A 144,179-nucleotide genomic window follows, 5' to 3' on the forward strand; every position below is an offset into this window, starting at 1 on the left:
CGCCAAAATTTTCAGGGTTTTACTATATCGCTTTTATTTCAATAACCGTTCAAGAAATCAACCGTTTTTTTAGACGAAAATATTTTTAAAATCTTACTCTACAATTTTTGTTTCATAAAATTTTCCTATAAACGCATATTTTTTAGTTACAACCTCCAAAACCCTACATGATATCTGGTGCGTTTTTTCATATATGCATGAGGTAACAAGCTAGAACTATAAAATCGATTTTTCATGACTACTTCAAGATAGAGACTTGCAAATGGTCTCAATCTCTTTTTACAACAAGCTGAATAAGAATATTGATGTTGGAAACACGAAAATATTCGACATCATTGGAAAATGAAGATACATTTTTATATCACTTGCTATTCAATTATTGTAAGAAATGTCAGATTGGTTTTATCACTAAAGTGTTTAGAATTAAGTGTTTATCATTTATAATGTTCGAATGAATTGTCTCATTTCGACCACTCTTTTCATGATTTATTCAACTTAATAGAATTATGAGGTAAAACAGTTGCATCTATAATTTGAGAGCAGCTTTGCATTTTATTTCAAATAGATTACTTGTTTGATGATCACTGGTTTATTCATTCAAAAAGTTGGAGATCACATTGAAAACTGTTAATTAATGTTGAGATTCAAAGTCTCGCTGCTTTCTCTAAATCTATAGTGTACAGTCATTATTAATTAATTAAACATTATAATATTATAATATTTATGTATGATAATTATATTAAAGTCAAATCAATTCTAGTAAGACCGCATTGCCTAGATCAGATCATGATTGTTCATGTAAAGAAACTGAACAAATGGCAATTATAGTAATCATCATTAGTGAGCCAAGTTTTATCATCTTGGGCCTCTCTGTCGCACAATTAATTCCCACTCACTCACACCTTCTCACAACATGCTGTGTTCAGTCATTGACAGAGAATCTTGTCAAACGAGTCGCTCTCTGTTTCACACTTCATTCCTACTCGCTCACACCAACTCACGCCCAATCTGGCAACACTGTGAAAGTGCTCACTGTTGAAGTATATTTATAGGTAATAGTTGATCTGTGATATTTGCTCAGTGATTGTAGCGCTCCAAAGTGAATGTCGCAGGAAGATGGGCTACGCGCACGCCCATTGCCAATCTGTATAGGACTTAGTTTATCTGTGGTTATATGGAGCACCAGTGCAGCAAAATCAAAATTAAGTTGGTAACACTCATAGTGAGGCCCACTTTATAATATGGCAGTGGAGAACAGCGTTGCCTTGCCATTATGTGCTTTGATTATAGTCATTTCAATGCTTACATAACATGAACCCCTTTCAAGCAGTCACATAAATTTTCAATTGAATTACTAATCATTATAATTCAATTATTATTATTCAATTAAAAAAATTAAGGTTTTTATTAATAATAAAATTACACAGGAAAACATTTGATGGATTTCAGGGAATTTACCATAATTACCCACTTTTCATATTCAATGGTAACTGTAGGAAAAATTAATGTGAAATACGTGCGCAAAGTTCGTTTGCTGCACTCAAGAAACCATTCCGCCCTCGCCTACGGCTCGGGCGTAACGTTTCTTTCGGTGCAGCAAACTGTCACTTTGCGCCCTATTTGCACAAATAACTATTTCGCTACACTGCACAGAAATCAGCTGTTTTCCAGTCCCTACGTAGATCTGAAAGACATTGTTTGCAGACGACTCTCGTCTGACGTCTGAACAGGTTTCTTTCCGGTCTAGGCCGGAAAGAGTACCCTTTCCAGCCGCTAACATGGAACTAAGAAAGGTGATCAAAAACTTTCATTATTTGTGATTATTCAATAATTAAAACATTTATAATATAATCATCTTATTGTCATTTGAAAGAATAAAAAAGTATAAACTCAACCTCCCACATAATTGAACATCATCTTTTAGGTTATTTAGACAAATCAGAATAAAAAAAAAATACTTGGACAATTTCCTGATATTCAGATTACCTCAGATTTGCTAGAGCTATCACCTTCCACTTCTGCTCTCGGAAGTGCTTAGTAAACAACTATTCTCATATATATATATATATTGTTTATTTTTGTGTGTGGCGAAAAATAACGTTCTCACCATGGGCAAAAATGTTTTTCCGGCTCTCAATCTTTTCTAGTCCTCGGCCTACGGCCTTGGACTTGAAAACCGATTTCGAGCCGGAAAAATCTCATTTTCTGCTCTAGGTGCGAAATATACTATATTGTTTTATTGTTCATTTTCTGTTGGTTTCAGATGGGTACGCGAATTTCTGAATGAAGAAAACCAGGGACTCAATTCGCTTGTCAACTATCTCAGTTTTCGCCTACAGATGATGCACTACGAGCAACGCTCTCCTCCCTCTACCACCGCCTCCGAGGAGCGTATTACCAACCTTGTATCACGTGAGTTTCCTCTCCATAATTTTTATTTATTTCCTCTGTGAATTTATTTTTTTTTATTTGAAATAACATTGTACCATAGAGAAAATATAGCATAAGAAGATATGCCATGGTTTGTAGAATTCATTCAAAGTTTGATAATTTTGGTATCAAATTGTAGTGTTGTGTATCAAGTTGAGATGATACTGTATCATAGTATGGTGATACTGTATCATATTGTGTTTCTCTTCTTTTTTTCCTCTGAGTATTTTTATTTTTTTATTAGGAGTAACTTAGTACCATAGAGAAAAGATACGCCATGGTTTGTAGAATTCATTCAAAGTTTGGATGATTTGTATCACATTGTGATGCTGTGTATCAAGTTTAGATGATGTGTTGATACTGTATCATATTGTTTTCCTCTTCATATTTTTTATTTCCTCTGTAAATTTCTTTTTATTTGGAGTAACATCGTACCATAGAGAAAATATAGCATAAGAAGATATGCCATGGTTTGTAGAATTCATTCAAAGTTTGAAAATTTTGGTATCAAATTGTAGTGTTGTGTATCAAGTTGAGATGATACTGTATCATGTGTGGTGATACTGTATCAAGTTGAGATGATACTGTATCAAGTTGAGATGATACTGTATCATGTGTGGTGATACTGTATCAAGTTGAGATGATACTGTATCAAGTTGAGATGATACTGTATCATGTGTGGTGATACTGTATCATGTTGTGTTGATACTGTACAGTAGTTGCACAATAGGCTATCTCGTGAGAATTTTAGGGCTATTTTAGGAATTTCTTCATTCATATAACTCCATTGATTGCAATATGAATATGCTATCGTATATTGTGAGAGAAAGAGAATTATAGTGAGAGAGAGAGAGATAGAGTGAGGAAGAGAATCGGCGAGAGAGTGGTAGAAGATATAAATAACGAGAAAAATAACTGACAATGACTCAATCACATCTGTAAATTATCTCTTTCAATTGCAATACTATGATAGGTGATAATGTGTGAGACTGAGAGAAATAATACCCAGAGACAGAGAGTGAAATGGTGAACGAGTAAATGACTGTCAATGACTGGATCATTTCTGTCAATTAAACTGATAACCGTCCATTCTTGGATAGATATATTCGAAGAGTGAAATATATCAGAGAGATTGATTGATTGATTGATTGAGAACTTTATTTATGTGGATTACAATATATACTGGCTTATACACTTATATACAATAGCTTACAATACAGCAACATTATAGATGAATTTACATAATATAGACTAAGAAAATAATTATTGAACTGTATATGATATGAAAAAGCAATTTGTAATATAATAACTGTAGATAATAATCATATTGTAATGCATCTACATAAACTGGCGGAGCTTTGGACATATCAATGTCCATTCTTCGGAAACAATATTAAAAATATCCTCCCCACTAACTCTCTACCAAATTCTCTCTAACTCCCCTCATTCAACTCCCCTAACCCAGTAACTCCCCTCATTCTCTCTACCAGAGACAGAGAGAATGAGAGAGGGAGGAAAAAGAAAGAGAAATAGAGAGTGAGAGATTACATTAAATTTGAGTTCTTCTTTATTCATGTAAGTTACTATTAATTCTACACTAATCTATACTATAATAGAAGAAAGAACTGGCTTATACATGTAGGGGATAGGAAATTCACGAATGACGCATCATCACATCTCAACTACTCAACTCATTAACTTGACATTTTGCTTATTGATTCTCAATTTATCGAGAATGGTTATAGGCCTTTTTCAAATTCTTCAAGTGCTTGAAAGAGACTCTTGCGGAGCACGGGTTACCTGCTAGTCCTCAATAAAAGAAAGAAAGTGGAGAAATTTGAAAAATTCAGTCGAAAAATGTTAAATTCTTTCTAGTGTTCTTGGACCTCTGATACCCTCCATTCAATTCAGTCAACAGTTTCTTGTTTGTAAATTTCTATCATCAATCAGAAACTCATTCATTTATTTGAAATTTACATAAATAGATAATTTGGTAAAACCATGCAGTCATGATTAAATAAAGAAAGAACTAGTTTTTAGAACCAGTCGTTATTAACAAATAATTGAAGGCGTGGGCATAAATTTGACCGATTATACTAATTTCACAACTTTCAACACTTTTAGTCGTCCAATTTGAATATTTTTGAATTTCATTAAATCCTCGATAACGTTTCTAATTTGAAATTTAAGTCTCGTATTGCATTATCTCCTCAATAACTTCCTACTGTTTGTTACCTCAACTTGCTCTTGCCAATTTTATTATAATAATAATTATTATTAAACGAAAATCCCAATTAAATGCTGTGAATCACCCCGAAGACTTCTGCTACTGCAAATATTGACAACAGGGTAAACAGCTAGATGAAAATTCGATGAGCGCTACTATACAAAAATTATTTTTCGCCCCACTTGGATGTAATGAGCTGGTTTACGTGCGTCATATGGAGGCCGAAAGTGATTGTTTTCTGACCAGGCCGGTAAAATTTTTACGGCCCTAGGGCTGTAAAATAACCTTGAAGTCAGCTGATTCTGATTTGATGTGAACATGTTTACAAAATAGTTTATGAAACGGAATCAGTTTATGCTTCTAGAATTGAATAAGTTTTTGCAATAAGATACTATCATTTTATTTGGATGAATGAAATACAAATGAGATATTATAACTATTCAAATTCAATTTTCAGAGTATAATAGAATCTAACCTCAAACCTCCTAGTAAAGCGTTTATCACGGAAAATGGTGGATAAACGGAATCATTTTATGCTTCTAGAATTCAATAAAGTATTCTGTAATAATATACTATCATTTTATTTAAATGAATAAAATACAGATAAGATTATAACTATTCAAATAATTCGATTTTCATAGAAGGATAGAACTTCTAACCTAAACTTCCATTGACATTCAGATCACATCGGATTGGCCGAATTTCAAGTGTGCCAAAACAGCTGATCAAAAACTTTTTCAAGTGTGATAAACCAGCTGATCAAAAACTTTTTCAAGTGTGATAAACCAGCTGATCAAAAACTTTTCATTATTGTGTTTATCATTCAATAATTAAACATTTATAATAATATCATCTTATTGTCATTTGGAAGAATAAAAAGTATAAACTCACCTCTTACATAATTGAACATAATATTTTAGGTTATTTAGACAAATCAGAATAAAAAATAAAATACTTGACAATTTCTTGATATTCAGATTTGCTAGAGCTATGACCTTCCACTTTTGCTTTCGGAAGTGCTTATAATAGACAATGAGAATAATATTATATTCTCATATATATATGTTTATTTTTCTGTGTGGCGAAATTACGTTCTCACCATGGGCAAAATGTTTTTCCGGCTCTCAATCTTTTCTAGTCCTCGGCCTACGGCCTCGGACTTGAAAACCGATTTCGAGCCAGAAAAGTCTCATTTTCGGCCCTAGGTGCGAATATACTATTCCAACCCGGGAATGGTACCTCCGGGTTGTTATAGCAAATTTACTATGTCGAATACTTGACTTGAATAATTACAGCATTTACTTTGGATTTTCTTTTAATAATAATTAATAATTAATTTCTTTCTTTAATAATTAATTCATTAGCATTTTGCGATATCTCAGTAATTTCCATCTGTAGACTGGCTGGCCGCTATGGCTTCGTATAAAATGAGCGCTGCTATCCAGAGATTGTCAGTTTGGTGTAAGGGTAAGCATTCCTGACCGGCAATTGAGAGGTACTAGGTTCGATTCCGGGCTGACAAATAATTTTTGGATAGTAGCGCTCATCGAATCTCCATCTAGGTAGAGAGTTAGTGGGGAGGATATTTTTAATATTCTTTCCGAAGAATGGACATTGATATGTCCAAAGCTCCGCCAATTTATGTACATGCATAACAATATAATTATCTATAGTTATTATATTACAAATTACTTTTTCATATCATATTAATAATTATTTCAATAATTATTTTCTTAGTCTATATTATGTAAATTCATCTCTAATTTTGCTGTATTGTAAGCTATCGTATATAATTGTATAAGCCAGTATATATTGTAATCTACATAAATAAAGTACTCAATCAATCAATCAATCTAGCTGTTTAGACTGTTGTCAATATTTGCAGTAGCAGAAGTCTTCGGGGTGAATTACAGCATTTAATTATTGGAATTTCATTTAATAATAATAATGTCTTGAATATATTTTACTAGTCTCCACACAGAAAACTTTGCTCCACGTTCTACTTGGACTTTGCAAAAATGTTACACATTCTTATAAAGTTTTACGAGTAGGGGAACAAGGGCAATACTCATGTAAAGATGTCGATGTTGTATTTCATTACTGGTGTTTAATTATAATATTTATTTAATATTTATTTATTTATTCGACCAATCAACATACATTGTACAAAATATTTCAGAAAAAAAACACTCTTAACTGGTGTAGCAAACACCGTCGCATAATAATCACATCATCATATCTATATTATGTATTAAAGGAAATAACTGGCTTATACAGGTAGGGGATAGGAAATTCACGAATGACGCATCATCACGTCTCAACTACTCAACTCATTAACTTCACATTTTGCATATACATTCTTAATCAACCGAGGATGGTTATATGCCTATTTCACATCAAGATTTCAGTAGTCCAAGTTTTCGGTTTTTTCAAGTGCTTGGGTTAACTGATAGTTGTACTAAATGTATCTATTAATATGATTTGTGACTTTGTTAATATGATATGGAATAAATTAATGAAAGATGATCATAATTTCATAACCAGCTGCAATTCCGAATCTGATATATTGACTAACAAAGCTCAAGTGGAAAAACTAGAATAAGTTGAAGTGGAAGTAGAAAAAGAAGGAGGAGAAGAAGAAGACAGGAGGAGAAGAAGATGAAGAAGACAGGAGGAGAAGAAGATGAAGAAGAAATAGTAGAAGATAATAAGAAGAAAACGCAGAGTTAGTGAATTTTGAAAACACTAAACTCTAAAAACATTAAAAGAAATATTCATAAATTATTCTAAAGGTGTAGGAGTGTCATCTCTCATCTGTGTTTGGCATACTGATTAGTCATGACTACTATAATATTAATCTGTTATTTCTATATCTATATTGGCTAAACAAACATTATTGATCAGCTGTTTGACACTTGATAGTATATATCTGTATATATTTGAGAAGAGCTGGTTGGTGTTGAATAGTTTATTTTTGTATTTATACAGAGATGTTTGATATTGGGTTGTTTATATCTGTATATATTCAGACAGAGCTGGTTGTCATTGAATAGTTTATATCTGTATTTATATTCATACAGAGATGTTTGATATTAATTTTTCATATCTGTATCTATTTAAAAAAGTTTGGTATTTGAGAGTGTATATCTGTATATATTCAGACAGAGCTGGTTGTCATTGAATAGTTTTTATATCTGTATTTTATATTCATACAGAGATGTTTGATATTGATTTTTTCATATCTGTATATATTTAGAGATGTTTGATATTGGATAGTTTATATCTGTATATATTTAGATAGAGCCATTTGATAGTGAATGGTGTATATCTATTTATACGACAACAGAGTACCGTAAGAGGCTTGCATATTGTACAGATATACATATATTATGCAAATTAGGGTGACTCACTCACACAACATCTCAGATTTAAAAAAGAAATGTCTTTCCAGATCCGGTTCTTTTCTTCTTCTTCTTCTTCTTCTTCTTCTTCTTCTTCTTCTTCTTCTTCTTCTTCTTCATCTCCACGTTTTTCTTCATCACCACGTTATTTTCTTCTTTTTCATCTGTTAAATGATTTACCGTCTTCTGTGTACCATATGTTAAATAGCTTGTACAGTCTTAGAACAATGTCCTCACATAATTATACTACACATGTTTTCAAGTGCATTATTAAAATTTATTATGTGCACTGTTTTCAATTGTTTTTAATTTATCTTAAGCCTGGTTTTCACTAGTAGAGTTAGTGGTCGAGTAACTGGCATACCAGATCTACTCTACTAACTTGTTTGAGTAACTGTTTCCACAACGATTGAGAATAGATGGAATTAAATAGAGAATGCATTTATTCAAATGCTAATCAATATATAATTATTATTTAACGAAAATCCTAATAAATGCTGCAAATCACCCCGAAGACCTCTGCTACTGCAGACATTGACAACAGGGTAAACAGCTAGATGGAAATTCGATGAGAACTACTATCCAATAATTTAACCCTGTTGTCAATGTCTGCAGTAGCAGAGGTCTTCGGGGTGATTTGCAGCATTTATTTAGGATTTTCGTTAAATAATAATTAAAATTGAGAATAGTTGGTAAAGTGTGTTGTCTAGTGAACAGAACTAACCTTAAAATGTCAATACATTTTGATGAATTAACACTTTTTAATAAATAACAATACTTGTTAAACTTGATAGCCTTCGGCACGACTCTACTCTACTAGCTGGAGACTGTTTTCATTAGCATAGTAGTGGTAGAGTAGAGTGAGAAGCGGTGGTGGGGGAAGGCAAGTGGTACAGTACTATCCTACTCCACTCTACTAAAAACTAGTACTCTACCATCAACGTTTTCATTGGGAGAGTTGACAAGATAGTTAGTACTTACCAGGGAATTCTACCACTAACTCTACTAATGAAAACCAGGCTTATGTTGTTTTTTCATCTCTGAATTTTAATCTGCTTCCTCCACATTTTTTCTCTTCTTCATATCCCTCTTCTACTAATTCTTCATCTCTCTTCTCTCTATAGTAGTGTCTCATCTGATCTCTCTCTAATTCATCTCTCTCATCTGATCTCTCTCATTTCATCTCTCTCATTCATCTCTCTCATCTGATCTCTCTCTCTCATCCCTCTTCTAATAATTCTTCATCTCTCTTCTCTCTATAGAAGTGTCTCATCTGATCTCTCTCTCTCTCTCTCTCTCGAGTCGAGTCGATAATGAACGCAGAGTAGACGTAATATTTTCAAGCTCCTTTAAGTTTGCTATTTGACTGGGTATTTCTGAAGCTATTTTATTGAAATTTGGTGGAAGTGTACAAGTAGTGCTGTTCGTTCCATTTATCTCATCATTTCTTTAGTAGTGAGTTTTACAGTGCTGAATAGTGAGTAAACAACATGTCGCATAACTCGCCTAAAACTAGAGCTGCCATCAACCGAGGTAAGGCTAGCGATAAGCGGGTGGACTCTGTCACTCCTACAACTCCAAACGCTATCAAGCGCTCCTTATCAGCTGATAATACTTTCAACATCTCTCCTGCTGTATTTGAGGCGATAAAAGTAGCTGTAACTACAGCTCTAATCGACGACTCCTTGTTGCAGAAATTAGCTGATAAACTTGCACCCATTATTGACGCTAAAATTTCTACTATGCAGACTGAAATTAATGTTCTTAGGACTGAAGTGGGTGATCTAAGAAAGGAACTTGATGTTTTGAAACGTAAACCCGCAAACAATGTAACTTCGAGTGATGACGCCCTGGACAATCTAGAGCAGTACCATAGGCGAAATAATGTGAGAGTGTTCGGTATAGCCGAGGATCCCAATGAGAACACTGACAGTTTGGTTCTTGATGTATTTAAAAATAAAATGGGACTTCAGTTTGATCTCCAATTAATCGACAGATCGCATCGAGTAGGTCGTGTGAATCCCGATATAAATCGACCTCGCCCAATTATTGTGAAATTCGTAAGCTACAGAGCTCGTAGCCTTGTCTTTTCCAACAAGAGTAAGCTGAAAGGCTCAGGCGTTCTCATGCGTGAGGACCTCACGAGGCGACGTGTTGCGCTCTATAGACAAACAGTGGACACATACGGCGTGAAAAACGTGTGGACCAGTGACGGCCGGGTGATGTACGTTGGTGAGGATGGACGGCGATCTGTCGCCAATCTTAGCGACCTGTGTGCAGCTTCCGACCCAGCCTCCTTGTGATGTGTACCACTGTCAACTGGATACTCTCATGATTTGATTGATATTATTTAAATTGGAACTGGCTTGTTATTTTATTCCTCGTTTGTTGCAACGGACTGATTCTTATTTTCATTTTTTATTATTTTGTTCTTTTCGATTTTCTTTTCAGGTTAAAAAGACTGAATTGATTGAAACCGAGTGTTGAATCTTCTATGATTAGTTGTTTATACACTCATATTGTGATTTTATTGTACCGTATAGTACTTAATTCAGTACTTCGTATAGTAGCCTACTTATTGCTTATTTATATCTCTATTTGTATATTTTCTCGCATCTCTGGTTATTGATCTCTGCAGAGAATGTAATTTTATTTTATTTTAATTTTTGAAAAACCGATCTCAATGGATTCCTACGCTATCAAAACAAACTGTTTCTAAATGAATCTTTATATTATTCTCATTTCTTTTTTGGAATTTACAATGGGTATTCTTCTATATTTATATTTATCCTGTTAAATTAATCCATTCTACTGTAGCTTTTATAGTTTATTCGAGAGATTAATAGATTGGTCTGAAATTCACGGATGGATAATTTTGAGTAATTCACTTACTGCAATGTATTTTATTCATTATATCATTATTAGTCATCATTTAATCAAACTATTATTCATCTATCATCCAATTGATATTCTGCACACTTCAATAACATCATTTCATATATTCTCACCCAGAGTTAATTTACTCTTCATAAAAATGGGGCTTGATTTTTGTCTTGGAATTAATTATTAATCCTATGAACGTATCCGATCTGAAGCACTTGCTGGATGGTCATCCTTCTTCTCTGAAGCTATTCCACATAAATGCCGAATCTTTACCTGCTCACTTTGATGACTTCAAAGAGTTATTTAATAAAGTACTAAAACCAGATATTGTCGGCATAAGCGAATCATGGCTTAAACCATCGCTGCACTCTAATTCATTCGATATGCCCGACTTTTGCCTCCTACGAAATGACAGAATTGGTAAGGCGAGGGGTGGGGTGGCAGTTTATGTTAGATCTTCCCTATCTCCACGGCTTGTTGTCTCTTCCCCCAGCCTTATTCCACCTCACCGGAATTTTTATTTGTTGAGGTTGGCTTAGGAGGAGTAAGAGTACTTATTGGAATTGTATACAGACCTCCAAAGGCGGGTCGTTTGAATATACTTGAGGATGCTCTGTTGGAAATAATGCATAATTATCAGCACATAATCATACTTGGTGACTTTAATTCTGATTTATTAAAAGAAAATTCTGAAAAACGTCAGCTTGTAACAATGGCTGAATCATTAAATCTGCATATCCTCAATAAAATCAACCAACTTATCACTTACCTAACTCACACACGTTGCTTGATTTGGCTATTGTAAGTGATCTTGATTATGTATCTATCTATGGCCAGGAACCGGCGCCTTGCTTTTCTATGCATGACATGATATTTGTTGTTTACAATCTGATCCATAACCAGCAGGCACCTATACCTTCTCTTACAGAAGCTTCAAGCATTTTGATTCGGAGAGATTTTTGTTTGATGCTTATAATATGCCATGGCACTCTATTGTTCAAGTTGATAATATTGACGATAAAATCATCACATTCAACAGTATGATTCATGAGATTTTCGATAGACATGCTCCTCTGCGGACTTCTCAGTTCAAGCATAAGCCTGAGCCGTGGATTGATGCGGAAATATTGAATGCAAGACGAGAGCGTGATAGGGCTCGCAGAACTTTTAGCAGGACAAGCTGCAATTCCGACTACAATGCATTCAAGACTTTGCGTAATCGAGTCAAGTCACTCTGTCGAAATGCAAAGCTTAGATTCTATCATCGGCAATTTAATCAGAGCAACTCTGCTTCCACTTTGTGGGAAAATGTGCGAAGGCTGGGCGCTCATCCCAGTAAGTCTAAGGCAAATATAAATGTTCCTCTCAATGATCTTAATAATTTTTTTACTGCACAATCTTCTCAATCTACATCTAACGAGTTCGATGATCCTGTCAGTCAGACTGTCCTTCAATTCAATCATGACCCACCAGAAAATCAGTTCTACTTCTCCTATGTTATCCCTTCGACTATTTCTCACATAATACTATCAAGCTGCAAAAATTCGAAAGGCATTGATGGCATTCCCATATTGTTTTATAAGAAACTTCTTCCCATTATTCTTCCCTCGTTGACTCATATTTTCAATTTTTCTCTACAGAACGGAGTTTTCCCTTGTTTATGGAAGTACTCTATTGTTCGACCTATCCCTAAAATCCGCAACCCTACTGAACCTGGGGACTGGAGAGCAATTCATATTTTGTGTTCGATTTCAAAGGCTCTGGAGAGAATTGTGCACATGCAGGTGAATTCTCACTTGAATGAATTGGGTTTCTTTTCGAAGTACCAATCTGGTTTTCGCCCCAACTTCAGTACTAGCACTGCTCTTGTGCGCATCACTGATGACTTGCGGTTAGCTATGGACAAGCGACAGGTAACAGTCCTTGTGCAGTTTGATTTTCGAAAAGCATTTGATAATGTGTCACATCTCTTACTTCTTCGGAAGTTGAAGCATCAATGCCACTTGTCTGCGTCAGTAGTTGCCTGGTTCTCATCATACCTTTCAGGTCGCTTTCAGGCTGTTAGTGATGACTCGGGCAATATGTCAGCTTGGTCTCCGGTTTCGCGGGGTGTACCGCAGGGATCCGTGCTTGGCCCATTACTTTTCTCAATATTCATAAATAATGCACCTTTGGTCTTTCAGGATTGTTCTTTCCACCTCTTTGCAGATGACCTAATCATCTATTCCCATACATCAGTAGAGAACATTGCCAACTGCATAGAGCATATGAATCAGAATGTGTCTTCCCTCCTTCAATGGGCTACAGCTCATGAGCTTGTCATTAATCCCGTGAAAACCAAGACTTCGATTTTTGGCTTCTCCAGACTTCTCAACAGGATCGAGTTGGATAGGATTCCTGCAATTGTGGTTGGTGATGTGCAGGTGGCTTACTCTAAGTGCTTAAAAATCCTGGGTATCTATCTTGATGAAACTCTTAGTTGGAGAGATCAGACTACTCATTTGTGCAACCGTGTATTCGCTGGAATGCATCAGTTTAAAAGGCTCAAAAACTTCCTGCCCAGGAGCATCAGAATTCTATTGGTGAGGTCATTGATCCAGCCCTTGCTGGATTATTGCTGTTTGGCTTACATCGATATCACAGCGGAACAGAATACTAGGTTGCAGAGGTCACTAAATTATGCCGTCCGGTTCATCTTTGACGTGAGGCGTGATGACCACATCACTCCTTTCTTCGAGGAGCTAAGGTGGCTCAAGTTGGTGGAGCGGCGAAGTATTTTCTTCTCGTTCTAACCTACAGGCTCATAGTGAGAAGCGATGGACCGGACTATCTTCGGGACTCCTTCACGCTCCTTACTGACATCCAGCCTAATCGAGGTACTAGGTCTCATGAGCTCACCCTCCAAATACCTCTCCATCGAACGGCTATCTTCAATTCATCTTTTCTTGTGTCGGCCTGTCGTGCTTGGAATTCCTTACCATATAATTTGTTACAAACCAATTCATTGGAAAGCTTCAAGAGAAATTTGTTCATGTATCTACTCGAGGGTAGCGTCTGAATTATTATCCTGTTTGTTACTTTCTTTTTTATTCCATCCCCTTGCGTTCACTCATAATTGCGTTCAGTTCATAATTTGTTCATACATAAATAAAGAAATCTAATCTCTCTCTTCCGTTGTGTTGATGGAAAGGATATTATTTTCTATACTTTTCAGAGAGTCGACAATTATTTGTTGAAACACCGCTGATTTATGTAGTTCCACCACAGTTCTTGACACTCGCTAAAGATGGTGTCTCTCTCTTTCTTTTGGTAGAGAGTTAGTGGGGAGGATATTTTGAATATTGTTTCCGAAGAATGGACATTGATTTGTCCAAAGCTCCGCCAATTTATGTAGATGCATAACAATATGATTATTATCTATAGTTATTATATTACAAATTGCTTTTTCATATCATATACAGTTCAATAATTATTTTCTTAGTCTATATTATGTAAATTCATCTATAATTTTGCTGTATTGTAAGCTATTGTATATAAGTGTTTAAGCCAGTATATATTGTGTTGATGGGAAGGATATCATTTTCTATACTTTTCAGAGAGTCGACAATTATTTGTTGAAACACCGCCGATTTATGTAGTTCCACCACAGTTCTTGACACTCGCTAAAGATGGTGTCTCTCTCTCTCTCTCTCTGTCTCTCTCTCTCTCTCTCTCTCTCCCATTGCAGTATGCACTTTACTAAGAAAATAATGTCATCTCTAATGATAATAGTGCATGTAGGCTCTGCTTAGGGCATCTGGTTTTCGAATAATGTTTCAAATGAGAAACAAGATGGTGGCTTCAATTGAAGCCGATTTTTTTCCTGTGGTCTGTTTTTCTGAATGAATGACTATGAAAAGCAGTCAGCTGTTAGAATAATATTGTGCCGGATGTTTTGTTAGTGATGCAGTATCTGTGCTCATTGAAAACTGTATTAAAAGTCAACACTATAATGAAGTATACGTTATAATGGCAGTGGAGAATGATAGGAGGAAAACGTTGCCGATCCTCTTTCTTGTCAATGCCTTCTATAGACGGTAGCTGATACAGATTTATTGATATAATATGAACTGTTCATTCACGTTTAAAATAATCAATATTATATTTCTTAAAATATTTCAATATTAAGCAAAAAATTATATTTTTCAATAATTTCATAATTAAAATGAAATATTTTGTTGATTAATTATAAACTCTACATCGTTTAATGATGATGTGGCAACAGAGCAAAGCGAGAAAGAGATAGCGCTATCCGCTTTGTTGAACGATAGACAAGGATAGCAATACCATTGCTAATAAAATACTGCCATTATAACGTGGACCTCACTATAGTAGTTGTTTTTACTTTGCTTGCCCTATTACCATAGGTAAGGAAAGTATTGCTTTCCGAAAAAAATTAAGGTACCCTAATTTCTAAATTTCTATATGTTTCAAGGTCCCCTGAGTCCAAAAAACTGGTTTTTGGGTATTGGTCGGTGTGTGTGTGTGGTGTGTGTGTGTGTGTGTTGTGTGTGTGTGTGTGTGTGTGTGTGTGTGTGTGTGTGAGTGTGTATGAGTGTATGTGCGTCTGTGTACACGATATCTCATCTCCCAATTAACGAAATGACGTAAAATTTGGAACTTAAGGTCCTTTCACTATAAGGATCCGACACGAACAATTTCGATCAAATGCAATTCAAGATGGCGGCTAAAACTGCGAAAATGTTGTCAAAAACAGGGTTTTTTGTGATTTTCTCGGAAACGGCTCCAACGATTTTGATCAAATTCATACCTAAAATAGTCATCGATAAGCTCTATCAACTGCCACAAGTCCCATATCTGTAAAAATTTCAGGAGCTTCGCCCCATCAATGCAGATAGATTCCCAATTATCAGGCTTCTGATACAATTGAAACGAAAAAAATCAAGTGGGTAGATTGAGCTTGAAAATCTCTACAATTAATGTTTAGTAACATTTTCACCTACAATTGAAAATAAGCTTTAAATTTGAGAAAATTTGATTATTCAATTGCAAACTGTTGGCAACTGTTGATTCTATTAAATCATCCACTATGAAGAGATAGCAGACCTCATGTGTGTCTCCAGCGTTATTGCCCTGTCACCAGCTGGCTCAAATCTTTGAATAGTAGACTTGAGATGCGCGGGAACACTAGCGTCAGGTGATCAATTTTCATAACGGCAAGGAAAGTTGTGTGAGTGCGCCACACCAGATTTTTGGTGAAGCTATGTGACGCTGGTAGTCTCTCATACTGTGCCCTTCTTACACTTTTACACTCCCAACAACACACTAATAATAGACAGTGTATAGGGTGTCTATGTTGCAAATGTGAGTGTTAACTGAAGCCGATAGTCCTAGTAGTTGTTTTTGGTGAAGCTATGTGACGCTGGTAGTCTCTCATACTGTGCCCTTCTTACACTCTTACACTCCCACAACACACTAATAATAGACAGTGTATAGGGTGTCTATGTTGCAAATGTGAGTGTTAACTGAAGCCGATAGTCCTAGTAGTTGTTTTTTGTGAAGCTATGTGACGCTGGTAGTCTCTCATACTGTGCCCTTCTTACACTCTTACACTCCCAACAACACACTAATAATAGACAGTGTTGCAGGGTGTCTATGTTGCAAATGTGAGTGTTAACTGAAGCCGATAGTCCTAGTAGTTGTTTTTGGTGAAGCTATGTGACGCTGGTAGTCTCTCATACTGTGCCCTTCTTACACTCTTACACTCCCAACAACACACTAATAATAGACAGTGTATAGGGTGTCTATGTTGCAAATGTGAGTGTTAACTGAAGCCGATAGTCCTAGTAGTTGTTTTTGGTAAAGCTATGTGACGCTGGTAGTCTCTCATACTGTGCCCTTCTTACACTCTTACACTCCCAACAACACACTAATAATAGACAGTGTTGCAGGGTGTCTATGTTGCAAATGTGAGTGTTAACTGAAGCCGATAGTCCTAGTAGTTGTTTTTGGTGAAGCTATGTGACGCTGGTAGTCTCTCATACTGTGCCCTTCTTACACTCTTACACTCCCAACAACACACTAATAATAGACAGTGTATAGGGTGTCTATGTTGCAAATGTGAGTGTTACTGAAGCTGATAGTCCTAGTAGTGTTTTGGTGAAGCTATGTGACGCTGGTAGTCTCTCATACTGTGCCCTTCTTACACTCTTACACTCCCAACAAACACTAATAATAGACAGTGTATAGGGTGTCTATGTTGCAAATGTGAGTGTTAACTGAAGCCGATAGTCCTAGTAGTTGTTTTTGGTGAAGCTATGTGACGCTGGTAGTCTCTCATACTGTGCCCTTCTTACACTCTCACACTCCCAACAACACACTAATAATAGACAGTGTATAGGGTGTCTATGTTGCAAATGTGAGTGTTAACTGAAGCCGATAGTCCTAGTAGTTGTTTTTGGTGAAGCTATGTGACGCTGGTAGTCTCTCATACTGTGCCCTTCTTACACTCTTACACTCACAACAACACAATAATAATAGACAGTAATCGGCTTCAAATTTGAAACAGAAACGACCTATGTCATGGGATATCTTCTTATGCTTATGTTATGAATGATACAAAACTTGCTAACTTTGAATGGATTATACCAACCATGGGATATCTACTTGTGCTATCTTCTCTCTATGATATAATCGATATAATAAATAAATTAATTAATATTTGTGTTTGTGTTTCCAAATTAATTAATTAATAATTAATATCTGTGTCTGTGTTTCGACAGCCGACTCACCCCTACCCCCAACCAGCAACGGTGTGATCCACCCTGGAGGTGTGACCGCCCTGGAGCAGAGTGGGCTTCTCATGGACAGTCCGGCGAGTGTCATGAGGCGCCATCACCGACATGCCACCAAACTCAAGATGGGTGACACAAGGGATGACATTCATGTCTGCATCATGTGTCTAAGGGCTATCATGAACAACAAGGTTGGGTCCTTCAATCGATTATTGAAGAAAATGTACTTGATAATCTACTATAATATCTATAGTATCTTAATTCACCGAGCGAAGTGAGGTCTAAGAATCAAGTCGACGGTTTGGCATTTCTCTTAATTTTTAAATGTTTATATGTTACGCATTTACGGTGAAACGCGGTAATAGATTGTCATGAAATTTGACAGGTATGTTCCTTTTTCAATTGCGCGTCGACTTATCTTATCTTATCATGAACAACAAGGTTGGGTCCTTCAATCGATTATTGAAGAAAATGTACTTGATAATCTACTATAATATCTATAGTATCTTAATTCACCGAGCGAAGTGAGGTCTAAGAATCAAGTCGACGGTTTGGCATTTCTCTTAATTTTTAAATGTTTATATGTTACGCATTTACGGTGAAACGCGGTAATAGATTGTCATGAAATTTGACAGGTATGTTCCTTTATCAATTGCGCGTCGACATACAAGGTTTCTGGAAATTTTGCATTTCAAGGATAATATAAAAGGAAAAATGAGCCTACTTCATACGTCAATATTAGAGTAAAAATCAGACTATAGAATTATTATTCATCATAAATCGCTGACAAGTGATTACACAGATGTATGGAGAAGTCAGTCTATTGCCGTATTTCCATAAGGTCTATAGTTTCAATCAGGTACTTGTGGATGAGAATACTGCGTGAGGTCTAATTATGAATTATTACGAGTGGAAAAGATTGAGCATGTAAATCTCTTCAATTAATGTCTCGTAACATTTTCACCTAAAATTGAAAATAAGCTTGAAATTTGAGAAAATTTGATTATTCAATTGCAAACTGTTGGCAACTGTTGATTCTATTAAATCATTCACTATGAAGAGATAGCAGACTTCGTGTGTCTTAAGCGTTATTGTCCTGTCACCAGCTGGCTTAGATCATTGAATAGTATACTTGAGATGCGCGTGAACACTAACATCAGGTGATAAATTTTCATAACGGCAAGGAAAGTTGTGTGAGTGCGCCACACCAGATTTTTACTTTCCTTGCCCTACTACCATAGGTAAGGAAAGTATTGCTTTCCAAAAAAAATTAAGGTACCCCAATTTCAAGTTTTCTATACGTTTCAAGGTCCCCTGAGTCCAAAAACATGATTTTTGGGTATTGGTCTGTGTGTGTGTATGTGTGTATGTGTGTGTGTGTGTGTGTGTATGTGTGTGTGTGTGTGTATGTCTGTGAACACGATAACTCCATTCCTAATTAACCGATCGACTTGAAATTTTAAACTTAAGGTCCCTATACCATGAGGACCCGACAATAAGAAATTCAATAAAATTCAATTCAAGATGGCGGAAAAAATGGCGGATAATTACTAAAAAACCATGTTTTTCACGTTTTTCTCGAAAATGGCTCTAACGATTTTCTTCAAATTTATATCATGGATAGCTATTTATGAGCCCTATCAACTAGCATAAGTCTCATTTCTGGGAAAATTTCAGGAGCTCCGTAATATTCTTGAGAAAAATGGCGGAAAATGACTAAAACACCATGTTTTTCACGGTTTTCTCGAAAACGGCTCCAACGATTTTCTTCAAATTTATACCATGGATAGCTATTTTTAAGCCCTATCAACTGGCATAAGTTTCATTTCTGGGAAAATTTCAGGAACTCCGTAATATTCTTGAGAAAAATGGCAGATAATTACTAAAAAACAATGTTTTTCACGATTTTTTCAAAATAACTTGACCGATTTTTTTCAAATTCATACTCTGTATAGTTATTTATCAGCTCTATTAACTGGCATGAGTCTCCTTTCTGGGAAACTAATGGGGGGTCCACCCCATCCTTGAGAAATGGACTAACCTCCTTCTCGTGCATGAGGTAGGTAGGTAGAGCAGTTCATAAAAAGAACACATAGTCGAGATATTCCATCTGTAGAACAGCTGTTTTGACGACTTTAAAAAAATGACGACTAAAAAAATCATTGAATTTCACAATTTACACAAAGGAGAAAGTACTCTGAAAACAATTATATATACACATATACAAAAGTCTGATCGTAGTTTCGAATATGAGCAAGGAAAGTTGTGTGAGTGTACCACACCAGATTTTTCCAAGTTATTAACGTTTAAAATTTCAATTGTCAGTTGACTGTTGAAGTAATTCAATAGGTTTAAGTCTGGAAGCGATTGTCAAATTATAATTTAAATAAATCGATTGTCAATTAAATGAATAAAATAAACTGTCAAATAAATGATTGAATTATCAAATAGATGAATAAATAATTTATTTTTCTTTTTGATAGTATGGCTTCAACATGGTAATCCAGCACACAGAGGCCATCAACTGTATAGCACTCAGCCTCACGCACAAAAGTCTCAGGTAAGCTAACATTCACTGTAAATTGTCAGCATGTCTCCTATTATAACATCATAGCTACTCATTCAGTTCATGCTCACAGTATACCAAAGTATAGTTGGAATTATTGGGCCATATGAATAAAGTTGATCATTTGCTTATACTTCTAAAATATGGAGCATTTGCTTCATTTTCTATGAATAAACGTGAGCAAAACCTTTTGCTCATGCTCATCAAAAAAAGTTTGAGCATTTGCTCAAAAGTAAAAGCTTATACTTAGAATTGTATGAATAAACTAGAGCATTTGCTCAACTTTTGAAGCAAATGCTTCAAAAAAGATGAGTCTAGTCTAGAGCAGCTTATCACCTTTTGCTCATAGTAAAATGGCTCAATGAGGAAGAGGAAACTATACTAGATACGATCACAACCAATAGTTGAGAATTATAAAACTCTTTCTAGATTCAACCATGATATATATCATCATTATCCCTAAAAAAGAATAAATACAAAAATAGCTACCTGATATCAAGATATCCATCACAAAATAGGAAATAGGCATTTAAGAAGATGAGAGTGTAGACGATCATAAGAAGCTATTGATATTATAAGATTATGCTGAAGATTATTATAGAGATGACATTTTTTCACGCTGTTATTTCAAAATTCTAAACTCAACTAACCTAAAACTCTATTCGTAAATAGAAAACAGAGCAGACGACGCAAACACAAGCGGTGCCCCCTACTTGCATATATTTAGAGCTTCCGTGAGCTATAAAAACAAAGTAAGGCTACAAAAGCGAATCAGCTGATCAAAAATCTTTAAAATACGTGAGCATTTGCTCCAGAGTTCAGGAGCATAAGGTAAAGAGTATTAAGGTAAAGCTTATATAAAAATAAGCAAATGCTTTTGCTTCTACCTTTTGCTCATAAGCAAAACCTTATGCTCCATGCTCTTGCTCATGAGCAAGAGCATGGTTTGCTCTGGTTTTATTTCTTTGCTCTGTGTCGATCACTCAATACTCCTTCACAAGTTGAGTCACTTTGGAGTACGTGGTTTGTGTCTTGATTTTTTAGGTCATATCTGGAGAATAGATCACAAATAGTTGATGTCAATGGAAAACTATCTGCCATTTCTTATCTTAAATTTGGAGTACCACAAGGTTCTGTTCTGGGACCACTGTTGTTCCTTGTAATGATAAATGATCTACCCAAGTGTTTAACATCTTCTAAAACCATAATGTATGCTGATGACACTTCTTCCCCAACTATTGACATAGATTTCCAAAATCTCAACAGAGTTGCTAATCAAACAATAGAGAAGGCTAATTCATGGTTCAAAGCAAATGGTTTCCTCCTCAATGAATCCAAGACGCAAAATGCAATATTCACATTGAATAATAGACATGAATTGTCAAACAATTTTGTAAAAAAATCAAATTATTAGGAGTACAAATAGATTACCATCTGACTTGGAGTGATCATATTGATTTACTGTGCAGCAAGTTATCAAAGTCTATATATTTGTTGAAGACTCTAAAATATCATGTTCCATTCAACTATGTTTTAAATGTGTATTATGCTTTGTTTCATTCCCACTTGAGTTACAGTGTTATTCTGTTCAAAATAAAATTGGAAAATTGTTCACGGGTGTCTGAAGTTTTGGTTCTGCAAAAAAAAGCGATAAGAATAGTAACTAACTCAAATGTGAGAGCTCACTGCAAACCGCTATTTGTCAAAACTAGAGTCATAACTGTCATTTGTTTGTATATATATACGTTGCTTTTGTATATAAAATTGAAGGAAAGAAACCTTGCTTGTAATATTAATGTGCACAATCATAATACGAGGAGCTATAGAAATGTACATATTCCTCAAGTAAGGCTATCTAGGACTTTGAGAAGCCATTTTAATGTGGCTTGCCTTTAAAGAGGTTATACATGCTAAAAGACGAACTTTAAACCCTTAAAAACAACCCTCAGAGTTAAAATATTGCCAAAAGATTTCTTAGTGCGCCTCTAAAGGGCCAACTGAACATACCTACCAAATTTGAACGTTTTTGGTCCGGTAGATTTTTAGTTCTGCGAGTGAGTGAGTCAGTCAGTCAGTCAGTCAGTCAGTCAGTCAGTCAGTGAGTGAGTGCCATTTCGCTTTTATATATATAGATAAATCAGCTGACAAGTGATTACACAGATGTGTGGAGAAGCCAGTCTATTGCTGTATTTCCATAAGGTCTATAGTTTCAATCAGGTAGTTGTGGATGAGAATACTGCGTGAGGTCTACTGTTCACAGAACTACTAGTTGTCCTCTGATTCCGCTTCATTACTCTCATTAGTAGTCCCGTGTGCTTTCTTGAAGACAATTCTAGCTGGTAGCTCCAACTTATCTATTACTTTGCACATCACATTTTCTGCAATTATTGAATGTGAATCAGTGATCAAGTACTTGTATTTATTGTATTATTCCCAATGGTTCATTTGATGGAACTCAACTTGCTCACAAGCTGTATACAGACTTACTTGAGTTACATATAATTCAATAATTATTGAACATACGATTTTTTGGCGTCTTTTCAAATCCTATTAGATTGAACACAACTTGGCCAACGTATGATGCGTTTGTCAAGTCCCATTCAATCTCGTAGAATTTATAAGGACGGCTAGCAAATGTACGTAAAACAAAGCCGTAGTGCGTTCGTGTGACGTCAGCACAGGTGGGGCTCCTACACCATTAGAAACTCTAGCTGATATAGATCAGCTGAAATCAACGAATTTCTATTGGTGTAGGAGCCCTACCTGTGCTGACGTCACATGAATGCACTACGGCTTTGTTTACGGAGGTAGTGGCTTTACACACCACGTACATTTGACTAAATTTGTACTTGTCATCGATAGTAATGTGTGTGTTTATCCAATCACTGTATGCTACTATTGGTTTACAGCTGGAAGTGTGTTCAAGTAACCACACTGGTCCACCAATATATTGCTCCGAGTGGAAACCTTTAACAATAGACCACGAAAATGTCGAAATTCAATAACAATATGTGACCACTGAAGGTTCTCTAGAATTTCTACCAGTCCATCTACTGTTTTCGGCTCATTTCTTCAACCCCAATTATTAAGTATTTGCATCTCGAGGTACTAGATCCTTTTGAGATGGTCAAATATCATATAGTATAAATAATGTTTATGCCCCCACATGTATGCCTCTGATAAATTCTTGAATGAAAAGCTCTCTTCGAATGAACTTCTTATAAGCTAGTTAATAGTAGAGTAGTTTTGAATGTGGTCCAGTAGTAATTTTTCTTATATGTTTGCAGGACAAAAGCGCTGGTTTTGGAGTTGTTGGCAGCGATTTGTCTGGTGAAAGGCGGCCATGAAATAATTTTGTGCGCATTTGACAAATTCAAAGACACCTGTCATGAAGAGAAACGATTCCAGACACTCATGGACTATTTCATCAACTATGAAGTCTTCCATGTAGAATTTATGGTGAGTTGAATGATTCAGTTTTTTATTTAAGCTATTTCGACTCTTCACAGAATTATTATCAAACTTGATTGAAACAAACTTGGAAAAATTGATTGGGCACTGCTACTTCAATCAGAACTATTCCTGGGAATATTATACTACTAGCCGTCAGGCTCGCTTCGCTCGCCATATCCGTCTAGCCAGGGGGCTCTGCCCCCTGGACCCCCGATTGGATCGTCCAAGAATGAGATCTGCAGGCTCGCTTCTCTCGCCTGCATTTTTCATTTTTCATTTGAGCATTTTTATCATATGTTAGGGCGATCCAGTCGGGGGTCCAGACTAAACGTCTGGCTAAACGGATTTGGCGAGCGAAGCGAGCCTGACGGCTAGTAGTATAATATTCCCAGGAATAGTTCTGATTGAAGTAGCAGTGCCCAATCAATTTTTCCGCGATAAATGCATTTCTATCTTCAATTTGGTGCCAACCTAACAAAGTCAACTCAACTTAATGCCAACCTGACAAAATTATTAATTTAGTTACCAGTTAACAACTGTTTCGAATAGGTACTCTCTCTAGATTATAGTTCTATATTATCATGGAAATTTTTAAATTATAATTAAGAGAATATACATGCTAAAAGACGAACTTTAAACCCTTAAAAACCACCCTTAGAGTTAAAATATTGCCAACAGATTTCTTAGTGCGCCTCTAAAGGGCCAACTGAACATACCTACCAAATTTGAACGTTTTTGGTCCGGTAGATTTTTAGTTCTGCGAGTGAGTGAGTGAGTCAGTCAGTCAGTGAGTGCCATTTCGCTTTTATATATATATATATATATATATATATAATATATATATATATATATATATGATAACAGATTTTATAGCTTGACTTGGATGGCTAACTCAAATATATAGAATAGACAGAAGTATTCCATGTCGAGTTCATGGTGTATATAGCTGTTATATAGCTAATTACTTATATAGTCAGCACTCCTCATTCCATTATTGTTGATGTAGCATAGTTGTAGTGGAAGGTAACATTGTATTTAGTAGTCAGTTCCAAGCTAGCGGACATAGCGAACGGAGCTCTATCGCGAGATATAAAATTATTGTAATATGTGGTTAACAAATAATTCATTTTTTAAAAAGACTATTTGATTAATTGCAATCTTAACTGGCGCAGTCGGTAGGACACTTCAAAAACGAGAATTTGGTTTTTCGGTTTTAACCGTTAATGAAGTGTTCATGAACTTACGAAAAAGTTGTATCAGTCACCTAACATCGGGACTTAAATAAGTGAACAATCATCAAAATAACTTCGTAACAAATTAAATAAGTTGGTGAACTATTATATTATTAAAATTCGTGAGTGTTAATTGCAAAATTATATTCTTACTCAGTCACCTAATATCGGGACATGTGTGAAAAATTATAAAATAAGTGAACAGTATAGTAAAGTGTTAACAATACCGTATTTCATCTACAAATTGAATCAAGAAAAAGCAACAGACTTTCAATATCAGGACAACCAAGGACCTTCATCATCTAAGGACTACTACGGACTTCAACTTCTAAAGACTACTACGGACTTCAACTTCTAAGGACTTCCACCTTTGAAGACTTTCAACCCGGGACTGTGACAAGATGAACTCGATTTTAGTATTGTGAGTAACAAACTTTTGTGATTTACAAACTTGGATAATATTAATTTTACTTACTATTTTCGTATTTCTTTTTCTTGTAATTTTATCTATAACTAAGAGCCATGAATTCCAACAATGATAAAGCAACCAATCCCCAAACTGTACCTACCCTTAAGAAAGAATTCTTGGACATGATCCCTGAGTATTCAGGAGAGCCTACTATGCTAAATCGTTTTATTTCAATTTGTGACAAACTTGTAGCGAAATTTTACGTAACTGCCAATCCAGATGATTTCCAAAACGAATACTTGTATTCTACTATTCTTGCTCGTATTAAAAGCCCAGCTCTTGACATTGTTACTAGTTCTAACACTTATGCATGGCCTGACGTAAGAAAAGTTTTGATCAATAGTTACATGGACAAGAGAGATTGCTTCACTCTCAATCTTGAAATGGCTGAACTAAAACAAGAATCAGGTGAATCACCCTTTTCATTCTATGAACGAATCCAAAAACTTCTGAATTTACAGATCTCGTATTTCCGAAACAAACAACCTACAATATCAGAAGTCATGTGTCAGTATGTAAATGGATTAGCACTTAGAGTATTGCTAAGAGGATTAAGAGAGCCTCTCGGGTCTCTCATGAGAACCAAAAATCCCAGTTCGTTGGACAGTGCTCTAAACATGCTATCCAACGACTTCCAGTTCAAATTTGGTTTCTTTCAAGACCACTCTAATTTGAAAAAGCCTAACACTCAAATCCAACACAAAAGTAATCCCAGCTATCAAATGCAAAACTATCCTCAGAGACAACAGTTCTATCACACTCAAAATCAGAAAGGTCAATTCTTTCAAAACAAAAATCAACACTTCAAAAACGAGAATAATTTCGATAAAAATGTGATTGACTTCGTGAAAGAATATTTAGTGCCTAATGTTAGATATAGCTTGTATTTTGAAAATGAATTCTATGAAAGATTTGCTTCAGTGATTGCCAAAAATTTTAAATTTTCAAAACTCATACTTGTACGATGTAAAGTTAAAGTACTTGATGTAACACATGAAGATGACAGAATAGAAACTATTGATAATTATCATATTGGAAAAACGAATCACAGAGGTATACAAGAAACGTACGATAAGATAAGAAGAAAATACTATTGGCCCAACATGAAAAATTATATTCAAAATGTTATTAACAAATGTGAGATATGTCTCAAAACAAAGTACGAACGAAATCCACTTAATTTAGAAATGAACTTGACACCGACAGCTACAAGGCCGCTTCAAATCATTCACACGGACAGTATAACATTTGAGAAAAAGAAATTTCTCACGATCATTGATAGTTTTTCAAGATACGCACAATGCTATCCAATAACAAGTTGTAACAGTGTTGAGGTAGCAGACAAATTGCTTAGTTTCTTTTCCCACCATGGTATCCCTCAAACTATAGTTGCCGACAATGGATGTGAATTCAATAATGGCTTAGTAAAGGAATTGACAGAATTGCACAAAATCAAAATGCACTGGATAAGTACTCACATCCGCCTTCAAATGGCTTAGCCGAACGTTTTCATTCTACGATAATTGAGCACATCAGAATATTCAATAATCGCGACGAGTTCAAAACAGAAACAATTGAAAGTAAAGTAAAGTACGCCGTAATGCTTATAACAATAGCATTCACTCGGTACAAAACTGACACCTTTGGAAGTTTTATACGGACACATAGAATCTAATCCTATTCTCGAAATTGACATTCAGAACAGATTTATTAACGAATATGTTAATAATCACAAAGAAAAAACTAAACGACTATTTGACCATATACAGGAAATAACCAAAGTAGAAAAGAACATGTCATCAACGAAAGGAACAAAGATCGAGAAGAACTACCAGAAATCCCAAAAGAAGTTTATGTGAGGAATGTACAAAAACAAAGTAAAACAAAAAATAAATTCAACAAAGAAACTCTCCTATCAGTGAATCGAGAACTTAAAACTGCCAAAATAAATCCCCGACATCATAACACTAGAGAGAAAATTCATTTATCCAAGATAAAAAGACCTAGAAAGTTTAAGAAACTGAACAAGATCAAACTAATGAGAGAACTGAACAAGTAACAACCGATCCTAATTCAAATCCTGTTCTTCCAGGTTCCTCCTCTGCCTAATGAGTATGGCGAATCATTCTTCTAAAGCTGAAGAATTCAGGAATATAAGTAGTAATCTAGGAATAATTGCAGCAGATTTAGGCTCTGCAAAGTTAGAGATTTCAAAACACACTTTCATCCACTATTATGAACTAGAAAGTATTTTTGATCATGTTGATAATTTGAATATCTATTATGATAAGGTATCTGAGAATATTAGAAATAAGATTCCAATAATGGAAAATGTAGAATATATAACTGATAATGGTAGTAAAGCAAGAGATATAGTAAACTATTTGAAATTTATTAATCATACTAGGAATGTAATAGAAGATAAGTTAGATATCATAAGTGTGACTAATGATAAGAGATCTAAAAGAGGACTAGTGAATGGCATAGGAGCCGCAATAAAATTTATTACTGGAAATTTGGACTCGTATGATGGTGAAAGATACGATTATTTACTTGAACATTTGAAAACTAATCAAAACAGTTTGATTGATCAAATATCAGCCCAATATTCATTGAGTTCAGAACTTATTGCTGAATTTAATCAGACGTTGAACATTGTTAATTATAATTTTAATGAGTTGGAGAATAATTTAAATTTGTAAATGATAAGCTTAGCGACTATGTAGAACTAGAAAAATTTAGAGATTTGCTGAACCAGTTGAATATTTTATATAACATTGTATTAAGTTTGATCCAAGACATTGAAAACTCTTTAACATTTTGCAAATTGAAAGTTTTACATCCTAGCATTATTTCAACTAAAGAATTGTTTTATCAGATAACCAAGATTGCTGGTTACTATCAGAATAAATTACCATTGAAACCTGAATTGAAAAATATGTGGGAATTCGAAAATTTGATAAATGTAAACTGTAAACTAACGTCTAAAGAAATCATTTACTTCTTGAACTTACCAATCGTAGATGAATCAAATTATAACTTATACAAGTTGTTTTCTGTACCTAGTATGTTTCAAAATGGATATGTAACTATTATTCCTAAGGTCAGATACTTACTGAAGTCAACGATAATTATAATAAGAAAGAAATATCAATTGAAGGTCTAACTAGTGAATGCACTAGAAAAACAAGTTCAAATTTTATTTGTTCTGTAGAAAGTTTATGTAATGACAAATTGAAATGTGAAAAAGAAATTATTGAATCAGGAACTACATCAAACTGTAATATAGTAAGATGAAAATAGGTAATAGTATTGTAAAATGGATTCCAGAATTGAATAGCTATTTGTGTATCTTTCCAAATGAAGAAAACATAAAAATTGACAAGCAAGCAGAAACGATAACAAAATCTGTAAAAGGAGTTTATTTAATTAATAGCAACAACAATACATATATTATAATGGTAAAATACTTAATCATTTGTCTGAATCAAAATATCGACCTAAGTTATTGAACCTAGCCAACATTATCAATAGTATGAATGAAGACCAAGAACCAGAATTCACAATAATTTAGAACATCTTAATTTTAATCCGATTGCTGTTAACAAGTACACCCCCATAAGGGAAGAAAGTATTTTCACTACAAACATAAGTTTTTGGACAATTATTTTGTATGTAATCTTTATTCTAATGTCAATTGTTCTATTGTATTGTTATCTAAGTAGAAAAGTTTCACCCAATGTAAACATTGTTAACAACCCTACCCCCGAAGTTCTTTTAGGGATGGAGGAGTTATATAGCTAATTACTTATATAGTCAGCACTCCTCATTCCATTATTGTTGATGTAGCATAGTTGTAGTGGAAGGTAACATTGTATTTAGTAGTCAGTTCCAAGCTAGCGGACATAGCGAACGGAGCTCTATCGCGAGATATAAAATATTGTAATATGTGGTTACAAATAAATTCATTTTTTAAAAAGACTATTTGATTAATTGCAATCTTAACTTATATATATATATATATATATATATATATATATATTATATATATATATGATAACAGATTTTATAGCTTGACTTGGATGGCTAACTCAAATATATAGAATAGACAGAAGTATTCCATGTCGAGTTCATGGTGAGTTGATATATTCTTTATTCTCTATTGATTGATATAATAAGTATACATCATATAAATGATAGGGAGAGGAAAAATAAGGTAACCTTGTGCTATTGCTCTCCCCAATTTAGATATGGTTACACATAGTCCGAAATAGGTTAAGTCTTGTAGCTCTTCACTTCGCAAAATTTTCAGACCACTAATATGTTCACAAAGTAAATTTTCAAATTTAGATGCTTCAAAACAAAAAATAGAACAGATATTTCACATTATTATCACTCGAATAGAGAAGATTCATATATTAAAGAAATAATTTTAAAAAAGAACCGAAAAAAACAAACTTAATTCTAGAAGCACAGCACAGCTTGGGTACGCGACTAGGTGCCACCCAGACTACTTGTCCCCTTTTAAAACCGGTTTTTAGGGGACAAGTAGACCTGAGCCATACCCGTCTACTTGTCTCCTCTCTGAAGAGGTGACAATTAGTCGGGGGGGGGGGGGACACCCTGACGCCAGAGTGCGAGGTGTCAAGTTGTCGTTTACGGTCATGACTAGTTGGCACCTTTGGTCCAGTCGGGGTGACAACTTGACGGCAATGGTAAATTTTTAGGAGGGTACAAGTAGTCGTCTACGGTCACGACAACCTATCCCCTCGACTCTACTCCACAACAAATCACCATTCTAGCTGGCTCTTCATTTGAATGTTGGAAAATGAAGCCTAACTATCAAGTTCTATATATGAAAAGGCATTAAGATTCCTAATATTGATATCTATATATATAAAAGCGAAATGGCACTCACTCACTGACTGACTCACTCACTCACTCACTCACTCACTCACTCACTCACTCACTCGCAGAACTAAAAATCTACCGGACCAAAAACGTTCAAATTTAGTAGGTATGTTCAGTTGGCCCTTTAGAGGCGCACTAAGAAATCTTTTGGCAATATTTTAACTCTAAGGGTTGTTTTTAAGGGTTTAAATTTGTCTTTTAGCATGTATATTCTTCTTCTCCCAATCTCTTAATTATAATAGGTATTGAAATTTCCATATCATATGTTACTATAGAACTATAATCTAGATAGAGTACCTCTTCGAAACAGTTGTTAACTGGCAACTAAATTAATAATTTTGTCAGGTTGACATTAAGTTGAGTTGACTTTGTTAGGTTGGCATCAAGTTGAAGATTTAAATGCATTTATCGCGAAAAAATTGATTCGGCACTGCTACTTCAATCCTGGGAATATTATATTACAAGCCGTCAGACTCGCTTCACTCGCCATATCCGTTTAGCCAGACGTTTAGTCTGGACCCCCGACTGGATTGTCCTAACATATGATAAAAATGCTCAAATGAAAAATACAGGTGAGCGAAGCGAGCCTGCTGATCTCATCCCTGGACGATCCAGTCGGGGGTCCAGGGGGCGGAGCTCCCTGGGTAGACGGATATGGCGAGCGAAGCGAGCCTGACGGCTAGTAATAAGATATTTTCAACATCATGTCTTTGTGAGAGAGCCTTTTCAACCATGGTGCAATCAAGAATAAGTAATAGAAACAGACTGTATAGAAACAAGTGTATATAAATAATTATTTATCCTCATATTATTTACCAGACCTCATGTAATACCTCAGTTGATAACCAGACTGATAGCTACATCTGCCATATCATTGTTGGATGATAATTTGACTGTCCTAGCATTAGGCTCAATTTACTCGTAAACGGTGCGTCTGACGGGAAAATATAACTGGACAAAATGTGTTTAGAATTGTGTTCAACATCTGGTTCAGTCATCAAAAGGGCTTATTATTCATTTTTTTCTGTTTTCAACCAACTCGAAAAAAATTGTCCTAAAAATCTGGTGTGGTACACTCATATAACTTTCCTCGTTCATTGAACTGTAAGCCTCATTCTTAAACGAGAATAATCTAGGGGAATAACATAATGACGATTGGCGGCAACATATTTGCAACTACGATCAGACTACTGTATATGTGTATAAATAATTTTTTTTCAGAGTACTTTTTCCTTTGTTTAAATTGTGAAATTCGATGATTTTTTTAAAAGTCGTCAAAACAGCTGTTCTACAGATTAAATATCTCGACTATGACTGTTCTTTTTATAAACCTACTTCATGCACGAGAAGGAGGTGACAAAGTCCATTCAAGATATTGTCCATGTATATCTCAAGGATGGGGTGGACCCCCATTAGTTTCCCAGGAAAAAGACTTATGCCCGTTGATAGAGCTGATGAATAACTAACTATACAGGGTAAGAATTTGAAAAAAAAATCGGTCAAGTCATTTTTGAGAATATCGTGAAAAAATGTTTTTTTAGTAATTATCCGTCATTTTTCTCAAGTATATTACGGAGCTCCTGCAATTTTCCCAGAAATGGAACTCATGTCAGTTGATAGGGCTTATAAATAGCTATCCATGGTATAAATTTGAAGAAAATCGTTAGAGCCGTTTTCGAGAAAACCGTGAAGAACATGGTTTTTTAGTCATTATCCATCATTTTTCTCAAGAATATTACGGAGCTCCTGGAATTTTCCCAGAAATGAGACTCATGTCAGTTGATAGGGCTTATAAATAGCTATCCATGGTATGAATTTGAAGAAAATCGTTAGAGCCGTTTTTATGAATTGTTTACATTGTTTTCCATAGGAGATTGTGTCTATTCCAGCGGGAGCGCAGCGGGAGGTTAGGTTAGGTTAGGTTAGGTTAGGTTAGGTTATTATTATAGGTTATTATATTATATTACAGGTTATTATATTATAGGTTATTATTCATCATTTTGATGAATAATAATTTACATCCTTCTGAAATAGACACAATCTGAAAGTTTTCTATCCGATGATGACAGTAGACGTTGGCTTCAGAGGCTAGACTTCCCAGCGTGTCTATTCTATAACTGGTCTAAGAAACTTGTAGTCTAATAGGTTTAATTGTAATTAAAGTAATGAACGTTTGTCTGTTTGTAACAGGTAGCCTGCGTGCAGTTCGTGAACATAGTCGTGCACTCAGTGGAGGACATGAACTACCGCGTGCACCTACAGTACGAGTTGACGCAATTGGGGTTGGACGCCTACCTGGAGCGACTGCGACACAACACCGAGTCGGAGGAGCTGAGGGTGCAGATCCTCGCCTACCTGGACAACGTGTTCGACGTGGCCGCCCTCATGGAGGACAGCGAGACCAAGACGGCGGCGCTCGAGAAGGTCGCCGAACTGGAGGATGAGTTGGGTCAGGTGAGCACACATTTCGAACGACCCTTGTAAATGTCGGTATTTGTTGGATGGCCCTTGTGTAAGGACCTAAATCCAAAAAGCATCTTGTGTATCTTTTCGGATGCAACATATTGCTTTTGAGAAGATGGAAACAGAGCATCTGTTGCTCATGGAAAGATACATTGAAGTTCTTTGTCTATCTTTTCGGATGCAAAATATTGCTTTCGAGAAGATACAAAAGAGATTCTGTTGCTTATGGAAAGATACATTGAAGCTTCTTGTGTATCTTTTCGGATGCAACATGTTGCTTTTGAGAAGATGGAAACAGAGCATCTGTTGCTCATGGAAAGATACATTGAAGCTTCTTGTGTATCTTTTCGGACGCAACACGTTGGTTTTGGAAGACACAAAAGAGAGTCTGTTGCTTATGGAAAGATACATTGAAGCTTCTTGTGTATCTTTTTGGATGCAACACGTTGGTTTTGGAAGACACAAAAGAGAATCTGTTGCTTATGGAAAGATACATTGAAGCTCCTTGTGCATCTTTTCGGATGCAACATGTTGCTTTTGAGAAGATACAAAAAGCATCTGTTGCTTATGGTAAGATACATTGAAGCTTCTTGTGTATCTTTTTGGATGCAAGACGTTGGTTTTGGAAGACACAAAAGAGAATCTGTTGCTTATGGAAAGATACATTGAAGCTTCTTGTGTATCTTTTTGGATGCAACACGTTGGTTTTGGAAGACACAAAAAAGCATCTGTTGCTTATGGTAATATACATTGAAGCTTCTTGTGTATCTTTTCGGATGCAACACGTTGCTTTTGGAAGACACAAAAGAGAATCGGTTGCTTATGGAAAGATACATTGAAGCTCCTTCTGTATCTTTTCGGATGCAACATGTTGCTTTTGAGAAGATGGAAACAGAGCATCTGTTGCTCATGGAAAGATACATTGAAGCTCCTTGTGTATCTTTTCGGATGCAACATGTTGCTTTTGAGAAGATACAAAAGAGCATCTGTTGCTTATGTAAAGATACATTTTCGAAAATGTTGGATGTATTTGTTTGGGTAGTATTGTAGTCTAGTGGGCCTCCGCCTATAGGCAAAGCTACAGCACCCGGACTGTAACTGGCTTCAGTGACCAGCCTGAGATCCTCCCGATCAGCTGACTCTATGATGTGACTGTAAGCTATCTGCTCTCTTAATACATTGTCTTGGTAAAGTGAAATCTCTCTTAACGGACACCTCCAAATAACGGACACTTCTCAATAATGGACAAATTCTTATTCTCCGCCATTTCTTCATAAGAGGCTTTTACATCATTATCTCTAAATGGCGGACTCTCCCTATAACGGTTAACGGACACTTAAAAGGGACAAATTTGTGAAATATCGGACACCAAAAAAGCGGTGAAATTTGAAAGAGCTCTTATAAGAACGAATGAGAATAAAACTGAATAACGGATGTAAATACAGTACCTATGTACTATGTAGTATGTACTGTATAGAGTTCTATTTATATAATGTATACATTTAAAGCCACTTCACGCAACAAGAGAGATGAAAGAAAGAAAGAACAGTACTGTATTGAAGCTACAACAACAGATTCTGTTGATGAAAACCGAATGAGAATAAAACCGAATAACGGATGTAAATACAGTACCTATGTACTATGTAGTATGTACTGTATAGAGTTCTATTTATATAATGCATACATTTAAAGCCACTTCACGCAACAAGAGAGATGAAAGAAAGAAAGAAAGAAAGAACAGTACTGTATTGAAGCTACAACAACAGATTCTGTTGATGAAAACATTGTTTTACAGTGGTGAAGAAAACTAGAAGATTGATGTGAAGGCTTTGAACAAAAGAACATTTTCAACTGTGATGAGACTGGTCTATTTTTCAGAGCTTTACCGGACAAAACTATGTGTTTAAATGGTGAAAATTGTAGTGGGGGAAAATTTCTAAGGAAAGATTAACAGTTCTGTTGACTGTAAATATGATAGGTGAATTTGAAGAGCCATTTATAATTGGGAAAGCTGCCAAACCAAGATGTTTCTAGGGTGTTGACATAGATCAATTGAATGTTCAATGGCATTTTTATAAACGAGTCATATCTTTCGATTTCATAGAAAGATGAAGAGGCAAAATAGAAGGGTGTGTCTATTTTTCTTGACAGTTTACCAAGCTAAAAAGGTCACCTTTTTAAATAATAGTGGAAGATACACACTATGACTCTGTTATGGTCGGGGTTACCTTCTCTATATCAAAAAGTTGATGAACACAAGTTCTCGATAGTGGAAAACTCTGTATAGCCGTCATTTTACAGTATATACAGTCGTGTTTGTGACTGTTCTAATAAATAAATAAATAAATAAATAAATAAATTTTACTAATCCCCAGAGGTGTCCGCTATTGGGAGATTTCACTGTATTATTAATTGTTTAGTATTATTGATTTATGGATTTTTTCTATGATTAATGAATTTATTTGTGATGTTTCAGGCCCACGACAGGCTGTCTGAAATCGAGCGAGAAAGCCTGGCTCAAATCGCCAACCTGGAGACTGCCCTGGCCCAGGCGAGATGCGAGCGAGACGAGTTGGCCGAAGGCAGGCGACAAATCGAAGAAGAAGTCAGTTGAATTCATTAAATTAATCAATGAAAGTCTATAATTTGTCACAATTTAGAGTAAAATCCATCAACTTTATAAATAACATAGGTTGTTATGGGAGCGTTCACACATGAGCGAGGAAATGAATTGCATTGGTTGTTATAGGAGTGTTCACACATGAGCAAGGAAATGGATTACATTGGTTGTTATGGGAGTGTTCACACATGAGCAAGGAAATTAATTACATTGGTTGTTATGGGAGTGTTCACACATGAACGAGGAAATGAATTGCATTGTTTGTTATAGGAGTGTTCATACATGAGCGAGGAAATGAATTGCATTGGTTGTTATAGGAGTGTTCACACATGAGCAAGGAAATGAATTACATTGGTTGTTATGGGAGTGTTCATACAAGAGCGAAGAAATGAATAACATTGGTTGTTATGGGAGTGTTCACACATGAGCGAGGAAATGAATTGCATTGTTTGTTATAGGAGTGTTCATACATGAGCGAGGAAATGAATTACATTGGTTGTTATGGGAATGTTCACACAAGAGCGAAGAAATGAATTACATTGGTTTTTATGGGAGTGTTCACACATGAGCGAGGAAATGAATTACATTGGTTGTTATGGAAGTGTTCACACTTGAACGAGGAAATGAATTGCATTGGTTGTTATGGGAGTATTCATGGGCAGGCAACTTTGCGGAGCTAGAAAAGGATAGCGCTATCTGATTTGTGGAATGATAGACAAGGATAGCAACAGCAATGTTAATCAAATACTGCCATTATAACGTGGACCTCACTATAGCTTAGACCAGCTGTTATAGAATAGACACGCTGGGAAGTCTAGCCTCTGAAGCCAACATCTACTGCCATATCGCCATATCGTGACGTCATCATCGGATAGAAAACTTTTCTGTAGTTTGTTTACAATGTTTTCTCCATAGCAGATTGTGTCTATTTCAGACTAGCCGTCAGGCTCGCTTCGCTCGTTATATCCGTCTAGCCAGGGGGCTCCGCCCCCTGGACCCCCGACTGGTTCGTCCAAGAGTGAGATCAGCAGGCTCGCTTCGCTCGCCTGCATTTTTCATTTGGGCATTTTTATCATATGTTAGGACAATCCAGTCGGGGGTCCAGACTAAACGGATTCTGATTCATAGTTTCAGATTGAAGATTTGGTGTTGAAATTGAAGTGAACATAACCTACATAATATTTGGACGATTTGTGACAAAATCAGGAAATTGAAGAAGTTTTGGGCAATAGCCTGTTTTTTCTTTTCCGACTATTGTATTGTTCGCTCTATCTAATAAATAAATAAATAAATAAATAAATAAATAATCTGCTAAGGAAAAGAATGTAAACAAACTCTACAGAAAAGTTTTATATCCGATGTTGACGTCACGATATGGCGATATGGCAGTAGATGTTGGCTTCATCGACTTTCAGTACGAATATACGATGGGGCGTGTCTATTCTATAACTGGTCTAAGGACTATCGGCTTGAGTTATAAGTGACATTAGCAACAAACGGTACTTTACCATGGCATATCACCATAAATTATATACAGTATTATAACAAAATGATCTTTACAGTATCTTTTATACTATGATCCTGTATATATTTTCTTGTGCCTTTCTGTACTGTTTTCATTTATCATTTTATGAATTACTAGCCCCCTGGACCCCCGACTGGATTATCCAAGAATGAAATCAGCAGGCTCGCTTCGCTCGCCTGCATTTTTCATTTGAGCATTTTTATCATATGTTAGGACAATCCAGTCGGGGGTCCAGACTAAACGGCTGGCTAAACGGATATGGCGAGCGAAGCGAGCTTGACTGCTAGTAATATAATACTCCCAGGATTGAAGTAGCAGTGCTTAATCAATTTTTCCGCGATAAATGCATTTAAATCTTCAACTTGGTGCCAACCTAACAAAGTCAACTCAACTTAATGCCAACCTGACAAAATTATTAATTTAGTTGCCAGTTAACAACTGTTTCGAAGAGGTACTCTATCTAGATTATAGTTCTATAGTAACATATGATATGGAAATTTCAATTATAATTAAGAGATTGGGATTGTAGAAGAAGAATATACATGCTAAAAGACGAACTTTAAACCCTTAAAAACAACCCTTAGAGTTAGAATATTGCCAAAAGATTTCTTAGTGCGCCTCTAAAGGGCCAACTGAATGAACATACCTACCAAATTTGAACGTTTTTGGTCCGGTAGATTTTTAGTACTGCGAGTGAGTGAGTGAGTCAGTCAGTCAGTCAGTCAGTCAGTCAGTGAGTGTGTGCCATTTCGCTTTTATATATATAGATTACAACAAAATGATCTTTACAGTATCTTTTACAGTATGATCCTGTATATATTTTCTTGTGCCTTTTTGTACTGTTTTCATTTATCATTTTATGAACTATTTTCTGATTAGTGTTGTTTGTTTGGCAGGTACAAACACTGAGACGAACCGTTACCGACCAGAGACAACAGTCTCAATCGAGACAATCCATGCTGGAGGAAACCATCCAACAGCTCATGTCCAGGACTGGAGGCTCCAGTACGTTACCATCCAATTCCAGTGAGTCATTCGTTATTTACAAATTTATAAGGCCAGCTATATAATGTCTGTATGCGAGGAACACAAATCTGCAATAATTTAGATTTGTAAAATTCACCTGTATAAAAAACTGAACCTGACCAGTAGCTCCCCACTTGGTTGTCTGTAAAGCTGCGTACATATATTCGCGCTTCCAACCCGCACCGAGCACGCTCCTCCCTCGTACCGCCCTCGTACCACCATCGTACCACAGTCGTACCGCCCACGCACCCATCATGAACGTTACGGAAGATGTTAGATCTTCTCGCGTTCCCTGGTCGAACCACTGTTGCTCGCCGGTCGATCATCAATCGCTCTGCTGGAGTGACGTTCGGTTGCGGAGCAGAGCGACAGTCTTTACGCACCTTTAGGCCCGCCGCAAAGTAGACCCACGAAAAGCAACCCAAGCCGTCGGATGTTTTGTGAACCATTGCTGTATAGTTGACCGAGCGAAGTGAGGTCTAAGATTCAAGTCGACGGTTTGGCATTTCTCTTAATGTTTAAATGTTTGAATGTTTATATGTTGCACATTTACGACGAAACGCGGTAATAGATTTTCATGAAATTTGACAGGTATGTTTTTTTTTTAATTGCGCGTCGACGTATATACAAGGTTTTTGGAAATTTTGCATTTCAAGGATAATAATAAAAGGAAAAATGAGCCTCCTTCATACGCCAATATTAGAGTAAAAATCAGACTATAGAATTATTCATCATAAATCAGCTGACAAGTGATTACACAGATGTGTGGAGAAGCCAGTCTATTGCTGTATTTCCATAAGGTCTATAGTTTCAATCAGGTACTTGTGGATGAGAATACTGCGTGAGGTCTACTGTTCACAGAACTACTAGTTATTCATAATCAATGAGCTGACAAGTGGATTATTCATTGAATGCATTACACAGATGTCTGGAGAAGCCTAGCAATGGTTTACAAAACATCCCACGGCGTGGGTTGCTTTTCGTGGATTAGCGTCGGTCTACTTTGCTGCGGCGGGTCTTAAGCCAGTTGGGGCCGTTTTCACAGTTACAGTTTTAACTAAATTTCTATTTAAACTGAATTAAATCCGTATCAAGTTTCGTTTGTTTTTTACTTAATGAAAATACAACACTCTTACACTGCGCACGGGTCCCAAGACCTTGCAGTGTAAATTCCAAGTATAATGTAAAAAATGAATATTTTGTATTTTTTGTTCTTCATGGAAATAAATTGATTTTGATTGATTTTTATTATGTGTTACATTTTGAGTATAAACAACCAGCTGATTAAATCGAGCTTTACTGTACAAACGGCCCTCACACACACATAGATTTTTGGATGTACGATTTTCTGCCGTTCTTATTAAAACATGATTATAGACAGTAGTCGACAGTAATCGGCTTGAAATTTGGAACATAAACTACTTATATCATGGTCCATAGGATATCTTCTAAAGGTGCGCGCCGCGAACATGAGCAATTCACTTTTAATCAGCTGATGCCAAGCTTTTTATATCTGTATCTTACCGTTTCTGTAAAAATACAGATATAGTCAGCTGATTAAAAGTGAATTGCTCATGTTACTTTTAATCAGCACTTTTAATCAGCTGATGCCAAGCTTTTTATATCTGTATCTTACCGTTTCTGTAAAAATACAGATATAGTCAGCTGATTAAAAGTGAATTGCTCATGTTCGCGGTGCGTATATCTGTACGCACCTTTATGCTATCACCACAAATGATACAGTAGCAACACAATACGATACAGTATCATCTCAACTTGATACACAACACCATAATTTGATACAAAACTTGCAAATTTTGAATGAATTCTACAAACCATGGCATTATCTACTTATGCTATCTTTCCTCTATGCTTGAATTCATCGAAAACCTGAAACAAGTTTTCAAAATTTGATTCTTTATTTTATCTATTTGATTCTTTATTGAATCATACAATAAGTACATCATCAAAAATGATAGGAAGAGAAAAAATAAGGTAACCTTGTGCTATTCCTCTCCCAAATTTAGATAAGGTTACACATAGTCCGAGATAGGTTGAGTCTTGTAGCTGTTCACTTCACAAAATTCAAGCATTCATGGGATATCTTCTTATGCTATCACCACAAATGATACAGTATCACCACAATATGATACAGTATCATCTCAACTTGATACACAACACCATAACTTGATACAAAACTAGCAAACTTTGAATGAATTCTACAAACCATGGCATATCTTCTTATGCTATCTTTTATCTATGCTTGAACTCATCCAAAACCTGAAACAAATTTTCAATTTATTGTAATTCATCAATAAATTTTCAAAATTCTATTTTTTCTCCAGCAATTGGCTCCTCCTCAACCAGCAGCGGTATCTCCAGTCCCTCCCACCCTTCCTCCTCACCTCCTCCTCCACCTCCACCTCCTCCTCCACCACCTCCTCCTCCTCCTGCGTCCTCCTCAACAGCCCCACCACCTCCGCCTCCTCCAATGATGATGATGACGTCACACCCTCCTCCACCACCACCTGCCCCGGGACAAATGGCGGCCCCGGATGGAGCGATGACCATCAAACGGAAAGTGTTGACTAAGCATAAACTGCCCACACTCAATTGGTTGCCGTTGAAGCCTAATCAGGTCAGTATCTCAGCTTATATCAATAGAATAGAATAAAATTTTATTGTTAGGCTGATTCAATATTTACAAAAAATACATCGACTTCGTCACCTTTTTAATTAAATTGAGTTCCTCGTTCTAACAATAAAGCAACTTCATATGAAAAATCTAATACTGTACCTAAATAAATGTAGAAATATATATATATGGTTTTATTAATATAGACACGGGTTACCGTGCTCCGCCAGATTCTAATTAAAAACTTGATAAACTGAAAACTTGACCTTCTGAAATCCTGGAGAATTGAAAATAGGCCTATAACCATCCTCGGTTAATTGAGAATCTGTATGCAAAATGTGAAGTTAATGAGTTGAGTAGTTGAGACGTGATGATGCGTCATTCGTGAATTTCCTATCCCCTACCTGTATAAGCCAGTTCTTTCCTTTATTATATTAAAGATGTCTCTGACTTCAGTCCAAGCATGATATCCTTCAGAGCTCCGTTGAAGACCTCGTCTTGGTGCAACAGTTTCTTCTGTTTTATCGATCAACCAATCTAGCAATGAATTATATATTTCTATTACTGAATTTTATTATAGACTAGCAGGTAACCTGTGCTCCGTAAGGGTCTAATTAAAAACTTGACAAACTGAAAACTTGATCTTCTGAAATCCTGGAGAATTCAAATTAGGCCTATAACCATCCTTGGTGAATTAATAATCCATATGCAAAATTTCAAGTTGATCAGTTGAGTAGTTGAGACGTGATGATGCGTCCTTGACATTAATGTATCAATACACTCCTTGACATTTCTCTAAGCAGATAATAGTAAATATCGGGGCACCGAGCCACAGAATAGGTACAGAATGGAAACTTGTAATCAAACGCCTATCTAATCAATGCTTTTTACATGACGCCAATACTAAACACGTCACGTGACCTTGTGACGTTCCAATCCTGGTCTTCTGATTGGCACGTGGCAGTGAACGAGATCAATTGATCCGGATCATTAAAGTGATCCGAACCTACCATCAATACTATTACAATGCGGCGCTTCCTAACAAGATGGCGGATTTTGGCGTCAGGGTATTAGCCAAGTTTCCATACTGTATGTATACTGTGACCGAGCTTCGCTCGTTATTTTTATTTATTGATAAACAGAACACAATTTTCTACAATGATCGTGTTTATATTCCACAGCTGGCTATACGTCATCTTATGAATTTCGGGGATGTAATATTTTGATTTTTCACATACTCACTCGCTCACTCACTTTTTTACTATCCACAGATGTTTCAGTCAAGGATGAATTATCTTTTTAATGTCGTTCAGCGAGTTTTCCCAAGGATGAGACCTATTGCAATCGAATCCTTATATCATAAACCTACTATGTTCCAAATTTCGTGAAAATCGTTAGAGCCGTTTTCGAGATCCGTTAAACATAAATAACCAGATATAAAAATAGCCAGATATAAAAATAACCAGATTTAAAAATAACCAGATATATAAATACAGAAATGGCTCGCTTGATATAATAGGATTATTACCAATATACCACAGCCATTAATACAGTCGTCTACATTTTTTGAACAATTTTCTCCCACTTTTCCCCAACTGTCGTATCATTTGTTGAACAATTTTCTCTCAATTTTTCCCTATTTCACTATCATTTTTCCCTTTTTTCCCCGCCAGGTTCGCGGCACAATCTTCAACGAACTTGACGACGACAAGCTGTTCGCTGTGATAGACTTTGTCGACTTTGAGGAGAAGTTCAAACTGGGCGGGGCGCTGAGAGTGGTGGGGGGTGGCGGCGGCGGGGGCACACAAAATGGCGGCGAGGACCACCAAGATGGCGGCCAGCTGGCCACCTTTCCCAGCAAACGCTTCAAGAAGGCGGACGCCGTCAGTCTGCTGGAACATACGAGGTTGAGGAATATTGGTGAGTGTCAACTGATCCGTTTCTTCTTCTTCTTCTTCTTCTTCTTCTTCTTCTTCTTCTTCAGTTACTCTTGTTCTCAAATTTCCTGCAATATGATCATTCTTTTCCCGCCTTTCGTTCGAATTCAGGAGCCTGATATATCAGATAATCGAATACAGTGAGGTTTTATTCAATTTTATAACAAGTTTCAACATTTTCATACAATTTGAAATGATTATTATTAAATTCCAGTGTAGTTTTCAAAAAATGTGAAAGTGGCACATCTGTCCAGTAGATACATTTGGACTGTTGCATAAATTAAGCAACGTCTACGCCACAGTTGTCAACAAAATATTGTCACGAATAGTTTTCTAGAAATTATAATTTACTGAAAAAATTCTAAATGTTTGCTGTAGAAAACAATTTTACTTTCCTTGCCCTATTACCATAGGTAAGGAAAGTATTGCTTTCCGAAAAAATTAAGGTACCCCAATTTCTAAATTTCTATACGTTTCAAGGTCCCCTGAGTCAGAATTAGTGGTTTTTGGATATGTGTCTGTTTATGTGTGTGTGTGTGTGTGTGTGTATGTGTGTGTGTGTGTGTGTGTGTGTGTGTGTGTGTGTGTGTGTGTGTGTGTGTGTGTGTGTGTGTGTGTGTGTGTGTGGTGTGTGTGTGTGTGTGTGTGTGTGTGTGTGTCTGTGAACACGATATCTCATCTCCCAATTAACGGAATGACTTGCAATTTGGAACTTAAGGTCCTTATACTATAAGGATCCGACACAAACAATTTCGATCAAAAGCAAATCAAGATGGCGGCTAAAATAGCAAAAATGTTGTTAAAAACAGGGTTTTCGCGATTTTCTCGAAAACGGCTCCAACGATTTTGATCAAATTCATACCTAGAAAAGTCATTGATAGGCTCTATCAACTGCCACAAGTCCCATATCTGTAAAAATTTCAGGAGCACTGCACCATCTATTCAAAGTTTGATTTTAGATTCCCAATTATCAGGCCTCAGATACAATTTAAACAAAAAATTTCAAGTGGAAAAGATTGAGCATAAAAATCTCTACAATTAATGTTCAGTAGCATTTTCATCTAAAATTGAAAATAAGCTCGAAATTAGAGAAAATAAGATTATTCAATTGCAAACTGTTGGCAACTGTTGATTCTATTAAATCATTCACTATGAAGAGATGGCAGACTTCGTGTGTCTGCAGCGCTATTGTCCTGCCACCAGCTGGCTCAGATCTTAGAAAAGTAGACTTGAGATGCGCAGGAACACCAGCGTCAGTTGATCAATTTTCATAACGGCAAGGAAAGTTGTGTGAGTGCACCACACCAGATTTTTAATGTTGCTGTGCTTTTCAAGAATTTGGCAACAAATTAACGATATTTTAGTTGATGGTTCTGGTATTAACGTGGCTTTAAGAATAGGGATGGGCTTCAGCCTGTGCAACTCTTCTGAAAGTTGTGTAATTCCTAATAATTGAATAAATGTGTATTTTGCAGCGATCTCGCGTCGGAAGATAGACATGCCAGTCGAGAAGGTGGTAGCTGCCATTAATGCGCTGGATCTCAAACAGATCTCGCTAGAAAATGTCGAGATCCTACAGAAAATGGTTCCCACCGATGCTGAGGTAAGTCAACTATACAAAATAATCTTCAAAATACTCCTAAAAATTATGAAACGGATAGAGAAACGATAGCATAAGTAGGTTTTATTTTCTCATTTCTATAATTGGAAACGTTTTTCCTTGACGAAATTAGACATTCCTAAATAATTCAAAGTAGCTGTAACTTTACACTATTTTCTCTTTATTTTATTTTGTGTTCAATTTTCTAGTTTTTCGAAATTTAATTCAAACGTGACTATGACAATGATTGCGACCATAGAGAAACAATAGCTTGAGTAGATATCCCATGGTATAGGGCGTTTATGTCGCAACTTTTACTGTTATCCCAAGCCGATAGTTCACATAGTTCTTATGCAGCTGTGTGACGCTGGTAGTCTCTCAAATTGTGCCGTTCATACACTCTCACCCCAACAAAACAGTAAAAATTGACAGTAATCGGCTTGAGATAACAGTAAAAGTTGCGACATAAATTGCCTATACCATGGGATACCTACTTACACTATTGTTTCTCTATGACAATAGGCAAAGTCAAATATTGAATACAGTACGACAAAAGATGAAATCAAGTTTTACAGCAACTGTACACACAAAATTACATCAAAAATAATACAGTAAGTAAACTGTAAATCAATTAGATTTTTCAAATACAGTAATACAATTCATTTGAATGCACAAAACTTATTCCTTAGAGCACAACTTGAGCCTTTTGAACAATACATATAGAAACCTCTTAACTCTAAGCTACAATTATTCCACTCTCAAAGAACCCTCCAACACTATAAAAAGGATTTTTCGCCAAATTGCACAGAAAGCAGCTGTTTTCCAGTCCCTACGTAGATCTGAAAGACATTGTTTGCAGACGGGTCGCCGTCAACCTGTCTCCCCGACAACTAGTCTCCTCGCTATTTTGACCACAGGCGTCAGTAAATCCCCTGGTAAAATATACCATTACCGTCAACTAGTCTCCCCGACAGTAAATCCCCTGCTGGATAGGTCTATGAGGGGTCTGGTTGTCGTGATCGTATCCGACAACTAAGCTCCCCGACAGCTAATACCCTATTAAACATTGGAACCAGCTTGAAGCGGGCGGGGAAGTAGTACAATCACAGATACTGTTGTACACATTCTATGAATTCGATTATTAGAAGAAAAGCTTGTTGAAGTTGTCACTTCTATCACTGCAAACATAAAATTAAAAATAAAAACTATTTCTCTTTCCGGATTCAACTGACTTGGAAATGTTCCTTATTGAATTGGCAGGCAGTTTCAGAATGAGTTATAACTCTTTAAAAAGCTATGAATGGCTGGGAAAACCAGGCATGATTTGAGGGAATCCATAGAGTAAGTGCATGAAATATATATGTCAGTTTACTCGCGAAAACTCCGGCACTCAGAGCGAGCGAGGAGCTTGGTTGTCGGGTCCGGTGACAACAACCATGCTCCTTGCACGCTAGCGTCAACTAGTCTCCCCGTCAGTAAATCCCCTACTGGTTCAGAGGGGACTAGTTGTCGGGTCAGTAGACGACAACTAAGCTCCTCGGTCGCTGACGACAACTAGTCTCCCCGTCAGTAAAGCACCTCTTTCAGGAGCTTAGTTGACGCCGTCAGTAAATCCCCTCGAATGTGGTTTCAAAAGGAGCTTTACTGTCGGGGAGACTAGTTGGCGCGTTCCCTTGCAGACGACTCTCCTCTGACGTCAGAACAGGTTTCTTTCCGGCCTAGGCCGGAAAGAGTACCCTTTCTAGCCGCTAACATGGAACTAAGAAAGGTGATCAAAAAACTTTTCATTATTTGTGTTCATTATTCAATAATTGAAACATTTATAATAATATCATCTTATTGTCATTTGAAAGAATAAAAAAGTATAAACTCAACCTCCCACATAATTGAACATCATCTTTTAGGTTATTTAGACAAATCAGAATAAAAAAATAAAAATACTTGGACAATTTCCTGATATTCAGATTACCTCAGGTTTGCTAGAGCTATCACCTTCCACTTCTGCTTTCGGAAGTGCTTAGTAAACAACTATTCTCATATATATTGTTTATTTTTGTGTGTGGCGAAAAATAGCGTTCGCACCACGGGCAAAAATGTTTTTCCGGCTCTCAATCTTTTCTAGTCCTCGGCCTACGGCCTCGGACTTGAAAACCGATTTCGAGCCGGAAATAGTTGTTTGTGCAACTAGTGCGCAAAGTGACAGTTTGCTGCACCGAAAGAATCGTTTACGCCCGAGCCGTAGGCGAGGGCGGAATGGTTTCTTGAGTGCAGCAAACGAACTTTGCGCACGTAATACACATTAAATTTTTCCTACAGTTACCATTGAATATGAAAAAGTGGGTATTTATGGGTAAAATTCCTTAAATCCATCAAATGTTTTTCTGGGTAATTTTATTATTAATAAAAACCTTAATGTATTTAAAATTGAATTATAATGATTAGTAATTAAATTGAAAATTTATGTGACTGCTTGAAGGGGGTTTATCTTATGTAAGCATTGAAATGACTATAATCAAGGCACATAATGGCAAGGCAACGCCGTTCTCCACTGCCATTATAACGTGGGCCTCACTATGAGTGCAGTTACCAACTTAATTTTGATTTTTCTGCACTGGTGCTCCATTTATAACCTACTAACTATTTTGCGTTGTCATGCTGCAAATCTGGAGTACGCAAAGTACTCACTTTGCGCACTAGTGCGGAAAAGTGATTCTTTGCGGCCTGCAATCAGTGCACAAATGCTCACTTTTCAAGGTATCTGTAGGAAAAATCTCATTTTCTGCTCTAGGTGCGAAATATACTATATCACAAGCTAGTTCAATAATCTCGTCTTAAATTTCTTCTCTGTCTAATATTGAATCAGTAGGTGATTTATTGTAAATTTTTATACCAAATGTATCATCGCTTTTGGCTGTTTTGGATAACCTCTGATAGGGAATATCAATCCTATGACAATTTCTTGTGTTATGACTATGTGTTTGATGTCTTAATTTCAAATTCGATAAGTTCCTTTTAACATACAATAATACTGTATATATGTAAAAATTCACTATTGTCACGAGTCATTCAAATATCCAATGAAAGCTTTATTAATAGAACTGAGGACTTCTGCTAGTGCAAATATTGACCGAACAACGAAATAGCAGAAGGAAATTTGAAGAATGAAACTGTTAAAAAACTTTGCTCACTAGTTTATGATGTTTTTTAGTTTATAGATTTCATGAAAAATGCGAATCTCCCAAATTTGGTTGATATTGGGGCTATGGGTAGAGGTTGACCTAACAAATGTTGTGCTATAATATGAGACGTTTCGCTACAATACAGGCCGAGTTATTCACTCAAACATAAAATCTCACCTCCACTCTCACATCAGATAATCACTCATCTTCAAATGCTTATAACTCAGGAATGGTAGTGTATTTGAATTTGACTTCTATGTTCAGTTTTACAGTTTTCTGTCTCTGTTTTTTTGGCAGACAAAGGCCTACAGAGAGTACGTGGGAGAGAGAAAGGACGTGGCTGCTCTGACAGACGAAGACAGATTCCTGCTGCAGTTGACTAAAGTTGAGCGACTCGCCCAGAAGTTGACCATCATCAACTATATGGGCAACTTTTGTGACAATGTGCACCTTATCACGCCGGTATATATCCTTCTATTTAATTCAATTAGTTTATAATTTATGGGCAACTTTTGCGACAATGTGCACCATATCACGCCAGTATATATCCATCTATTCAATTCAATTAGTTTATAATTTATGGGCAACTTTTGCACCTTATCACGCCGGTGTATATCCTTCTATTTAATTCAATTAGTTTATAATTTATGGGCAACTTTTTTGACAATGTGAACCTTATCACGCCGGTGTATATCCATCTATTCAATTCAATTAGTTTCTAATTTATGGGCAACTTTTGCACCTTATCACGCCGGTGTATATCCATCTATTTAATTCAATTAATTTATAATTTATGGGCAACTTTTGCGACAATGTGCACCTTATCACGCCGGTATATATCCATCTATTCAATTCAATTAGTTTATAATTTATGGGCAAATTTTGCACCTTATCACGCTGGTATTTATATCTTTCTATTTAATTCAGTTCGTTTGTAATTTATGGGCAACTTTTGCGACAATGTGCACCTTATCACGCCGGTATATATCCTTCTATTCAATCCAATTAGTTTATAATTTATGGGCAAATTTTGCACCTTATCACGCTGGTATTTATATCTTTCTATTTAATTCAGTTCGTTTGTAATTTATGGGCAACTTTTGCGACAATGTGCACCTTATTACGCCGGTGTATATCCATCTATTTAATTCAGTTCGTTGTAATTTATGGGCAACTTTTGCACCTTATCACGCTGGTATTTATATCTATCTATTTAATTGAGTTCGTTTGTAATTTATGGGCAACTTTTGCGACAATGTGCACCTTATCACGCCGGTATATATCCATCTATTCAATTCAATTAGTTTATAATTTATGGGCAACTTTTGCACCTTATCACGCTGGTATTTATATCTATCTATTTAATTCAGTTCGTTTGTAATTTATGGGCAACTTTTGCGACAATGTGAACCTCATCACGCCGGTAATCACTTCAAATATATCTATATTTTTATTTTATTTTATTTATCACATTGTGTACAATACTTAAGGCTGTGCAAAGGCTAAAAATAAACTTTCTACTGGTGATATTTTTCAAAGTTTTTCGATTTGAATATTATCAAGCTATCAAAATGAAAAAGTTTTCTCAGGAAAATTTTTTTCGGTCATTACTTTTTGAGATATGAACGCCCAAAATACAAATTTTTGGGACAGAACATTTCGAATTCGGTAAGAGATAAATCCATGAGATTCAAAGGATAGATTCTGCATGGTATTGTTGATCGAGTAAAACAAAACATTTCTGAAAATATCAATTTTTGAGAAAGTTATTCAATTTAGTTGAGTTATTTTTGGTAAATTGAATAACTTTCACAAAAATCTATATTTTTAGAAAATATTTTTTTTACTATATCAACTATACTATGAAGAATTAATCTTCTAAATCTCATGGATTTATATTTTACCGAATTTGAAATGTTCTGTCCCAAAAATTTAAACTTTAGGCGCTCATATCTCAAAAAGTAATGATCAGAGAAAAATGTTTTTCCAAGAAAACTTTTTCATTTTGATAGCTTGATGATATACAAATCAAGAAACTTTGAAAAATATCACCAGTAGAAAGTTTATTTTTAGCCTTTGCACATGAGGTAAGGCACAACAGGCTCATGCCCAAAACTGTCCTATTTCCAATATTTATAATATACTGTCCAAATCAAAATGTTGGTTATGTCACTTTGTTAGTTTCTTTAAAAAATCTTTATTCTTTATTGTTTCATACAATACGTGCATCATCAAAATGATAGGGAGAGAAAAAAATAAGGTACCTTGTGCTATTCCTCTCACACGTTTAGATAAGGTTACACCATAGAGAAACAATGGCGTAAGTAGATATCCCATGGTATAGGACGTTTATGTGGCAACTTTTACTGTTATCTCAAGCCGATTACTGTCGATTATTGTCTATTTTTACTGTTTTGTTGGGGTGAGAGTGTATGAACGGCACAGTATGAGAGACTAACAGCGTCACACAGCTTCACGGGAAAGAACTACGTGGACTATCGGCTTGAGATAACAGTAAAAATTACGACATAAACGCCCTATACCATGGGATATCTACTTACGCCATTGTTTCTCTATGGTTACACATAGTCCGAAATAGGTTAAGTCTTGTAGTTGTTCACTTCACAAAATTTTTAGTCCTTAATTATTTCCAGAAAGTAGATTTTTAAATTTAGATGCTTCAAAACCAAACATATAATTCAATTATTGATTCAGTAACTAAGAGGGATTTGATTAATCACGATTAAAATTTAACCGGCTTTTGTGCAACCGGGCCTTAGTAAATCAGATGTGACTCGTTTTCTGTCCATGTGTAAACACTCCCATGCCAACCAATTGTTTTCACTCGCTGGAGTCAATGGCCCATATGAATAAAACCAGAGCAAATGCTCATGAGCAAAAGCATGGAGCATAAGGTCTTGCTCATGAGCAAAAGGTAGAAGCAAAAGCATTTGCTCATTTTTATATGAATAAGCTTTACCTTATACTCTTACCTTATGCTCCTGAACTCTGGAGCAAATGCTCACGTATTTTAAAGATATTTCATCAGCTGATTCGCTTTTGTAGCCTTACTTTGTTTTTATATGCAAATAGGGGTCACCGCTTGTGTTCGCGTCGTCTGCTCTGTTTTCTATTTATGAATTGAGTTGACCAGAAGTTGAGTTTAGATTTTTGAAATAATAGCATGAAAAATAATGTCATCTCTATAATAATCTTCAGCATATTCTTTTAATATCAATAGCCTTCTTATAAGCGTCTACACTCTCATCTTCTTAAATGCCTATTTTTATATCAGGTAGCTATCTTTTGTATTTATTATTTTGTAGGAATAATGGTGATATATATCATGGTTGAATCTAAAAAGAGTTTTATAGTTCTCAACTACTGTATTGGTTGTGATCGTATCTGGTATAGTTTCCTCTTCCTCATACGAATTAGTTGAGCCATTTACTATGAGCAAAAGGCGATAAGCTGCTCTAGACTAAACTCACCTTTTTTTGAAGCATTTGCTTCAAAAGTTGAGCAAATGCTCTAGTTTATTCATACAATTTTGAGTATAAGCTTTTACTCTTGAGCAAATGCTCAAACTATTTTTTTGATGAGCATGAGCAAAAGGTTTTGCTCACGTTTATTCATAGAAAATGATATCAATCAATCAATCAAATTTCATTTATTCAAGTAGTTGCATATAAAAGACAAGCTTCGCAACATTGAATCGTCACAATCAATAATAAACACAGAAACTACAACAATGCAAGTGCATATTTTAGAAGTATGAGCAAATGCTCAACTTTATTCATAAGGTCTATAGTTTTAATCAGGTACTTGTGGATGAGAATACTGCGTGAGGTCTACTGTTCACAGAACTACTAGTAAGAATAGCATCTGATGAAAAATGAAACGCTCGTGTTCGTGGCGCATAAGTCTGTACGCGCCTTGAAGTATGTGTCTGTCTTTCTTCAATTAATACAAAATTGTTTTCTCCATTAATATATACATGTATTTGTGATAGTGATAGCGCTCATACAGAGTGGTGCAGAGGAAACGCATGTTTTTCGAACAGCCAGTACTCGTCGACGGGAGAGGGTATTGCCCTGGAACGAATGTTGGCAGACGACCCAAACTATGCCATTTCAGTTGCTATGAGCAATTTATAGATACAATGTTTTTGATTTTTAGAAACAATCTGTAGTCACAGTGCAACGCTTTTTCATCAATATTTTAGAGTTGAGGGTTGAGGGGCGACTCTAAAAGCGACATCTGAAAACGCCTATAAAAACGCTTAACCTTCCGGAAGTCGCGCTGTTGTAAAAAGTACAACAGTGTCAGTTTTTTTGCTGCACAAAACTATTGGATGGGGTGGTGTCAGTGAATGAGTCACCTATGCATTCCAAAACTTTCCCCCATCACTCCACTGAGTTGCAGTATCAACCGAGCAATGGTTCAGTCTTTAGATCCCATTTAGTCGCCACAGTGCATAACATAGGGAAAGACTGTATACGGGGACTAAACCATAGCCACCTCTAATACAAGGCCCCGGCCTACGATATTGCAACGTCGCAGTGTAGGCCTTGAATCTAATACATGATTGGTGAAAAAGATTTCTAAAAATACCAGCTGCTCTTTTTCACCAATCATGTATTAGATTCTAGGCCTACACTGCGACGTTGCAATATTGTAGGCCGGGGCCTTGTATTAGAGGTGGCTATGACTAAACGAACCAATAATACAGAATTGATGGCTTTGCTTGATGTACCTTATTGGGCTATGAAATGGTAATCATCCAAATGTTCATAGGCGTAAAATAATCCAAGAAGCAATCATCAGTTCAAGTTCCAGAGCGATAAGCTGATAAATAGGATACCAGACGATTTCATTAGGGATAAAATTACAAGTAATAAATTAAATAAAATAAGATCCAGGGTAAAAGAGAATTACTTTTTTAAACTCGAAAACAAAAAAATATTATAATTATGACTTGTTTTTACACGCTCAGTTTAAACTTGTTTTTTTTTGATTACCTAAAAGAAAAAAATTTTTTTTCATTATTATTATAATTTCTATATTACCTATTTCTATTATTGGGCTTGAATTGATTTTGTGTGTTTATTTATACATATTTTTGGTTTTACTATCTTTTTGTTTGTATTTTAGAATATTATCACGGCAAATGTACCAATAATTTAAAGATATTTTCGAACTCGTGGCTTGAGCTCAAGCTTCTTTTTTCAGCCACACCAATGTATATTAGTTGATAAGTGTTATTTTGTAAATTTCTAGTGAATTGGTAAATAAATGAATAAATAAAAAAAAAGATGGAAAAGTAATTATACAATTAATTAATATGTTTTGACAGTAAACAGAGTTCATAACACTTGAGAATTGGATGTTGTACAAAATACAACACGCGACTACTCGTGTGATTGAGTAGGGCGCGACTACCGGAAGTTTAATAGGGCTTGGTCTGGCCTTAATTATTTCATTACTTCATTACATCATTTCATTCTGCTTCTCATCCCCAAACCTTCTTTCTCCTCTGTGCATCTCAATCTATGTACTGCTCATGTGAATCGACTTCTCTTCACATTAACCGACTTCTCTTCACATTAACCGACTTCTCTTCACATTAACCGACTTCTCTTCACATTAACCGACTTCTCTTCACATTAACCGACTTCTCTTCACATTAACCGACTTCTCGTGTGTTGCAGTGTCGCTGGAGAACGTAGTGCTGGACGTGGCCGAACTGGAGAAGCACATGGAGGTGGTGAGGAGGGAAGCCGACCTCCGCCACTCGTCCTCCTCATCGGCCTCCTCCTCCTCACTGCTGCGTGACTTCCTGCACAACAGCGAGGACAAACTGAGGAGGTGAGCAGAGTGTCTTGCTAAGCACGGGTGATGGATACATGTATCTTAGTGTTGTGTATCAAGTCGAGATGATACTGTATCATGTTGTGTTGATACTGTATCATTCATGGTTATATCATAGAGAAAAGATAGCATAAGAAGAGATGCCAAGGTTTGTAGAATTCATTCAAAGTTTGGATGTTTTGTATCAAATTATGGTGTTGTGTATCAAGTTGAGAGTGGTTATCTGTTGAGAGTGGGCCGATTTATGTAGATACAACACAATATGAGATGATACTGTATAAAATTGTGTTGATACTGTATCATTTATGGTGATATGCCATGGTAAAGGACAGTTATGTTGCAATGTGAGTGTTAACTGAAGCCGATAGTCCTAGTATTTGTTTTTTGGTGAAGCTATGTGACGCTGGTATCTCTCATACTGTGCCCTTCTTACACTCTTACACTCCCAACCACACACTAATAATAGACAGTGTATAGGGTGTCTATGTTGCAATGTGAGTGTTAACTGAAGCCGATAGTCCTAGTAGTTTTTTTTGGTGAAGCTATGTGACGCTGGTAGTCTCTCATACTGTGCCCTTCTTACACTCTTACACTCCCAACAACACACTAATAACTAGACTGTAGTCTACTAGACTACTAAACAGTAGTCGACAGTAATCGGAGAAGAAATTTGGAACATTAACGACCTATACCATGGGATATCTTCTTTTGTTATCTTTTTTCTATGGTGAAATAGTGGTAGTTATCCAACATGAACAGCCCATACCCTGGAATATCTTCTTATGCTATCTTTTCTGTATTGTATGGAATAACCCCCATAATATACCTTCATAAATATTCAGAAAGAGAACAATCTTCTCGCAATGGTAACGAATTATTCTACAGATGGAAATTACTGAGATATTGCAATTATTCAAATGCTAATGAATTAATAATAATTACGAAAATCCCAATTAAATGCTGTGAATCACCCCGTAGACTTCTGCTACTGCAAATATTGACAACAGGGTAAACAGCTAGATGGAAATTCGATGAGCGCTACTATTCAACAATTATTTGTCAGCCCGGGAATAGTAGCGCTCATCGAATTTCCTTCTAGCTGTTTACCCTGTTGTCAATATTTGCAGTAGCAGAAGTCTTCGGGGTGAATTACAGCATTTAATTGGGATTTTTGTTTAATAATAATTGTTCGTTAATTAGCATTTGAAAAAATGCAACTTCCATTTTATTTCCATCTGTAGAATTTTTCTTGTTTTACATGTTTATTGTTCTATTTTTAATCAATTTTTGGTGACTAATAAATTTAATTCGTGCTTTATTCCACTTTTACCTTGTAATTTCCTATCACATTCAATTTTTGCTGATTTAGCGATTTGATATTATTTGCAGGTTACGACAGGACTGTAGACAGGCCCAAGACTCATTCAAGGAGTGCGCTCAATTCTTTGGCGAAGAATCGTCTCGATCGACCGATGCCAATGCCTTCTTTGCGCTGCTCGTCAGATTTGTCAAGGCTTTCAAGGTTAGTTTTTGCATTCTTTTTATAGAATTTAATTAATTTTCATACAGTCTTTCATTCATTTTATGTGTACTTAGAGTCGTTTTCACTCTTCTATATATATAAAAGCGAAATGGCACTCACTCACTGACTGACTGACTGACTGACTGACTCACTCACTCACTCACTCGCATAACTAAAAATCTACCAGACCAAAAACGTTCAAATTTGGTATGTATGTTCAGTTAGACCTTTAGAGGCGCACTAAAAATCTTTTGGCAATTTTAACTCTAAGGGTGTTTTTAAGGGTTTAAAGCTCGTCTTTTAGCATGTATATTCTTCTTCTCCCATCTCTTAATTATAACTGAAATTTCCATATCAATGTTACTATAGAATTATAATCTAGATAGAGTACCTCTTCGAAACAGTTGTTAACTGGCAACTAAATTATAATTTTGTCAGGTTGGCATAAGTTGAGTTGACTTTGTTAGGTTGGCACCAAGTTGAAGATTTAAATGTATTTATCGCGAAAAAATTGATTGGTCGCTGCTACTTCAATCATCTGGGATATGATATTACTAGCAGTCAGGCTCGCTTCGCTCGCCATAATCCGTTTAGCCAGACGTTTAGTCTGGATTCCCGACTGGATCGTCTAACATATGATAAAATGCTCAAATAATGAAAAATGCAGGCGAGCGAAGCGAGCCGGCTGATCTCATTCTTGGACGATCCAGTCGGGGTCCAGGGGGCGGAGCCCCTGGCCATACGGATACGGCGAGCGAAGCGAGCCTGACGGCTAGTTAACTATAAGGTCACTCCCGTGTTATCGTGTGAAAATCACATGGGCACTGGTACCAACAACAGAACTGTTTGAATTGAGATCATGTGTGATGATACTGTATCATATTGTGTTGATACTGTATCAATATCGGGGACCGAGCTTCGCTCTGGAGTACAGAAGCATCAAAAATGTATTACGAAAGAAGTTATTATAATAACATTCATACAGAAATGTTCTATCTAATCACAGTAAATTGAGATTAATTCCCAGAGGAATGCAAAAATTCCCCTCACAAAGGCCCAGTTGCACAAAAGCCGGTTAAATTTTAATCCTGATTAACTTCACGTGAACCAAATCAAAAAGACCATTTCAAAAAGATGAATCTACTGGAATTAATCAGGATTGAAAATAACCCGGCTTTTTTGCAACCGGCACTAAGTACCTGATTGAATGATTACAAAAGTTCAACAGCTGAGTCATAATTTTGACACAGTCCCACACACATGAACTCGGTCACTCACTTCCATCACCAACAGACGACGAAATAATATTATCAGCTGTTTTTTCCAAGGATGAATAATAATTATCGTTTTAATGTCCTTCAGCGAGTTTTCCCAAGGATGAGAAATAGTGCAATCGAATTTTTATATCATAAACCTACTATGTTCCAAATTTCGTGAAAATCGTTAGAGCCGTTTTCGAGATCCGTTGAACATAAATAACCAGATATATAAATACAGAAATTGCTCGCTTGAATATAATAGGATGTCTGGAGAAAAGCCCACGGCGTGGGTTGCTTTTCGTGGATTAGCGTGGGTTTACTTTGCGGCGGGCCTAAAACAGCTGATAATCAGTTATACCGGTATAACTATCTTCAATATTGAAGGCTATGATTGCAACGTTTTTCTCCTATCTTTCTTTACTGCCATTATAACGTGGACCTCACTATAGAATCTCGACAAACAATTGCAAGTCATTTTCATTCAATATGGATGACTATTACTATAACACCGAAAGAGATACCAGAATATACATATTTTTAAACAAAAATGGAGATTGAACTTTCAACAGTAGAAACATAACCTATTCTTTTCGACATGTTATTCATTACATTGAGAGGATATGTAATAAGATATCATCTGGGGTATTTGTCCTGCGGCAGCTTGCTAGGCTGAATGATAAAAAACTACTGTTAACTGCTTACCATGGACTTATACTATCTCATATTAGGTATGCTATTTTAGTATGGGGTAATTCATCTCACAAAATATGGACAGGGTGTTTAAGATTCAAAAGAAGGCACTCAGATGTATAGAGAAAGTGAATAATAGGTTAGACTCTTGTAGGCCTTTATTTAAAAAGCTTGGTCTATTAACTGTGCCATCTTTGTAAGCATATAAAGTTGTAATGCATGTGAAAACGAGTGGTGTGATCCAGAATTCAGATGTTCATGAGTATAATACGCGAAACAGAGCAGATTATCATATAATGGGTCACAACAGTAGGTTATTTGAACAAAACCAGATTATATTGGTAGGAAATTTTATAACAAGCTACCTCAAATCTTGAAAAGTAATGATGATTTGAAGATTTTCAAAAATCAAATTAAAAAATATTTAGTTGATAGAGTTTTTATAGTGTACAAGAATTCCTTTCAAACCTAAACTAGGTTGAACTACTTAGTGTTAGAATTATTATGTAATAACATGACTTGTCTTATACTCCATGACTGGAGTCTTTAGGACGTAATCTAAAAAAAAAAAAGTTATTCATTATCAAAATTTGTAGAATAGTTTCGGGCCAAGCCTGTTGTCCTTCCCTGATCAAAGTTGTAAGATCTGTAATATTGTATTTACAAATAAATCGCTACAGGTATAAAAATAACCAGATATAAAAATACAGATATTGCTCTCTTAATATAATAGGATTATTTTATTATAATATATTTTACATTTTATTTCATTAAATTTTTTATTGTAATTTTAGTTGGCCGATGCAGAGAACGAGCAACGCAGGCGATTGGAGCAGACAGCTGAGAGGCTGGCGAAGGGCGGTGGAGGTGGGGGTAGTGAGGGAGCAGAGGTGGCCAAAAGAAATCGACTGAATCAGCAGAAAAAACAGCAGGACGCGGTCATCAACGAGCTCAAGGTCAAAGCCAGGCAGGTCAGTCACTAGTTCAATCAATTATTTATCAATAATCTATAATACAGGGTGGGACAGAGCCGATCGACGAGTTTGGAAGGTTATAAGTAATGAACCGTTCACCTTGGAAAAAATTCTTTCATGGGTTCAATTCATTTTTAAATTTAGTTTTTATTCAATTCAATTTTATTTTTATTCACGTATCGTACAATTTTAACAAATAATTACAATAATTATAAAATGAATATTAGACCCCCATAGACTATTACGTCCGTGTGTGGGAGCAGTTCTTAAGATTAGCTGTGTTACAATAAAAAATATTGGGCTAAGTATAAGATACATACGGTAAATGAAATGAAAATTGATTATACCTATATATATAAAAGCGAAATGGCACTCACTCACTGATTGACTGACTGACTGACTGACTCACTCACTCAATCACTCACTCACTCACTCACATAACTAAAATCTACCGGCCAAAAACGTTCAAATTTTGTAGGTATGTTCAGTTGGCCCTTTGGAGGCGCACTAAGAAATCTTTTGCAATATTTTAACTCTAAGGGTTGTTTTTAAGGGTTTAAAGTCGTCTTTTAGCATGTATATTTCTTCTCCCAATCTCTTAATTATTATAATTGAAATTTTCATATCATATGTTACTATAGAACTATAATCTAGATAGAGTACCTCTTCGAAACAGTTGTTAACTGGCAACTAAATTAATAATTTGTCAGTTGGCATTAAGTTGAGTTGACTTTGTTAGGTTGACACCAAGTTGAAGATTTAAATGCATTTATCGCGGAAAAATTGATTGGGCACTGCTACTTAAATCCTGGGAATATTATATTACTAGCAGTCAGGCTCGCTTCGCTCGCCATATCCGTTTAGTCTGGACCCCCGACTGGATTGTCCTAACATATGATAAAAATGCCCAAATGAAAAATGCAGGCGAGCGAAGCGAGCCTGCTGATCTCATTCTTGGACGATCCAGTCAGGGGTCCAGGGGGCGGAGCCCCCTGGCTAGACGGATATGGCGAGCGAAGCGAGCCTGACGGCTAGTTTAATATATTTTTAGGATTAATTATATAAAAAAATCAATTTAAATTCGAGAAGGAAGAAAAGATAGATCCATTGGAAGAAAATTAGGCAATCGGCTTGTAATAATACCGATTTTTATAATGTAGTAATAATTATTATTTTCATCACACCAGAACAGCCGGAATCGCTTTTTGCAAAATGTATTTGGTAAGAAAAACAAATTAAAGTTTGAATTTTAAACATAAGTTGATTTGATTAAATTCTCTGCATCCTGCCATCCAACATGCATTGTAATTTTTTGAAAATTATGTCAGTTAAATGGCGGCCATCAGCAGTAATACACTGAAGTAGCGTATATTTGAAGTTTTGAAACTCATTTTGGCACACTGTGATTGGTAGGCCTGGATCTCTTCTCTGATTCGCTTCTTTAGTTCTTCCAAGGTGTGTGGGCGATCTTTGAAAACTTTATTTTTGAGGTAACCCCATAGAAAAATCTGGTGTGGTACACTCACACAACTTTCCTTGCAAATTTTTGAAACTACGATCAGACTTTTGTATATGTGCATTATATAATTGTTTTCAGAGTACTTTTTCCTTTGTGTAAATTGTGAAATTCGATGATTTTTTTCTAGTCATTTTTTTAAAGTCGTCCAAACAGCTGTTCTACAGATGAAATATCTCGACTATGTGTTCTTCTCATGAACTAACTACTCTACCTACCTACCTCATGCACGAGAAGGAGGTTACAAAGTCCATTTTTCAAGGATGGGTGGACCCCCCATTAGTTTCCCAGAAAGGAGACTCATGCCAGTTAATAGAGCTTATAAATAACTATACAGAGTATGAATTTGAAAAAAATCGGTCAAGTTATTTTGAGAAAATCGTGAAAAACATGGTTTTTTTAGTGATTATCCGCCATTTTTCACAAGAATATTACGGAGCTTCTGCAATTTTCCCAGAAATGAGACTCATGTCAGTTGATAGGGCTTATAAATAGCTCTCCATGGTATAAATTTGAAGAAAATCGTTAGAGCCGTTTTCGAGAAAACCGTGAATAACATGGTTTTTTAGTGATTATCCGCCATTTTTCACAAGAATATTACGGAGCTCCTGCAATTTTCCCAGAAATGAGACTCATGTCAGTTGATAGGGCTTATAAATAGCTCTCCATGGTATAAATTTGAAGAAAATCGTTAGAGCCGTTTTTGAGAAAACCGTGAAAAACATGGTTTTTTAGTAATTATCCGCCATTTTTTCCGCCATTTTGAATTCAACTTTATTGAATTTCTTATTGTCAGATCCTCATGGTATAAGGACCTTAAGTTTAAAATTTCAAGTCAATCGGTTGATTAGGAATGGAGTTATCGTGTTCACAGACATACACACATACACACCACCACACACACCACCACACACACACACACACCACACACACACACACCACACACACACACACCAACACCCAAAAATCATGTTTTTAGACTCAGGGGACCTTGAAACGTATAGAAAACTTGAAAATAGGGTACCTTAATTTTTTTTGGAAAGCAATACTTTCCTTACCTATGGTAGTAGGGCAAGGAAAGTAAAAAGATCGCATAGCCTATAATTGAATCGGGTGAGCTGGCCTTAGTTGTTCGAGAATGCGGCAACATCACCGTCAATAATAATTATTTTAACATGTTTAGAATTTTAACATGAGTATAATTTGTGGATTTAAGTGAAATTTTTAATATTTTTCGAGATTGTGAAGGAAGATTTTGGTTTGGATTTGTATTTTGAAATTAATTAATCTGATAAATCTAAAATTATTGTAGTACATACATTTTTTGGACTTGAAATAGTGTGTGAATTAAGTTATTATTTACATAACCTCTAGACCGTGTATTCCAATTAAGGCTTAAAACAGTTTTGGGCGAATGCTGTTGTTTTTACCTGCATTGCATCTATTGTCTATGAATAAATAAATAAAATAAATGTCACCTCCCAGCGTTATGTGACAATGCTACAAACGTTTCTGCGCCCCAAATTGAAAGAACTTACTGAGCAACATGACCTGGGAGAAATATGGTTTCAGCAGGATGAAGGTACAGCCCACACAGGGCGCATTTGAATGAATGTGTTGAGACAAATGTTGCCAGGGTGGCGGCCTATCTCATCAAGGGTGGACTTGAGGTGGCCGGCATGCTCACCCGATTCAAGCATATGAGATTTTTCCTATGGGGTTACCTCAAAAATAGAGTTTCAAACATCGCACAAACACTTTGCAAGAACTGAAGGAGCGAATCAGAGAAGAAACCCAGGCCGTACCATTTTCCTCTCATTTTCTATCAATAGATAGCAATAAGTAAACTTATGAAAACTTTATGAACTCACAGCTAGCGCACAAGTTTAACTTTGCTGGCTGTGCCAAATCATTTAGATCTATTATAATTTACATTTTTATTATGCATTTTGTATGTATCATTCATGTTTTGTAACTATGTAATTTTGGCGAAATAAACATTCTTATTCTTATTCTTTCAAGAAATCGATTTTTCGAATAATTTTTCTATTCATAACACACAAAACAAGACAAAACAAAATTTTACAAAGAATTATGAAACAAATAAAATGTTACAAATATAAAAAACCATTGGTTTTGTGGTTGGGTGTGTTGGAGAAGAGAAAAAAAGAGAGGAAGATACCTAGCCAACTATGGTTTCCCATGTAATAGGCAGGCAAAGAAGAGAAGAGAAGTAAAAGAAGGTAAATTTTATATCTCAACATATGCAAAACGTGTTGACCGAGGGTAGAAAATATGGTGGAGGGGGAAGAGCGGGTGTTTTGGCCTTCAGGCGAAACCAGGTTTCCCCACTCACGTTCAGTTCTGTCTCAAGAGGAATTAAAATTAATCCGCCTTCGGGCCGGGTCTCTTTGGGTTCCAGTGAGGCCAGAAGCCGGCCTTGAGGCCACACCAGTGTCAATGCCTGGACTGAACAGTCCGGGCCTTCAAGCCGATCGACCAGGTTTCCCCACTCACGTTCAGCTCTGTCTCAAGAGGAATTAAAATTAATCCGCCTTCGGGCCGGGTCTCTTTGGATTCCAGTGAGGCCAGAAGCCGGCCTTGAGGCCACACCAGTGTCACCGGGCCTTCGAGCCGATCGACAAGGTTTCCCCGCTCACGTTCAGCTCTGTCTCAAGAGGAATTAAAATTAATCCGCCTTCGGGCCGGGCCTCTGAATTTCTTGTGACCTTGAGGCCACACCAGCGTCAAGGCCTGGACTGAACAGTCCGGGCCTTCGAGCCGATCGAAACTTGTATGGTAGGCCTTAGGTGCTAGAGAAGTGACTAGAGTACTACTGGAATTAATCAGGATTCAAAATAACCCGGCTTTTTTGCAACCGGCACTAAGTACCTGATTGAATGATTACAAAAGTTCAAAAGCAGCTGAGTCATAATTTTGACACAGTCCCACACACATGAACTCGCTCACTCACTTCCATCACCAACAGACGACGAAATAATTATTATCAGCTGTTTTTTCCAAGGATGAATAATAATTATCCTTTTAATGTCCTTCAGCGAGTTTCCCAAGGATGAGAAATAGTGCAATCGAATTTTTATATCATAAACCTACTATGTTCCAAATTTCGTGGAAATCGTTAGAGCCGTTTTCGAGATCCGTTGAACATAAAATAACCAGATATATAAATACAGAAATTGCTCGCTTAATATAATAGGATGTCTGGAGAAGCCCACGGCGTGGGTTGCTTTTCGTGGATTAGCGTGGGTCGACTTTGTGGCGGGTCCAAAACAGCTGATAATCAGTTATACCGGTATAACTATCTTCAATATTGAAGGCTATGATTGCAACGATTTTCTCCTATCTTTCTTCACTGCCATTATAACGTGGACCTCACTATAGAATCTCGACAAACAATTGCAAGTCATTTTTTCTTTTTTCTTGATATTGTAATGTAAAATTATAAAATCTAATTATGTTATTAATATTACGATGTATATTAGTATCTTATGCTATCCAACATTCTAGAGATACACCATCCCTCATCACAAGCTTTGCTTAAAGAGGGATGCAACAATATTATTTAGAATATGATATTTTATGTAAATATTCATTATTTTATAAAGAATTTGTATTTTATGTTTGTAAGTATGAATTGTATAATAATTTTTTGTTGACATTAATAAATTGAATTGAATTGAAAAATTTTCATTCAATATGGATGACTATTACTTTAACACCGAAAGAGATACCAGAATATACATATTTTTAAACAAAAATGGGGCTTGAACTTTCAACAGTAGAAACATAACCTATTCTTTTCGACTTGTTATTCATTATCAAAATTTGTAGAATAGTTTCGGGCCAAGCCTGTTGTCCTTCCCTGATCAAAGTTGTAAGATCTGTAATATTGTATTTACAAATAAATCGCTACAGATATAAAAATAACCAGATATAAAAATACAGATATTGCTCGCTTAATATAATAGGATTATTTTATTATAATATATTTTCTATTTTATTTCATTTATTTTTTATTGTAATTTTAGTTGGCCGATGCAGAGAATGAGCAACGCAGGCGATTGGAGCAGACGGCTGAGAGGCTGGCAAAGGGCGGTGGAGGTGGTGGGGGTAGTGAAGGAGCAGAGGTGGCCAAAAGAAATCGGCTGAATCAGCAGAAAAAACAGCAGGACGCGGTCATCAACGAGCTCAAGGTCAAAGCCAGGCAGGTCAGTCACTAGTTCGTTCAATTATTTATCAATAATCTATACTATAACTAGCTTACCCGGCGAACTTCGTACCGCCAAAAAGTCAATGTATCTCATGTCACACTTGACTTTATTTGGTGAATCATGAAATTTATCTGATTATCAATATTTTCATTTACATCTCAATACGGACTTCCTATTCATGCAGCATTTATTATTGCAACATATTCTCAATCAATTGGTAGTAATATCTATCAGTAAAGTGTTGAATTAAAAAAATAGATACCGGTAGGTTGGATCAGTGTTTCAAAGATGAATTTTATGTTTTCATAGTTGTTGATTATCAATAGATGGTCCAGGAAATATGCGATGTACGATGAATTACACAGAATTCCATATTCTTTCCATCTTCAATTTTAGGATGAATATAAGCTGAGCTAAGATGTGTATAGCCCAGCATAAGTTTTTCAAAAACTAGTCCCCAAACAATTCAGCATCGGTGTATTTCACGAGAGGAACTGAATTCCGGGCGAAATCTTTCACCCTGTATAGCTCGTTAATGAAGCGTTTATGGATATATGTTTATAAGACCCTTTTTCTTATTTTTACCTCTACTATCACGTATTAAATTATTCCACCATAATTAAGAATCACCCTGTAGATTTTTATGTTTTCTTCATGTTTTCTCACTAGAAATTTGCACTTTAACTTCCTAAGTTTTTATTACTGCATTGATTGATTGTTTGATTGATTGATTGATTGATTGATTGACTGATTGTCGCAGGTACAAGAGAAGAAACTGCTGCATCAGGACGAGGTCTACAACGGAGCGCTGGAAGACATCCTGCTTGGCCTCAAGTCGGAGCCCTACAGACGGGCGGATGCAGTCAGACGAAGTCAGCGCAGACGTATCGACAGCCATAGACTCAGTCGCACCATGGACGAGATCGAGCTGTGATCACTCATCACTGGTAAATTCAAATATTGCTCAAACTTACTCTCTAATTATTGATTATTGACCGGGCGAAGTGAGGTTTAAGATTCAAGTCGACGGTTTGGCATTTCTCTTATGGCCGGTTTCCGAGCTCGGGATTTAGCTAAAGTGCGAGATAAATTACTTTTAACATGAAGAGGAGAAACCCATTTCTCCCTCCACAGTTTGTAGACACAGACGGACATCCTGCGCACAATTGGATGCGCCGTGTCATTTTGCTTCATGTTCTTGTGATGAAAACATCTGTGACATACACAAACCAATATACCTGCTGACCAGTACACTACTTGGATCATTGCCAGTAATAGATGGAGGGGAGTGTTGCCGCGTCGCGTTACAAAGCTCTCTCACTCAGACACAAAAGAAGGAGAATGCTGCTAGGTAGTGGGAGTGATTAGAGGAGGATAGAGCATCGGACCTCTCCGTCTTCGAGAAAGAGCCGTGTTAAGAGTAATTTATCTCGCACTTTAAGTCCTAGACTTTAAACAGCTGAAGTCAGAAAATTGGCTTTCCAAAACGGGGCGTAGTCGCAGCTTTTATAACAGTAGTCGTAGTTTTTATTTTCTCATTTCTATAATTGGAAACGAAATTAGACATTCCTAAATAATTCAAAATATCTGAAACTTTTCACTATTTTCTCTTTATTTTATTTTGTGTGTTCAATTTTCTAGTTTTTCGAAATTTAATTCAAACGTGACTATGACAATGACTGCGACTACGCTCCGTTTTGGAAAGCCAATTTTCTGACTCCAGCTGTTTAAAGTCTAGGACTTGGCTAAATCCCGAGCTCGGAAACCGGCCCTAAATGTTTGAATGTTTATATGTTGCGCATTTACAGCGAAACGCTTCAATAGATTTCCATGAAATTTGACAGGTATGTTCCTTTTTAAATTGCGCGTCGACGTATATACAAGGTCTTTGGAAATTTTGCATTTCAAGGATAATATAAAAGGTGAAGGAGCCTCCTTCATACGCCAATATTAGAGTAAAAATCAGACTATAGAATTATTCATCATAAATTAGCTGACAAGTGATTACACAGATGTGTGTAGAAGCCAGTCTATTGCTGTATTTCAATAAGGTCTATAGTTTCAATCAGGTACTTGTGGATGAGAATACTGCGTGAGGTCCGTATGTTCCTTTTTAAATTGCGCGTCGACTTATATACAAGGTTTTTGAAATTTTTGCATATCAAGGATAATATAAAAGGAAAAGGAGCCTCCTTCATACGCCAATATTAGAGTGAAAATCAGACTATAGAGTTATTCATCATAAATCAGCTGTCGAGTAGATTATAAATTGCATGCAATTCAATATCTCAATGTAACATAGTGAAAAAACAGCTGTTGTGTGGACTATTAATTGCATGCAGTGAGGCATGCAATTGATAACTTGAAGTAGTATAGTATTTTCTCCCGACTTTTCTCTGCTTTCAACTCGGTAAGCTTTTGATGATAGTAGCATAGTTGTTTACATCAAATTATTAGCATTGTCGATACAACAACCCAAACAGCCATTAGTCGTTTATACACCGAAATCTCGCCGACACGACAGGACAGGACAGAATTTGCTCTGATGGACAGTATTAGAGGAGACTGTGGTTTATAACTGCGCGAGGTCTACTGTTCACAGAACTACTAGTTATTATTTCACTATATTGTTCCTTCTTATTATTTAGCCAGTTACACACACATTTAGAAAGACCAGTTTCGGTTGTTACACCATTGTCAATCTCTGATAAACTAAAACTACATACAAGAGCAGCAGAATTTACACTATTAATATATTTTTATTTGCTGCTCTCGTTTATCAGAGATTGACAATGGTGTAACAACCGAAACCGGTCTTTCTAAATTTCAACAAAATCAGTGGTTTTTGACAATTTCTTAGTCTTTTCATTTAATATGAATAATTACCACTATATCAACTTCTCAACTACACAAAAAGCTTATTATCTAACTTGGCGTTGTAATGCATTCTTTGATGTAGGTACTTTATTATTGATTGATTGATACAATAAGTACATCATCAAAATGATAGGGAGAGAAAAAATAAGGTAACCTTGTGCTATTCCTCTCCCAAATTTAGATAAGGTTACACATAGTCCCAAATAGGTTGAGTCTCGTAGTTCTTCAATTCACAAAATTGTCAGATCTCGAGTATTTTCACAAAGTATCAACACAATATGATACAGTATCATCTCCACTTGATACACAACACCATAATTTGATTGATAAAAACTCCCAAACTTTGAATGAAGCGACCCAGGAGATATGCCATGGTTTGTGGACTTCATTCAAAGTTTTAGAGTTTTGTATCAAATCATGGCGTTGTGTATAAAATTGAGATGATACTGTATCATATTGTGTTGATAATGTAAGATGTATGGTGATATCAAATCTTAGAGAAAAGATAAAATGGAAAGATATGCCAAGTTTTGTAGAATTCATTCAAAGTTTGGAAGTTTTGTATCATATTATGGTGTTGTGTATCAAGTCTTGTAGTTGTTCACTTCACATCATTTTCAGTACTTAATTATTTTCACAATGTAGATTTAATTATTTGCTAAGCATCTATTTATTTGGAATAGAATTTGAACGTAATTTATTTATTTTTACAAGAAAGTGTAGATCAGGACAGGACCAGGACACCTTGTTCTATTTCTCCAAATACTACTGCAATAAAACTTATTTTCTATCATTACTTACAAAAATTGTATGTAGTCAGACCGGGCCCCCCTCCTCTCTGCCACACAACCCTAAATTATGTAGATTTTGATTTAGATTGTAGATTAGAAGATTAGATATGCAGTAGAAATAATATAATTATAGAAAATAGAAAATTGTGAACGAATTGTAGGAATTGTTCGACATTTTAACCCGTAAAACTGTTCTTTCAATTTATATTAATCAATAATTAATTTTGTTCTCTATTACAGATTATCTTAGATGGGACCAAGCGCACAATACTGTGCCTCTATACTAAATTACTTGTTTCAAATATCTCAACTGTTATATGATTACAATTATATTCATCTGTTAGCTTTATTATTTTATACATTATATATTTTTATAAATATGTACAGTGTGACAAAAGAGATCTTTATGTAAGTGTATTATATTATTTGTACTTAAATTAAGTTTCCATATTATAGGTTATGGAATGAGTCTACATGGGCACTGTGGCCTGTGCGTAGACTCGAGTTGAAATTTCAAGTAGGTATAGTGAATCCTTATGAAGGGGGAGAAGAAAGAGAGGCAAAATTAATTCATTCATGAGGTAATTTCATTCAAATGAATGTCATAGTTTTGTATCGCAGAAAGTCATTCTGTATTGTAAAGTCCGTCTGTATCGTATATAGCCAGTCTGTATCGTATAGAGTCAGTCAGTATTGGTATAGAGTCAGTAAAAGTCATGTTAATTATGAAGTCAGGTGAGTCCGCCGCCCGCCAAGACCAGAGCCACAGTCTCCTCCTCACTTATTTCAAACAACCAATATTTCAATCTTTTTTGAAAATTGGAAGACTTACTGCTGAAAATGTAGGTTTTGATTTAGATTGTAGATTAGAAGATTAGATATACAGTAGATTATAATATAATTATAGAAAATAGAAAATTGTGAACGAATTGTAGGAATTGTTCGACATTTTAACCCGTAAAACTGTTCTTTCAATTTATTGATTTTAATTTATTGATTGTGACTTATATTATTTAATAGTTCCATTTATTTTTTATGTGTCTACTTTTGTTACCATTTGACGATGTAATGCATTTGATGTTCTCTTTTGATGCTACAATAAAACATTTATTTATTTTATTTATTTATATTAATCAATAATTAATTTTGTTTTCTATTACAGATTATCTTAGATGGGACCAAGCGTACAATACTGTGTGCCTCTATAATAAATTACTTGTTTCAAATATCTCAACTGTTATATGATTACAATTATATTCATCTGTTAGCTTTATTATTTTATACATTATATATTTTTATAAATATGTACAGTGTGACAAAAGAGATCTTTATGTAAGTGTATTATATTTATTTGTAGATAAATTTGTATTTTTGTAGCGCACTCATTGTATACCATGAAGAAAATTGTTATATGTATTCTGTCTTATAAGCAAGATTTGCATTGAACCAAGTTTTGTCTTAAAAACCAAGTTTTGTCTTAAAACCCAAGTTTTGTCTTAAAACCCAAGTTTTGTCTTAAAACCCAAGTTTTGTCTTAAAACCCAAGTTTTGTCTTGAACCAAGTGTAGCAACAGTTCAAGTTTTGATTTGAACCAAGTTTTGTCTTAAAGCTGTGCAAGGCTAAAAATAAACTTTTTACTCGTGATATTTTTCAAAGTTTTTCGATTTGTATATCATCAAGCTATCAAAATGAAAAAGTTTTCTCAGGAAAACATTTTTTTTCTGATCATTACTTTTTGAGATATGAGCGCCTAAAGTTTAAATTTTAGGAACAGAACATTTCAAATTCGGTAAGAGATAAATCCATGAGATTTTAAGGATAGATTCTTCATGGTATTGTTGATTTAGTAAAACAAAAATTTTCTGAAAATATCAATTTTTGAGAAAGTTATTCAAATTACCAAAAATGACCAAAAATAACTCAACTAAAAGTTATTTTTGGTAAATTGAAGAATAGCTTTCTCAAAAATTGATATTTTAAGAAAATTTTTGTTTTACTAGATCAACAATACCATGAAGAATCTATCCTCTAAATCTCATGGATTTATCTCTTACCGAGTTTGAAATGTTCTGTCCCAATAATTGAAACTTTAGGCGCTCATATCTCAATAAAAAATAATGATTTATTTATTAAATCATTCAGAATTGCACAACTTACAGAAAAGTAACACAGGCTTATAAGCCCAAAACTGTTCCAATTCTAATTTATACAACAGTCCAAATATATCTAGGTTATGTGTCACTTAACATTCTTCAATTACACACTAAATTTTCAATTCAAAACACACAAAAATCACTTTTAAATAAAAAAAATACTTCTAAATTAAATAAAATCAATCACAATTAATTAGAAAATTCCAAACTTTTTCCGAGACCGAAAAGACAAACACACTATTTAGAATTTATCACAGCAATATTAGAAAATGAAGAAAATATTCATTGATCGGGAAAAGAATGTTTTCTCGTGAAAACTTTTTCATTTTGATAGCTTGATGATGTAAAAATCGAAAAACTTTGAAAAATATCACCAGTAGAAAGTTTATTTTTAGCATTTGCACAGCCTTAAATCAAGTTCAGCCATTAATCCAAGTTTTGCATCAAACTAAGTTTTGATTTGAATCAAGTTTTGTCTTAAAACCCAAGTTTTGTCTTGAATCAAGTGTAGCAAAAGTTCAAGTTTTGATTTGAACCAAGTTTTGTCTTAAGGCTGTGCAAAGGCTAAAAATAAACTTTCTACTGGTGATATTTTTCAAAGTTTTTCGATTTGTATATCATCAAGCTATCAAAATGAAAAAGTTTTCTCAGGAAAACATTTTTTTCTGATCATTACTTTTTGAGATATGAGCGCCTAAAGTTTTAATTTTTGGGACAGAACATTTCAAATCCGGTAAGAGATAAATCCATGAGATTTAGAGGATAGATTCTTCATGGTATTGTTGATTTAGTAAAACAAAAATTTTCTTAAAATATCAATTTTTGAGAAAGTTATTCAAATTACCAAAAATGACCAAAAATAACTCAACTAAAAGTTATTTTTGGTAAATTGAATAGCTTTCTCAAAAATTGATATTTTAAGAAAATTTTTGTTTTACTAGATCAACAATACCATGAAGAATCTATCCTCTAAATCTCATGGATTTATCTCTTACCGAGTTTGAAATGTTCTGTCCCAAAAATTGAAACTTTAGGCGCTCATATCTCAATAAATAATGATTTATTTTATTTATTAAATCATTCAGAATTACACAACTTACAGAAAAGTACCACAGGCTTATAAGCCCAAAACGGTTCCAATTCTAATTTATACAACAGTCCAAATATATCTAGGTTATGTGTCACTTAACATTCTTCAATTACACACTAAATTTACAATTCAAAACACACAAAAATCACTTTTAAATAAAAAAAATACTTCTAAATTAAATAAAATCAATCACAATTAATTAGAAAATTTCAAACTTTTTCCGAGACCGAAAAGACAAACACACTATTTAGAATTTATCACAGCAATATTAGAAAATGAAGAAAATATTCATTGATCGGGAAAAGAATGTTTTCTCGTGAAAACTTTTTCATTTTGATAGCTTGATGATGTATAAATCGAAAAACTTTGAAAAATATCACCAGTAGAAAGTTTATTTTTAGCCTTTGCACAGCCTTAAATCAAGTTCAGCCATTAATCCAAGTTTTGCATCAAACTAAGTTTTGATTTGAATCAAGTTTTGTATTAAACCACCAACTTTTGTCTTAAACCAGGTTTTCTCTTAAAACCAAATTTAAACCTGGGTCATTTCCCATTACAACATGTCCCCATTACAAATCATAGATACTTGTTGCTATACTTTTGTTCTACATTTACATTTTCCATATTTATTAAATATTATTAATTTGTATTAAGATGTAGTAACTGTATCGAAATTATCAATAATTTGTTATTATATAGATATACCTACTCATTACATTTCCCAATTTGTAATATCATAGAGAAACAATAGCGTAAGTAGATATGCCATGGTATAGGGCGTTTATGTCGCAACTTTTACTGTTATCTCAAGCCGATTACTGTCGATTTTTACTGTTTTGACCGGGTAAGAGTGTATGAACGGCACAATATGAGAAACTACCAGTGTCACACAGCTTCACGGGAAAGAACTACGTGGACTATCGGCTTGAGATAACAGTAAAAGTTGCGACATAAACGCCCTATACCATGGGATATCTACTTATGCTATTGTTTCTCTATGATTATATAGTAACTATTTGTAAGTTCCCAAATATTTGTAATATAGATTCCTGAAATTCCAATTTGTTATGCATAGTAACTGAGAAGTGAGTCATAAATTGATTATTTATAATTCTATTACCATTTATAAATAAAACGCGATTTTTATTAGTGAAAAATCTAGAAAGTTGTAGATATAGTAAAAACTAGACTATTTAAAGGCGATAGAGTGTTTTTGTTAATAGAGGGATTATTTATGCTTGTTAAAAGCAAATAGATATATATTTGTAATTTATATTACCACAATTTTTGATAAAAAATATTTTTTGAAGTTTTGGGGGAAGTTTTTCGGAGGCAAAATTGAGGATTGAAAAATTTTCCAAGGCAAACAAATTGATTTCTTGTTGTTCAGAGTAGTGGGTTGTGTATAGTTGGGAAATTTTGTTTGAAGTTTTGGGGGAAGTTTTTCTGAGGCAAAATTGAGGATTGAAAAATTTTCCAAGGCAAACAAATTGATTTCTTGTTGTTCAGAGTAGTGGGTTGTGTAAAGTAGGGAAATTTTGTTTTGTTAGAGGGAATTATTTATTAATCTCTGAATTATTGTTTTCCTGTGAATAATGATAAAATATATATTTGCCATGGCTGCCAACTGAAACACTTTGCAAATTGGGATTAGAAATAATTGAGAATACCAACCTACAAAATCAAAATAAATAATTGTTTATAACAATTCCAATTTTTCCAAATTTTATGACTCATTTTCATGGGAAAAACATGTTGCCTGGGAAATTTTCAAACCATTTTTGCGTTCATAACACCATTTATCTAAAGATAGCCTATTCTAAGACTGCTTTATAAAATGTGCATTATTTTAACACAACTTATTATATAAGCAATATAATTAACTGAATACTATTTTATTGTATTAAAGTGTTTTGTAATGTCACTGAATTTCTAGGGAGGTCTTTGTTTAGTTTATTGTAGGAAATATATAATTTAATTATATTAATGGAGTATAATTAGATCTGTACGCTCAACCGCAGTGAATCGAGTTCAACTTAATCTAGAATTAAAGCAAGCTATGAGTTACATTCCGAGATTAAACTTAACTGCAGTTTGAATCGAGGTTAACTTAATCTAGGATTAAATTGAATCGAGTTCAACTTAATCTAGGATTAAAGCAAGCTATGAGTTACATTCCGAAATTAAACTAAACTGCAACTTGAATCGAGGTCAACTTAATCTAGGATTAAATTGAATCGAGTTCAACTTAATCTAGGATTAAAGCAAGCTATGAGTTATATTCTGAGATTAAACTTAACCGCAGTTTGAATCGAGGTTAACTTAATCTAGGATTAAATTGAATCGAGTTCAACTTCATCTTGGATTAAAGCACGCTATGAGTTACATTCCGAGATTAAACTTAACTGCAGTTTGAATCGAGGTTAACTTAATCTAGGATTAAATTGAATCGAGTTCAACTTAATCTAGGATTAAAGCAAGCTATGAGTTACATTCCGAAATTAAACTAAACTGCAACTTGAATCGAGGTCAACTTAATCTAGGATTAAATTGAATCGAGTTCAACTTAATCTAGGATTAAAGCAAGCTATGAGTTATATTCTGAGATTAAACTTAACCGCAGTTTGAATCGAGGTTAACTTAATCTAGGATTAAATTGAATCGAGTTCAACTTAATCTAGGATTAAAGCAAGCTATTAGTTATATTCCAAGATTAAACTTAACCGCAGTTTGAATCGAGGTTAACTCAATCTAGGATTAAATTGAATCGAGTTCAACTTAATCTAGGATCAAAGCAAGCTATGAGTTATATTCCGAGATTAAACTTAACCGCAGTTTGAATCGAGGTCAACTTAATCTAGGATTAAATTGAATCGAGTTCAACTTAATCTAGGATTAAAGCAAGCTATTAGTTACATTCCGAGATTGAACAATCAGTTAATCCATTAATTAAGCTTACGGCCCTTAAATTGATGTATTTCTATCATTGGACTGATTTTCAGTTGTTCAATAGACTTGAAATTTATCAAAATAAATAAAAATCTGAAAGTAAATTTATTTTACAACACTACTGAAATTATTCTGATAGAAGAGATTTTCGACAAGTATGTATGTTTATATTTTGTACTACAATATGACATGAATAAATATATAATAATTCATAAATAATAACCCCATAATAAAGGAAAGAACTGGCTTATACAGGTAGGGGATAGGAAATTCACGAATGACGCATCATCACGTCTCAACTACTCAACTCATTAACTTGACATTTTGCATATACATTGAATGAAAATAAAAATGAAAATGAAATTTATTCTCCTTTTTCTTATACAAACAAAAAAAAATTCTTAATTTACCGAGGATGGTTATAGGACTATTTTAAATTCTACAAGATTTCAGTAGGTCAAGTTTTCAGTTTGTCAAGTTTTTAATTAGACCCTTGGGAAGCGGGGTTTACCTGCTAGTACAATATAAAATTTGGTCCATTGTAAACTTAACAGTGATTGCTAAATACCATATTTCAATTAGGTACTCCAATATAATAATAAATAAATATAATAAATATTCAGGTACTCCAATATTATTAATTGCTAAGTGCCGGTTGCGCAAAAGCCGGTTAAATGTTAACCGTAATTAATCCCACGAGAACCAATCAGAGAAGGCTTTTTTGAATGACTGCTTCTAAGTGCCGGTTGCACAATAGCCAGTTAAATTTTAACCGTGATTAATTCCACGAGAACCAATCAGAGAAGGCTTTTTTTGAATGACGGCTTCTCTGATTGGTTCTCGTAGAATTAATCACGGTTAACATTTAACCGGCTTTTGTGCAACCGGGCCTAAGTATCCCAATAAAAACTAATAAATTGAGGCTCAACTGACACTTAGGCGACTGAGGTGGAGAAGAGACTGGACTCTAGTGGAGAGCATGTGTTTCCAAATGGTGACACTCAGACCAGTCGATTCTAGTCTCCGCGACGTCACCATTTGGAAACACATGCTCTCCACTAGAGTCCAGTCTCTTCTCCACCTCAGTCGCCTAAGTGTCAGTTGAGCCTAAAGCTGGGTTTACACGCTCAAGCCATTTGCGCAAAATGGCTTGCGCAAGCCAAATTTGCGCAAACGAGCGAAATAAAATTCTTCTGTTCACACGCTCAGTTCAGTTTGTGCAATTTGACTTGTGAATTTCACTGATACTAACCTAAAAACCAGCTAAACTGTTATCAGTAGCAGCTATCTATGGTAGCAGTAGCTATCCATATCAGTTTTGATCTATAAACTGAAAAAAACTTCAAAAATTCACGGAGGTTTTGATGACCTGACAGATTGTATGATTTTATTGTAACTGACAAATGCGAAACATTAAATGTAAAATGTACATGCATGAATAAATATTATTATTATTATTATCAGATTGTTATACAATCCATATCACTCTTCAGTCTCCCTGTCAGCTTCTTGGTCAAATGATCGCATTTTTTGGCATGAGATTTAGCCTTGCGATCACTGTATTCTTTGGACTTAATTTGCCATAGACAAGGAAAAGATTTATAAAATTTTATGAAATCACTCAGGAAATCTTTTTAATTTTCCAAATTTATTAATTATTATGGGATACTAATATTATAGACACTATTAATATTATGAAACACTTGAGAACTAAACAATAATATATTTAGCATGAAAACTTGAATAGGTGATAATAAAATAAAAATCACGAGACAGTCAAACTAGAGGTTCAGTTGTAGTTAGGATTCGCGTGCGCATGCGCGAAAACGTAGTTTTGGCCTGACAGTTTGCGCAAATGGCTTGAGCTGTGTTTAAACGCTCATTCCAATACTCCAACCGCAAGCCGAACTTTCTGTCAGAACAGAATTCGCTCAAGCCAGATTTTTTGGCTTGCGCAAGCCTCAAGCCACCGTTCACACGCACAAATTCAACTGCGCAAACTGGCTTGCGCAAATGGCTTGAGCGTCTAAACCCGGCTTAACTCTAACAAGAATCTAGCTATTGAACAACTGAGAAACAGTTCCAAATTATTGAAACAATATTCCGATTATAATAATGAATCTAAATTATTTATATTATTTAGTAATAATTATCAGTAACTGTGATTCTTTTCAAGATTACATTTTTTCTCTTTTCCATTTTCTACATTTTTCCACATCTTGCACAATATTGTGTCGAAAAATACAAGTGCCTGCTTCTGAATTACTTGTTAGTTGTTGTTGATGAAATCAAATTAAGAGCCGGTTTCCGGGCTCGGGATCTAGCCAAGTTCTAGACTTTAAAACAGCTGGAGTCAGAAAATTGACTTTCCGAAACGGGGCGTAGTCGCAGTTTTTATGATAATATTTATTTTCTCATTTCTATGATTGGAAACGTTTTTCCTTGACTAAATGAAACATTTCTAAATATTCATTCATTCATACAATAAGTACATTATCAATATGATTGATTGATTGATTGAGTACTTTATTTATGTAGATTACAATATATACTGGCTTATACAATTATATACAATAGCTTACAATACAGCAAAATTATAGATGAATTCACATAATATAGACTAAGAAAATAATTATTGAACTGTATATGATATGAAAAAGTAATTTGTAATATAATAACTATAGATATTATATTGTAATGCATCTACATAAATTGGCGGAGCTTTGGACATATCAATGTCCATTCTTCGGAAAGAATATTAAAAATATCCTCCCCACTAACTCTCTACCAAAAAATATGATAGGGAGAGGAAGAGTCAGGTAACCTTGTGCTATTCCCCTCCCAAATTTAGCTAAGGTTACACATAGTCCGAAATAGGTCAAGTCTTGTAGTTCTTCTATTCACAAAAAATAAATTCTCAAATATTAATAAATTCTTAGTGATTATTTTAGTGAGGTCCATGGCTGTATTTGATTAACATTAGTGTTGCTATCCTTGTCTATCATTCCACAAAGCAGATAGCTCTATCCTGTTTTGTATCATCTTATGGTATTGTGTATCAAGTTGAGATGATACTGTATCATGTGTGTTGATACTGTATCATATTGTCAAACACTAATTGCTATAGTGTGGTCGACATTATAATAGCAGTATTTGATCAAAATTAGTGTTGCTATCCTTGTCTATCATTCCACAAAGCAGATAGCTTTATCCTGTTTTGTATCAAATTATGATATTGTGTATCAAGTTGAGCTGATACTGTATCATGTGTGTTGATACTGTATCATATTGTCGAACACTAATTGCTATAGTGAGGTCCATGTTATAATGACAGTATTTGATTAACATCAGTGTTGCTATCCTTGTCTAGTCTTGTAGTTCTTCAATTCAGAAAATTTTCAGTCATCAAGTATCTTCACAAAGTAGACTTTCAAATTTAGAAGCTTCAAAGATAATTCAAAATAGCTGAAAAATTTACACTATTTTCTCTTTATCTTATTTTGTGTTCAATTTTCTATAGTGAGGTGCACGTTATAATGACAGTATTTGATCAACTTTGGTTTTGCTATCCTTGTCTATCATTCGACAAAGCCGGTGGTACTATCCATTTCTAGGTCCAAAACGATGCCAATTATGTTTTCGACAGTGTAGAAATATAATTAATTAATTCAGAGAATCGGCATTGCTATTTTTCTATCTTTATCCACTGCCATTATAACGTGGACCTCACTATAGTTTTTATGATAATCTTAAAAATTTCTCATTTCTATAATTGGAAACGTTTTTCCTTTACGAAATGAAACATTCCTAAATTAATAATTCAAAGTAACTGAATCTTTACACTATTTTCTCTTTATTTTATTTTGTGTTCAACTTTCTAGTTTTTCGAAATTTAATTTAAAAGTGGACTGCGACCACGCCCCGTTTTGGGAAGCAAATTTTCTGACTCCAGCTGTTTAAAGTCTAGAACTTGGCTAGATCCCGAGCTCGGAAACCGGCCTCCGTAAACAAAGCCGTAGTGCATTCTGGTGACGTCAGCAAAGGTAGGGTCCCTACACCAATAAATATCGTTGATTTCAGCTGATCTATATCAGCTAGTGTTTCTTTTGGTGTAGGAGGAGCCCTACCTTTGCTGACGTCACCAGAATGCACTACGGCTTTGTTTACGGAGGTAGTGCCAGATGAGAGTTGAGATTGGTTTCAATATTTGAAAAATGATTTTATATTGTTTAAAAATGAACACTGATTATGTACGCACAAACTGGAGTTTATATATTATGTATAGATGTTTTGATAGCTTGTTGAGAGCAGCATTCTGAAATTATAATTTCTGCTTATTCTAAAAATAATGAATTCTATTGTCATTAAATGAAATGAATAAAATATAGTTGAATTCACAGCGTAAATTGCCATTTTTACTTTCCTTGCCCTATTACCATAGTTTAGGAAAGTATTGCTTAAGGTACCCCAATTTCTAAATTTGAGAGATTTTTATTTCTCTTATTCTAAATTTGAGAGATTTTTATTTCTCACAAAAGTTTGACGAAAATGCGTTTTGAAAAACAAAAAGTATCTCAGATTTGGCTGATATTTGCACCATAGATGAAGCTCTACCTGAGTAATGTCCAAGTCAAATTTGGCACCCCCAGTTACTATACAGGGTGAGTTATGCAGCTTCAAAAATAAATTTACAAATTTTCAAACGCCCATATCTAATGAACGGTAAGGAATTTTGCAAATCTAATACCAGATTCGAGTTCCTCGCTCCAAAGAGCATAAGGTCAGAAGGTTTGAGCGATTTTTATTTTTCACAAAATCATAACAATCATCATGGACTAACCATCGTGGGTTTTGAGAAACAGAAAGTATCTCAGATTTGGCTGATATTTGCACCATAGATGAAGCTCCACCTGAGTAATGTCCAAGTCAAATTTGGGACCCCCAGCAGCTGCCATACAGGGTGAGTTATGCAGCTTTATAAATAAAATTTACAAATTTTCAAACGGCCATATCTAATGAACGGTAAGGAATTTTGCAAATCTGATTCCAGATTCGATTTCCCCGCTCCAAAGAGCATATGGTCAGAAAGTTTGAGCGATTTTTATTTTTCACAAAATCATAACAATCATCATGGACTAACCATCGTGGGTTTTGAGAAGCAAAAAGTATCTCAGATTTGGCTGATATTCACTCCATAGATGAAGCTCTACCTGAGTAATGTCCAAGTCAATTTTGGCACCCCCAGTTACTATACAGGGTGAGTTATGCAGCTGCAAACATAAAATTTGCCAATTTTCAAAAGGTCCTGTGTTCCAATCTCTCATATCTGTAACAAGCACGGGAATTTGTGGAATTGGTGAAAGTGATATTTTGGAGCTCAAAATTTAAGTGATTTTATTCTATATTTTGTGAATATTTGAAGTTTGGTTTTTGTTTTAACGGAAGTTTCATTATCAATCTATCTAAATTTGAAATTCTTTGTTTTATTCTGATTCATAGTTTTAGATTGAAGATTTGGTGTTGAAATTGAAGTGAACATAACCTACATAATATTTGGACGATTTGTGACAAAATCAGGAAATTGAAGAAGTTTTGGGCAATAGTCTGTTTTTTCTTTTCCGACTATTGTATTGTTCGCTCTATCTAATAAAAAAATAATAAATTTCAACTCCAAAATTGCAAAAAATATGTACGTTTAATTGGTCTGATTAAATTACAATATTACACATTACAAATGATATCAAATTAAAATTTCCTAGCAGTTTGTATTACTTTACTACTTAAAAGACAAATTGGATTTTCAAGTTTAAACCATAATCTAATACAAAACATACATGATAATCATGATTTAGGCTCAACTGACACTTAGGCGACTCAGGTGGAGAAGAGACTGGACTCTAGTGGAGAGCATGTGTTTTGAAATGGTGACGTCGCGGAGACTAGAATCGACTGGTCTGAGTGTCACCATTTGGAAGCACATGCTCTCCACTAGAGTCCAGTCTCTTCTCCACCTGAGTCGCCTAAGTGTCAGTTGAGCTTTACAGAACTTGTTCTTTCACTCTCACACATATATCTTACTAGCACACACTCACACACTCTCTCTCATTCTACTTGTTGTCCAATCCGAGAGCAGCATACTGCTCCTCGTCCACTTCTGTCATCATTAGGTTTCCATCTGGCAGTAGAAGAACAACCCGACGTCCTCCTGTGAACAACAAAACATTACAACATTAATATTCAACGAAAAACGTAATTAAATGCTCCTTTATTGTTCCTATATTGCTCCTCTATTGTTCCTTTAAATGCTCCTATATTTCGTTGAAATATTCAACGAAAAACCTAATTAAATGCTGTAAGGCTCAACCCACACTTAGGCGACTCAGGTCGAGAAGAGACTGGACTCTAGTGGAGAGCATGTGTTTCCAAATGACCAGTCGATTCTAGCATAGAGAAACAATAGCGTAAGTAGATATCCCATGGTATAGGGCGTTTATGTCGCAACTTTTACTGTCATCTTAAGCCGATAGTCCACGTAGTTCTTCCCTGTGAAGCTTTATGACGCTGGTAGTCTCTCATATTGTGACTCTTACCAGGTCAAAACAGTAAAAATCTACAATAATCGGCTTGAGATAACAGTAAAAGTTGCAACATAAACGCCCTATACCATGGCATATCTATTTACGCTATTGTTTCTCTATGCTAGAATCGACTGGTCTGAGTGTCACCATTTGGAAACACATACTCTCCACTAGAGTCCAGTCTCTTCTCCACCTCAGTCGCCTAAGTGTCAGTTGAGCTTAAATCACACCCAAGACAGATTTCGATAAATAAAAAGTGCCGGTAGGGTCATAATATCCAGCTGTCTAAAATCTTCTCTGCATGAATCTCAAACACCAAGGTTAATCATGATTTGTATTGAATTTAAACTTTAGACGCTCATATCTCAAAAAGTAATGATCGGAAATAGTATATTACGCTACAAGCACAGAAAGTTAGTGTTTACGGTATGAGGATAGTTTTTTATGCTATCCGAATACCGTAAACACCTTTCTGAGAGAGTCGCGTACGATATTTTTCGCCACACTTCAGGTATAGCTGACGACAAAAAGTTAGGCGGTTTCGTGGATCTCTTGTGCGTTCCAACAGCTGATGTTGTCAAGTAGAGTTGTCATCTAGCTTGGCTCAGGTGATGATTTTCAAAAAAAAAAGAAAAACAATAAATAGATGCATTGCATCAGCAGTGAGTAGGTTACACCATGTGACCCACGAAGCCGCTTAACTTTTTACTTTCCTTGCCCTATTACCATAGGTAAGGAAAGTATTGCTTTCCGAAAAAAATTAAGGTACCCCAATTTCTAAATTTCTATACGTTTCAAGGTCCCCTGAGTCCAAAAAAGTGGTTTTTGGGTATTGGTCTGTATGTATGTGTGTGTGTGTGTGTGTATGAGTGTATGTGTGTCTGTGTACACGATATCTCATCTACCAATTAACAGAATGACTTGAAATTTGGAACTTAAGGTCTTTTCACTATAAGGATCCGACACAAACAATTATGAACAAATCCAATTCAAGATGGCGGCTAAAATGGCGAAGATGTTGTCAAAAACAGGGTTTTTCGCGATTTTCTCGAAAACCGCTCCAACGATTTTGATCAAATTTATACCTAAAATATTCATTGATAAGCTCCATCAACTGCCACAAGTCTCATATCTGTAAAAATTCCAGGAGCTCCGCCCCATCAATGCAAAGTGTGATTTTAGATTCCCAATTATCAGACTTCAGATACAATTAAAACAAAAAATTTCAAGTGGAAAAGATTGAGCATAAAAATCTCTACAATTAATGTTCAGTGACATTTTCACCTAAAATTGGAAATAAGCTCGAAATTCGAGAAATGTGTTTATTCAATAATGCAAACTGTTGATTCTATTAAATCATTCACTATGAAGAGATAGCAGACTTCGTGTGTCTCCAGCGTTATTGTCCTGTCACCAGCTGGCAGATCTTTGAATAATAGACTTGAGATGCGCGTGAACACTAGCGTCAGGTGATCAATTTTCATAACGGAAAGTTGTGTGAGTGCGCCACACCAGATTTTTATATAAGAATAAGAGCGGCCGGAAAGGGTGCTCTAAACCTGTGTTTCTTACATCAGACGAGAGTCGTCTGCAAACAATGTCTTTCAGATCTACGTAGGGACTGGAAAACAGCTGCTATCTGTGCAGTGTGGCGAAAAAAATGTTTTCCTGAGAAACCTTTTTCATTTTGATAGCTATACAAATCGAAAAACTTTGAAAAATATCAGCAGTAGAAAGTTTATTTTTAGCCTTTACACAGCCTTAAAATTTAGTAAATATTCTATAGTGAGGTCCACGTTATAATGGCAGTGTTTGAATAGCAATGGTATTGCTATCCTTGTCTATCATTCAACAAAGCGGATAGCGCTATCTCTTTCTCGCTTTGCCAGCCTTAAGGCCACTACACACTGTACTAAGACGAGGTACACACTTACCTCCAGGCGTCGGCTCACATGCCTCGACAAGCTGAGCCACCACTTGGCCTCCCTCTTCCTCATCCTCGCCTCCCGCTCCAACTACCACGCCCCCCTCTGCAGCGCCATCAACCACCACTGCCCCGCCCCCACCCGCCTCCACCACGGCCACGCCCCCCTCTGAGCCGCCTTCCTTCACATAGAACTGAAACACAAACAACAACACATCAAGTCAGTTTTGTCATGTCAAGTACAAGAGTGTATTAGTTCAGGAGGAAGCCATCTTGAACAAGTAATTGTCAAAATGTGATAGATATTATTAATAATTCTTAAACGGCAAGTCTTGAACTTTCATACTAGGTTTTTGGAAATTTTGCATTTCAAGGATAATATAAAAGGAAAAGGAGCCTCCTTCATACGCCAATATTAGAGTAAAAACATAGAGAAACAATAGCATAAGTAGATATGCCATGGCATAGGGCGTTTATGTCGCAACTTTTACTGTTATCTCAAGCCGATAGCCCACGTAGTTCTTTCCCGTGAAGCTTTATGACGCTGGTAGTCTCTCATATTGTGCCGTTCATACACTCTTACCCGGTCAAAACAGTAAAAATCAACAATAATCGACAGTAATCGGCTTGGGATAACAGTAAAAGTTGTGACATAAACGCCCTATACCATGGGAAATCTACTTACGCTATTGTTTCTCTATGGTAAAAATCAGATTATAGAATTATTCATCATATATCAGCTGTCGAGTGGATTATAAATTGCATGCCATGATGCATGCAATTCAATATCTCACTGTAACTTGGTAAAACATCAGCAGCTGTGTGGACTATTAATTGCATGCCTCATTGAATGCAATTTTTATGAACTATTGATTGCATGCAATAACGTATGCAATTAATAGCTAAAATAACATAGTATTGTCTCTTGACCTTCCTCTGCTTTGAACTCGGGCTGACCTGTTGCCAGTATGTCTTGAAGGAGATTATTTATTTATTTATTTATAGTTTTCACAAAGAAGCACTGTTTGGGAGTAAAAAACTAAGGATACTCCTTGTACTATTTTCCTCCCAAATTTAGAAAACATTTTAAAAGTCCGAAATAGGGTTATGGTTTCACATTATTCTAAAATTCAGTCCATTTTCACTCAAAAACAATAAAAACTAAGAATTTTAAATTTTGACGGTTGAAAAACATAATAAAAATAAAGATATTAAACGCAAATTACCATGAACTGAAAAATTTCTGCGTTATTTCACAAAATTCAGAGCCAGAAAAAAAATAGCTTTAGATGTTAGCATTTTTGATACACCAACCCCAACAGCCATTAGTCGTTTTCACTTGCCGACAGGATAGGACAGGACAGAATTTACTCTGATGTACAGTATGGACTGAGGAGGCTGAGGGTTTAAAACTGCGCGAGGTCTACTGTTCACAAAACTACTATTATAGATTACATTTATAGTACAGATGAGGTACCTGTTCGGGTATAAGTTGTGCGACGGCATCGGCATAGGCCGAATCAAGTGTGAGCACCTGTGTGGCTCCACCCTGGTCACCAGCCTCCACCGTTACAGCGCTCGCTTCGCCCGCCACGTACCCACCGTCAACCAACAGGGCTCCACCGCCCGCGTTCCTCAGGTCAGCCTGCGATACCTGACAACAAACACAAATCAATTAGACATTTATAAAAAAAAAATTAATTCAAATAAATTAACTAGATTAAATTAAATTGGAATATAGTTTCAAAATGGAATCAGCTGTGATTTTTAGAGTGAGTAAACAAAATTGATTCAAATAAATTAACTAAATTAAATTAGAATATAGTTTCAAAATGGAATCAGCTGTGATTTTTAGAGTGAGTTTTGTTTTTTGGTTTATAAATTCTAAATAATTGAATGTTTTCAAGATTTGAAAACTTTACAGTTTGGTGCAATATTTTTATTCTTTTCGGTTTTCAATCTAATTAAATTCTAAATTTTGGTTTGTATATTTCTGGACTCTTAATTTGATTCAAAGTTCAAGTTTCCAGTTTCATTTTGAGTTTCAATTCAATAAAATCGATTATTTAGTTCTCCAATATATTATCTGTTTTATTTATTCTTTTAAATTATAGTTACTTTTCTCGTGAGTTATACAGTTAGATCAATTAAACCTCTCGCAAGCCAAGCGATTCCCCCATTATAAATTGTTGCCATAATGTCCATCTAATTTTATTAAGGCCGTGCAAAGGCTAAAAATAAACTTTTTACTCGTGATATTTTTCAAAGTTTTGTGATTTGTATATCATCAAGCTATCAAAATGAAAAAGTTTTCTCAGGAAAACATTTTTTTTCTGATCATTACTTTTTGAGATATGAGCGCCTAAAGATTAAATTTTTAGGACAGAACATTTAAAATTCGGCAAGAGATAAATCCATGAGATTTAGAGGATAAATTCTTCATGGTATTGTTGATCTAGTAAAACAAAAATTTTCTGAAAGTATCAATTTTTGGAAAAGTTATTCAATTTACCAAAAATAGCTCAACTAGAAGTTATTTTTACTAAATTGAATAACTATCTTGAAAATTTATATTTCCAGAAAATGTTTGTTTTACTAGATCAACAATACCATGAAGAATCTATCCTCTAAATCTCATGAATTTATATCATACCGAATTTGAAATGTTCCGTCCCAAAATTTCAAACTTCAGTCGCTTATATCTCAAAAAGGAATGATCGGAAAAAAATGTTTTCCTGAGAAAACTTTTTCATTTTGATAGCTTGATGATATACAAATCGAAAAACTTTGAAAAATATCACAAGTATAAAGTTTATTTTTAGCCTTTGCAAAGCCTTATTAAGCCAAATTTGATTTAGTTGATCATTCTCACAACCGAGTTTTGGTAGAGAGTTAGTGGGGAGGATATTTTTAATATTGTTTCCGAAGAATGGACATTGATATGTCCAAAGCTCCGCCAATTTATGTAGATGCATAACAATATAATTATTATCTATAGTTATTATATTACAGATTACTTTTTCATATCATATACAGTTCAATAATTATTTTCTTAGTCTATATTATGTAAATTCATCTATAATTTTGCTGTATTGTAAGCTATTGTATATAAGTGTATAAGCCAGTATATATTGTAATCTGCATAAATAAAGTACTCAATCAATCAATCTCTTTCTCTCAATCCCTCACACACACACTCACACTCTCTCTCTCTCACCATCTTCTAGCACTATTATTTTTCCTATTTTCTCTTTCAACTCAATCAACCCTATAATACCAGCTCAATACAATACCATACATAATATAACCCCAATATTACCAATAATAATTACACCATTACAGTGGCAACAAACGTGATGACACTATAGTCACAGTATTTTATTAATTAAAACTTATTAATTCAATCGTCATTGTAATTAATAAGTTTTTCATAATATGTGAAATTTGTTGCATAATTAGCTGCTGTACTGTAATTTATTGTAGATTCGTGTATAGACCAGAATGTATTGTGACTTACTTGAATAAATAAATTTGAATTTGAAAAAGTATACATACAGTATGGAAACTTGGCTAGTACCCTGGCGCAAAAATCCGCCATATTGTCAGGAAGCTCCGCATTGTAATAGTATTGATGGGAGGTTCGGATCACTTCACTGATCCGGATCAATTGATCTCGTTCACTGCCGCGAGCCAATCAGAAGACCAGGATTAGAACTTCTTAAGGTCACGTGACGTGTCTATAGTGAGGTCCACGTTATAATGACAGTATTTGATCAACTTAGATTTGCTATCCTTGTCTATCATTCAACAAAGCCGGTGGTACTATACTTTTCTAGGTCCACAATGATGACAATTATGTTTTTGACAGTGTAGAAATACAGAGTTATCATAAAAGAATGGTGCGGTTTCGAACATGGTTTAAAGAAAAACCAAATTACTTACAGTTGATGTTGTTTATTCATCTAATTTGTCGTCTCAGGCAGTTTTTTACATAATTGATAAATTTAAATATGTGCGCCTTTAGTCGTTCGACAAAATATCCAAACGATAATCAATTTCTCTCCAAACATTCGCTAACATTTCATTGGTTATGGTTGTCATTGCTTCATTAATACTGTTTTTAAGTGGTTCAGGTAGATTTTTTCTTGTAAATTTACATCAAAAACATTGTTTATTCACAAGAAATCGCGAACTGAACCACTTTAAAACAGAATTAAAGAACCAATGACAACCATAATCGAAGAAATGTTATTGAATGTTAAGAGAGAGATTTATTATCGTTTGGACATTTGTCGAGCGACTAAAGGCGCACATATTTAAATTTATCAATTATGTAAAAAAACTGTTTCAGACGACAAATTAGATGAATAAAAAACATTAACTGTAAGTAATTTGTTTTTCTTTAAACAATGTTCGAAACCGCACCATTATTTTATGATAACGCTGTATAATTAATTATTGCAGAGAATCGGCATCGCTATTCTTCTATCTTCATCTACTGCCATTATAACGTGGACCACACTATAGTAATAATTGTGCCATGTAAAAAGCATTGGTTAGATACGCGTTTGATTGACAGTTTCCATTCTGTACCTATTCTGTGCTATAGTGTCATAAAGTTGATGTGATACGCGTATCAAGTTGATGTGATACTGTATCTTCTAACCTGATAGAGCAGTCCATCGTCTCCGGTGATGGTGACCATCTCGTTGTCATCAATCTCGTCGGGCTGTTGTTCAACAACAATCTGCTGTTGCTGTTGTTGCTGCTGTTGTTGATAGGAGATCTTGCGCGAAGGAACTGTGATTGTGCCCAGAGAAGTTGCTGACTCAGCGGCTGCATTAGCCGCGCCTTTCGATCTGAAAAAAGAAACAGACAAATCAATTACATTTTTTATTCACTTCTATCATAGAGAAAAGATAGCATAAAAATCTGGTGTGGTACACTCACACAACTTTCCTTGCTCATTGATCTAAATGCCTCATTCTTAAACGAGGATAATTTAGGGGAATAACATTATGCCGATTGGCGACTAAATAACTACGATTATACTATTGTTATTGTGTTCAGAGTACATTTTCCTTTGTTTGAATTATGAAATTTCAGGATTTTTTGAAAGTTTTTGAGAAAATCGTGATAGAAATTTAACAAAATTCATTCTTCTCAGGAATATTACGGAGCTCCTGCAATTTTCCCAGAAATGAGACTCATGTCAGTTGATAGGGCTTTTAAATAGCTATCTATGGTATAAATTTGAAGAAAATCGTTAGAGCCGTTTTCGAGAAAACCGTGAAAAAACATGGTTTTTTAGTAATTATACGCCATTTTTCTCATAAATATTATGGAGCTCCTGCAATTTTCCCAGAAATGAGACTCATGTCAGTTGATATGGCTTATAAATAGCTATCTATGGTATAAATTTGAAGAAAATCGTTAGAGCCGTTTTCGAGAAAACCGTTAAAAATATTGTTTTTTAGTAATTATCCGCCATTTTTCTCAAGAATATTACGGAGCTCCTGCAATTTTCCCAGAAATGAGACTCATGTCAGTTGATAGGGCTTTTAAATGGTATAAATTTTCTATGGTATAAATTTGAAGAAAATCGTTAGAGCCGTTTTCGAGAAAACCGTGAAAAACATGTTTTTTTAGTAATTATCCGCCATTTTTCTCATAAATATTATGGAGCTCCTGCAATTTTCCCAGAAATGAGACTCATGTCAGTTCATAGGGCTTATAAATAGCTATCCATGGTATAAATTTGAAGAAAATCGTTAGAGCCGTTTTCGAGAAAACCGTGAAAAACATGGTTTTTTAGTAATTATCCGCCATTTTTCCGCCATCTTGAATTGAATTTTATTGAATTTCTTATTGTCGTGTCCTCATGGTATAAGGACCTTAAGTTTAAAATTTCAAGTCAATCGGTTAATTAGAAATGGAGTTATCGTGTTCACAGACATACACACACACACACACACACACACCACACACACACACAGACCAACACCCAAAAATCATGTTTTTGGACTCAGGGGACCTTGAAACGTATAGAAAACTTGAAATTGGGGTACCTTAATTTTTTTTGGAAAGCAATACTTTCCTTACCTATGGTAGTAGGGCAAGGAAAGTAAAAATATGTACTAAAATATTAAATAAAACTACTAAGAGCCGGCTTCTGAGCTCGGGATTTAGCTACCGTTGGTCCTAGACTTTAAACAGCTGGAGTCAGAAAATTGGTTTTCCAAAACGGGGCGTAGTCGCAGCATAGAGAAACAATAGCTTGAGTAGATATGCCATGGTATACGGCGTTTGTGTCGCAACTTTTACTGTTATCTCAAGCCGATAGTCCACGTATTTCATTCCCAAAAAGGTATGTGACGCTGGTGGTCTCTCATATTGTGCTGTTCATACACTCTCACCCCAACAAAACAGTAAAAATCTACAATAATCGATAGTAATCGACTTGAGATTAAAAAACTTGAGATAATAAACAGTAAAAGTTGCGTCATAAACGCCCTATACCATGGGATATCTACTCAAGCTATTGTTTCTCTATGGTCGCAGTCATTGTCATAGTCACGTTTGAATTAAATTTCGAAAAACTAGAAAATTTAACAAAATAAAAGAAAGAAGAAATGGTGTAAAGTTTCAGCTACCTGAAAACGTATGATGAATTAATAATTCTATAGTCTGATTTTTACTGTATATTGGCGTATGAAGGAGGCTCCTTTATCCTTTTATATTATCCTTGAAATGCAAAATTTCCAAAAACCTTGTCGACGCGCAATTAAAAAAGGAACATACCTGTCAAATTTCATGAAAATCTATTACCGCGTTTCGCCGTAAATGCGCAACATATAAACATTTAAACATTAAGAGAAATGCCAAACCGTCGACTTGAATCTTAGACCTCACTTCGCTCGGTCAATCATTCCTGAGATTTTGAACGATTTTAATTTTTGACAATTTTTGTAAATATCTATGAATTCATGAAAATTCATGGATTTCAAAAAAATGCAAATCTGGTTGATATTTGGGCTATGGATAGAGGTTATTTGATTGCATAAGTTTTTAATTGCTATTGAATTTGTCTAGATAAACTCACTTGGCTCTAGACCTGGACGCAACTTTTCTGACAGACACGGTCGCCGGTTCTACGTTGGCTGGAATTTCTTGTGAACTCATCTCAACCTGCAACAAAATTCAAATTATTACATTCAAAAATCAACATGAAAATATGACTGGCGTCGAAAAGAACGAGGGTTAGAAGGCAACTAAGTTGGTAAGGAGAATCACAAATTAAAATACAATATTGCAACATTCAACACATATTATACAAAGTAAAAAGCATAGAGAAACAATAGCGTAAGTAGATATCCCATGGTATAGGGAGTTTATGTCGCAACTTTTACTGTTATCTCAAGCCGATTACTGTCGATTAATGTCAGTTTTTACTGGTTTGTTGGGGTAATAGTGTATGAACGGCACAATTTGAGAGACTACCAGCGTCACACAGCTGCATGGGAAAGAACTACGTGAACTATCGGCTTGGGATAACAGTAAAAGTTGCGACATAAACGCCCTATACCATGGGATATCTACTTACGCTATTGTTTCTCTATGGTAAAAGTATGCTTTTTAGTGGGGACCACGATTTTATTTATTTATTTTTATGGCTTTTATCGGCAAAGAGATCCTTTCGGATGTTCTGCCTCGCCCTATTACCCAATGTCATTTCCTATTAACATTCAAGTTTATAGGTTATATTTATATTGGGTTCTTTATGTTTTCTCACTAAAAATTTGCACTTTCACTTCCTGAATATTTTCTATATATATATAAAAGCGAAATGGCACTCACTCACTGACTGACTGACTGACTGACTGACTGACTCACTCACTCGCATAACTAAAAATCTACCGGACCAAAAACGTTCAAATTTGGTAGGTATGTTCAGTTGGCCCTTTAGAGGCGCACTAGGAAATCTTTTGGCAATATTCTAACTCTAAGGGTTGTTTTTAAGGGTTTTAAAGTTCGTCTTTTAGCATGTATATTCTTCTTCTCCCAATCTCTTAATTATAATTATTATAATTGAAATTTCCATATCATATTTTACTATAGAACTATAATCTAGATAGAGTACCTCTTCGAAACAGTTGTTAACTGGCAACTAAATTAATAATTTTGTCAGGTTGGCATTAAGTTGAGTTGACTTTGTTAGGTTGGCACCAAGTTGAAGATTTAATGCATTTATCGCGGAAAAATTGATTGGGCACTGCTACTTCAATCCTGGGAATATTATATTTCTAGCCGTCAGGCTCGCTTCGCTCGCCATATCCGTTTAGCCAGACGTTTAGTCTGGACCCCCGACTGGATTGTCCTAACATATGATAAAAATGCTCAAATGAAAAATGCAGGCGAGCGAAGCGAGCCTGCTGATCTCCTTCTTGGACGATCCAGTCGGGGGTCCAGGGGGCGGAGCCCCCTGGCTAGACGGATATGGCGAGCGAAGCGAGCCTGACGGCTAGTATTTTATAAAGTTCAAAATTAAGAAAACTTAATTCCAAACAAACATTTAAAAAGCAAACAAATATAAAATTTCGATGGTAATATTGATAATTAAAATTTCAAATCACACATTTTTCCATAGCAACTATAATTAATTCTATAGTGGTCCAATAAGAAAGAATCATTTTCAAATATTTGAACTTTGGTCAATTATTAGCTTAGTTAAATTCAATTATATAATTGCCATTCATTTTTTATTCTCAGGTTATAAATATTGTTGAATAATTCCCTGTTAATTATGATCATGTTTTATTGCATTTTTGCTTATTGCTCTTTGAAATTATAATGGTCCACGATTTTAATGGCAGTGAAGAAAGATAGGAGAACAGTGTTGCCGAATCTCTGCCTAGCCAATGTCTTCTATAGAGAAGACCTGATACCGGTATATCTCATGTAATATCAACTGTTCATTTTTGATAAATACAATCAATAATATTTTTGATTCGTCGCACATATTTTCCCCAATGCTTTAATGATACATTTTCATAATTGAGATTAAATATTTTGTCAATTAATTATATTCCTACATTGTTGAAAAACAATTTAGTAACGTTGCAGAGGTAGAAAAAGATAGAGCTATCTGCTTTGTGGAATGATTGACAAGGATAGCAACACCAATGTTAATCAAATACTGCCATTATAACGTGGACCTCACTATAGCAATTAGTGTTCGACAATATGATACAGTATCATCTCAACTCGATACACAACACCATAGTTTGATACAAAACATGATAGAGCTATCTGCTCTGTGGAATGATAGACAAGGATAGCAACACCAATGTTAATCAAATACTGCCATTATAACATGGACCTCACTATAGCAATTAGTGTTCGACAATATGATACAGTATCATCTCATCTCGATACACAACACCATAATTTGATACATAACATGATAGAGCTATCTGTTTTGTGGAATGATTGACAAGGATAGCAACACCAATGTTGATCAAATACTGCCATTATAACATGGACCTCACTATATCAATAAATTAGTGTTCGACAATATGATACAGTATCATCTCAACTCGATACACAACACCATAATTTGATACATAACATGATAGAGCTATCTGCTTTGTGGAATGATAGACAAGGATAGCAACACCAATGTTAATCAAATACTGCCATTATAACGTGGACCTTACTATAGTCATTAATATACCGTTTTGGGCGTAAGCCTGTAGTACTCTTCTGAAAGTTGCGTAGGTCTGAATAATTAAATAAATAAATATTTATATTTATATTTTTGAGCTTGAAATTTATTATTTTTATAGAATTATTTTGTGAATTTGTGAAAAGTTTGTTCTATGGTTTTACGGAAGTTTTATTATTAATCTATCTAAATTTAAAATTGTTTGTTTTATTCTGATTTGTATATTCAGATTGATGATTTAGGGCCGGTTTCCGAGCTCGGGATTTAGCTAAGTTCTAGACTTTAACTAGCTTTAAACTCTGGAGTCGGAAAAATTGGCTTTCCGAGTCAGAGCGTTAACGTAGTCGAGGACTCAAATAGACCCTGGAGTTTAGAGATCACGTTAGACCCTGGAGTTTATAATTTCGCTATCTGAGTGAAGGGCTTATAAGTCCAGAACTTATAGATTCCGAGCTCGGAAAACGCCCCTTAGTGTATAAATTGAAATGGACATAGCTAACATAATATAGATGCTCTAATATAGATGCTCATAGAACGTCTTTTTTCCAGAGTAGTCCGGATCACATGAGCAGGAAAATATTGAACTCTCTCCCACCTTTTATATCTGAGATTGACTCTGAAGTTTTGTTAAAGATTAAGTTGAAGGATTGGCTGATCGAAAAATCCTTTTACAGTATAATGGAATTTTTTGAACTGAGACATTTTTAAAATGATGTGATTCTTGCCATCTTGGCAGCGAATTGAATTATTTCTTGTTATTTAAATATCTTTAATATTTTTTGCAATGTAATTTACCATTGTGACTTTGTATTTGACTTGTGTCAATATTGTATTATTGTACAATGCATGACATCAATAAAATTGAAATTGAAAATTTGGACAATTAAGACAAAATTAGGAAATAGAAGAAGTTTTGGGCAACAGCCTGTTATATCTTTTCCGACTACTGTATTGTTTACAGTATCCAATAAATAAATAAATAGTCTTGAGTTGTAGTAGCGGTCAGCATCAATTATTTCACTTGATACACGTATCTCACTTACTTGATACACGTTTCATTAATTTGATACACCTATTACATTGATTTGATACGCGTATCAACCTAATGATACACGACAATTTTTTCAAAAAAAATCTAATTTCGTCCCTTTTCTAACTTATTACCAACCTTGATAATTTGAGGCAGCGTGACTTATATTGTTTATTGTTTTAGAAGGGACGGATTCAAGGATCCAAAGATTCAAAGAACCCCACACGTCAACCGAAGCTTATTGTGTTGCCAAGTAGTATGTTAGTTAGGCAAACCAATACCTGTGTCCTTTACAAGAACCAGGAGTTTTTCCCTATACTAACATTCCATTCATCACCTGGTTGCAATCCAGTGTGATATGCTTGGCAGTCTCTTCAGACTGATTAGTGCTCGTGACCTACGTGAGTTCCACTCCTGGCCTTTTTGTAGGTCCTTCCGCTGAGGAAGGGGCGGCCAAGTTGCCTCTAGGGCGCCCGGCCACGCTTGACTCAGCCTCTTGACCCACATTTGTGCCTGGAGTTTCCCCCCATCTCTGGTCTCGGTAGAGATTTGGTAGAGAGTTAGTGGGAAGGATATTCTGAATATTGTTTCCGAAGAATGGACATTGATATGTCCAAAGCTCCGCCAATTTATGTACATGCATTACAATATTATCTTTAGTTATTACAAATAGCTTTTTTCGTATCATATACAGTTCAATAATAATTTTCTTAGTCTAGATATTATGTAAATTCATCTATAATATTTGCTGTATTGTAAGCTATTTTATATAAGTGTATCGGCCAGTATATATATTGTAATCTACATAAATAAAGTATTCGATCAATCAATCAGTCTCATGGGGTTTCTTCCCTCCGAAACTTCGCAGGGTCAAAAGCCTCACCTCTCCCAAGAAGTTCTGCCTAAATGGCCGCGCTTCTTTGAGCAGTGGTGAGGTTTGGTCTCTCCACCCAAAACTCGTGACCTACTTTGAGTTCCACTCCAGGTCTTTTTGTAGGTCCTTCCGCTGAGAGAGGGGACGTCAAACTGCCTCTAGGGCGCCCGGCCACGCTTGACTCAGCCTCTTGACCCACATTTGTGTCTGGTTTTCACCCATCACTGGTCTTTTGGGTTTTTTCTTCTTGTCCCTTCGAAACTTCGCAGGGTCAAAAGCCTCACCTCTCCCAAGAAGTTTTGCCAAAATGGCCGCCCTTCTTTGAGCAGTGGTGAGTTTTTAGCCTCTTCAAATGCGTGACGTACTTATATCTCACTCACTTGATACACGTATCATTAATTTGATACACCTATTACATTGATTTGATACGCGTATCAAACTATTGATACACAACAATTTTTTTACAATTCCGTAGTTTTGTTTTCAACATATTACCAACCTTGATGATATGAGGCTGGGCGACAGTTGTGGCCGTTGTAGTGGTAGTAATGATCTCTTGAATGGTGGTCGTGGTGGTGGGGATGTCCACCGTGGGAGGCGAAGGCGGGGGTGTAGGCTCCCCCTCTGCCCTGGCCAGCACTCTGCCCGTGAGCGGGCACAGGGTGGGTGGCCTGGGGGGGCTGTCCGGTGTGATCGGGGGCAGATCGCCCAGGGGCGGAAAGTCGTCGGGGAGACCGACCACCACATCCGTCTCACCTGTGCCGCCGGCGTACGACTCTAACTTTATGTTGTCCAGGTCTGTGTTCATTACACCTGATCAATTCAGACAAATTTATAGATAAAACAGGTGTCAAATTCAACGAAATTCATTTGATAAATCATGTGTCAAATTCATCGAGATTCATAAAAAATCATGTGTCAAATTCATCAAAATTCATAAAAAATCATGTGCCAAATTCATCGAGTCATTAAAAAATCATGTGTCAAATTCATAAAAATTCATAAAAAATCATGTGCCAAATTCATCGAGAGTCATTAAAAAATCATGTGTCAAATTCATAGATAAAACACAGGTGTCAAATTCATCGAAATTCATAGATGAAACAGGGTGGTGTCAAATTCATCGAAATTCATTGATAAATCATGTGTTAAATTCGTCGAAATTCATGGATAAAACAGGTGTCAAATTCATCGAAATTCATAGATAACGTAACATAGGACACGTAGGGGATAGGAAAATTATGTTTGATGCATCATCACATCTCAACTACTCAACTGATTAACTTGACATTTCGCATATGGATTATTAATTTATTGAGAATGATAAAATGCCTATTTTAAATTCTTCAACATTTCAGTATATCAAGTTTTCAGTTTGTCTAGTTTTCAATTAGTACTGACCGAGAGTGGACGAGAGAGTGGTTCGGGGCACAACTGTCGCCCCCTTGTGGATCATCTTGGCGGTGGATTTGCCTCCCCTTGCAACCCCTCCTCTGGCACCCCCACCAAGTATTCGCTTCTGCGGTGTCCCCAACTCATCTTTCTTCTGAAACAAAACACACAACAATCTATATAAGAGAAAAGAACTGGCTTATACAGGTAGGGGATAGGAAATTCACGAATGACGCATCATCACGTCTCAACTACTCAACTCATTAACTTCACATTTTGCATATACATTCTCAATGGATGTGCTTACTTAAACCATGGCATATAATGTATATACCATAGAAAGAGTATATACGTGTACACAGACGCACATACACACACACACACACACACACACACACACACACACACACACACACACACACACACACACACACACACAGACCAATACCCAAAAACCACTTTTTTGGACTCAGGGGACCTTGAAACGTATAGAAAACATGAAATTAGGGTACCTTGAAATTTTTTGGAAAGCAATACTTTTCTACCTATGGTAATAGGGCAAGGAAAGTAATGAAACTTATAGAATACTGAAATTGGGGTACCTTAATTTTTTCGGAAAGCAATACTTTCTTACCTATGGTAATAGGGCAAGGAAAGTAAAAATATGAACATCTAAACATTAAACATTATTCTCGAATAGTAAGGATAATCAATCAGCTGACAAGTGGATTATTCATTGCATGCATTACCACAATTATCTGGTCTCACCAAAAACGTCATCATCTTTACCATCTCTAAAACATATGACAGATAATTTGGAAACATGCTCTCCACTAGAGTCCAGTCTCTTCTCGACCTGAGTCGCCTAAGTGTGAGTTCCTTACAGCATTTAATTAGGTTTTTTTTGTGAATAATAATGTTGTATGTTTTGTTGTACACAGGAGGACGTCGGTTGTTCTTCTACTGCCAGATGGAAACCTAATGATGACAGAAGTGGACGAGGAGCAGTATGCTGCTCTCGGATTGGACAACAAGTAGCAGGAGAGAGAGTGTGTGAGTGTGTGCTAGTAATATATTGTGTGAGAGTGAAAGAACAAGTTCTTTAAAGCTCAACTGACACTTAGGCGACTGAGGTGGAGAAGAGACTGGACTCTAGTGGAGAGCATGTGTTTCCAATGGTGACACTCAGACCAGTCGATTCTAGTCTCCGCGACGTCACCATTTCAAAACACATGCTCTCTACTAGAGTCCAGTCTCTTCTCCACCTGAGTCGCGTTAATGTAAGTTGAGCCTATGTCTAAATAAGGCGCAATTAGGTGTGTTCCTTACCCTGAGCTGCCGACCGTGCCGAGGATGGACTCAATGGGTTTAATGCCCGACTTGAGCATGGATCCGGGTCGCTTGAGAGGGGAGGGAGTGGTGAGAACCCCCTTGTTGAGACCGTGGAGGCGGCTGGCCACTGGAGCCTGTTTAGACATCACTACCTTGTCTCTACTGAACACAAAACAACAATATTAGATTAGAATAGTACACTTAGAAAAGTGATAGTACAACATAATGAATAAAAACCACATTTATAAAAATAAAATTATAGTAGCCTACCCTTTACAAATAGAAAAATTAAACAAGAATACAAATTGTATTATTTTTGACCGAGGCGAAGTGAGTCTAAAGGTGCGTACAGACTTTCGCTCTGCTCCGCAACCGAACGTCACTCCAGCAGAGCGATTGTGATGATCGACCGGCGAGCAACAGTGGTTCGACCGGGAACGCGAGAAGATCTAACATCTTCCGTAACGTTCATGATGGGTGCGACGGCTGAGCGGGGCGGAGCGACTGCGGTACGATGGAGGAACGAGGGCGGAGCGTGCTCGGTGCGGTTGGAAGCGCGATATGTACGCAGCTTTAGATTCGGTCGACGGTTCGAATTTCTCTTGGTTAAAATGTTTGAATGTTATATGTTGCGCATTTACGGCGAAACGCGGTGATAGATTTTCATGAATTTGACAGGTATGTTCCTTTTTAATTGCGCGCCGACGTATACAAGTTTTTTGGAAATTTTGCATTTCAAGTTTAATATAAAAGGAAAAAGGAGCCTCCTTCATACGCCATATTAGAGTAAAAATCACACTAAAGAATTATTCATCATAATCAGCTGACAAGTGATTACACAGATGTGTGGAGAAGCCAGTCTATGGCTGTATTTCCATAAGGTCTATAGTTTCATCAGGTACTTGTGGATGAGAATACTGCGTGAGGTCTACTATTCACAGAAAACCTAGTATTATTTTATTAATTTTGAAGGGTACTATAATTCTATCCTATACTATTAATCGTGCAATTTCTGTTGTATATGTTTGTATTTCACCGGATCTCGAAAACGGCTCTAACGATTTTCACGAAATTTGGAACATAGTAGGTTTATGATATAAAAATTCGATTGCACTAGGTCTCATCTCTGGGAAAACTCGCTGTACGACATTAAAAGGATAATTCATCCTTGGATGAAACAGCTGACACTCTTATCGTTGTCACTCTTATCGTTGTTGCTGACACTCTTATTGTTTGTAATATTTTTTTTCTTTATCATATTATTTGTATTTTTTTGTATTGTTATCTTGTAATAGAGAGTTAAGTGTAAGAGAGGGCCGACTGCGCCCTAACTTCGCTCTCTACGAAATAAAGGCAGTCATTCATTCAATTCAATCAATTCAATTCAATCGTGTGGATAGTAAAAAGTGAGCGAGTGATTCTGTGGAAAATTAAAATATCTCATCCCCGAAATTCATAAGCTGACGTATAGCCAGCTGTAAATATAAACAGGATCATTTTAAAGAATTGTGTTCTGTTTATCAATCAATATAAAATAACGAGCGAAGCTCGGTGCCCCGAATTTTTATAAATACAAGACAGTAGCCCTGAATTGATACATTTAAAAACACACACAAAACATCAATTCTACAGTTTCATTATGGAACGGTTCTACAACATTGATTCTCTACTCAGTCAAATGGTGATACAAACTTATTGTTTTATAAACTTTCAAGTCCAAGGCCCGGTTGCACAACAGCCAATTAAACTTTAACCGTGATTAATTTCACGAGAAGCAGTCTTTTCATAAACGTCTTCTCTGATTGGTTCCCGTGAAAATATCCAATCCACTTCACACACGTATATTATCTACTTGATACACGTATCATTATTTGATACACCTATTACCTTGATTTGATACGCGTATCAACCTATTGATACACAACAATTTTTTTACAATTCCGTTTTTTGTTTTTCAACATATTACCACCTTGATGATATGCGGCTGGGCGACAGTTGTTGCCGTTGTAGTGGTAGTAATGATCTCTTGAATGGTGGTGGTGGTGGGGGGATGTCCACCTTGGGAGGCGAAGGCGGGGGTGTAGGCTCCCCTCTGCCCTGGCCAGCACTCTGCCGTGAGCGGGCACAGGGTGAGTGGCCTGGGGGGGCTGTCCGGTGTGATCGGGGGCAGATCGCCCAGGGGCGGAAAGTCGTCGGGGAGACCGACCACCACATCCGGCTCACCTGTGCCGCCGGCGTACGACTCTAACTTTATGTTGTCCAGGTCTGTGTTTTACACCTGATCAATTCAGACAAATTTATAGATAAAACAGGTGTCAAATTCAACGAAATTCTTGATAAATCATGTGTCAAATTCATCGAGATTCATAAAAATCATGTGTCAAATTCATCAAAATGCATAAAAAATCATGTGCCAAATCATCGAGTCATTAAAAAATCATGTGTCAAATTCATAAAAATTCATAAAAATCATGTGCCAAATTCATCGAGAGTCATTAAAAAATCATGTGTCAAATTCATAGATAAAACACAGGTGTCAAATTCATCGAAATTCATAGATGAACAGGGTGGTGTCAAATTCATCGAAATTCATTGATAAATCATGTGTTAAATTCGTCGAAATTCATGGATAAAACAGGTGTCAAATTCATCGAAATTCATAGATAACGTACATAGGACACGTAGGGGATAGGAAAATTATGTTTGATGCATCATCACATCTCAACTACTCAACTGATTAACTTGACATTTCGCATATGGATTATTAATTATTGAGAATGATAAAATGCCTATTTTAAATTCTTCAACATTTCAGTATATCAAGTTTTCAGTTTGTCTAGTTTTCAATTAGTACTGACCGAGAGTGGACGAGAGAGGTTCGGGGCACAACTGTCGCCCCCTTGTGGATCATCTTGGCGGTGGATTTGCCTCCCCTTGCAACCCCTCCTCTGGCACCCCCACCAAGTATTCGCTTCTGCGGTGTCCCCAACTCATCTTTCTTCTGAAACAAAACACACAACAATCTATATAAGAGAAAAGAACTGGCTTATACAGGTAGGGGATAGGAAATTCACGAATGACGCATCATCACGTCTCAACTACTCAACTCATTAACTTCACATTTTGCATATACATTCTCAATGGATGTGCTTACTTTAAACCATGGCATATAATGTATATACCATAGAAAAGAGTATATACGTGTACACAGACGCACATACACACACACACACACACACACACACACACACCACACACACACCACACACACACACACACACACAGACCAATACCCAAAAACCACTTTTTTGGACTCAGGGGACCTTGAAACGTATAGAAAACATGAAATTAGGGTACCTTGAATTTTTTTGGAAAGCAATACTTTTCTTACCTATGGTAATAGGGCAAGGAAAGTAATGAAACTTATAGAATACATGAAATTGGGGTACCTTAATTTTTTTCGGAAAGCAATACTTTCCTTACCTATGGTAATAGGGCAAGGAAAGTAAAAAATATGAACATCTAAACATATAAACATTATTTCTCGAATAGTATAGGATAATCAATCAGCTGACAAGTGGATTATTCATTGCATGCATTACCACAAGTATCTGGTCTCACCAGAAAACGTCATCATCTTTACCATCTCTAAAACATATGACAGATAATTTGGAGAAGGACTCGTACAGCTGCAACTAGAACAGGTGACACCAGATTCTTCTGGTTGAGAAAACTGCGTGAGGTCTACTGTTCACAGAACTACTAGTAATATAATAGAAAGTAGTCGGCTTGAAATTTGCAACCTAAACGACCCATACCACGAGATATTTCCTCTACGATCATATTTTGTTCAAATGGCAAATTAATTGATTTGATTTTGATATGAAGACTCTTTCCTCTGCACTATGCGCACACCCCAACTCTATGGCTCAACTGACACTTAGGCGACTGAGGTGGAGAAGAGACTGGACTCTAGTGGAGAGCATGTGTTTCCAAATGGTGACTAGAATCATAGAGAAACAATAGCGTAAGTAGATATCCCATGATATAGGGCGTTTATGTCGCAACTTTTACTGTTATCTCAAGCCGATAGTCCACGTAGTTCTTCCCTGTGAAGCTTTATGACCTGGTAGTCTCTCATATTGTGCCGTTCATACACTCTTACCAGGTCAAAACAGTAAAAATCTACAATAATCGGCTTGAGATAACAGTAAAAGTTGCGACATAAACACCCTATACCATGGCATATCTACTTATGCTATTGTTTCTCTATGATTCTAGTCACCATTTGGAAACACGTGCTCTCCACTAGAGTCCAGTCTCTTCTCGACCTGAGTCGCCTAAGTGTGAGTTGAGCCTTACAGCATTTAATTAGGTTTTTTGTTGAATAATAATGTTGTAATGTTTTGTTGTACACAGGAGGACGTCGGGTTGTTCTTCTACTGCCAGATGGAAACCTAATGATGACAGAAGTGGACGAGGAGCAGTATGCTGCTCTCGGATTGGACAACAAGTAGAATGAGAGAGAGTGTGTGAGTGTGTGCTAGTAAGATATATGTGTGAGAGTGAAAGAACAAGTTCTTTAAAGCTCAACTGACACTTAGGCGACTGAGGTGGAGAAGAGACTGGACTCTAGTGGAGAGCATGTGTTTCCAAATGGTGACACTCAGACCAGTCGATTCTAGTCTCCGCGACGTCACCATTTCAAAACACATGCTCTCTACTAGAGTCCAGTCTCTTCTCCACCTGAGTCGCGTTAATGTAAGTTGAGCCTATGTCTAAATAAGGCGCAATTTAGGTGTGTTCCTTACCCTGAGCTGGCCGACCGTGCCGAGGATGGACTCAATGGGTTTAATGCCCGACTTGAGCATGGATCCGGGTCGCTTGAGAGGGGAGGGAGTGGTGAGAACCCCCTTGTTGAGACCGTGGAGGCGGCTGGCCACTGGAGCCTGTTTAGACATCACTCCTGTTTGTCTACTGAAACACAAAACAACAATATTAGATTAGAATAGTACACTTAGAAAAGTGATAGTACAACATAATGAAATAAAAACACACATTTATAAAATAAAATTATAGTAGCCTACCCTTTACAAATAGAAAAATTAAACAAGAATACAAATTGTATTATTTTTGACCGAGCGAAGTGAGGTCTAAAGGTGCGTACAGACTTTCGCTCTGCTCCGCAACCGAACGTCACTCCAGCAGAGCGATTGATGATCGACCGGCGAGCAACAGTGGTTCGACCGGGGAACGCGAGAAGATCTAACATCTTCCGTAACGTTCATGATGGGTGCGACTGCTGAGCGGGGGCGGAGCGACTGCGGTACGATGGAGGAACGAGGGCGGAGCGTGCTCGGTGCGGGGTTGGAAGCGCGTATATGTGTACGCAGCTTTAGATTCAGGTCGACGGTTCGAAATTTCTCTTATGTTAAAATGTTTGAATGTTTATATGTTGCGCATTTACGGCGAAACGCGGTGATAGATTTTCATGAAATTTGACAGGTATGTTCCTTTTTTTAATTGCGCGCCGACGTATATACAAGGTTTTTGGAAATTTTGCATTTCAAGTTTAATATAAAAGGAAAAAGGAGCCTCCTTCATACGCCAATATTAGAGTAAAAATCACACTAAAGAATTATTCATCATAAATCAGCTGACAAGTGATTACACAGATGTGTGGAGAAGCCAGTCTATTGCTGTATTTCCATAAGGTCTATAGTTTCAATCAGGTACTTGTGGATGAGAATACTGCGTGAGGTCTACTATTCACAGAACAACTAGTATTATTTTATTAATTTTGAAGGGTACTATAATTCTATCCTATACTATTAATCGTGCAATTTCTGTTTATATGTTTGTATTTCACCGGATCTCGAAAACGGCTCTAACGATTTTCACGAAATTTGGAACATAGTAGGTTTATGATATAAAAATTCGATTGCACTAGGTCTCATCTCTGGGAAAACTCGCTGTACGACATTAAAAGGATAATTCATCCTTGGATGAAACAGCTGACACTCTTATCGTTGTCACTCTTATCGTTGTTGCTGACACTCTTATTGTTTGTAATATTTTTTTTTCTTTATCATATTATTTGTATTTTTTTGTATTGTTATCTTGTAATAGAGAGTTAAGTGTAAGAGAGGGCCGACTGCGCCCTAACTTCGCTCTCTACGAAAATAAAGGCAGTCATTCAATTCAATTCAATTCAATTCAATTCAATCGTCTGTGGATAGTAAAAAGTGAGCGAGTGATTCTGTGGAAAATTAAAATATCTCATCCCCGAAATTCATAAGCTGACGTATAGCCAGCTGTAAAATATAAACAGGATCATTTTAAAGAATTGTGTTCTGTTTATCAATAAATAAAAATAACGAGCGAAGCTCGGTGCCCCGATATTTTTATAAATACAAGACAGTAGCCCTGAATTGATACAATTTAAAAACACACACAAAACATCAAATTCTACAGTTTCATTATGGAACGGTTCTACAACATTGATTCTCTACTCAGTCAAATGGTGATACAAACTTATTGTTTTATAAACTTTCAAGTCCAAGGCCCGGTTGCACAACAGCCAATTAAACTTTAACCGTGATTAATTTCACGAGAAGCAGTCTTTTCATAAACGTCTTCTCTGATTGGTTCCCGTGAAAATATCCAATCCACTTCACACACGTATATTATCTACTTGATACACGTATCAAATTTACTTCACACACGTATATTATCTACTTGATACACGTATCACATCCACTTGATACGCGTATCACGCTTTTGATACACAACAAATATTTTTCCAAAATTCACAAAATTTCGAATTACCTGATAATGTTGGACGGCTTGGGCACAGGCCTGAGAGGCCCCACAGGACGAGGGCCACCCAGCGCAGTAGCAGCCGTAGTTGCCAGCGTGTTGCTGTTGCTTTGCGGTTGCTTGGTGGGTGATGATGCAGCCACAGTCGGCCTGCGAAGAATGCCCGATTTGGTGGCGGCTGCAGCTCCCGGACCCATCCGACTGCCCAGCATTATCACGCCTGATTTGTGGCTGGGCGTTGATTTCAGCAGACCCTGTACACAATACAAAACACAATTCATTTATTTTATTCAATGCTACACAAAACACAAATAATTAAAATGAAATAGTTGATAATTTTTATTAAACGAAAATTAAGCTGCCGCTGTTGTTCCTGCAAAACGGAAAAAAGATTAGCCTACATAAAAATTTTGTTCACTAATACAATCAAGATATTACAAGAGAAATATATCTTTAATGTCTACCAAGTGAAACCCCACCAACAAAAAGCCATATAATACTACCGTTTTAATGTCCAACTGATTCATAGAACATAGATGAAAGCTACTGAGATATTGCAATTATTCAAATGCTAATGAATTAATAATAATAATTGTTATTGAACGAAAATCCAAATTGAATTTTGTAAATCACCCCGAAGACTTCTGCTACTGCAAATATTGACAACAGGGTAAACAGCTAGATAGAAATTCAATGAGCGCTACTATTCAAAAATTATTTGTCAGCCCGGGAATCGAACCCAGTACCTCCAAATTAAATGCTGTAATTCACCCCGAAGACTTCTGCTACTGCAAATATTGACAACAGGGTAAACAGCTAGATGGAAATTCAATGAGCGCTACTATTCAAAAATTATTTATCAGCCCGGGAATCGAACCCAGTACCTCCAAATTAAATGCTGTAATTCACCCCGAAGACTTCTGCTACTGCAAATATTGACAACAGAGTAAACTGCTAGATGCAAATTCAATGAGCGCTACTATTCAAAAATTCTTTATCAACCCGGGAATCGAACCCAGTACCTCCAAATTAAATGCAGTAAATCACCCCGAAGACTTCTGCTACTGCAAATATTGACAACAGGGTAAACAGCTAGATGGAAATTCGATGAGCGCTACTATTCAAAAATTATTTGTCAGCCCGGGAATCGAACCCAGTACCTCCCAATTGCCGGTCAGGAATGCTCACCCTTACAACAATCTCTGGATAGCAGCGCTCATTTCATACAAAGCAATAGTAGTCTGTAGCCAATGCAATAATTCATTATTTATTTGATAAGCGATAAATAACAATAATATATTGTGACCTGACTGGCTCAGGTCTGGTGTCACAGTTTTCAGTTCACACCTGGTCAATTTCAGGGCCTCTGACATGACCTAACGACTGTTTTTGAGACAGCCGGGACCGACGATTTAACGTGTCCATCCCAAACACAGGAGTGGTCCAAGAAAAATATAATTAATAATAAATTACTATTGATATCGATTATATCGCTATGATTATTGCGCTATACGCAATAAGCAACTAATAACTTATACCCCAATACATATAATTTATAGTGGGGTGTATATTTACATTACATTACATTTATTACATTTATTGCATTCCTTAATCACAACATCAAATTAATGATTGGGAGAGAATCAACAGGATAAACTCAAAACGGTTCCTCTCCCTAATGTTGATAAAAATAGTCCAAATGAGTATATGAAAACACTTTTATAAAGATCACAAAAATTTTACAGTCCAAATAAACATTATACTAAAAATTTTGTATCTCGGTTGATCAGAAAGATGAAACAAATTATTATTACACTTGAAAATGCATTAATAAATTGAAAAATATTAAAAAACTTGATAAATTTGAAGCCATAAAAATCACAAAAACATTCACTATCAGCATATGATTAAGTTATGATTAATTTATTCATTGAAGTTATCATTTATTCATAGTTGAAACACCGCTGACTTATGTAGTTGCATTACAATACTATATTATCAATATTCTAATGTTGCATTCAATCTTCATTGTAATTAATTAGTTTTCATAATATGTGAAATTTGTTGCATAATTAGGTGTTGTACTGTAATTTTATTGTGGATTCGTGTGTAAACCGGAATGTATTGTGGCTTACTTGAATAAATTAATTACTTTACTTTAAAATCACTTTAAACTATTTACTAATCATAGTAAACGCCCTCCTTCTTCAACTTCCGAGTTGCGCGTACTTTTGGAAACTGAATACATCATGGAAACTGAAATTGATTTAGTACGATTGATTGAGTACTTTATTTATGTAGATTACAATATATACTGGCTTATACACTTATATACAATAGCTTACAATACAGCAGAATTATAGATGAATTTACATGATATAGACTAAGAAAATAATTATTGAACTGTATATGATATGAAAAAGTAATTTGTAATATAATAACTATAGATAATAATTATATTGTTATGCATCTACATAAACTGGCGGAGCTTTGGACATATCTATGTCAATACTCAAACAATATTCAATATAATATTGAAACAATATTCAACATATCCTCCCCACTAACTCTCTACCAAAAGAAAGAGCCTTATCAAATTATCAAGTTGATAACTGAAGCTACAGATACTATAGTGAGGTCCACGTTATAAGGGCAGTGGAGAAATATAGGAGAACAACGTTGCTGATCCTCTGTCTTGTCAATGCCTCCTTCTATAGACGGTAGCTGATACAGGTTTATTGATGTAATATCTACTGTTCATTCTCATTTAAAATAATCAATCAGAATTTATTAAGCAAGAAACTATATTTTTCAATAATTTCATAATGAATTAACAAAATTATGATGAAATATTTTGCTAACTAATTATTAATTCTACATTGTTAGAAGACGATCTGGCAACAGAGCAAGAGATAGCGCTATCCGCTTTGTTGAATGATGGACAAGGATAGCAACACCATTGCTAATCAAATACTGCCATTATAACAAGGACCTCACTATAGAACAAGAACAACTACAACATGATACAGTATCATTCAACTTGATACACAACACCATAATTTGATGCCGTACAGAATAGAGCTATCTGCTTTGTGGGATGATAGACAAGGATAGCAATACCATTGCTAATCAAACACTGCCATTATAACGTGGACCTTACTATAGCTCGAGTTAGGTGTACGTTATAATATAAAAATCACCAACATGATGTCCATGAGGCTTGTGAATTCTTGTTCTCCTCTAACTACGATTTGGTAGAGAGTTGGTGGGGAGGATATTTTTAATATTCTTTCCGAAGAATGGACATTGATATGTCCAAAGCTCCGCCAATTTATGTACATGCATAACAATATAATATCTATAGTTATTATATTACAAATTACTTTTTCATATCATATACAGTTCAATAATTATTTTCTTAGTCTATATTATGTGAATTCATCTATAATGTTGCTGTATTGTAAGCTATTGTATATAAGTGTATAAGCCAGTATATATTGTAATCTACATAAATAAAGTACTCAATCAATCAATCAATCAATGCAATTAGAAATCCAACTAGAACGTTTTATTGTACCGATGCTAATCATATACTGCCATTTATATATTTTTTTCCTACAGTTACGTTGAAAAGTGGCCATTGCTGCACTGATTACAGAACGCAAAGAATCACTTTTCCGCTCTAGTGCGGGAAAAATTTTTCTGCACTCCAGATTTGCAACATGGCAACGCAAAATACTTAGTAGGTTATATGGAGCAACAGTGCAGCAAAATCAAAATGAAGTTTGGTAACAGTGACTGCTGTGGCTGCTATAGTGAGCAGAGGTGCAACCAAGCACAACGCGCTAATTATTATTCATTATATATTATAACCAAGGACAACGAGGACTTTAGGATTTTAGGATTAAGGTTTTTATCAATAATAAAATTACACAGAAAAACATTTGATGGATTTCAGGCAATTTTACCCATAATTACCCACTTTTCATATTCAATGGTAACTGTAGGAAAAACTTAATGTGAAATACGTGCGCAAAGTTTCTCTGCTGCACTCAACAAACCATTCCGTAAACGTTTCTTTCGGTGCAGCCAACTGTCACTTTGCGCACTAGTTGCACAAATAACACTATTTTCGACTACTGTATTGTTTACTTTATCCAATAAATAAATAAATAACGTGTACCTATTGTGAATACATGCAATGTTGTGTTGTTACCTTTCTCTGTAGCGATGAAATGGCCGAGTTGGGTGTGACCGAGTCCAACTTGACAATGCCCGACTTGTTGGACATGATGTAGACTCCGATGTCAGGTTGGGTACTTGAGACGGATCCACCTTCACCCACCCTTGGCACTCGCTACCAGCACCTGTTCCATACAATCACCACTATATTAAACACCACAATTAAACACCAGGGGCCTATTTCACAAAGGTACAAGTATTGTTACCAACCATGGTTACGGACAAGTAATAAATATAATAAATAAATAAATAATTTATTTTTGTCAAAGAACAATATTACAAAATTGCATTAGACAATGTCAGAGAATTTAAAAAAAAACATTACATTAATAATTTGGGTGGAGACCCACTCAATACAAATATATATACAAGTACTTGTAGTTACAAGTTTACAAGTACTCACGTTTCACATAAATTTATGATCTACAAGTTTACATTTTACAAGTCTACAAGTACTTCAATAGTAAACATAACCTATTTTCATGATGATTTCCTTTTTTCGTCCTTTATAAAGGTTACTTGTACTTTTCAATAATTACTTTGAAAATCTATCTATCTAAATTTGAAATTCTTTGTTTTATTCTGATTCATAGTTTCAGATTGAAGATTGGTGTTGAAATTGAAGTGAACATAATATTTGGACGATTTGTGACAAAATCAGGAAATTAAAGAAGTTTTGGGCAATGGCCTGTTTTTTCTTTTCCGACTATTGTATTGTTCGCTCTATCTAATAAATAAATAAATAAATAAAATATTTGAAAGCAATATAATGTTTTTGTACAGTCTACTTCATTTATTGCTGAATTTGTAACTTACACAGTATATGTACTTTGTATATATAATATAGTAAATGTACTTTGTATATATATATAGTAAATGTACTATAATATAATGTATACTATATATACCGTGTACAAATACTATAGTACACATAACCTATGAGGTAACACATTAATAACTATTTTGGAAATTTATTAAATTCAATTCCTGATGCATATATTTCCAAAATAATGAATTTTAGAGGAATATAGGGCATTTTTGATTATTAGAAATATTTATTGAATATTAGAAAAAATTTGATGGATTTCAGGCAATTTTACCCATAATTACCCACTTTTCATATTCAATGGTAACTGTAGGAAAAACTTAATGTGAAATACGTGCGCAAAGTTTCTCTGCTGCACTCAACAAACCATTCCGTAAACGTTTCTTTCGGTGCAGCCAACTGTCACTTTGCGCACTAGTTGCACAAATAACACTATTTTCGACTACTGTATTGTTTACTTTATCCAATAAATAAATAAATAACGTGTACCTATTGTGAATACATGCAATGTTGTGTTGTTACCTTTCTCTGTAGCGATGAAATGGCCGAGTTGGGTGTGACCGAGTCCAACTTGACAATGCCCGACTTGTTGGACATGATGTAGACTCCCGATGTCAGGTTGGGTACTTGAGACGGATCCACCTTCACCACACCCTTGGCACTCGCTACCAGCACCTGTTCCATACAATCACCACTATATTAAACACCACAATTAAACACCAGGGGCCTATTTCACAAAGGTACAAGTATTGTTACCAACCATGGTTACGGACAAGTAATAAATATAATAAATAAATAAATAATTTATTTTGTCAAAGAACAATATTACAAAATTGCATTAGACAATGTCAGAGAATTTAAAAAAAAACATTACATTAATAATTTGGGTGGAGACCCACTCAATACAAATATATATACAAGTACTTGTAGTTACAAGTTTACAAGTACTCACGTTTCACATAAATTTATGATCTACAAGTTTACAATTTTACAAGTCTACAAGTACTTCAATAGTAAACATAACCTATTTTCATGATGATTTCCTTTTTTCGTCCTTTATAAAGGTTACTTGTACTTTTCAATAATTACTTTGAAAATCTATCTATCTAAATTTGAAATTCTTTGTTTTATTCTGATTCATAGTTTCAGATTGAAGATTTGGTGTTGAAATTGAAGTGAACATAATATTTGGACGATTTGTGACAAAATCAGGAAATTAAAGAAGTTTTGGGCAATGGCCTGTTTTTTCTTTTCCGACTATTGTATTGTTCGCTCTATCTAATAAATAAATAAATAAATAAAATATTTGAAAGCAATATAATGTTTTTTGTACAGTCTACTTCATTTATTGCTGAATTTGTAACTTACACAGTATATGTACTTTGTATATATATATAGTAAATGTACTTTGTATATATATATAGTAAATGTACTATAATATAATGTATACTATATATACCGTGTACAAATACTATAGTACACATAACCTATGAGGTAACACATTAATAACTATTTTGGAAATTTATTAAATTCAATTTCCTGATGCATATATTTCCAAAATAATGAATTTTAGAGGAATATAGGGCATTTTTGATTATTAGAAATATTTATTGAATATTTAGAATAATTTTAATGATCACTTGTAAATCCTTTACATAGCTTTCCACTTCGGTAGAAATTTCATAGTTACGAACAAGTAATTTCGACAAAAATTGTTGGCTACAATGAAAATCTTTGCGGAACACTTGTTCGTAACAAGCAAATCACTTGTAAACTTTTTCTCCAAATCACCATAAATGATACAGTTTCACAATTTGATACAGTATCAACACAACATGATACAGCATCATCTCAACTTGACACAAAACACCATAATTTGATACAAAACTATACATACCTGTTGATTGGTGGGACTGAGAGAGGAAGCCCTGACCTTGACCTGGCCGGCCGCTCCCTCTTCGTCTGACTCCAGTCCCAATGCAGCAGCCAACCCTTCTCCGTCTCGCTCTCTCTTCAGACCGTTGATCTGCGCACGCGCGCGACCCACCACGCTGTTTGCACCGCCTTCAAAAACAAACAAATTCATTCAAATATGAATTCATTCTATTTCAAAGAAATAGAAAAAGAGCGAGTGCCTATGAATAGTTCAATTAGGTAATGAATAGTTCCTCTATAGAAGGCAGTGACAAGGCATAGAATCGGCAACCCTCTAGTCCTATCTTTTCCTCTGACTCTATAACGTGGACTTCACTATAGAGACTGTCCGGCAAATGAACGTTTTCTGTGCAGTGTAGCAAAATATGAATTGTATGCAAATTGCCAACATTGATTGTTTGATAGAGAAAGAAAGAAAGAAAGAAATATTTATTGCCAAAATCATCAAACAAACTTTACAAATGTGAAAAATATAAAAATTTTCATATACAATACATTACAAAAACTTAAAATTAAAATATTTTCCATTTAAAAATCGATTAAAATATTATCATTGGCGTTACCAGCAAAACTAAGTAGTTTGAGCGATGGCAACGAGTAATCAGTCGGCTATAATTAGTGGCTTGAGATTCAGTCGAAAATAGAAAAAGTATAATAAAGAAAAAAGAAACATATGTAATGTATGAAAAACTAGAAAAAAAATTTCAATCCGAAAAGAAGTACCTACCAAGAGTGAAATACTAAGAGAGCAGAAAAACTAGAATGAATTCATAATAATTTAAAAACTCAAAAGAAAAAGAGATGATTCATGTAATTATTAATCTACAATTCACTGTACATATGTAATCCATTTAGTAACATAATGTAATTCATTTGTAGCATATATGCAATTCCTTTTGTAAGCAAGAGAGAATTAGAAAAACAATACAATACAGTACACATGACACAAAAAATAAAACTTAAACTCAGAGAGAGAAAATTAATCTGGGAGTATAGCCCTACTAATAATAAATTCAGAGGAACTGAGGAAGACAGTATATGTACATCAAATTAAAATATTTTAGGTATGATATCTTCTGTCTTTATCCGGCTTTCAATTTTTAATTTAAGTGCTTTTGTAGGTTTTCTTGCAATGAAATGTTCTGGCATAAAATTGATAAGCTTTTTTGTTGTATAGTTGAATTGTGTTCTGCATATAGTTAGATCTGTTCGAGGAACAAAGCATCTATTTACTGATCTAAAACTATAATTAGTTGAATGAGGTGTGAAAAGATGTATATGGTTGCTGATATATTTAACAAGATTTCTGATATACAGTTGCCTAACTGACAGAACTCCGAACTCCATAAAAAGTTGTTGGCTAGGGTACCTTCTATGCACTCCTAGTGCTGCCTTGAGGATACTCTTTTGAAAAAACTTGAATGTTGGGCAATGAAAATACTTGATTGGAAAAAGGGCGTGTCCCTACCCCGCCTGGGCACCATGACGACGCCACCCGTGTCACTATCGCTGTCCTCCATTTTGATGCGCTTGTAGTCGCCGTCGTAGTCGGCCATATTGTCCGAGTAGTCAGAGTCGTCCGACAGACTGCGCTTGAGGGCCCCGCCGCCCCCTTCAACCATGTCCAGCGGCCGAATCATCGAGCCGCACCACACCTTCACCTGGTCCAGAGCCTTCTTCTTGCTGCTGCGTACAGGTCGGCTGCAACACAATTATTACAAATTCAGACAAAATTAAACAGAAAAAATGTTAAAAATTACACTCAAAATTTAACGAGTAACGAATTCTATAGTCTGATTTTTACTATAATATAGTAATATTTTACTATAATAAGGTTTTTAGAAATTTTGCATTTCAAGGATAATATAAAAGGAAAAAGGAGCCTCCTTCATACGCCAATATTAGAGTAAAAATCAGACTACAGAATTATTCATCATAAATCAGCTGACAAGTGATTACACAGATGTGTGGAGAAGCCAGTCTATTGCTGTATTTCCATAAGGTCTAAAGTTTCAATCAGGTACTTGTGGATGAGAATACTGCGTGAAGTCTACTGTTCACAGAACTACTAGGAGTCAACTGTCTACTAACGTTGATGAAAAGATACATTTTCAAGATGATCGATGTTTTTGAACGGGTAGTATTATAGTCCACTGGACAGTTGATTTATGATGAATAATTCTATAGTCTGATTTCTACTCTAATATTGGCGTATGAAGGAGGCTCCTTTTTTCTTTTATATTATCCTTGAAATGCAAAATTTCCAAAAATCTTGTATATACGTCGACGCGCAATTTAAAAAGGAACATACGGACCTCACGCAGTATTCTCATCCACAAGTACCTGATTGAAACTTTAGACCTTATGGAAATACAGCAATAGACTGGCTTCTCCACACATCTGTGTAATCACTTGTCAGCTGATTTATGATGAATAATTCTATAGTCTGATTTCTACTCTAATATTGGCGTATGGAGGAGGCTCCTTTTTCCTTTTATATTATCCTTGAAATGCAAAATCTCCAAAAACCTTGTATATACGTCGACGCGCAATCAAAAAAGGAACATACCTGTCAAATTTCATGAAAATCTATTACCGCGTTTCGCCGTAAATGCGCAACATATAAACATTTAAACATTAAGAGAAATGCCAAACCGTCGACTTGAATCTTAGACCTCACTTCGCTCGGTCAATTAAATTGTAAGACCATAATCTATAATCTAGGTGCACTCCGAACCATCTACTCACCCGCTGGGAGTTCCCGGTGGACTGGCGACCTCCTGTTTGATGTCCACCATCTCCTGCTTTACAGCGGCGGGTGTCCCCTTCTTCAGGGGCCCCGACAGGGTGCCCCCCTGGGTGCCCTCGAATGAGGAGATCGAAGCCCCCTTTGCGGCCCCCTGTTTCGCCAAATTCGACTCAAATTCGGCCAACAGGTGCTGACATGTCGACATGTTCTGCGCAGGTTCCCACGTGTTTTGCTCGCTGTCAAATAATACAAATATTAAAATTCCAACTTTATAAAATTCATCAAAAAACATGTTAAATAAATACAACAAAATACAACTATTTTCAGTCTATAGTGAGGTCCACGTTATAATGGCAGTGGAGAAAGATAGGAGAACAGCATTGCCTATCCTCACTGTCTTGTCAATGCCTTCTATAGACGGTAGCTGATACAGGTTTATTGATATAATATTAACTGTTCATTGACGTTTAAAATAATCAATTATATTTTATTAAGCAAGAAATTATATTTTTAAATAATTTCATAACTAAGATGAAACATTTTGTTAATTAATTATCAATTCTACATTGTTAAAAGAGATAGCGCTATCAGCTTTGTGGAATGATAGACAAGGATAGCAACAAATGTTAATCAAATACTGCCATTATAACGTGGACCTCACTATAGCAATAATTAGTGTTCGACATACCGACAATATGATACAGTATCATCTCAACATGAAACACAACACCATAATTTGATACAAAACAGGATAGAGCTATCTGCTTTGTGGGATGATAGACAAGGATAGCAATACCATTGCTAATCAAACACTGCCATTATAACGTGGACCTCACTATAGCAATTTACCTGGTCAACTCACGTCAATAGGGTTGTGTGGCAGAGAGGACCACAAGTCCTAACTCCGCCCTGATAAAGGCAAATAATCAATCAATAGTCTTAAGATAGGCTATGGCCCGGTTGCACAAAAGCCGGTTAAATTTTAACCGTGATTAATTCCACGAGAACCAGTCAGAGAAGCCGTTTTATTAAGGCTTTTCAGTACACCTTTTTATTTTTATTTAAATTGGATAATTTTTTTCAATACAATTGTTAAGATCATTATAAGAGTGAGAAAAAGTGGCAACTGAAATTTTTAAGTGGTCTAATAAGCGAGTCATGGGTTGTTGAAAGTGCTAACTCCGTTTTCTTTCCACATCATTAACGGTTTCAATTATATTAAGAGCTTCTCTTAAAAATTCAAAAAATGTATCTTTCCAAACTAAATAAAATCTGGTGTGGTACACTCACACAACTTCCCTTGCTCATATTTGAAACTACAATCAGACTTCTGTATATGTGTATATATAATTGTTTTCAGAGAACATTTTCTTTGTGTGAATTGTGAAATTCGATGATTTTTTTAGTCGTCATTTTTTTAAAGTCGTAAAAACAGCTGTTCTACAGATGAAATATCTCGACTATATGCTCTTTTTATGAACTGCGCTACCTACCTACCTCATGCACGAGAAGGAGGTTACTAAGTCCATTTCTCAAGGATGAGGTGAACCCCTCATTGGTTTCCCAGAAAGGAGACTCATGCCATTTGATAGAGCTGATAAATAACTACAGGGTATGATTTTGAAAAAAATCGGTCAAGTTATATTTGAGAAAATCGTGAAAAACATGGTTTTTTAGTAATTATCTGCCATTTTTCTCAAGAATATTACAGAGCTCCTGCAATTTTCCCAGAAATGAGACTCATGTCAGTTGATAGGGCTTATAAATAGCTATCCATGGTATAAATTTGAAGAAAATCATTAAAGCCGTTTTCGAGAAAAACGTGAAAAACATGGTTTTTTAGTAATTATCTGCCATTTTTCTCAAGAATATTACAGAGCTCCTGCAATTTTCCCAGAAATGAGACTCATGTCAGTTGATAGGGCTTATAAATAGCTATCCATGGTATAAATTTGAAGAAAATCATTAAAGCCGTGTTCGACATACCGACAATATGATACAGTATCATCTCAACATGAAACACAACACCATAATTTGATACAAAACAGGATAGAGCTATCTGCTTTGTGGGATGATAGACAAGGATAGCAATACCATTGCTAATCAAACACTGCCATTATAACGTGGACCTCACTATAGCAATTTACCTGGTTAACTCACGTCAATAGGGTTGTGTGGCAGAGAGGACCACAAGTCCTAACTCCGCCCTGATAAAGGCAAATAATCAATCAATAGTCTTAAGATAGGCTATGGCCCGGTTGCACAAAAGCCGGTTAAATTTTAACCGTGATTAATTCCACGAGAACCAGTCAGAGAAGCCGTTTTATTAAGGCTTTTCAGTACACCTTTTTATTTTTATTTAAATTGGATAATTTTTTTTAAACAATTGTTAAGATCATTATAAGAGTGAGAAAAAGTGGCAACTGAAATTTTTAAGTGGTCTAATAAGCGAGTCATGGGTTGTTGAAAGTGCTAACTCCGTTTTCTTTCCACATCATTAACGGTTTCAATTATATTAACAGAGCTTCTCTTAAAAATTCAAAAAATGTATCTTTCCAAACTAATAAAATCTGGTGTGGTACACTCACACAACTTCCCTTGCTCATATTTGAAACTACAATCAGACTTCTGTATATGTGTATATATAATTGTTTTCAGAGAACATTTTCTTTGTGTGAATTGTGAAATTCGATGATTTTTTAGTCGTCATTTTTTTAAAGTCGTAAAAACAGCTGTTCTACAGATGAAATATCTCGACTATATGCTCTTTTTATGAACTGCGCTACCTACCTACCTCATGCACGAGAAGGAGGTTACTAAGTCCATTTCTCAAGGATGAGGTGAACCCCTCATTGGTTTCCCAGAAAGGAGACTCATGCCATTTGATAGAGCTGATAAATAACTACAGGGTATGATTTTGAAAAAAATCGGTCAAGTTATATTTGAGAAAATCGTGAAAAACATGGTTTTTAGTATTATCTGCCATTTTTCTCAAGAATATTACAGAGCTCCTGCAATTTTCCCAGAAATGAGACTCATGTCAGTTGATAGGCTTATAAATAGCTATCCATGGTATAAATTTGAAGAAAATCATTAAAGCCGTTTTCGAGAAAAACGTGAAAAACATGGTTTTTTAGTAATTATCTGCCATTTTTCTCAAGAATATTACAGAGCTCCTGCAATTTTCCCAGAAATGAGACTCATGTCAGTTGATAGGGCTTATAAATAGCTATCCATGGTATAAATTTGAAGAAAATCATTAAAGCCGTTTTCGAGAAAAACGTGAAAAACATGGTTTTTTAGTAATTATCCGCCATTTTTTCCGCCATCTTGAATTGAATTTAATTGAATTTCTTATTGTCGGATCCTTATGGTATAAGGCTTAAGTTTAAAATTTCAAGTCAATCGATAATTAGGAATGGAGTTATCGTGTTCACAGACATACACACACACACACACACACACACACACACACACACACACACACACACACACACACAGCAGACCAACACCCAAAAATCATGTTTTTGGACTCAGGGGACCTTGAAACGTATAGAAAACTTGAAATTGGGGTACCTTATTTTTTTTTGGAAAGCAATACTTTCCTTACCTATGGTAATAGGGCAAGGAAAGTAAAAATTATATTCCCAAAATCGTTCATATATAAAAAAGTAACATTTTTTGTAAATTCGATAACTTGTTTATTTTGGCATTAATCGCAACAAAACGCATATTAGAACAAAGCCAATGATGTACTGAATGTATTAATAAAAACTCCAATGGAAAATTCCAAACCGTTTATGATCTGGAAACAAAACGGAGTCAGCACTTTCAACAACCCATGACTCGCTTATTAGACCACTTAAAAATTTCAGTTGCCACTTTTTCTCACTCTTATAATGATCCTAACAATATTGTATTGAAAAAGATTATCCAATTTAAATAAAAATAGAAAGGTGTACTGAACAGCCTTAATAAAACGGCGCTTCTCTGACTGGTTCTCGTGGAATTAATCACGGTTAAAATTTAACCGGCTTTTGTGCAACCGGCACTATATCTTTCATCTATTTAATTGACGTATTATAAATTTTAGAGTATTTATAACTAACTAAAAGGTAACCCGTGCTTCTCAAGGGTCTAATTGAAAACTTGACAAACTGAAAACTTGACCTACTGAGATCTTAAAGAATTGAAAATAGGCCTACAACCATCCTCGGTAAATTAAGAATCTATATGCAAAATGTGAAGTTAATGAGTTGAGTAGTTGAGACGTGATGATGCGTCATTCGTGAATTTCCTATCCCCTACCTGTATAAGCCAGTTCTTTCCTTTATTATAGAATATATTATTATAATATTTTGTACTCACGGTGGATATCCCTCCCACTTCAACAAATACTCGTACTGCTTCTTTTTCTGGTTAAAGCGTCGCGACACTATCTTTTCCACAACAAATTCTTCCTGTGTGGTCACCAATCCATCAGCTGGACCGACCATTGTCTGCAAGCAAAAACAAATTCAACCGAATAAATACCCTCAAAACATATACAAATTATAAATCACCAAAAAAACATAAAAATCCGAAACATAAATCTAATACAATAAGTTATATCAGAGTAAACAGGTAGCTTGATCTTTAGTGAGGTCCACGTTAATGGCCAGTGGAGAAAGATTAGATTTCTTTATTTATGTATGTTACAATATTTACTGGCTTATACACTAGTTTACATTAAATGACGATAATGCTATTTATTCAAAGAGTTTTACAAAGTATAAATAATTAATCAATGAGAATAAAGATTGAATGCAATTAAAATAATATAATAATGTGATGTAACTTCATAAATCGGCGGTGTTTCAACAAATAATTGTCGATCACTAAGAAGGATATAAAATATCCTTCCCATTAACACACGACCGGGTTGTGATGAATTAGAGCTGTTGGGAATTATAACTCGAAGTAATGTTCGAATAAGAAACTCTACTTGATAAGTTAAAAACTAGTTGATTTGAATAGTTGAATAGTGATAACAAATAGTGAGTAGGTTTTTGATTTTGTATTAAACATTTTTAAATGAGTGCAATATTTCTAAAGTTTTTAATTTATTGTGATACATTCTGTGATTCATTTAGAGTATAAAATCAACCTTCAAAATTTTAAATCATCATTCCTGGACCGAAAATCAAGTAACGAATCAGTGTGTGATAACATAACCTTATCTTTTGGACAACATTAACATTTTAACAAAATTTTTGGAGAGAAATAGTACAGGCTCAGCCTAGTTTTTCCTCCAATGTCATAATTGTATTATGATTATAGTATTTTATACAATAAATTAAATGAATCTTAGAATTATGGGATGAATGGATGAATGAAATTGGAGTGAGTAATAGTGAATACAATATTGCATTGATAATTAAAATTAGATAAATGGAACAAACGTTATAGAGTGGGATTTATATTAAAATTTTAGAAATTAATTGAGTAATATTGACAATATACAATACTAAAAAATTGATTGATTGAGTACTTTATTTATGTAGATTACAATATATACTGTCTTATACACTTATATACAATAGCTTACAATACTCCTAAATTATAGATGAATTTACATAATATAGACTAAGAAAATAATATTATTGAACTGTATATGATATGAAAAAGCAATTTGTAATATAATAACTATAGATAATAATTATATTGTTATGCATGTACATAAATTGGCGGAGCTTGGACATATCAATGTTCATTCTTCGGAAGCAATATTAAAAATATCCTCCCCACTAACAGAGTATCTTAAGATGGGAAGAAGAATATGTATTATGTAAGATGGATGAATGAATGGAATGAAGAATGGAAAGGAAGGAATATTAGAATATTTGTCATCCAGTGCTCTAGGTTGGACAGACTCAGTCATTTTCTCTATAAGGTACTTTTTCAAAGACAGGATAAAGCCCGCTCGGCTCTCAATGCATCTAATAGAGTTGGGAAGTTTATTCCAAAGATAGGAGAACATCGTTGCCGATTTTCTGCCTTGTCCTGCCTTCTATAGAGGATACCTGATACCGGTATATCTAATGTAATATCAACTGTTCATTCTTGTTTAAAATAATCAACTATATTTTATGAGTCAAGAAACTACATTTTTCAATTATTTAATAATGAACTTTCACAATAAATTGAGATTAAATATTTCGTTTAGTATACATTTCTACATTGTTAAAGGACGATGTGCGGAGGTGGTAGAGGATAGCGCTATCTGCTTTGTGGAATGAAGACAAGGATAGCAACACCAATTTTAATCAGACACTACCATTATAACGTGGACCTCACTATAGAACAAGAACAACCACAACATGATACAGTATCAACACAATATGATACAGTATGATCTCATCTTGATACACAACACCATAATTTGATACAGAACAGGATAGAGCTATCTGCTTTGTGGAATGATAGACAAGGATAGCAACACCAATGTTAACCAAACACTGCCATTATAACGTGGTCCTCACTATAGAACAAAAAAAAACACAATATGATACAGTATCATCTCAACTTGATACACAACACCATAATTAGATACAAAACAGGATAGAGCTATCTGCTTTGTGGAATAATAGACAAGGATAGCAACACCAATGTTGATCAAATTCTGCCATTATAACATGGACCTCACTATAGAACAAGAACAACTACAATATGATACAGTATCATCTCATCTTGATACAGAACACCACAATTTGATACAAAACAGGATAGAGCTATCTGCTTTGTGGAATGATAGACAAGGATAGCAACACCAATGTTGATCAGACACTGCCATTATAACATGGACCTCACTATAGAACAAGAACAACTACAATATGATACAGTATCATCTCAACTTGATACACAACACCACAATTTGATACAAAACAGAATAGAGCTACAGTATCTGCTTTGTCAGATGATAGACAAGGATAGCAACACCAATTTTAATCAAACACTGCCATTATAACGTGGAACTCACTGAAGTTGTTAAAAATTGAAAGAAAAATTAACATCAAATCCAACTCACCTCATTTGTAATTGGATATTTTCCAAAATCGTCTTTTTTCTCAGTCTAAAACAAGATAAATATAATTAGTAATCTACTTTATAAAGACGACTGTATAGGATAAAATCTGGTGTGTACACTCACACAACTTTCCTTGCTCATTGAACTGTAAGCCTCATTCTTAGACGAGAATAATTTAGGGGAATAACATAATGACGATTGGCGGCAAAATATTTGCAACTACGATCAGACTACTTTATATGTTTATATATAATATTGTTTTCAGAGTGCTTTTTCCTTTGTGAAAATTGTGAAACTCGATTTTTTCAAAAGACGTCAAAGCAGCTGTTCTACAGATGAAATATCTCGACTATGACTGTGTTCTTTTTATAAACTGCTCTACCTACCTTCCTCATGCACGAGAAGGAGGTTACAAAGTCCATTTCCCAAGGATGGGGTGGGCACACCATTGGTTTCTCAGAAAGGAGACTCATGCCAGTTGATAGAGCTGATAAATAACTATACAGGGTATGAATTTGAAAAAAATTGGTCAGTAATTTTTGAGAAAATCGTAAAAAACATGGTTTTTTAGTAATTATCTGCCATTTTTCTCAAGAATATTACGGAGCTCCTGGAATTTTCCTAGAAATGAGACTCATGTCAGTTGATAGGGCTTATAAATAGCTATCCGTGGTATGAATTTGAAGAAAATCTTCAGAGCCGTTTTCGAGAAAACCGTGAAAAACATGGTTTTTCAGTCATTATCCGCCATTTTTCTCAAGAATATTACGGAGCTCCTGGAATTTTCCCAGAAATGAGACTCATATCAGTAGATAGGGCTTATAAATAGCTATCCATGGTATAAATTTGAAGAAAATCGTTAGAGCCGTTTTCGAGAAAAACGTGAAAAGCATGGTTTTTTAGTAATCATCCGCCATTTTTTCCGCCATCTTGAATTGAATTTTATTGAATTTCTTATTGTCGGATCCTTATGGTATAGGACCTCAAGTTTAAAATTTCAAGTCAATCGGTTAATTAGGAATGGAGTTATCTTGTTCACAGACATACACACACACACACACACACACACACACACACACACACACACACACACACACACACACACACACACACACACATACATACAGACCAACACCCAAAAATCATGTTTTTGGACTCAGGGGACCTTGAAACGTATAGAAAACTTTAAATTAGGTACCTTAATTTTTTTGGAAAGCAATACTTTCCTTACCTATGGTAGTAGGGCAAGGAAAGTAAAACACAAGTTATCACATTCCTTCAAATTTTCTAAATTTTCAAATTTTCTCTATTATTGTATGGGGAGTCCGATGGTGGCAAGCAAGTCGGGCCTCGGCCACAAACTCAAGTTCTGTCCTAAATTTGTCAAACTCTTTAAATAAGGATTGTAAATTTACAATACTGGGCTACAGTATTGTTGTTTTAACAGTCATAGACCCGGTTGCACAAAGCCGGTTAAATTTTAACTGTGGTTAATTCCACAACAACCAAACAGAGAAGGCCTTTTTGATAAGACGCCTTATCTGATTGGTTCTCGTGAAATTAATCACGGTTAAAATTTAACCGGCTTTTGTGCATTCGGGCCCTTATTAGTTCTAATAAGAAGGAGCATTCCTTATCATACATTATTCTTCATTATACTTAATTATGAAAGTTTTTATTTTGTCAGGTCCACGTTATAATGAAAGTGGTAAAAAAAATTTTTTTGATGAAAATAGTTATTTGTGCAACTAGTGCGCAAAGTGACAGTTTGCTGCACCGAAAGAAACGTTTACGCCCGAGCCGTAGGCGAGGGCGGAATGAATTCTTGAGTGCAGCAGAGGAACTTTGCGCACGTATTTCACATTAAGTTTTTCCTACAGTTACCATTGAATATGAAAAGTGGGTAATTATGGGTAAAATTGCCTAAAATGCATCAAATGTTTTTCTGTGTAATTTTATTATTGATAAAAACCTTAATCCTAAAATCCTAAAGTCCTCGTTGTCCTTGGTTATAATATATAATGAATAATAATTAGCGCGTTGTGCTTGGTTGCACCTCTGCTCACTATAGCAGCCACAGCAGTCACTGTTACCAACTTCATTTTGATTTTGCTGCACTGTTGCTCCATATAACCTACTAAGTATTTTGCGTTGCCATGTTGCAAATCTGGAGTGCAGAAAAATTTTTCCCGCACTAGAGCGGAAAAGTGATTCTTTGCGTTCTGTAATCAGTGCAGCAATGGCCACTTTTCAACGTAACTGTAGGAAAAATATATTTCTACATTGTTGGAAAACGAGCTAGCAACTTTACGGAGCAAGAAAGAATCTTAAACTACGATATTTACGTCAAGAAAAAATATTTTCTAATTATTTGATAATGAGCTTTCATGAATGACATTGCATATTTCGTTGTGTTTATTTCTACATTGTTAAAAACTATCTGGCAACAGTGCGGAGGTGGTAGAGAATAGCGCTATCTGCTTTGTGGAAAGATAGAGAAGGATAGCAATACCACTGCTAATCGAATACTGCCATTATAACGTGGACCTCACTATAGTGTTCAACAATATGATACAGTATCATTTCAACATGAAACACAACACCATAATTTGATACAAAACAGGATAGATCTATCTGCTTTGAGGAATGATAGACAAGGATAGCAACACCACTGCTAATCGAATACTACCATTATAACGTGGACCTCACTATAGCAATTAGTGTTCGACAATATTATACAGTATCACCATAATATGATACAGTATCATCTCAACTTGAAACACAACACCATAATTCGAAAAAAACCCGGTTAGAGCTATCTGCTTTGTGGGATGATAGACAAGGATAGCAACATCAATGCTAATCAAATTCTTGTTAATTTTATCTCTACATTCTTGGAAGACGATCTGGCAACGTTCTGGAGCTAGAAAATGATAGCACTATCCTGCTTAGTTGAATGATATGAATGATAGACAAGGATAATCAAATACTGCCATTATAACGTGGACCACACTATATTATGATGGAAAAACCAAAAAAATTAATTATCAACTTACCTTTATATCGAAGTCGTCATTCTTCTTTCTGCCCGGTTTCTTATGCAGTTTGTTCGAGTCACCTCCCAGTATATTCTCTTTGGCCGCAAGTGACGCTAAACATAAAAACACAACCTCTCTAGAAACTACTGTCTATGCTAAGAATACAAACACAACCTCTCTAGAATCTACTGTCTATGCTAAGAATACAAACACAACCTCTCTAGAATCTACTGTCTAAGCTAACACCAAAACAGAACCACTCTAGAATCTACTGTCTAAGCTAACACCAAAACAGAACCACTCTAAACTCTATACCATGAAGAAAAGATAGCATAAGAAGATATCCCATGGTACAGGTATTTCATGTTCCAAATTTCTTCTCCGATTACTGTCTAAATTATTGGTGTGTTGTTGGGAGTGGGCCGTCCACTGGAACCGATTTCGTCCGAACTAGCATCGGCCGAAAACTACCGAACTCGTCCGAACGATCCCCCAACAAACAAAGCTAAAGATGCTCGTCCATTGCAACAGGTTCATACATCCGTGCACGGCTGTCTCCGGCCGATCAAGTTTTCAATCCGAATTGAATGGGATTTTCCGGCTCTATCCGTCCGAAGTCGAGCTGAGTCAACATCATCCTAACCTCAAAATTGTTTCAAAGTATTGTCTGCTTTTGTTTTTTGAACTTGTTCTGTTTTATAAAGTTTTAACTATGGATAATGAAAAGTTGATAATTTTGGTTCAAGAGCATGTTCCATTTTGGGATATGCAAGACAAAAGATATCATCGTCGTGATGTTCAAAGGAATCTGAGAACAAAGATTGATGAACAAATAGGATCTAAACATTATTATAATGAATAACTAATTTAGTGGATATTTGTTTATTCAGTTTTCAAAATCTCTATATAATCATTGTTTATGAAAAATATTGGTGGCTATGATAGTAGTTAATTCAGAAATTGACAATCAGCCTAATACTGAACTAGATTGACATAAACGGTTCCAATGGACGACCATATTCGGCCGAATTAACGGCCGGCAGATTCGTCCGATCCAACGGCCAAACGGATCAGTTAAATACGGCTCCAGTGAACGGTTACCCTACGAGTGTAAGAAGGGCACAGTATGAGAGACTACCAGCGTCACATAGCTTCACCAAAAACAACTACTAGGACTATCGGCTTCAGTTAACACTCACATTTGCAACATAGACACCCTATACACTGTCTATTATTAGTGTGTTGTTGGGAGTGTAAGAGTGTAAGAAGGGCACAGTATGAGAGACTACCAGCGTCACATAGCTTCACCAAAAACAACTACTAGGACTATCGGCTTCAGTTAACACTCACATTTGCAACATAGACACCCTATACACTGTCTATTATTAGTGTGTTGTTGGAGTGTAAGAGTGTAAGAAGGCACAGTATGAGAGACTACCAGCGTCACATAGCTTCACCAAAAACAACTACTAGGACTATCGGCTTCAGTTAACACTCACATTTGCAACATAGACACCCTATACACTGTCTATTATTAGTGTGTTGTTGGGAGTGTTAAGGTGCGTACAGACTTTCGCTCTGCTCCGCAACCGAACGTCACTCCAGCAGAGCGATTGATGATCGACCGGGGAGCAAGAGTAGTTCGACCGGGGAACGCGAGAAGATCTAACATCTTCCGTAACGTTCATGATGGGTGCGTGGGCGGTCCGACTGTAGTTCGATGGTGGTACGAAGGCGGTACGAGGGCGGTACGAGGGAGGAGCGTGCTCGGTGCGGGTTGAAAGCACGAAAATGTTACTGAACATTAATTGTAGATTTTCATGCTCAATCCTTTCCACTTGAAAATTTTTGTTTAAATTGTATCTGAAGCCTGATAATTGGGAATCTAAAATCAAACTTTGCATAGATGGTGCAGTGCTCCTGAAATTTTTACAGATATGAGACTTGTTGCAGTTGATAGAGCTTATCAATGACTATTTTAGGTATAAATTTGATCAAAATCGTTGGAGCCGTTTTCGAGAAAATCGCGAAAAACCCTGTTTTTGACTACATTTTCGCCATTTTAGCCGCCATCTTGAATTGCATTTTGATCGAAATTGTTCGTGTCGGATCCTTATAGTGTAAGGACCTTATGTTCCAAATTTTAAGTTATTCCGTTTATAGGGAGATGAGATAACGTGTACACAGACGCACATACACTCATACACACACACACACACACACACACACACACATACATACATACAGACCAATAACCAAAAACTACTTTTTTTTACTCAGGGGACCTTGAAACGTATAGAAATTTAGAAATTGGGGTACCTTATTTCATAAATGACATTGTGTTTATTTCTACATTGTTAAAAACGATCTAGCAGCTTTAGGGAGCAAGAGAAGGATAGCGCTATCTGCTTTGTGGAATGATAGACAAGGATAGCAACACTACTGCTAATCAAACACTGTCATTATAACGTGGACCTCACTATAGAATCAATTAGTGTTCGACAATATGATACAGTATCATCTCAACTTGATACACAACACCATAATTTGATACAAAACAGGATAGAGCTATCTGCTTTGTGGAATGATAGACAAGGATAATTAAATACTGCTAATCAAATACTGCCATTATAACGTGGACCTCACTATATTACGATGGAAAAAAAAATATCAACTTACCTTTATATCGAAGTCGTCATTCTTCTTTCTGCCCGGTTTCTTATGCAGTTTGTTCGAGTCACCTCCCAGTATATTCTCTTTGGCCGCAAGCGACGCTAAACATACAAACACAACCTCTCTAGAAACTATTGTCTATGCTAAGAATACAAACACAACCTCTCTAGAAACTACTGTCTATGCTAACAACAAAACAGAACCACTCTAAACTCTATACCATGAAGAAAATATAGCATAAGAAGATATCCCATGGTACAGGTATTTCATGTTCCAAATTTCTTCTCCGATTACTGTCTAAATTATTGGTGTGTTGTTGGGACCGATTTCGTCCGAACTAGCATCGGCCGAAAACTACCGGACTCGTCCGAACGATCCCCCAACAAAGAAAGAAATAGATGCTCGTCCATTGCAACAGGTTCATACGGCCGTCTCCGTCTCATCAATTTTTCGATCCGAATTGGGATTTTCCGTCTCTATCCGGACGAAGTCGAACTGAGTCAACATCATCCTAACCTCAAAATTGTTTTAAAGTCTTGTATGCTTTTGTTTTTTGAACTTGTTCTGTTTTATAAAGTTTTAACTATGGATAAAGAAAAGTTGATAATTTTGGTTCAAGAGCATGTTCCATTGTGGGATATGCGAGACAAAAGATATCATCGTCGTGATGTTCAAAGGAATCTGTGAACAAAGATTGCTGAACAAATAGGATCTCTGAAGATTATTATAATGAATAACTAATTTAGTGGATATTTGTTTATTCAGTTTTCAAAATCTCTATATAATCATTGTTTATGAAAAATTTTGGTGGCTATGATAGTAGTTAATTCAATAATTGGCAACCAGCCAACTACTGGATTAGACTGACATAAACGGTTCCAATGGACGACCATAATCGGCCGAATTAACGGCCGGCAGATTCGTCCGATCCAACGGACAAACGGATCAGTTGAATACGGCTCCAGTGAACGGTTACCCTACGAGTGTAAGAAGGGCACAGTATGAGAGACTACCAGCGTCACATAGCTTCACCAAAAACAACTACTAGGACTATCGGCTTCAGTTAACACTCACATTTGCAACATAACGGTCCTTTACCATGGCATATCTTCTTGTGGTATATTTTATCTATGACGATATTATCTACTTCTTTTTATTGAGTATTTCTAGAGATATGAAACAAATGGGAATTGAGCGGTTCAGTTTGTCAAGTTTTCGTTCATCTCAATAAAGCTAACTTCTGTCTCACATAAAGGAAAGATACAACTTCAAACTGTGAGCATAAATTGAATGGGATTGATGACACTTTTTGTGTAGTTGAGAAGTTTATATTGTGGTAATATTTTGTGGTAATATTGTGGTAATTACATTCATATTGAATGAAAAAGACTATGAAAGATTTTTTTCATTCAATAGGATTGATTACAGTTTGAAATTAATCTTACCATAGAATAGACAAATAAATAGCAAACAAATGAAACAGGGCATCTATTTACAATATACAACAAACACATAAACAATTCAAACAGAGGTACTAATTCTTCTTCTTCTTTTTACATCTTCTAATCCTTTATCTTCTCCTACTTCATTCATACAACTTGTTCTCAACTATTCAACTCTTCAACTCCTTTCAAAATCTTTGTACTTCTCCAAGAAACAATATTCATCTTCACTCAACTAATCAACGGTTAAAAAAACTTGCTCTCAAAACGTGAACCTTCTTCTTCCTCTTCTTCTTTTTACATTTTTTAATCCTTTATCTTCTCATACAACTTGTTTTCAACTGTTCAACTCTTCAACGTCTTTCAAAAACTTTGTACTTCTCCAAGAAACCATATTCATCTACACTCAACTAATCAACGGTTGAAAAAACTTGCTCTCTCTTCAGCTTCTTTTCCAAAACTTTGTAATAGGTTGAAACTAATCAACGAATCATCGCATTTGACAAAACGGTTGAACAGCTTGTTGTAAACGCTTCAACCTTTTCAATTTCAACGTATCAAAGCTTCCACAAACCGCTTAAAAACTTGTTTTCAACACGTGAATCTTTTCAACTTGCCATAAAAAACTTTGCGATACTAATAAACGAATCAACGGTTTCCACAAACTGTTCTAAAACTTGTTCTCAACACGTCAACTTTTTCTCAAAAACGTTTTTTCTTGCAACTAATCAACGCTCTCCAATACCGTTGAACAACTTGTTCTCAACACGTCAACATCTTCAACTTCTTCTCAGAAACGTTTTTTCTTGCAACTAATCAACGCTCTCCAATACCGTTGAACAACTTGTTCTCAACACGTCAACCTCTTCAACTTCTTCTCAGAAATGTTTTCTCTTGCAATTAATCAACGGTTTCCAATACCGTTAAACAACTTGTTGTTCTTAACGCGTGATTCTCTTTTTCCAACTTCTTTAAAAAAAAACTTCCTCATTGTAACAAAACAACGAATTCAAAAACTGGTTAAATACTTGTTCGTTTTTCTTGCAACTAATCAACGCTTTCCAATACCGTTAAACAACTTGTTGTTCATAACACGTGATTCTCTTTTTCCAACTTCTTTAAAAAAAACGTCCTTCTTGCAACAAAACAACGAATTCAAAAACTGGTTAAATACTTGTTCGTTTTTCTTGCAACTAATCAACGCTTTCCAATACCGTTAAACAACTTGTTGTTCATAACACGTGATTCTCTTTTTCCAACTTCTTTGAAAAACTTCCTTCTTGCAACAAAACAACAAATTCAAAAACTGGTTAAATACTTGTTCGTTTTTCTTGCAACTAATCAACGCTTTCCAATACCGAATACCAATCAAAAAACATCCAACATTTTTGATAACAACTTGTTGTTCTTAACACGTGATTCTCTTTTTCCAACTTCTTTAAAAAAACTTCCTTCTTGCAACAAAACAACGAATTCAAAAACTGGTTAAATACTTGTTCACAACACGTGAACCTCTTCAACTACTTTTCAGAAACGTTCTTCTTTCAACTGATTAACGCTTAAATAACCTGATTTCAACTCTTCAACCTCTATTCAAAAACGTTCTACTTGCAACAAATCAACGCTAACAAAAACCGTTGTAAACTTCTGAAAACTGTTGTTCTTGTAATTTGCACTTTGTATTGTTTTGTATTCTTGTAAGTTTTGAATTTGACTGGAACTCGTTAAAAAACTTGCTTCAACCTCTTCAAATTCAATTCAAAAACGTTCTTCTTGCAACAAATACAAAAACCGTTGTAAACTTGTTCAACTCGATCAACTGCTATTATAGAGTGCTTCAAACTGAGCCTCGTCTATAGGACTGGCGATTGAGCTGATTGGCCGATCATTTCCATACTGATTATCATCATTGGTATCCAGCCGTCTTATGGTGAGCGCTTGGGTTTGATTCACACCCGCGTTTGGCATTCTAGCATTTGCATTGGCATAGTTCCACTCGGGCCGGCGCGAATAGGGCCGTAGCCGGATATCTGCGTTCAACAGAATAGAATAAGAAGATGAAGAAGAAGAAGAAGAAGAAGAAGTAGTAGTAGAAGAAGAAGAAGAAAGAGGAGAAGAAAACCTAAAACATTGTTATCCTAAGATTACACGCTTACACCTGAGGTAGTATAAGATTGTACAGTCTGGGTCCTGTAGCTTTGTCTATCGGCGAAGGGCCACTACACTACAATACTACCCAAACAAAAACATCCAACATTTTTGAAAATGAATCTTTCCATAAGCAACAGACGCTCTTCTGTATCTTCTCAAAGGCAACGTGTTGCATCCGAAAAGATACACAAGGAGCTTTAATGTATCTATCAATAGGCAACAAGTACTCTTCTGTATCTTCTCAAAAGAGAAGCTTTGCCTATCGGCGGAGGGCCACTACACTACAATACTACCCAAACAAAAACATCCAACATCTTTGAAAATGTATCTTTCCATAAGCAACAGACGCTCTTCTGTATCTTCTCAAAGGCAACGTGTTGCATCCGAAAAGATACACAAGGAGCTTTTTGGAGTTATCGTCACCTATCAATTCCACTAATTACCAGCCAATAATTACACTAATAGCCAGTAATTACTTCCATATAGAGTAGAAACTTTATCCGCAGAATATGTCCACTAGTTTCATTCTAGAGTTTTGGGTTTTGTATCTTTCCATAAGCAACAGACGCTCTTCTGTATCTTCTCAAAGGCAACGTGTTGCATCCGAAAAGATACACAAGGAGCTTTTTGGAGTCATCGTCACCTATCAATTCCACTAATTTAATAACGTAAATAGCCAGTAATTACTTCCATATAGAGTAGAAACTTTATCCGCAGAATATGACCACTGATTCAACTCAAGCCCACATTGTAAGTTTCATTCTAGAGTTGACCTAACCTAACCTAACCTAACCTAACCATCAACAGACTTGGAAATCTGAAGGAAATTTCATCAATATTGTACATAAACCTCGTATTTTTTATATAAATGTAGTACATATTTATTTATTTATTTATTAGAATACATATTGTTCAATGTCTCACCTTCATCCTCTTCAAGGGCTGAATAGATTGAAGCCGTCTTTGATTTTCCATTCTGAAACATGAAGAAAGAAAATAATCTCATTAAATTCAATTTTTCCTCCACTTACTGTCTAATAGTTATTTGTATATCTAGAGTGAAAAGAACGGCTTTTTTTCCCTGAGGGAAAAAGTTTGAAGCCCGAGGCGAAGCCGAAACAATTTTCCTGAGGGAGAAAACGTATTTTTCGCTTGTGATGTACACAACATTTTTCCTCCATCTACATTTTTTTATAGAAACTGCAAATAAAATCATTCTAATAACTTACGTATTGGTGACAATGTTTCCTAGCAACATAACCTAAAATCTAAAACCTAAAAACCGGTCGGCTGATTGGCACTGCCGATTGCGCTATCTATCGGCAAAAGTTGTAACAATTATATCAGCTGGGCAGCTACCAAAAATGGCTGACTCCAGATCACGCGGTTCAGATTTGAATTGCACATCAAAAATATTTGTTGGCTGGTATTTTTAATAGAATAAAATATTTTAAAAATTGTATAAATTTTTATTGTCTACTAATATTAAGAATATCATATCATACAAACATATATTTCATGAGTTGATCAAATTTCTGGTTGTGGTATTGATTTCAGTTGACTCAATGACAGACACCTCTATTATGCTTTCTCATCTGAGCTTAGACCTTCTAACCTATTACAATGTAAGTTTTTAATATAGAGATGCTTCCCATGTTATTTAAATGGAGTTACTTTTCCTCCCTAGGGAGTTTTTCTGTTTTTTACTACCGAGAGCGAAAAAGTGACACTTTAGTATTATGTTTCAGGGAGTAAAGTTAGTACTTTAGACAGTAGGTGGAGGAAAAGTACTTACTTTACTCCCTGAAACATAGTAGCCTACTAAAGTGTCACTTTTTCGCTCTCGGTAGTAAAAAACAGAAAAACTCCCTAGGGAGGAAAAGTGACTCCATTAAAATAACATGGGAAGTATCTCTATTTTAAAAACTTACATTGTAATAGGTAAGAAGGTCTAAGCTCAGATGAGGAAGCTTATAGAGTAGTCATTAAACCAACTAAATTCAATACCTCAACCAGACATTTGATAAAAATATGGAATTTATGTTAATATGCTAAAATTATTACAAACTTCATATCACTGTACTAAAAAAATGTACATTTTTTTTTAATTCCATGATATTCAAAATACCAGCCAACGAATATTCCTCATTAACTAATCAAATTTGAAACGGGAACTTCATCATAGCTGTAGTTGTGGCGGCCATTGTTGTTACAACTTTTGCTGACAGATAACACTGTTGGCGGAGAACTGTGATTACAAGCCAGCCCAGCTGTTTACTTTTTAGATTATGTTGTAACACATTGTTTGGTCACATACGTTTTTGAAAATTATTTTATTTGAAGTTTTTATAAAAATGTAGGTGGAGGAAAAATGTTGTGTATATCACAAGTGAAAAATGTTTTTTCTCCCTCAGGAAAATTGTTGCCCTCGGCTTCGCCTCGGGCTTCAAACTTTTCCCTCAGGGAGAAAAAACAGTACTTTTCACTAGATATACAAATAACTATTTCATCACCCTATTTTTATTAAATCATGGGAAAATATAATTGATCATTATAAACAAAAATAAACAGTAAACATTACATCAGATATACCGGAATCAGGTACCTTCTATGGGAGGCAGTGGCACGGCAGAGAATCGGTCAATATGCAATGCTGATCTCCTATCTTTTCCACTGATATTACAACGTGGACCAGAACTTCGTTAACAAGATCTAGAATATTTTTAAGAAAGCGTGGTAGCCATATTGAATTGATGTAACAAAAGATCAACGTAATCTTCTGGAACGTACAGCACCGTCATTATCTGATAATTATGGACGGAAATTCACGTGCTATAATATATACTATAATATATACTGTATACATCATTGGAAAGGAAATCAAATTCGCAAAGACATTGTAGGCTACTTGTTAATTTTTTACTTTCCTTGCCCTATTACCATAGGTAAGGAAAGTATTGCTTTCCGAAAAAAATTAAGGTACCCAAATTTCTATACGTTTCAAGGTCCCCTGAGTCCAAAAAGTGGTTTTTGGGTATTGGTCTGTATGTATATATATATATATATATATATATATATATATATTATATATATATATATATATATGAGTGTATGTGCGTCTGTGTACACGATATCTCATCTCCCAATTAACGGAATGACTTGAAATTTGGAACTTAAGGTCCTTTCACTATAAGGATCCGACACGAACAATTTCGATCAAATGCAATTCAAGATGGCGGCTAAAATGGCAAAAATGTTGTCAAAAACAGGGTTTTTCGTGATTTTCTCGGAAACGGCTCCAACGATTTTGATCAAATTCATACCTAAAATAGTCATCGATAAGCTCTATCAACTGCCACAAGTCCCATATCTGTAAAAATTTCAGGAGCACCGCCCCATCTATGCAGAGTTTGATTTTAGATTCTCGATTAACAGGCTTCAGATACAATTTAAACAAAAAATTTCGAGTGGAAAAGATTAAGCATGAGCATTTCTACAATTAATGTCCAGTAACATTTTCACCTAAAATTAAAAATAAGCTCGAAATTCGAGAAAATGTGATTATCCAATTATTGCAAACTGTTTGCAACTGTTGATTCTATTAAATGATTCACTATGAAGAGATAGCAGACCTCGTATGTCTCCAACGTTATTGTCCTATCACCAGCTGGCTTGGATATTTGTTTATAAGTAGACTTGAGATGCGCGAGAACACTAGCGTCAGGTGATCAAATCATAACGGCAAGGAAAGTTGTGTGAGTGCGCCACACCAGATTTTTTAATTGTAAAACTACTTACATAATTACAGGAAAAAAGCTTTTTGGAGTTAAAATTTTACATGGTTTTTGGAAGGAATATTTGAAATTTGAAAAACACCATACTTTATTCAATAAGATTTTTTAAGAAGATGCTATGTAAATCGTAGATTGATATGTTCCAAAGGGAATGCATTATTTGACCGTTTTTACATTGGTCTAATGGGACATCAATCAAGGTCACGACTGCTATAGTGAGGTCCACGTTATAATGACAGTATTTGATCAACTTTGGTTTTGCTATCCTTGTCTATCATTCGACAAAGCCGGTGGTACTATCCTTTTCTAGGTCCACAACGATGCCAATTGTTTTTGACAGTGTAAAAATATAATTAATTAATGCAGAGAATCGGCATCGCTATTCTTCTATATTCATCCACTGCCATTATAACGTGGACCTCACTATACCACGCACTCTTTAACAGTCGCCCACAAAAACGGATCCACTTTTGCTACAACAACTGCCACCTCCAGCTACTTTTACATCTCTATGGTGGCGATAAGCATTGACCTTGATTGACTAGAGATGCTGCACGACACAGCTGTTGGCCTGCAGATCTCTGCCTAACACAATCTACGTTTCCGCAGTTGTTTTGTTTAAATACATTTCTACATTATTATAACTGATCAGGCAACGTTGCAGAGCTGGAAAAGGATAGCGCTATCTGCTTTGTCGAATGATTGACAAAAATAGCAACACCAATGATAGTCAAATACTGCCATTATAACGTGGACCTCACTGTAGGGACCACTTTTGCCACAGCAACTGCCACCTCCAGCTACTTTTACATCTCTATGGTGGCGATTAACATTGACCACAGACCTTGATTGACTGGAGATGCTGCACCACACAGCTGTTGGCCTGCAGGTCTCTGCCCGCCGCAATCCACGTCTCCCGCAGCTGATCGGTCATCTTGCACCAGCGCTGATACAGCTTCCACGAGCTCTCTGTCTCACCTACAATTCACCCAACAAAACAAACATTAATTCACAATTCAAAATCCACGAGCTCTCTGTCTCACCTACAATTCACCCAACAAAACAAACATTAATTCACAATTCAAAATCATTTATTTATTCATTTCATTCATTCATTCACTTAATACCAAGTCTTTAATAAAAGAAACCCACGACATCATGCTCTGTTTATTAAAAAAAAAAATTATTAATAGTTTATATTTATTTTTCTTTATATAACATATTTCCAATATTGTAATAGTTAAGTGAGAATAATATTAAGGTAGAATTCTGCAGAATTTTTTATTTTACAGTTATTATAGATAGGAATTCTTCCCCCACACACGGACCAATAGTCTATGTGGGGGAATATTTATTTCCTGAAAATATTTGTTATTGAATTGAGATGTAAATGTTTTATTGATGTATTTTTTTTGATGGAAATAAATTGAATTGAAATTGAAATTGAAAGAAAATTGATTTATTGTATAAAACACTATAATAATACAATTATGACACTGGAGGAAAAACTAGGCTGAGCCTGTATTATTTCTCTCCAAAAATTTTGATAAAATGTTAATTTTGTTCAAAAGTTAAGAATAGAATAGAATTATTTGTCCAAGAACAATTACACGATTGTATGAGTCATTGTCAAGATATTTATAATATTCAATTACATCTTAATATATTAGGTTCACACACTGTTTCGTCACTCGATTTTCGGTCCAGGAATAATGATTTGAAAATTTTGAATTTTGAAGGTTGATTTTATTAAATGAATCACAGAATGTATATCACAATGAATTAAAAACTTTAGAAATATTGTAGTTATTTGGAAAATACCTAATTGACGTATATTTTACAAAGATTATTATTATTTCATCGTATAAAACCGCATTTGATGAGCTTATGGAAAGATACCTTTCAAAAATGTTGGATGTTTTTGAACTGGTAGTATTGTAGTCTAATGTAGTCTAATAATAATAATTTTTTTTAATAATAATTCGTTTATTTCACTGCATTTTTACAATAATTGGTAATACAAATACATACATTAAACATAATGGTTGAACATTACAATTGGTAATACAAATACATACCTTAAGCATAATAATTGAACATAGATAATAATATTAAGCATGTAACAGAAAAAACCACAGTGCATCCCTCTTTAGGCTAAACCTGTGTTGAGGGATGTCTCGCTCTCTAGTTGAGTCAACTTAATTATAATACAATAACAATTTTGAGGTATCAAACAATAAAGTAAATTTTATACAATAATCAGTGTGCTTTTCACAAGATGGGATTATGAATCTTTAACAATAAATTACATTTGAATGAAGACAGCAAAAAAATGTAAATAATATTACACCTCTATTAAACGTTTTTCTTCATAGAAGAAATTGTAACTGGGTGCATCTGATATATCTGATTGCAGTTTATTGAAAAGTCGTGGTCCCTTAGCAAAAGCATGTAAGGAGGCCACTCTACTTCTTGTGAAGGGTTCTTTTAATTTATTAGCAAGATTTCGACGAGTGGAATATACATGTTCATCCATAACTGGAAACTCTGAACGTCTTAAATACACAAACTTCAAAAGATTTATTTCAAATAGGGTATCAACACTAAAAACGCCAAATTCTCTATACAATACTTCGGTTGGATATCTTATGGGTCTCTTTAAACATATTTTTATTATTCTTTTATAAAGAATTATGAGAGGTTGCAAAATTAAACTCCCACAACTTCCCCAGGATACAATACCATAGCAGATAATTGACTGTATCAGTGCCAAGAATACCATTCTTAATTGATAGATAGGAAGGACATTCCTTAATCTAATGAATAAAGATGTCTGATTATTAAAGTATATTTCGCACCTACAGTAGAAAATTATATTTTTCCGGCTCGAAATCGGTTTTCAAGTCCGAGGCCGTAGGCCGAGGACTAGAAAAGATTGAGAGCCGGAAAAACATTTTTGCCCGTGGTAAATAGCACTTGAAATAGTAGAGCAAATAAATGTTGACTTACCTAGAATTTTAGTCTGTGCATTTTTCCATAGTAAGAAGGCCCACACGTGGGGTTTCGACTCCTGGAACCACAAAAAACATTGTATAGTAATAAAAAGAAACAACAAACTGATATAGATTAGACTACCACTATGGATTAAAAAATACAAACACTCTTTACATGTCAGAACCAAGTTTAAGGCCACAAGAAATTCATATCGTTCAACATTTCTTCAGTTTATATTTTGGCAATGGTATGGTAGAATTCCACAGTATAATGACAGTATTTGATCAATATTGGTGTTGCCATCCTTGTCTATCATCAGACAAAGACAGATCATTACGGTCGAAAGCAGGCATTCAACTACAGTCTTTTATTAGTGTGTTGTTGGGAGTGTAAGAGTGTAAGAAGGGCACAGTATGAGAGACTACCAGCGTCACATAGCTTCACCAAAAACAACTACTAGGACTATCGGCTTCAGTTAACACTCACATTTGCAACATAGACACCCTATACACTGTCTATTATTAGTGTGTTGTTGGGAGTGTAAGAGTGTAAGAAGGGCACAGTATGAGAGACTACCAGCGTCACATAGCTTCACCAAAAACAACTACTAGGACTATCGGCTTCAGTTAACACTCACATTTGCAACATAGACACCCTATACACTGTCTATTATTAGTGTGTTGTTGGGAGTGTAAGAGTGTAAGAAGGGCACAGTATGAGAGACTACCAGCGTCACATAGCTTCACCAAAAACAACTACTAGGACTATCAGCTTCAGTTAACACTCACATTTGCAACATAGACACCCTATACACTGTCTATTATTAGTGTGTTGTTGGGAGTGTAAGAGTGTAAGAAGGGCACAGTATGAGAGACTACCAGCGTCACATAGCTTCACCAAAAACAACTACTAGGACTATCGGCTTCAGTTAACACTCACATTTGCAACATAGACACCCTATACACTGTCTATTATTAGTGTGTTGTTGGGAGTGTAAGAGTGTAAGAAGGGCACAGTATGAGAGACTACCAGCGTCACATAGCTTCACCAAAAACAACTACTAGGACTATCGGCTTCAGTTAACACTCACATTTGCAACATAGACACCCTATACACTGTCTATTATTAGTGTGTTGTTGGGAGTGTAAGAGTGTAAGAAGGGCACAGTATGAGAGACTACCATCATCACATAGCTCCACCAAAAACAACTACTAGGACTATCGGCTTCAGTTAACACTCACATTTGCAACATAGACACCCTATACACTGTCTATTATTAGTGTGTTGTTGGGAGTGTAAGAAGGGCACAGTATGAGAGACTAGCAGCGTCACATAGCTCCACCAAAAACAACTACTAGGACTATCGGCTTCAGTTAACACTCACATTTGCAACATAGACACCCTATACACTGTCTATTATTAGTGTGTTGTTGGGAGTGTAAGAAGGCACAGTATGAGAGACTACCAGCGTCACATAGCTTCACCAAAAACACTACTAGGACTATCGGCTTCAGTTAACACTCACATTTGCAACATAGACACCCTATACACTGTCTATTATTAGTGTGTTGTTGGGAGTGTAAAAGTGTAAGAAGGGCACAGTATGAGAGACTACCAGCGTCACATAGCTTCACCAAAAACAACTACTAGGACTATCGGCTTCAGTTAACACTCACATTTGCAACATAGACACCCTATACACTGTCTATTATTAGTGTGTTGTTGGGAGTGTAAGAGTGTTAGAAGGGCACAGTATGAGAGACTACCAGCGTCACATAGCTTCACCAAAAACAACTACTACGACTATCGGCTTCAGTTAACACTCACATTTGCAACATAGACACCCTATACACTGTCTATTATTAGTGTGTTGTTGGGAGTGTAAGAGTGTAAGAAGGGCACAGTATGAGAGACTACCAGCGTCACATAGCTTCACCAAAAACAACTACTAGGACTATCGGCTTCAGTTAACACTCACATTTGCAACATAGACACCCTATACCATGGGAAATTTTACGCTATCTTTTTCTTAGACCAGTTATAGAATAGACACGGCCTATTGTATATTTATACTGAAAGTCTATGAAGCCAACATCTACTGCCATATCACCAACTCGTGACGTCAACATCAGATAGAAAACTTTTCTGTAGAGTTTGTTTACATTGTTTCCCATAGCAGATTGTGTCTATTTCAACGGGAGCGCAGCTGGAGCTTACCATTTTAATGAATAATAATTTACATCCTTCTGAAATAGAAACAATCTGAAAGTTTTCTATCCGATAATGACGTCACGATTTGGAGATATGGCAGTAGATGTTGGCTTCAAGGCTAGACTTCCCAGCGTGTCTACTCTATAACTGGTCTAAGGTGTTTTCACTATGGTGTGATCACTCCCTTAACAACAAATGCTATTTTCTTCCTGCAAAGATGAGTTTACAAAGTTTTCAAATATTTTCTCTTGGCCCAAATGATTTTATTTACAAAATTTTCGATCACTTTCTCTCAGCCCCGATAAATTAATACAATTTTCGAACAACTTGTGGTTCGGCCAACTCACCGACAAGCTAGCTTTGAATGTAGAGGTGCCCCGGCACTGCACCCTGGCTCGGTGCTCTTGGAATTGCTCGACAAAGTGGAACACCGTATGACAAAGTCCGCACACAAACACGTCCAACTCCTCGAGGTCTTCCTCTAGTCCTGCCAAATGATACACAACGATCGTAAATGATACACAACTAGCAGCGAAAATGATACAGAAACCATAGAGTAACAATAGCGTAAGTAGATATCCCATGATATAGGGCGTTTATGTCGCAACTTTTACTGTTATCTCAAGCTGATATTCCATGTAGTTCTTCCCTGTGAAGCTTTATGACGCTGGTAGTCTCTCATATTGTGCCGTTCATACACTCTTACCTGGTCAAAACAGTAAAAATCGACAATAATCGACAGTAATTGGCCTGAGATAACAGTAAAAGTTGCGACATAAACGCCCTATATCATGGGATATCTACTAATGCTATTGTTTCTCTATGCAGAAATTAACCGTAAATGATACACAACTAGCAGCAAAAATGATACACAACCTCCGTAAATGATACACAAATGACAGAAAAAAATGACACAGAAACTAGCAGAGAAATATACTATAGTGAGGTCCACGTTATAATGACTGTATTCGATTACCATTGGTGTTGCTATCCTTGTCTATCATTCCACAAAGCAGACAGCGCTATCCTTTTCACAAACTATGAATGATACAGAAGCTAACCGTAAAAGATACACAACTGGCCTGACTACCTCGATTTTTATCAGTACTTTTGTTTTTGAATTATATTCAGGATAGATTTTTTTTGTATTTTTTAGTTCTTATTATATTTTATTGTATTTATTTTCTCAACTTTAATATATTTTATCTATTGTCATTATTATTTATTAAGTTAAGTTTTGCTTGTTTTGAACTGTCCTTTAGTTCTGTTCAGTGATGCTCCTGCAATGCGAACGTGACCTTGTTATCAAGGTCTTTGCATGCAGTATTTTATTTCATGCATTAATTATGGTGTATTTTTGTAAAACAGTGTAGCTGTGCTAGATTACATTTCATCATCCTATAATGAGAATTAATACAATTAGTATTATCAGCAAGTTTCATATTTATTCGGTTAAAAAGTTCTCTTAAGTATTGTTTTTTATTATTCTTATTTGCTATCTTTTTTTTTAGTTTTGTGCGCTGTACTGTTGTTGTAAATTGGTTGCGAAATAAAGAATCTTATCTTATCTTATCTTAAACCAGCAGATAAAATATACTATAGTGAGGTCCACGTTATAACAGCTGTATTCGATTACGATTGGTGTTGCTATCCTTGTCTATCATTCCACAAAGCAGATAGCGCTATCCTTTTCACAAACTGTGAATGATGATACAGATAACATAAATGATACATAAAACACCAGAAAAACGTGAATGATACAGAAGCTAACCGTAAAAGATACACAACTGGCAGAAAAAAATGATACAGATAACAAAATTGATACAGAAGCTAGCAGAAAAATATACTATAGTGAGGTCTACGTTATGCCAGTATTTGATTAACATTGGTGTTGCTATCCTTATCCATCATTCGACAAAACATATAGGTCTATCCTTTTCACACACTACACCAGTGCCAAATCGTTTGTGAACTTTGTAAAAGTTTGTACCAATGCAGAACTTCAAAACAGAGATAAACAAACAAAGACAGACAAAAAAGCTCACCCTGAAGAACTTGGGGGTTTTCTGTCAACGGCTTTGACTGGTCCGAAGGAGAAACAGCTGAAGCGGCAACAGCTGCATTGTCAGCTGATTGGGACGTCACATCAGCTGATTCCGCGTTGTCAGTTAGCGTGTACAGCAATTCAGCTGTACTTGTCTTCTCGTCTTCAACCACGGCGTCTGCAACACAACAAAATCAAAAACATTTTAAAAATTAATTGAGATTTTTTTCAAAATTATTAACGCTTCTTGAGATACTAAAGCTGCGTTTACATCAAGTTATTAAAAAAAAATGTTTATTTTTCAGTTCTTATTGATTCTATTAGATTAAACGAAACTTGACAAACAAATCTGTGGCTTTGTGCAAGAACTACCTATGTCAAAATTTCTCACAAATCAGCTTGAAAGTTCACCTTGTATTTTCCAACTACGGCATTTCGATACGGAAATGCGAGTGCTAGAAGTGCAGAAGTCGACATTGGTAGGTAGTTATGGCACGGAGTATGAATGCCAATCTAAAAACATATGTCTTTATTGGTAATTTTAACACTCTGAGATTGGTAAACAAATTGACATTGACAATTGGTAGACAATCATGACATTGTATAACATTTTATTGCTTTGAGATGGGACATTGGCACTTCTGGAACTAAAAATAATTGATATTAGTGTATTTAACTCATTTTTGAAAAAAAATTGACATTGGTAGTTTTTGCACCAAGCCACAAAAATATGTTAATCATGTGTATGATAAGCTATGTTCAATTGAATAGAATCTATAAAGGCGGAGCAATAAACATAACCTAATAACAGATTAGTAGAATTGATGGTGATGTTGTGTAATCTCTCCATAAGAAAACAAAGATATTGTCAAATTTCACTAAAAATTTATTAAAAACTTTAAAACAGAACAATGGTTTCACGCAGTTAACCAACGCATCATCAGCTGTACAGCCATGGTTCTGTTTTAAAGTTTTTAATAAATTTTTAGTGAAATTTGACAATATCTTTGTTTTCTTATTATAATAACAGATTTACTAACGCATCTTAAATATACTAACTGACACGATCTATCCAGGAATGGATAGAGAGATTGGATATTGGAAGATGCTTCTTAAAAAAGTCAATCTATTGAAAACTTCATCAGCCAGATATTCCAACAGAAAAACTATAAAACTAATAAATAAGTTTCCAAAAAGTCCTAATGCTTAAATTACAGAAAGAACATAATACGATTTCTAGTGTCAACAACGTTTCTATAGTATTAACATATTGATACCATTTTTTACAGTAGATGAAACCAGTGCACTTTTAAACCATACCAAAATGATTAGCTATCACAAACAATTATTTTGTAAGTTTGATAAGTTAAGGAAATTTTTTTTGCTGAGGGTGATGCCCACATGAGCTCTAGGCTTGTGCATGGGTAATGAGGCGGATGATAATGAGAAATTAATGAACCTACAGTTTTAGGTAGGTTTCAAACCACCGGATAATTTATTAAAAATTGAAACCATGAAGAGAAACGGCTGTCTTAACCCGAGTTATTACCAGTTGTTATTTATGTAGCTTTAAACAAACCAAATTTTAAATCATAACCTCAACTAGGCTTACAAAAAAAATCCAAAACATTCAAAACACTACTTAAACTAAAATCCGATCTCAATATTACCAGTTGTTATTTATGTAGCCTTAAACAAAACAAATTTTATATCATAACCTCAACTAGGCCTACAAAAAAAACCAAAACATTAAAAACACTACTTAAACTAAAATCTGATCTCAAGCTAATATAAATTCAAATTTTACTAAATTATTATAATACCAAACAATAAATAGTCGAATGCGTTCATAGACATAATGAACCAGTTTTCTTTTCAAAATTAATAGTCTACTTGAAAACTAAAGAAAAATAGTCAGTCACTGGATTCAAAAAGTAGGCAATAAAATTTTCATATTTGAAACGTTCAAGTAATGAATTATTATCTTAATTGACACCTGATTCATAAAAAATATGAATCTTTAACTACCACTGATACTCAGCTGTAGTCATCACAGATTGCTACAGGTTCAGAATCACCATACATGATACAGTATCAAAACACATGATACAGTATCAAAACACATGATACAGTATCAAAACACATGATACAGTATCAAAACACATGATACAGTATCAAAACACATGATACAGTATCATCTCAACTTGATACACAAAACCATAATTTGATACAGAACTTTCAAACTTAGAATAAATTCTACAAACCATGGCATATCTTCAACTATTGTATCTTTCGTGACGACTAGCAAGTAACCCGTGCTCCGCAAGGGTCCGATTAAAAACTTGACCTACAGAAATCTTGAAGAATTCAAAATAGGCCTATAACCATCCTCGGTAAATTAAGAATGTATATGCAAAATGTCAAGTTAATGAGTTGAGTAGTTGAGACGTGATGATGCGTCATTCGTGAATTTCCTATCCCCTACCTGTATAAGCCAGTTCTTTCCTTTATTATATTACAGATTGATCAGGGTTAGGTGGGCCGTCCACTTGAACCGATTTCGTCCGAACTAGCATCGGCCGAAAACAACCGAACTCGTCCGAACGATCCCCCAACAAAGAAAACAAACTATAGATGCTCGTCCATTGCAACATCGTTCACGGCTGTCTCCGGCCGATCAAGTTTTCGATCCGAATTGAATGGGATTTTCCGGCTCTATCCGGCCGAAGTCGAGCTGAGACAACATCATCCTAACCTCAACATTGTTTCACAGTCTTGTATGTTTTTGTTTTTACTTTCCTTGCCCTATTACCATAGGTAAGGAAAGTATTGCTTTCCAAAAAATAAGGTACCCTAATTTCAAGTTTTCTATACGTTTCAAGGTCCCCTGAGTCTAAAAACATGATTTTTGGGTGTTGGTCTGTGTGTGTGTGTGTGAACACGATAACTCCATTCCTAATTAACCGATTGACTTGAACTTAAGGTCCTTATTCCATGAGGATCCTACAATAAGAAATTCAATAAAATTGAATTCAAAATGGCGGAAAAAATGGCGGATAATTACTAAAAAACCATGTTTTTCACGGTTTTCTCGAAAACGGCTCAAACGATATATATATATATATATATATATATATATATATATATATATATATATATATATATATATATATATATATATATATATATATATATATATATATATATATATATATATATATATATATATATATATATATATATATATATATATATATATATATATATATATATATATATATATATATATATATATATATATATATATATATATATATATATATATATATATATATATATATATATATATATATATATATATATATATATATATATATATATATATATATATATATATATATATATATATATATATATATATATATATATATATATATATATATATATATATATATATATATATATATATATATATATATATATATATATATATATATATATATATATATATATATATATATATATATATATATATATATATATATATATATATATATATATATATATATATATATATATATATATATATATATATATATATATATATATATATATATATATATATATATATATATATATATATATATATATATATATATATATATATATATATATATATATATATATATATATATATATATATATATATATATATATATATATATATATATATATATATATATATATATATATATATATATATATATATATATATATATATATATATATATATATATATATATATATATATATATATATATATATATATATATATATATATATATATATATATATATATATATATATATATATATATATATATATATATATATATATATATATATATATATATATATATATATATATATATATATATATATATATATATATATATATATATATATATATATATATATATATATATATATATATATATATATATATATATATATATATATATATATATATATATATATATATATATATATATATATATATATATAT

General features: G+C 35.2%; 2 protein-coding genes across 2 annotated transcripts in view; one reads left to right on the forward strand and one right to left on the reverse strand.

Moving 5' to 3' along the window:
* Nucleotides 1–2,237: 2,237 nt before the first annotated feature.
* On the forward strand, nucleotides 2,238–68,585 carry LOC111057335 (formin-like protein; the record flags this gene model as incomplete). The annotated part of the gene is made up of 17 exons (XM_039441130.1): nucleotides 2,238–2,412; nucleotides 17,724–17,926; nucleotides 20,219–20,295; nucleotides 23,589–23,760; nucleotides 32,557–32,820; nucleotides 35,306–35,434; nucleotides 37,871–38,000; nucleotides 40,346–40,638; nucleotides 42,309–42,555; nucleotides 44,048–44,175; nucleotides 47,649–47,846; nucleotides 53,038–53,219; nucleotides 54,612–54,744; nucleotides 57,488–57,664; nucleotides 63,233–63,412; nucleotides 64,176–64,362; nucleotides 68,246–68,585. Coding segments are annotated over 16 exons (2,862 nt in total), but the record flags the coding sequence as incomplete, so codon positions are not given.
* A 10,728-nt stretch (nucleotides 68,586–79,313) lies between these two features.
* LOC111060163 overlaps nucleotides 79,314–144,179 on the reverse strand; it is a 119,017-nt gene continuing 54,151 nt past the window's right edge. The window contains exons 7-33 of the mRNA XM_039441131.1: nucleotides 140,116–140,292; nucleotides 138,418–138,557; nucleotides 135,875–135,935; nucleotides 133,710–133,843; nucleotides 129,996–130,047; nucleotides 128,738–128,950; nucleotides 125,485–125,579; nucleotides 122,824–122,955; nucleotides 119,768–119,812; nucleotides 117,070–117,200; nucleotides 112,701–112,937; nucleotides 111,421–111,653; nucleotides 109,915–110,081; nucleotides 108,540–108,692; nucleotides 102,959–103,203; nucleotides 100,942–101,107; nucleotides 98,985–99,131; nucleotides 98,097–98,378; nucleotides 98,018–98,040; nucleotides 96,142–96,292; nucleotides 94,808–94,952; nucleotides 93,906–94,219; nucleotides 88,881–88,966; nucleotides 86,445–86,637; nucleotides 83,256–83,432; nucleotides 81,789–81,972; nucleotides 79,314–79,481 (exon numbers count right to left, since the gene is read on the reverse strand). Of these exons, the coding sequence (XP_039297065.1) occupies nucleotides 79,384–79,481; nucleotides 81,789–81,972; nucleotides 83,256–83,432; nucleotides 86,445–86,637; nucleotides 88,881–88,966; nucleotides 93,906–94,219; nucleotides 94,808–94,952; nucleotides 96,142–96,292; nucleotides 98,018–98,040; nucleotides 98,097–98,378; nucleotides 98,985–99,131; nucleotides 100,942–101,107; nucleotides 102,959–103,203; nucleotides 108,540–108,692; nucleotides 109,915–110,081; nucleotides 111,421–111,653; nucleotides 112,701–112,937; nucleotides 117,070–117,200; nucleotides 119,768–119,812; nucleotides 122,824–122,955; nucleotides 125,485–125,579; nucleotides 128,738–128,950; nucleotides 129,996–130,047; nucleotides 133,710–133,843; nucleotides 135,875–135,935; nucleotides 138,418–138,557; nucleotides 140,116–140,292 (4,181 nt within the window). The 3' untranslated portion in view covers nucleotides 79,314–79,383. The remainder of the gene's footprint in view (nucleotides 79,482–81,788; nucleotides 81,973–83,255; nucleotides 83,433–86,444; nucleotides 86,638–88,880; nucleotides 88,967–93,905; nucleotides 94,220–94,807; nucleotides 94,953–96,141; nucleotides 96,293–98,017; nucleotides 98,041–98,096; nucleotides 98,379–98,984; nucleotides 99,132–100,941; nucleotides 101,108–102,958; nucleotides 103,204–108,539; nucleotides 108,693–109,914; nucleotides 110,082–111,420; nucleotides 111,654–112,700; nucleotides 112,938–117,069; nucleotides 117,201–119,767; nucleotides 119,813–122,823; nucleotides 122,956–125,484; nucleotides 125,580–128,737; nucleotides 128,951–129,995; nucleotides 130,048–133,709; nucleotides 133,844–135,874; nucleotides 135,936–138,417; nucleotides 138,558–140,115; nucleotides 140,293–144,179) is intronic.

This window comes from Nilaparvata lugens, chromosome 14 (assembly GCF_014356525.2).
Source record: "Nilaparvata lugens isolate BPH chromosome 14, ASM1435652v1, whole genome shotgun sequence".
Taxonomy (NCBI): Eukaryota; Metazoa; Arthropoda; class Insecta; order Hemiptera; family Delphacidae; genus Nilaparvata; species Nilaparvata lugens.